The 144,179-nt window shown below is 40.6% G+C and overlaps 3 protein-coding genes, 1 long non-coding RNA gene, 2 other non-coding genes and 1 pseudogene across 13 annotated transcripts; 1 reads left to right on the top strand and 6 right to left on the bottom strand.

Annotated features, from left to right (window-relative positions):
* Positions 1–8,368: 8,368 nt before the first annotated feature.
* LOC148848592 (granule-bound starch synthase 2, chloroplastic/amyloplastic-like) lies at positions 8,369–21,315 on the bottom strand (annotated as a pseudogene).
* On the bottom strand, positions 16,990–17,074 carry TRNAM-CAU (transfer RNA methionine (anticodon CAU)). Its single transcript is given in 2 exon segments — positions 16,990–17,025; positions 17,037–17,074. It is a non-coding gene; the product is annotated as a tRNA-Met (tRNA).
* On the bottom strand, positions 17,768–17,852 carry TRNAM-CAU (transfer RNA methionine (anticodon CAU)). Its single transcript is given in 2 exon segments — positions 17,768–17,803; positions 17,815–17,852. It is a non-coding gene; the product is annotated as a tRNA-Met (tRNA).
* Positions 21,316–37,195: 15,880 nt separating the features above from the next.
* On the bottom strand, positions 37,196–56,186 carry LOC148848591 (pre-mRNA cleavage factor Im 25 kDa subunit 2). The gene is made up of 7 exons (XM_088950408.1): positions 55,892–56,186; positions 54,867–54,912; positions 49,884–49,977; positions 49,719–49,792; positions 44,792–44,878; positions 44,606–44,716; positions 37,196–37,833 (listed from the first exon to the last, which is right to left on the bottom strand). Exons 1-7 carry the CDS (start codon positions 56,008–56,010, stop codon positions 37,762–37,764), a joined length of 603 nt encoding a protein of 200 aa, XP_088806534.1. The 5' UTR covers positions 56,011–56,186; the 3' UTR covers positions 37,196–37,761.
* Positions 56,187–79,492: 23,306 nt separating this feature from the next.
* On the bottom strand, positions 79,493–80,493 carry LOC148848590 (uncharacterized). The gene is made up of 2 exons (XR_016101383.1): positions 80,362–80,493; positions 79,493–80,273 (listed from the first exon to the last, which is right to left on the bottom strand). It is a non-coding gene; the product is annotated as an uncharacterized LOC148848590 (long non-coding RNA).
* A 2,548-nt stretch (positions 80,494–83,041) lies between these two features.
* LOC148848589 (uncharacterized) lies at positions 83,042–86,363 on the bottom strand. Its single transcript, XM_088951337.1, is given in 3 exon segments — positions 83,042–84,364; positions 84,450–85,730; positions 85,842–86,363. Coding segments are annotated over 3 exon segments (3,126 nt in total).
* Positions 86,364–91,328: 4,965 nt separating this feature from the next.
* On the top strand, positions 91,329–140,173 carry LOC148848588 (propionyl-CoA carboxylase). 8 transcript variants are annotated; one of them, XM_088951809.1, is made up of 13 exons: positions 91,329–91,446; positions 92,567–92,645; positions 92,734–92,935; positions 97,540–97,614; positions 97,720–97,821; positions 98,310–98,422; positions 99,696–99,810; positions 100,016–100,206; positions 100,279–100,395; positions 101,931–102,011; positions 106,602–106,840; positions 138,879–138,918; positions 139,333–140,173. In XM_088951809.1, the coding sequence occupies exons 2-13, from the start codon at positions 92,598–92,600 to the stop codon at positions 139,915–139,917; spliced, it is 1,908 nt and encodes a 635-aa protein (XP_088807935.1). In that variant the 5' UTR covers positions 91,329–91,446; positions 92,567–92,597; the 3' UTR covers positions 139,918–140,173. The 8 variants fall into 8 exon arrangements, with proteins under 8 accessions (XP_088807935.1, XP_088807932.1, XP_088807931.1 ...); XM_088951806.1 differs by lacking the exon at positions 91,329–91,446 and adding an exon at positions 91,449–91,927; XM_088951805.1 differs by lacking the exon at positions 91,329–91,446 and adding an exon at positions 91,494–91,941.
* The last annotated feature ends 4,006 nt before the right edge of the window (positions 140,174–144,179 follow it).

Raw genomic sequence — 144,179 nt, 5'->3', positions numbered from 1 at the left:
GATCACCCTAGAACCATCCTAACCCTTCATTCTAAACCCTAGGGCGCACATATTTTTGCTAAAACCCAATTGCTACCCCTCTCTTTCTCTCTAATTACAGTTATACCAACCCTTCTCTATAAAAAAGACCCTAGGGCCCTAGATAAAGGGTTGGTCAATTCACCCAGTTCACAAGACTAAGGTTTTTTGAGGAGTTAAAGGGTTGTAGAAGGGAAGGACGCCCAGTTCTTGTCAAGAGGGGTTCCTGCAAGCTGTTCAACCAATCTGCAACTACTGCCACTGGATTTGATCAACCACCTTTTATTTTCTTTATTTAGTTTTGTTATTTTTATTCCAACACTCTTTTAGATTTAATTTCTATTCGTTTTTGTGCTTTGCAGATCTGAATTCGTCCAGTTCAAGGCTAAGGTGTCTCTAGGGGTTCGAGGGCTGAAGAAGGGAAGGACGCCTCATATCCTGGTAGGAGGGGTTCCTACAAGCTATCTGACCAATTTACAACTACCACCATTGGATCCGAATTTTGGATTACTTTTGTTTATTTCTTTTGTTGATTTCAGTACTCTTTTAATTTCAGAATTTTAATTATTGTGTAGTTTAATTCCAAACCTTTAATTTCAGCACTAATAAATTGTATTTTCTTATTTTCTGCAATTTCCAATTCCATTTTGTTTTTATTTTTCCGGAACAAAGAGAAATAATAATTTTTCTCTTACTTCTTTGTGGGTTCAACCCCTTCCACCACGTACTATGTTGTTTAATGTTACGTGAGGATTAGAAAAATTTATAAATCTCTAAATTGGTATTCCGAAGTAGTTAACAACACGCTTCCAGATACACCAAGTTTTTAGCGTCATTGTCGGGGAAGCAACGGAGAAAATTTTATATTTGCTTTATCCAAATCTATTTCATTATTTTTTTATTTTCGTTTTATTATTTGATTCATTACCTCATTTTAATTCTTACTTCTCTTTGATTTTGCAGGACAAAATAGTTAAAGGTGGGGTACCGAAGCATTGCGGGACTGCAGGAGAGAAGAGAAGAGAAGATTAATTGGACTGCGTTTCAGGTGTAGTCGAACTCTTTTTTTTTTTTTGGTAGAATAGTAATTTTTGGTTTTTTAATTAATTTTTTTTCTAGACCCGGTTTATATTTTTGTAGTATTATTTTTCTTTCGTTTTGTTTCTAGATCTATTTTCTTCTTTATTTTAATTTCTTGTTCGAATTTCCATTTTAGTAGGTTTGTTTTTCTATTTTATTTAAAAAAATGTTTATTTTATTTTATTTTTTTTATTAACGCATATTTTTTTTTTTGTATTTTCGATTTAATCTTTAGATTAGCAATTTTCTTGTTAGAATTTATTTTAGTAGTTGTTAATTTTTTAGCACAATTATTTTTTTTTCTGTTTGTAATAATTATTTGTTGCTTTATTTAATTTCCTTTTTTTAGTTATTTAATTGAATAATTAATTGTTAAACAAGAAATTATTCAAATTTTTTAATTTGAGTTTAAATTTAAAAACTGAATTTAAATTTAATTTTTAATTCGAATTTGAATTTGAATTTCAAATTTCGAAAATCAAAAAAATAAAAAGAATATAAAAAGAAAAAAAGAAAAAGAATATAATTTAATTAATATTTTAAAAGTTTTGCATTTGCATCATATAGGATTATTTAATTGCTGAAATTATCATTGTTAGTTGTGAATGTGTTAGGTTTTCTCTTTTTTATTTGCTCATTTTGCTTAATTAGTTTGTTTTATTGTTTTATGTTTAATTGCTGAATTGCATATTAGGAATAATTGTCCATGCATTGTAATTGGTGGCATTTGCTTTGTTTATTTTGTTCTTTCCGTTAATCCATTTAAGGGCAATCCAACTTAAATAAGATAAGGTGGGGATTCCATTACCCTTCCTTGACCCCTTCCTCACCACGTACTATGTTGTTTAAGGTTACGTGAGGATTGAAAAAATTTACAAATCTCTAAACTGGTATTCCGAAGTAGTTAATGACACGCTTCCGGATACACCAATAAACAGTAAGGATAGTTTAAGAGATTTACCCTAATAATATTACCTATGGCGATGTATTCATGAGCTGCATGTGCCATAACACAAGTTGTCACATGGGAGTCACCAGAAAAGGGACCACTTTTAGCCAATCCAAAATTTAATATCTTTGCATTGTAATTCTACATACAACACAGATTGGCATTTCTTTATATAAATAAATAAATAAATAAATAATATATATATATATATATATATATATATATATATATATTGAATATAATACAAAAACCTCCCCTCTAGTTTCATTTTAATAAATACCTCCATTGACAAAAACCTTCCATCCGTGACCTTCCCAAACGGAAAACGTTAAACTGATGTAGCAGTTTCTTCCAAATACCCATTCTACCCTTTTAAGCAACCCCCTTATAATACATGGATTAGATCCGTATGATGCATGGGTTTGGTTGTACAGACCAGATCGGCTGGGCCTGTCATTTTGTATTCAGACTTTTCAAAAACAAGTCTCACTAACCCGTGTAGGTGGTCTTCTTCGCCTGAACTGTCAGACGGGTCATGCGCCAACCCAATTTGTTTTCTCAGTCACCTTCTCTCTAGACTACTCTAGACAAGATGATGTGTCCCCCTGAGCATGAGCATGGAATCAGTACTAATGGGTCTAACAATAATGCCCCCACTATGAACCGCAGCTCGGACAATATCATGGGCATGCCACGCTCTGAGCTGCCTTCTTTGTCTAGTAACGTCAGCCCATCTTTGGAGGATCAGATGCCTGAGCAGCTGCAAGCAGCCATGGATGGCCAATGCTCACTACTACGTGGGTCGTTGCGCCTATCACACTCAAGGTAATCAGATGAAACTTATTCTCTTTATTCTCTCAAGTTAAATATGGATGGTTGAATTTTAATTTCGTCGTACATGCATTTGTTCTTTGCAGTTTGAAGATGTGAGTTATAGTATAAAGCTGAAGAAGTCCGGCAAATGTTGGTTTTCTGCACGAAAACCCAAGCCTGCTGAATGCACCATACTCAACGACGTTAGGGTTGTCTGACCAGGCGACCTCGTAGCAATGCTTGGCCCATCTGGCAGTGGGAAAACGACGCTCTTGACGGCCCTGGCAGGTAGGCTTCTGGGGAAGTTCTCCAGCGGCATCACCTACAATGGGCAGACCTTCTCCGACTCCATAAAGTGCAAGATCGGGTTTGTGTCACAAGATGATATATTGTATCCCCACCTCACCGTGCTGGAGATGCTAACCTACACCGGGGAAGTTCTCCGGCGGCATCACCTACAAGCGGGTCAGTATCGGGCAAGAGATCCTGATGAACCCGAGTCTGTTATTGCCGGATGGACCCACGTTAAGGCTCGACTCCACCACCGCTCAACATATCGGCTCACAAGAGGCGGAAGAACGGTGGTGAGGCGGAAGAACGGTGGTGAAGCCATCGATCCAAAATAAGGAATGCCAGATGCAGCATAAAAGAATCGCTGACTATTCTGAGCAAATATTCACCAAACCCTAAAATGATTTTAAGGTTGGGCATGCGGCATGGGGGGGGGGGGGGGGGGCTAGGCATGTGGGGTGGGGAGTGTGCGGCAATAGGGGGCTGGTCCTACGAGGTTGGAGTGTGTGTGTGGGGTTGGGGGGGTCAGGGGGTTTGGGGGGCTGTGGGCAGCATGAGGTGGGTTGCTAGGCATTCCGTCGAGTAGACGATTGCATCTATTCGAAAACCCACCGTCATTCTCCTCTCTCCTCCCCCACACTGCAGTGCCATTAGTCACCGTTGTTCTTCTATATCCTCCCCCACACCACAGTTCCAAAACCCACCACCAGTTATAAATGGATCACCAACAACAGTGCTGATGCTGCAAGTTACAACAACACCGACGCTGCATGAAAGAACGGCATTGTTGCCATTCTGTACGAGGAAGTCGGTGGCAAGCCCTACTTTAAGAAAACGTTCAGTGCAAAACGACAGTGCCAATACTAATAAACAACGGTCCAGTGTAAGTGACAAGCAAGAAGACATCAATGTGCCCTACATCGCACTTCCAGTGCTAGTGACAAGTAACGGTCGAAACAGTCCAGTGCTGACAGAGTATTTTAGAAATTATGGACAACATTATAAATCTCGATTAATGGCAGGAGAGGATATGGACAATTGTCAGAAATCTTAAGGATACCGCAAGACAATATCTAAAGAGTACGGATACAGCTTGTCAACTTCATGAACAATAGGGATAATTTAAGTGATTTACCCTTTTTTTTCTCATTTGCTCTCTCTCAAACACTCCCTACTCTCTTTTCATTTCCTATCTTTCCCCTAATTCTAGCTTTTACAGATTTGGCTTTTCTCCCTAGTCGCTGATCTCCGCCTCCAACACCTCCATTGTTCCCAACGCGTGTGCTCTGAATCAACATATATAGCTACAACATTGAAGGGATAAGAGGTCATTCTCGAGCCTGATCTATCACATGTAGTTGAAGATTTCAAGAAGCACTTCCCACACACAGTTAATGTAGATGGTGAAGAATAACCACCTAGTTTTGACCCAACCGAACAAGCATTAAATGTTGTTAATCTCACTCCTAAAGGTAGAATCTCCCCCCCTGCCAACAGGTAGACAGAAGAGACCATTACAAACCATGTTAGGAACTTATGGGAAACGGCAGACCTAGTCATGGTTATATATGTTGATGGAGGAAGATTAGAGTTCTCTTTTGCAAGCCATCAAGATCGCACAACTACGTTGAATGGAGGACCGTGGCTCTAGATAGATTTAGTTGGATCCTCCTTGAAGAGTGGCAGGACTCTAACATAGGCACTATCGATCGAAAAGACAATGGATCTGGCTTCAAATCCACATGATACCGACGATGACTCTCAAGTCTATTTTCTAGCACATAACCAAGAGAAAATACATGTTGGTCGTGTCAATCGGGGATTATTTGTCTGCAAGAAAATAATCCAAGACCTCTTCCAGTCGGAGATTTATTTTTTACCAAGGCAAGCCAATATGGCTCCACTTTGCTACAAACAACTCTCTAAATATCTGGAAGAATTAATGGAAGATCAACCACCCTAGAGACTAGTTGCTTGCATAATTCCGACCTGATTAACCTTTCATTACCCATTTACCGCTCCTCTGGCTCTCACCCTACCTTGCATCCAAATGAATGCAGCTCCAACGAAGACTCAGAAGATGGGTCTGGTGGTTGGATATGTCGGTGCACTGACACCTGCACCGATCTATTGTCCCTGGTTTCCGGCTACTCGGAAACACCCATTCATGCCGATCCCAACAAGTTGCTTCCCCCTCAAGACCCTCACGCTCACCAATCGACAGATGCCATTTCAATGCATACATCGTAGCCCATATACAAATAACCACACTAGTCCAAAATTAGAGGTTTAAGGATCATAGATCTTTGGGAGAATGATTGTTCAAAACACCCTAAGGATTCATATCCCCACAGTACTAGGTGCCAGCTCGTAATTGATGCTAATACACTAGCTTGGTGTGTTAGGATGGGGATATTTATCTTTTTGAATTGCGTAGGATTGTAATATAATTCAGAATTTGTAGTGCAGTGTACTTTTCCATAAATTACCTGGACCTCAATAAGAAGACACTTTTCACGATATGAAATGGACAAGTCATGAACTTCTCACAAGATAAATTATTCCTCTAGGTAGCCTTCTCGCCATGAAATCAAATGCCACCATTCCATCGGATAATGAAATATTAACATACCCAACAATTGTTCAACAAGAAGCTGATCCTCACATCACAATGGCGCAAGTTAACCATTCACACCTGGTTTTAAACCTAGACTTGGAGGTAGCTCATTTCCCAATGGATCACCATAAAGAGACCCACTAACCATTGTTACCAGTTGATTTTCTACTCACACCTCCGACTAATGCTAGCTCTCCAACACCACTCCCCCTCCCGCACTCACAGGTATATTTCTTATCTGGATTAATTTCTATAACCTTTACATACATTTATATCTACTACTATACACTTTTTACTATAATATCTTCTCAATCTTATTACATTCTATCTTCTACACTATGAAAATAATTTTCTTGACTGATAGGGGGCTTAATTATGATAAAAAAAATATCAGATAATTCAGGAAACTAAGTAAATCCAAGAAACCAGACATTCTTTTCCTCTGCAAACTTAAACTTAGCTGCCAAAGTTGGGTTACAACAATTATGCGGGGCATGAAGTTGAAGGCAGTTAAAGTAAAGAGAAGAATGGGTCGAATTTCACTATGTTAAATAACTGCACATGGCTGAATATATATACAAAATAAAAAGAATAAATTAGAAACAATTACAAGAATAGAAACAGAGAAAATAAGGAAAAAATGAGAGTTTTCTTTTTGCATTGATTGATCTTTCTTTGGTAAGAGTACTTTGTATAGTAGTTGGTTCTTCTTTGGCAGAAAGACTAGAGCCTTCTTTGGTAGGAGATCTAGGGCTCTCTTTGGTAAGAGTTCTAGAGCTCTTTTTAGAAGGAAGGCTAGAGTTCTTTAGTAAGAGGGGAAGTTAACCTAGGGTTGGTCAACTCCTCAATACGCTCCCTCAAGAGAAAGTGAGCGGGAAGCACTTGAAGCTTACACCGAAGCCACTCAAATCAATGAGAAGAAAGAGGCTTAGTAAAAATATCAGCAAGTTGATCCTGTGTGGGAAGGAACAGCACGATCAGAAACTTCTTAACGATTAGATCTCGAAGAAAATGAAAATCGACCTTAATATGTTTAGGATAAGCACAGAAAATTGGATGAACTGCAAGATACGTGACCCCAATATTATCACATTAGAGAACCGGTGGAGATTGAATTTTGACCCCCAAATCGGAGATAAGAGAATTTAGCCACAAGAGTTCGGTGGTGGCATTAGCTAGAGCTCGAAATTCAGCCATAATACTAGAACGAGCAATAGTTTGTTATTTCTTAGCACTCAATGAGATCAAATGAGAACCAAGGAAGATGCCATATCCGCCAGTTGAGCGTATGTCGTCAGGGCAGCCAGCCCAGTCAGCATTGAAGTAAGCAGTCAATGTTTTCGACGTGTGAGCCGAGAAAAATAAACTAGCATTAATGGAACCTTTCAAATATCGTAGAATATGTTTAACTGCACTCCAGTGCTCAATTGTAGGAGCATGCAAAAACTGACAGATTTTATTAAATGCAAAGACAATATCCAATCGAGTAAGAGTGACGTACTGAAGTGCACCCATGATGCTCCGATACTGAGTGGGATCAGAGAGTAACTCGCCATCAAACTAAGAAATTATGAGAAGAGGTAGCCAACGGGCTGGAAACCGATTTAGTTGTAACAAGATTAGTTTTCAACAAGAGATCCAATATGTACTTGCGCTGAGAGAGGAACAACCCCGAGGCATCGCGGTGAGATTCAACACCAAGAAAATAATGCAAAGACCTCAAATCTTTCAGAGCAAAAGTCTAAGACAAACTGCTAATAAGCTAAGAAACATGTAGAGAAGAAGAACCAGTAATAATAATATCATCAACGTAAACAAGAATATAGATGATGATCCGATCCTGACTGTAGATAAACAAGGAAGGATCACATTGAGAGCTATGAAAGCCAAGATCATATAGTTTATTACTTAAACAAGAAAACCAGGCCTGAGGGGCCTATTTGAGACCATAGAGGGCTTTATGAAGTTTGCAGACGTGATCAACAGAGTCACCATCCTCAAACCCTTTAGGCTAATGCATATAGATAGTTTCAGTAATAAAACCATTAAGGAAAGCATTATATATGTCTAACTGGCGAATGTTCCATCCACAGAAACTGCTAGTGACAAAACAGTGCGCACAGTTGTCGGTTTGACCATAGGGCTGAAAGTCTCAGTGAAATCAACTCCCAAAACTTGAGTGAAAGCTTGAGCGACAAGACGGGCCTTGTAACGTTCAATTGAGCCATCAAAGTGCCTTTTGATTTTGAAGACCCACTTGAATCCAACTACATTCATAGAGGAATCATAGGGAACCAATTCCCAAGTGTCATTCTGAAGTAATGCATGGAATTTTGTAGCCATAGCAAAATACCAATGAAGGATTTAGCAGCCTGTCCATAGGAAGATGGCTCATCTACATGAGTAGTAACATCATGATGTAGAGCAAGAGGAAGATGATGGAAAGTGGTTGATAAAGCGTGAGTCAATCTAGATGCCATTGACCTTGTTGTCATAGTATGAGTGCGAGCAGGGGGTCCCACAGTAGGGGTTGTGTCAAGCAATTCTTGAATAGGTTTGGTGAGCCAAACTAGTAAGAGATCATCAGTGATGGAAGCTTCTTATTCTGGTTCAGAGGAAGAAGTACCAGATTCCTCATTAGTAGAAAATAGAGAAGGCAAGGAAGCAAGAGATACCTCAGGAGTAGAAGCAGTAGGAGCTGGACACGTGTTAGCATTAATGATACCCAGAGAGGGGAGAGTAACACTAATAGGAGTAGCAGGGTTGAGAGATGGCGATGACGATACAAGTCCAGGAAAGGAATCTTCATCAAAAACAACATGGCGAGCAATGATTTCCTTGTCGGTAGTAGGATTGTAACAACGATACCATTTGTGACTATTGTTGTAGACAATGAAGATACAAGGAGCAAATCAAAAATCCATCTTGTGCAAATTATAAGGCCAAAGTAGAGGAAAACATTTGTAGCCAAATACTTTCAACATAGAATAATCATGAGGTTTGCCAAATAACTTCTCATAAGGATAGAGATTACCAAGACCTAGAGTAGGCAGTCGATTGATAAGGAAGACTACAGTTTCAGCAACATCGGCCCTGAAGGACTGAGGGAGAGAAGAGGACGCCAGTAGAGATAAGGTGGACTCAATGATGTGTCGGTGTTTGCGTTCAACACTGTCATTTTGTTCATGCATGTGGGGATAGCTGAGACAGTGAGTAATACCAGCACTGTCAAGATAACAGGAAAGAGAGAAAAATTCACCACCCCAATCACTTTGAAACATCTTGATTTTTGTAAAGAAAAGATTCTCAACATGATTCATGAATTTAAGAAACATATTAAACACATCTGATTTTCTCTCAAGAGGAAAAATCCATGAAAATTTTAAATATGCATCATAAATAAAACATAATATCGAAATCCTTTATTGGATAAAGTTGGGGTAGGTCCCCATACATCAGAAAATACTAATTCAAAAGGGGAAGAAAAAGATGTATTTGAAGAGGGTAAACTTAAACGGTGGTCTTTGCCCATCTAGCAAGCTTCACACATAAAAGGATGACTAAAGAACTAGAATAAGGTAAACCAAATTTAGAAATAATGTTTTTCACAACTCTTAAGGAGGCATGACCAAGTCATTGATGCCATTCTACCAAGGAAGTTTTCTCTCCAACACAAGCTTCCAAATTTTTTGTCCTCTGTTGAACTGTTCCAGGAAACTAATAAAGTCCATCTCTATTGGGTCCTCTGAGTAAAATTCTCCCCGTATGGTCCTTCAAGACAGAAATTCGAATGAAATTCAAAAATCAGATTATTATCCTTGGTAAATTTACTTACAAAGAGTAAATTTTTGGCAAGAGAGGGAACATGAAAAATATTCTTCAAGGTAAACTAATTATCATTGCAAACTAACGAAGCTGGCCCTATATTATTTATAGTCAAAACCTGTGTCATTACCAATCTTGACTTGATCGGAACTTGGTATTCAGATCAAACTTGTAAGTTGTCAACATCCGGTGTCATATGATGGGTGGCGTCAGTGTTCGAATACCAAATTGGATCAAATCCAAATCCAGTCATAGAGCCATTGTGAGGTACACCACTGTGAAAGGCTACAGGATTTGCTGGATGTGAATTGTTTTCTCCTTGATATGATAGATCAAACTATTTGTAACACTTCAGTGCACCATGGCCTGGTTTGTTACACAGTTGATAGACAATGTTATTTCCTTTGTCGCGGCCTTGCCCACGGCCTGAAGGCTAACCTCCACATCCCTTGCCTCTACCACAATTGTTGCCACCCCTGTTTTGATTATATGAGTTCTGAGGGGTCTGAAAATTGTTAGTAGTATTTTTATTATTCATGGTAACATTCACATTAGGATTTTCACTAGAAAAATTATGTTGCAAAAGTTAGGATTATGGCTCAAAAGTAATCCAAAGACATCACTAATATTGAGCTGATCTACATCAGCTCGATTTGTGATGGTTGTAATGAGATATTCATACTCACTTTCCAAACCAGATAAGACATATAGAACCATATCTTCTTTTGCTACTAGTTCTGAAACTGTAGAAAGATTATCTGTGATGGTTTTGGCCTTCTAGACATAGTCACTGATGGAGAGATTTCCTTTCTTCAGATTTTGAAGTTGGCACCTCAGTCGTAGCACCCTGGATTGAGAATGAGAGAAGAATGATCTTTTCAGAGCACTCCAAACTTCAGCAGCAATGGAAAGACCAACAACTTTTGCCAGGACTCCTTCAATTAGAGCAACGAGCCAGCTAAGGACCAACTGATCTAACTGCACCCAGGTTGTGAAGTCTAGATTCAGAATCTACCTGCTATTGTCATTGGGATTTGATATTTCTTCCGAAGGAGGCTTGGTTGATCCATCAATCAGTTCCATGGGTTTGTAAGCTCGAAGTACTAGAAGCAACTGAGCTTTCCAGAGAAGAAAATTATCTCCATTAAGTTTGATGGTAAGATAATGAGAGATGTTGGGAATCGAAATAATGCTCATGGGTAGAGAAGCAATTTGGGAGAGGATTGAGCTCGAGCTCATTGCTTCAAAAGCAACAGAGGTATTGTAGGCCATAGGCTCTAAAACCAAGTTAAAGTAAAGAGAAGAACGGTCTTCAAAGAATGGGTCGAATTTCACTATGTTGAATAACTATACATGGCTGAATATATATACAAAATAATAAAGAATAAATTAGAAACAATTACAATAATAGAAATAGAGAAAATAAGGAAAGGAGCTCCAGTAGGAAATTTGCTAAGATGAAAGTTTCCTTTTTGCATTGATTGATCTCTCTTTGATAAGAGTCCTTTGTATAGTAGCTGGTTCTACTTTGGCAAGAAGACCGGAGCCTTCTTTGGTAGGAGATCTAGGGCTCTCTTTGGTAAGAGTTCTAGAGCTCTTTTTAGCAAAAAGGCTAGAGCTCTCATTGATAAGAGGGTAAGTCGACCTAGGGTTGGTCAACTCCTCAATAAAGGCCAATTCGGTTGATTACTTGCCTGTTGGACAAACAACATTATAATGCAAGTAATTCACACACAAAAAGATCTACTATTCTTACAAGTTAACAGCCTCTCACCAAACCAAGCTTGGAATCTTCTTCTCTTTTACGATCATCCCAATAGACAACATCAAAGAACATCTTTGGCAATACTTAACCCAACTACAAGCCTCATCATCCCTCCCATGGTTACTCATCTAAGATTTAAACAACATTTATCTTTAGCAAGACCATGAAAATTTTTGAAATAGTCATCCCACACTTGCTAAATCTCTACAAAATTTCATAAAAAACTTTCATTTAATTGATTTCAACTTCATAGCCCCCCCCCCCCCCCATTCACATGGACAAATGGCCAGCAAGGTTCATCCAAGGTCCTAAAGACTTAACCAAGCTTTGGCAATACCCTCTTAGTGTCAATTATACCCTAACACCCTCTTACATCACCTACCCATTATCACATTGGATCATGGTTCCATACGGCTTAATACTAACTTAACCACCATAAGTAGAAAACCACACTTCCATTTTCTCCCTTTATAGGTTGAACATTCAGATTATAAAAACAGTCATAATATCTTGGGAACAAACATTAGGGGTACCCCAAATAGTGACACTTACAAATGTCTCACTTACAAAGAAAACTTTGGTTAGATTCAAGAACACATTAAAAAGCTATCAGACCAAATATCTCACTTACAAATGTCTTCAACCAATAGTGACACCATCAAGTCCCTCACCCAGCAATACTAATATTGGCTATTCAAAGAGGAACAGCTCTGGAGACTCAAATCTCGTACATGAACTGTGGCTCAAAGAAGATGACAAAAGCACCAAATTTTTCCACCACATGGAAAATCACAAAAACTCCAAAACCAGCATAGAATGGATAAAGAGCCCCGATGACTCATGGACTTCTAACAAAGAGGAAATCATTGTGCTCTTTAAAAATCAAACAATGAAAACTAGAGGCAACCATGAATCCTTTGATGGTCGCATGTTGGACAAAATTGCACTGCCATCCCTACAACCCAATCACATGAACTCCCTACTCATCAGTACCACACTTGAGGAACTTACCACTATGGTAAAACAAATGAAACCCCATAAAGCTCTTGGCCCTAATGGGTTTAAAGCCTATTTCTACCAACACTACTGGAATCTAGTGGGGCACAACATCCAAAATATGTACCGCATTTCTTCAATATAAAACATTTGCCCGAGTTAAACAACACCAACTTAGTTTTTGTTCCAAAAAACAATGCACCACTTGACACTTCCTCCTATAGACCATCAGTTTGTGTAATGTGCTCAACAAAATCATCTCTAAATAGTCGGTGTTGAGAATGCAACCAATACTTCAAGATATAATATCACCTTTTCAATCTGGGTTCCTTAAAAGACAAGCAAATTGCAGACAACATCCTTCTAGCTAGTAAAGGAAATCACTCGCACTATGAGAAAAAAGAAAGGTAAAGGGTACATAGCACTCAAGTTGGACATGTCCAAGGGTTTTGATAGAATGGGGTGGTCTTTCCTTCATAATGTTTACAAAAAATGGGCTTTCCAACCAAATGGTGCAATTTAATTCATCAATATATATCCACTGCCACCAACTCTATCAAAATTGTAGGGGAAGCTCATGAACACTTTCAACTAAAGAAGGGTCTTAGATATGGCGACCCACTGTCTTACAAGGGTCTTAGTCATTATTTATTTTAAGGGGTAGTTATCAGGTTGTGTGATGGTAGATTAACAAGGATAACCTGATTTCATATCAAGGACTAGTGTACATGGAAGTCAACTTATCATTTGTTTCTTGAGTTTGCTCAGTTTCATGATTATGTTATTAGTCTTGTAGTTAAACTGCCTTGAGCCCTTGATTCATGAATTTTATTTTATTCTTTTATGATGAGTATATCCATGAATTTTCTCTTCTCAAATACTAATAATGGGAAATGGATTTTACATTTGAGTTCATCATTTTCTAGGGGGATATGTCTTCTCATCGGTCATTGGAGGAGCTTGGGTGGACAGATACAGGAGAAAGATGGTAATGGCATGGGGTGTGGCCATGTGGTCAATGTTCATACTTCTTACACCATGGGATGTTGATCACTCCACGGGAATGCTATTAACTACTCATGCCATCATTGGGCTGCGTTGAAGATGTTGCTCTGCCTTCCATGAATACTCTCTTTCCAGGTAATATTCCCTGCTTTCAAGGGCTAATTATTCCTTGTGAAAAGTTATTGCATTTATTTTAATATAGTCTTTGTCAGGGCCTTGACTTGTTACTATGTGTAAATGGATTTGCTGAGACATAAATGTAGGCAGTTGAGTTTTAACTCCTTTTTGATGGCTTAAAAAGGTTTTGATCTTTTTTGTCTTTCTAGCATGTGGTATCATGTATTTCTGGCATTATAAATGTTTATATATATGACAGAATCGTCACATCTTATCTTAGGACATTTCAACAAAAATACGGTTCCTGGTATTCACCAAACTAAAGAATCCCTGATAACATTTGACTTAGCTAGTGCACTTGCCAAAGAGTTTGCAGACTGAGGATCCCATCTGAATTAGCTATTTGGATTGTCCCAAATCTGCACTTGTCTGATCAAAGTTCTGTATCTCCAGGGTATTTGTTCATGTCTCCAAGTAATTCAATATTTGGTGAACTAGGGCTTGCATTTCTATGTTGAGGAGTTTATGCACTAACCCAGAATCAGATTGAGAACATGGAACCTGACTTATGAGTTTGTAAAGTTGAGTTTTACTTCTTACTCAATGAATGTTACATCCTGATTTCTCTGCATTCCAATTGCAGCTACTTCTGGGATCCAATGTAACAATAGCCGTGCAGGATCCCTTATTTCCTGTAATGTGAAATCTTCCTGCTTATATTCCTCTTCTGTCTCTGTTTGTTTGTTTGAACCAATTGGAAGGTATCTGTTATTTTCCAAACAACATGCATAGATTCAGGTGTTCTAATAGGTCAAGCTGGTGAATTTCTAGAGGAAACAGGGAAGTAGTGGAATATTGAGTACATGAAGTGTGGGCCTCAAAACAACCTGTTTCCAAACCTGTTGACAACTTCAAAAACTGATGTTATTTTCTTCTACTCCAAACAACCCAACTGGTCATGCTGCATAAAGAAAGCAACTAGAGCAACTTGTGGAGTTTGCAAGAAAAAATGGATCAATTATTATTTATGACTCTGCCTGTGCTGCTTATATCTCAAACGATCGACAGCCCAAGGTCTTATCTTTGAAATTCTAGGTGCAAGAGAGGTATTGTTGTAATACAGCTTTGGATTTAATTAGCAATACTTTAATCTTAGCCAGTTACTTGAAGTCTCAACTGTGAAGAACTGGACCTATGAGAATTTTCTTTGGTTGTTGATTAGGTTGCAATTAGGTCTCTTCTTTCTCAAAGTTTGTTGGCTTCACCGGTGTTTGTCTTGGCCGGACAGTGGTCCCTGAAGAGCCGCAATTTTCTAATGGCTTTCTTGTCATAAAAGACTTCAATTGCATTATCTGTACCTGCTTTAATGTGGCATCAAGTATTGCTTAAGCAGGGGGATTAACTTGCTTATCCCTAGAAGGTCTAATGGGGCATCAACTACTAGGATTTTCCCAACAGTTCTGGAAGTTGAGAACCCAGAGTTCAAGAAGAAGCATTCTAGGATGGTGGAAATCAAAAAGCAGCTGAACATTGTTGCAAAGAGTCAAGCCATACCTTTTTGTGAAAAAAAATTTGAAGATAATTCCACTCATTGTGGCTTAAATGTTTTGAATGGAAAATGGATGTTTTATATTTTTTGTAATTAATGTTTTGATTTTTTGTATTTAATTTTAATTTGGATGAATTTTTGTATTTAATTTCAATTTGGATGAATGAAAAGAAAACATGTTATTGGAAGCAAAGTACAACTTTTTAGTAATTGAAAATAAATATAGGTTATTTGGATTTTGGACAAAATTTAGATTATTTTGGCAGCCGGAAAAAAATTAAAAGTAAAATGTTATTTAGGTGGGTCTAAAGAGCCGGTAAAAAATTTCTAGCTGCCACTACATGCTTATTTGGCACCAGATTATTGACCTTTAGCGGCAGTCAGCATCGTCCTTTAGCAGCAATGGCCACTGCCGCTAAAAGTTTATTTCTAGCGGCGGTTTCTTGTGCTTTACCGGCAGTCGCCAAAACTTCCGCTGGAACTTTTAACACACCTCTTTTGACGACAGTTTGCCGACTGCCCGTAAAACTTCTATAAACAGTTTTGAGGACTTTTAGCGACAGTTTTGACTGCCGCTAAAAAATTTTTTTTTTTTTTTCTTAGTAGCGTCTTCGATCCTTGGATCCCAATTCTATCTGGGGGTACACCTCACCTTGCAAACAACTCTCAGACCTTGGATCATCAGCAAACAGGTCAAGACTCCCTAAGAGTGGCCGACCTCTTGAACACAGGTGGAACCTGGAATCTTTAGCGACTCCAGTAAAATTTTAATGACAGTATCATCTCTCACATCTTAGCTATTGAGCCACAATCTGACATGAACAATGATAATATTGAGAAGAAATAACTCAGGCTCCTACTCAGTAAAATCAGCGTACTCTTCATTCCTTAGTATTCAATCATCTACCTCTAGCAACCACTTCAATTGGAAACTACTTTGGAAGCTCAAAATTCCATTTAAATTCTAAGCTTTTGTTTGGAAAATCCTATGGGATGGACTATTTACCAAGGACAGATGCCACAAATGGTTAAACAGTGAAGACCAACTCTGCTGCTTTCGTCAACAAAAAAAGAGAACCCCTTCCACTTATTCATTAAGTGCTCACTTGCTAAAGCCATTTGGTGTGGAGCACAGCTAGGCCTGAACCCAGAGATCGTTTCTCTAAAACCCATGCATAGTATTCTACTGGACTGGTTGTCGTCATTACAACATGTTCTGGACAAACAAAGAATACAATACAACTTCAGCAAGTTTTGTGTGCTAGCTTATTTTATTTAGGAAGCTAGAAACCAAAAAATCTTTGAGAACTCTCAGCCCAAGCCCATTGAAGTGCGACAGAAATCCTTTACATGCTTCCCTCACCACAACACATCACGCCAGTTATCCGGCGATCACCATCACATACACCTATTCCAACACTTCACATTGATGGCTCTTTTGATCCACTCACAGGTAATGCTGGACGATGGTTCATCCTCCAACTTCCCAGTATCAGCACTGTCTTCACAGAAGGGAGCCGATGCTGGGCCATCAACAAGCTATGATGCTGAAATCCGAGCAATTTTAGTGGGACTCCGAGCAGCTGCAGCAGTAAATAAAGATAGTATCCTAGTATTTTCTGATACCACTACTCTAATAGAATCACTAGGAATTTCTTACTCATTTTTCCTATTCACTCTCTACCCGTTGTGAATTGAAATCACACATCTCTAGATCTAATATATTCGCGCAGGTAACAGACCAAACCAATGGATCGAGCAACTCCATGCCACCCACGTAAGAAGATTAATATCAGACCTTCGATATTTGCATGTAAGGGCCAGGTATCCTTATAATTCTACTTCATCAGGGCTGACAGGGCCATGTATCTTCCCATACTCAATGAATTAAGTGAGCTGCTTCCCTTTTGCCTAAAAAATGGCAATTTTTTTATTAAAACATGATAGCTATTTCTCAAAAAAGATGGGGTGAGAGAGGCTCGAACTCTCGACCTCAGGATCACTCAGAAGCTATGAGACCTACGCGCTAGCCAACTGCGCCACCACCCCACTCTGATTTTCAATCATGCAAAAATAGAATAATACCCTAAAAGACCACCACGGAAGGAAGGCATGAATGAAAAAAAAAAAATAATGAAAAAAATTCAATACAAATGAAGTAAGAGAGGTTCAAACTCACGACATCAATATAAAAGCTATAAAGCCTATGCCACGCCATGAAGATATCCCTCCAAGGACGGTAGACCCAAAATAGGAGAAATGAATATGGAAGGATTCGAGACCTTATGGAAGAGTGTAGGCATGAAAAGAAGAAAAAACTGGAAAAAATCAGTACAAGTGAGGTGAGAGTAGGGGTGTTTAAATTCGGTTACTAAATCGAAAATCGAACTGAATCAAAACCAATTCAGTTTGGTTAGTTTCACTTTCGATTCAATTTGGTTTTATGTTTTTAGAATTATTGGTTTTCGATTTTTGGTTCAGTTTGAAAAAAAAAAATCAATCGAACCGAACCAAAAAATGAATTAATCAAAATAACTGCATATATTTATGTTTTAATTATAAATATTAATATTACTATTTATATTAATACTAATAAATAATATATAATCTATATTTTTAATTATAAAATATTGATATATTTTAATAATAATTATTAATATAAAAATATAACATACATTTATATTTCTACTAATCAAATTAACCGATTTATTTAAAACCTAACATGAAAAAGAATGCATAAAATGGGGTGAGAGAGGCTCGAACTCTCGACCTCAGGATAACTCAGAAGCTATGAGACCTACGCGCTAGCCAACTGCGCCACCACCCCACCATGAATACTATTCCTCTGACACAAGGAAAGGGCCGAAAGCAGAGAAATGAATGTAGACTTATAGAGGGATTCGAAACCTCAGTGGAAGAGTGAAGGCATACAAAGAAGAAAATGAATCAAGGAAAGTCAAATGGTCAAATGATAACCAGAGAAAGGAAACACACACGATGAAAACAAAAGGACAGGGCATAGTACCCCCATCACCCGTTGTACTTTGGCAAAAACCCCAATCAGTACATGTTTGATGTTTCATGTTGCGAGTTAAAATCAGCCCCCACAAGATAGTTTCCCACAACGTCGCACAGTACGTCCCGTGTCTTGAGAACATTTTCCTATAATGTCTCATCATTTATAGTATTATTGTAGGTAAATGTTCATCATACACGAGAGAGATATGCTGTGAGATGTTGTAGGAAACTATCTTGTGGGAGGCTTATTTGAACTCGTCACTATTTATTAACCCTGTTTGTCCATGTGGCAAATATGTGTGATCTCCAGTATTTTTATGGAAAATGGTTTTCCTCTCTGTCAATTTGAATTCTCCCTTGTTTGTTGGACTAACCCTGTTTTTGCCACATGAACATGCAACACACCCAATCCAGACTTTCCATACAATCTGGACATGTGACAGATGCGCATCCTGGGCCTTGTGCGCTTGAATAAATAGCAGATAGATTTCACACAAGATTTTACTTTCTAACCTTTTTCGCGATTCAAGCGTACTAGCACCTAATATAAAAAGTATAACTAAAAGAACCCTGGTCTGGTTTTATAGGGATCAGACAGGACCAGATTTTCGGACCTACAAACTTAAACATAAAATATATGTTATAAATGAAAAAATCTATGGTGCCAGAAAGACATAGTATCACCTGATTGGTTTGAGACTCCACGGCTGCATTTGGCGGTCCTTACAAGGACTTATCTCTTTTTGTTAAAAACTTGGTGTTCATAAGTCATTTTAACGGCAAAAAGGAAATAAGTCCTTAAAACAAGAAATCTTAAATGTAGCTTAACCCACACAAAGCTATTGGATCGGGCTAGGATAAACACCGAGATACCTTAATTTTTTAAAGGGTAAATTTCTTAAACTACCCTTATGGTTTAGCTAATTGACTAAGTGTATCCTTACTATTTGAAAATTGACTAACACTACTCTTACTGTTTCGGATAATTGACTAACTCTACCCCTGTTTTTGTTATGGAACCGCACATAGGATCTCGTCACGGGTCAGTCCACGGGGAGAACCTCTTGCTTTCCCTTGTGCCTTCTCTTGCATGCAGACCCTATTGTGGAAAACTGAATGGGTGATTTGTCCAAGAGACCACCCGAACTCTCCTAATGGGTGATTTGTCTAAGAGACCACCCGAACTCTCCTTACTTTTCTCTTGACTGGAAACTGAATGACTTTATTTCAACTCATAGCTCCTTAAATAGGAGATTACAGAAGGAAATTCCTTGTTGGATTCGGCTAGGCTAGGGTAATCCAACTCAAACTCAAACTCCTAATTACCTACTTCTAATGGTAACACAACTCTTACTTAAGAAGATAAGATAAGATAAGGATAAGGGATAAGGGATGAGGAATGGTGTAGCTGGCGGCGAGTTGGCGGGCAGAGCTGATGTGGTAAGATAAGTGTGGACCCACCCTGATGAGCTGTCATGTGGGCCCCGCCCTACTGCTGCTGCCAGGAGGTGCTCGCGTCTCGCAATGCTGCTATCGTGAGGTGCGTGTTGCTGTCTCATGCTACTGCCGTGCGGTGCGTGCTGCGCGCTGCCGGGCGGTGCGGGCTGCGTGTTGCGTGTTGTCGAGCGGTGCGTGCTGCGCGCTACCAGGCGGTGCGTGTTGTGAACTGCCGGGCGGTGTGTGTTGCGCGTTGTCGGGCGGTGCGTGCTGCTGTGCGGCGCTGTCGGGCAGTGCCTGCTGCTGTGCGGCCTACTGTGCGTGCTGTGCCTATGACTGCGCCGCAGTGCGTTGCCGGCCAGTGTGTCCATAACATCACACCCCTCCTGGACAACGAGCTTGTCCTCAAGCTCGAATTCCGGATACGTGGCTTGGAACTCTGCCAATGGATCAAACGACTGCACACTATCTCTCAGTCCACCAACAGCATGAACAATAGGGACTGTCCCGTAGCTTAGTGCATAAAGCTGGTTCAGTCCACACGGCTCAAATCTAGAAGGCATGAGTAAGATGTCTGCACCAGCAGTTAATCGATGAGCCATTTTCATAGAGAAGCCAACCCAACCCCTGACTTTGTCAAGGTGTTGACTCTCAAAATGTCTGAGAAGCTGTTTCAAGTCAGGTCTTCCAGTGCCCAACATGACTATTTGCACATCCTGGTCCCCCATCCAAGGAATGGACTCAGCAATGAGATCAACACCTTTCCTGTGGTCAAGCCTACCAATGAACCCAATCAGAGGAACATTCCCCCGAAGAGGAAGACCAAGCTCCCTTTGTAGAGCTACTTTGCATTGAGGCTTGCCAATCTGAAGAGTCTCCATAGAGTAATTGGTGTAGCCATCCGATGCCATGTAAACATCTAACTGTGGGTTCCCTTCATTTGCATCAATCCCATTCACGATGCTCTTCAGCTTCCAATCACACTCATTTATTATTTGATGCAGACCCCAACCACCTTCTTTAGTTTTCAGCTCCCAGGCGTAACCATGGAATACAGTGACTACACGATCTGCTACTTCCAAGCCAGCTACAAGGACATTGAAATGTTCCCCACCTCCTGGGTCATGTAGTTTGAAGCAGTTTTGTGGAAGATCCACATAACAAAAATCGCGTACTGGCCCACGACCCTGGTGTGCTATGTTGTGGATCACAGGAATGCACCGGGTATACTTACAGAAGAGAACCTCAAGAGAAATCTTACAGAAGAGAACCATGTGTTTTAAAATATCCCCTCGGCCTCCCCCATATATTTTTCTCAATATTGCAAAACATAGGGCTGTCCATGAACACAAAAACCATGCCATCAATATAAGCTTGAAAGAAAGTTACCTCCATATTCGGCCCATCCACCTTATATCTCTTGCGCACTCCTATTTCTTGGGCTTCTACAAAGTTACCATCCCCGGCCAAAGGAGGAGACTTTATAGTTTCATCCTCTGTGCGCTGATTATGAAAGGATTGCTCGCAGCGGTACAGCTATCCTAGTGGGTCGTCGTTGCCGCTGTATGAGGAAAACTCCGAACGGCTATACTTGGGAATAACTGCGGCTGTCAGGGCAGCGATCTGCTGTTCGCTGGATGCCTCTGCCCAGTCCAGACGGTGACTTTTGTGTTGGCGATTCCCTCAGAACTCCTTTCTTTGTTGGAAAGGAATGCTTCCAACTGGCGCCGCAGCTCCTAGACATCTTCCTTGACTTCACGAACCTCCATGCTGGTTTCTACTAGCCTATGTTCTAGTTCGTGGACCTTGGATGATAGCTGCTCCATATCACCCATGACGTTTGGCTCTAATACTAGAATGTTATGGGCCCGGGCGTAGGATCTCATCATGAGTCGGTCCATGGGGAGAATCTCTTACTTTTCCTTGCGTGCAGACCCTATTGTGGAAAACTGAATGGGTGATTTGTCCAAGAGACCACCCGAACTCTCCTTACTTTTCTCTTGACTGGAAACTGAATGCCTTTATTTCAACTCATAACTCCTTAAATAGGAGATTACAGAAGGTAATTCCTTGTTGGATTCAGCTAGGCTAGGGTAATCCAACTCAAACTCAAACTCCTAATTACCTACTCCTAAGGGTAACACAACTCTTACTTAAGAAGATAAGATAAGATAAGGATAAGTGATAAGGGATGAGGAATGGTGTAGTTGGCGGCGAGTTGGTGAGCAAAGCTGATGTGGTAAGATAAGTGTGGACCCACCCTGATGCGCTATCATGTGGGCCCCGCCCTACTACTACTGCCAGGCAGTGTGCGCGTCTCGAGTGTTGCTGCCATGAGGTGCGTGCTGCTACCGTGCGGTGTGTGTTGTTGTCTCGTGCTACTACTATGCGATGCGTGTTGCTGTCCTGCGGTGTGTGCTACGCGCTGCCAGGCGGTGCGTGCTACGCGCTGCCAGGCGGTGCGTGCTACGCGCTGCCGGGCAGTGCGTGCTACGTGCTTCCAGGCGATGCGTGCTACACACTGTCGGGTGGTGCCTACTGCTATGTGGCCTGCTATGTGTGCTACGCCTATGACTGCGCCGCAGTGCGCTACCGGTCAGTGTGTCCATAACAGTTCTTAACGCCCGTTAATGTTCCGTCACAATCTATGCACATGTGATCCCATGTGACCTATACAACTTTTTTAAAACCCAATATTACCCTTGTACCTTGAGCCCCCACTCTCTCTCTTCTAAGACCTCCCCCTCCGCCTATCTCTCTCTGGTCTCTCTCTCCATTCTCAACCTCCCGTCTCTCTCTCTCCCTTCTGCCCCTTTGTTTTCGTTCGAAGAGGGCTCCTCGTCGCCATCGAAGTGAGAAGGGGGTGTCACTGGTTCTCCGCTGTGCACAGCCGCATCTTCACCTCCGCCTCTGTCTCTCTCTAGTCCCTCTCTCCATTCTCAACCTCTCATCTCTCTCTCCCCTCCGCCCCTATTTTTTCGTTCGAAGAAGGCTCATCGCCGCCGCTAAAGCGAGAAGGGGGTGCCGCTGGTTCGCTGTTGTGTGTAGTTGCGTCTTCACGTCCGCCTCTGTCTCTCTGGTCTCTCTCTCCCCTCCGCCCCTTTGTTTACGTTCGAAGAGGGCTCATCGCCACCACCGAAGTGAGAAGGGGGTGCCACTGGTTCGCCACTGTGTGCAGCTGTGTCTTCACTTCCGCCTTTGTCTCTCTCAAGACGCCATTAACGAAGAACTTGAGGTGGGTTGAGTACAAGAGCTCGATGCACATGTCAATGAAAGTTCCGATTGCAACCACATAAAGCTTTGTGTACTTGAGCCTCTCATTGAATCCCAATACAAGGTTCCAAACCTTAGCCCTAAAACCCTTTTGGGTTCTTTACGTATGATGAAGGGTGATTTGGCCCGACCTCGTAATGGGGAGACACGTGGACATGACTCAGCATAAGTGACAACATGACACAATCAAATTGGCACGTGGACGTGACCCGACACGAGTGACAGATCAGCATGATCAGTTCGCTACAAAGCGACCTCGGGTACCTTGTTACCCCGAAACGAAGCTACTTCAAGTAACCAGATCGCGACCAAGATAGAGACCAAGTTCGTTGCACATCAAGCTCGGACAAACAAACCACTCCGAAAAGAGGCCACCTCGAGACAGGCCTACCTCGGTGCAAGATCACCTCGGTACTAAGGCACTTCGGCATCCAGAGTAGATCAGCTCTGTGGAACAAGAGTTCAGGTAACTCACCACCAAACAGGCCAGCACTTCATAGGCAGTTCGCTATCTAGTCAGATTGACCTTCACATGGTAACCCCAAGGATCTCAGCACTGGATCCCGTGCTTTTCGGGATCATGCCTCATAACGGCTAGCACTATCTCCCCATCCTATTCGAGTGGCAGTGACAAGCCTTATCATCTAGTGGCATTATCTTCTGTTAATATGGAAACAGGCCTCATCGTAGCAAGGATCCCGGAACCACTCCGAAAAACCCGTGAGGACTCCAGTATATAAAGACCTCAACCCTCCAAAGGCGAAGGTATGTGTAATCTTTGATCTCTAGCCCTCTTGCTTTCTTAAAGCTCTCATTAGCTCACAACCATATACTGACTTAAGCATCGGAGTGACCTCGTTGGGCAAGCCCCCCGGGTTCTTTGATTCTCTGTACAGATTAATCAAGTCCGTTGTCTAGTGGAAGCCAAGTCATCACCAGCTAGGAGCAGCCAGATTGTGCCACATCATTTGGCGCCATCTGTGGGAAACTGACACAAAAAGCCCTTTTTTTCCAAAAGAAAAGAAAAAGCATCCATGGCATCTTCTAGTAACGCTGGACAGAACATTGACATGAGCACTTCTGAGGGACAACCTCAAATCCCAATTGTGTGTATTGGACAGTTCACCATGCCCCTTTCTGTAGATGGGGTGCCAACTTTGGATGTACCTTGGGTTATAGCACCGGTGTATGCCCCTCTCCCTCTCACGATAGGGACAACCTTTGCTGAACCCTCGGTGATTCCCCCTGCAGTCAGGCAGAACCAGCTCGATGACTAAGTGCATTGTGTACGGGCTATGCAAGCCCCGATGCAGCAAGTTCAGCAATTCCAGCAATACCAGCAGCAGGTCCTGCATCACTTCTGCCAGCAGCAATACCAGCAACAATTCCCACCGCTGCAATAAGGTCCACAGCAGATTCCACCTCGGCATCCTGAGACACAGCCCAACTGGTCTCACCGTTAGAACGGTCGATTGCCCCGCCAAGGAGAAACCTCCTGGACTCAAAACCCTCATGGGAGCCAAGTCGCATCCCATGGCAAGGGAAAGAGATCGGTCACTCCTCCTGCCTCACTACGGCCAAATGGGTCGAGAGATACTCAGCCCATTAGAGCTGCTTCACCCCGACCTTCACAGCTTGAAGGTTCACTCGCGGGAAACCAGTTCGGGGCTCTAGTCGCAGATTCAAGACATGGCCCCTCCATCCGCAACAACCATCCTTAGCAGTCCGAATAGCTTCATGCTAGAACAGTACCCAGCAGTACAGAAGCTAGCAGCACGAACGCGGAGCCAATCAAGAGGCAACAACAACAACATCGTAAGGGTCACTGAGCCACAATCCAAAGCCAACCCAAACTGCCCAAAGGCAAAGAAGAGGTGAGCTCGGGAACCGTAAAGACTACTCCTCTCATCTCCGTGCCGTCTCCCTTATCTCCCGAGCTCCTGGCCGTTCCGATTCCAAAAGACTTCAAGGTACCTCCCCTGGACAAGTACAATGGGTCATTCGACCCGAATGACCACGTGGATTCTTTTCAGTCCCAGATGCACCTAGTTGGGGCTGATGAATCTTGCATGTGTGTTGCCTTCTCCACAACCTTTAAGGGAGTGGCTCATACATGGTACAAAAACCTTGCGCCCGGGACAATTAAAAGTTAGGCGCAGTTCATGCAGATATTCACCTCGCACTTCATCACCAGCAAAAGGTGTCCGAGGTTTCAAGAAAACCTCCTCGGCATAGTCCAAGGGGAGGGAGAGTCAATACGGAGTTATGTCAAATGGTTCAATGACGCATGCTTGCAGATTCCCGACCTAGATCCCATCGTGAGACTCACAGCTGTGAAAAGAGGCATCACCCACAAGGAGTTCAAGTGGCACGTGGTAGCCAACAAGCCCAAAGATGTCATGGAGTTTCTCAAGCTCACTGACCAGTTCATCGGGACAGAAGAAGAGATGAACCAGAAAAGTGAGAACCCACAAGAGAAAAGGAAAAGAGAAGGCGATGCCTCAACCAACGGGGATAATAAGCGAAAGAATGACGAACCAATTAGAGGAGGGAATAAACCAGATAAACATTTTCGAGCTCCTCCAGTGGAAAGGACGAAATACATGCCCTTGAATGCGAAGCAAGGAGAAATTCTTATGGCGATCAATGACGCCTCCTATGTAAAGTGGCCACCTCGATTGAGAGGGGATCCAAATACAAGAAACAATAATGTATATTATCACTTTCACAAAGACCACGGTCATAGCATCGAAAACTGTAGAAACCTCTGCGATGAGATCGAAGAGTTCATCCGTCGTGGATACCTAAAAAATTTTGTACTAAAAGAGAATAAGAATCAAGCAGATCGGCAGGGGAAGCAAGGGAGAGATGCTCCCGAGACCAGTAATAGGTAGAGTGAGCAACCGCAGAGACAACTACCCGAAGAGAGGCCAGTTTGAGAGATAATTCATATGATCACTGGCGGGTCAATTGTCGCGGGCTGTACATCAGCTGCAGCGAAAACGTCGACTCGTGAGTTGGAAAGAGAAGAGCAAAATCCCCTGAAGCGGCCAAGGTTCGAAGAGCCCATGATCTTCACTGAAGATGATGTGTGTGGGATCCAATACCCCCATGATGATGCGTTCTTCATAAAAATAAGAATCAACGACTTCGAAGTGAAGCGCATCCTGGTCGATTCAGGCAGCTCGGAAGATATATTGTTCAAGGACGCGTTCGATAAGCTACAGCTCCCAGAAAGTGATATCAAGCCCACAAACACACCACTGGTAGGCTTTAGTGGAGAAGAAGTCAGGCCCTTGGGATGAATTACAGTACCTGTAGAGGTCGGTGCATGGCCTAGCATTGTGATATTCGACCACACTTTCCTAGTGGTCATGACTCCCTACCCGTACAATGCCATAATAGGTCAGCCTATAACCCACGCTCTTCGTGCAGTGGTGTCCACCTATTATTTGGCTATGAAGTTCCCAACGAACTTCGGAGTTGGGGTGGTGCGAGGCAACCAACTTGAGTCTCGCAAATGCTATGTCGCCGCCCTCAAAGGGAAAGCTAAGGCCTCAGAGAACCTCGAACTGGAGCAACCTGTGGAGTACACCGAGGAGCGAGCTTCACCGATAGAAGAGACGGTCCTTGTACCCGTTTCAACAGAAGATCCAGCCCAAACTCTCCAAATCGGCACATCGATTGAGGAGCCTTTGCGTTCTCAGCTGGTAAGTTTCTTACTTGAATGTGTTTGCATGGTCTGCGGCAAAGATGTCCGGAATAGATGCTAAAATAATAACTCACAAGTTAAACACTGATCCAGTAGTTAGGCCCGTTAGACAGAAAAAATGCAACCTAGCCCCAGAGCGCTAGAGAATAGTCGACCAGGAAGTCGGGAAGCTTCTCGCAGCCGATTTCATCAGGGAAGTCCATTACCCGAGTTGGGTGGCCAACCCCGTTCTGGTAAAAAAGGCTAACGGTAAGTGGCACATGTGCGTCGACTATACCAACCTGAATCGGGTCTGCCCAAAGGACTGTTTTCCACTTCCCAAGATCGATCGTCTAGTGGACGCGACCTCAGGGCACGAGTGGTTGACTTTTCTGGATGCATACTCGGGCTATAACCAGATCAAGATGGACCCTGCCGATGAAGAAAAAAACGACCTTCATAACCGAGCTAGGCATGTACTGTTACAAGGTCATGCCCTTTGGACTAAAAAATGTCGGGGCAACATTTCAAAGACTTGTAAACTGACTATTTGAGACATTGATCGGCAATAAAGTAGAATGTTATGTAGACGACATGGTCGTCAAAACTCAATTTTCAAATGATTTAATAAAAGATCTACATTGTGTTTTTGAAATTTTGTGCAAATATAACATGAAGGTAAACCCTAACAAGTGTGTCTTCGACGTCACATCGGGTAAATTCCTAGGTTACATAGTTAACCCGCGTGGCATTGAAGCCAAGCACGAAAAGATAAAGGCCATCCTAGATATGAGACCACCCCGCAAATTGGAGGTTCAGAGGCTGAATTGTCGTATAGCCGCTCTGAGACGCTTCATGTCTAAGTCAACAAATCACTACCTGCCTTTCTTCAAGGCAATTAAAAAGAGCAAGGATTTCGAGTGGACCATAGAGTGCTAGCTCGCCTTCGATGAGCTCAAAAATTATCTAACCAGTATCCCGGTTCTGACCCGACCCAAGGAGGGAGATATTTTGAAACTGTACATCTCTGCGAGTGACGAGGTAGTCAGCTCGGTACTGATAAAAGAGGTAGATTGGGTCCAACGATCCATCTAATATGTTAATAAAGTTTTGCAGGATGCGGAAACCAGATACCCAGAGATAGAAAAGCTGGCATACGCACTGGCCGTCATAGCCCGAAAGCTTCGACCATACTTCCAAGATCATCCAGTAGTCGTCCTCACCAACAAACCTCTCAGGCAAGTCTTGCTCAAGCCCGAGGCCTCCGATAGATTGACAAAGTGGGCCATTGAACTCAGGGAGTACGACATCCAGTACAAACCCCGGACAGCCATCAAGGCCCAAGCTTTAGCCAACTTCATTGTGGAATGTACCTTCAGCACTGTAGTCCTTGAGTCGATCAAGCCCGAGCACAGAGAGGAAGTTTCAACTAACGCGGCACCTCTCCCAGTTAAAGCGAAACCAACCTGGGATGACGAGCCCTGAATCCTCCATGTGGACGGCTCGTCAAATCAGCAAGGCAGCGGAGCTGGTATCATTCTATACCGGCCAAGCGGGGTGAAACTGGAGTATGCGCTTTGGTTTGAGTTCATCACGTCCAATAGTGACGCGAAATACGAAGCGTTGATAGCCAGCATTGCTTTAGCAAACGAAGTACGAGCCAAACACCTTGTTATCTACAGTGACTCCCAGCTCGTGGTCAATCAAGTCACCAACAAATATGAAGATCATGAGCCAACCATGACCGCCTACCTAGCCAAGGTCAGAGAAGCTCTACGTGATTTCCAGTCTTACTTCATCAGGCAGATCCTGAGGTTCGAGAACGCTGAGGCCAATGCTCTGTCCCGGCTAACCAGCACAAGCAATAACTCTATGAGGACCATGTACATAGAGAACCTGTCTCAGCCCAGCATTCTCGAGGGGCAAAGGAGGTCACTCCTATTTTGCAAGCAGAGTCGAGCAGGATTGACCCACTCGCGAGCTACCTGCTCCATGGGACCCTCCCTACAGATCGTAATGCTGCCAGAAGGGTAGAGCGTTAGGCAGCCAAATACATCATGATAAACGGACGGCTGTACCGAAAATCCTACATGCTCCCTTATCTGCACTGCTTGCGACCTTTGGAAGCCAAGCTTGTTCTCCATGACACTCATGAAGGTTTGTGCCGCGGACACCTAGGGGGCAGAGCCCTAGCCCAAAAAGCACTGTGACAGGGGTACTATTGGCCCACGATGAAGGCATATACGCTTGAGCTAGTCAAAAGGTGCAACAAGTGTCAAAGGCACGCCAACGTCCACCACCAGCCCGCTGAAGACCTGAAGTACCTCACTAGCCCATGGCCCTTCACGCAGTGGGGAATCTACATCCTTGGACCGTTCCCGCCAGTGACGGGACAGAGGAGATTCTTGGTCATAGCGGTAGATTATTTTATAAAATGGGTAGAGGCGGAACCCCTTGCGACGATCACAGCGCAAAATGTCCAAAACTTCTTTTGGAGAAGCATAGTATGCCGCTTCGGATTACCTCAGGTGCTTATCTCTGACAACAACAAGCAATTCGAGGATATCAAGTTCTAGCACTGGTGCAAAGAGATGGGGATACAGCAGAATTTCACCTCGGTGGTGCACCCTCAAGCAAATGGTCAAGCGCAAATCACGAACAGGGCCATCCTCCATGGACTGAAAGCACATTTAGCCTGAGCTAAAGGACTTGGTAGATGAGCTGCCCAGTGTACTATGGGCTTTCCAAACTACTGTAAAGACCGCCACGAGTGAAACTCGCTTCAACCTCACCTACAACACAGAGGCAGTAATCCCAGTCGAGATCGAGGTACCTATCTACGCCTGGAAGCATATGACGAAGAGACAAACGATGATGAGCTACGCACCAACCTCGATCTAGTAGAAGAGGTATGAGACCTAGCATACATTCGGACCGCAGCCTACCAGTAGAAAGTGGCTCGGTACTACAATGCCTAGGTTAAGAAGCGGAACTTCCGTGTTGGAGACCTGGTTCTTCACAAAGTCATGGTGCCTGAGCCCGGTGTTGGTAAGCTCAAACCGAATTGGGAAGGACCCTACCGAGTAAAGTGGGTGCTCGTGGAAGGTACGTACGAGCTCGAGACCTTAGAAGGAAAATAGGTACCCCGAGCATGGAACATCAAAAATTTGAGACAATATTACCCATGATCGTTTAACTAGAGAGTGAACTACGAGTCATCTTCAGAAGTCTAAGGACTAAAGGTGTCAAACTAGTAAAAGACTTTGGTATCATATAAGCCCCAATCACCTCTTCGGCATGGGCAAGATCAAGGAGAGTATAAGTCGCCCCCAAGGCCTAAGGGCCAAAGTATCAAATTGGCATACTCGTCGCCGTATAATTCCCAGTGTCCTCTTCGGGATGGGTACCCAAGACCCAGTCACCTCCTTGGCATGGGCATATAAGTCCTATCCGCCTCTTCGGCATAGGCGAAGCACTACTAATGCCTAAAGAGTAGATAGCTCGGGTGTAAGCCCTACGATATTTGGCTCACTTTGGCATAAATCAACAGGTTGGATCCATTGGGAACAACCGACATTTAAGTGAAGAGCTCGTGCGCAGACAAGTCAGGTATATAACCTATGGTGTCGCTCACCTCGGCCTTCATTATCTAAGTTGCCCTTACCGAAGGTTTAAGTAGATGGTTCGGGGTAACAGACACTTAGGTGAATTTTTTTTGTTATCCTTACTGGTTATCCTACTCGGTAGCTCGACAATTCAGGTAACCTATATATTGAATTGCCCAGATCGGAGCTCACTCACACTTAGAATTATTTTGCACACAAGTCATTTAGAAACACCGTATTTCATTGATGAAAGAAAAAGTAAGTACAAAAATCTTGTCATGACCCGAGCTCTATGGCTTCGAGTGTACATTCAAATTTCAACAAAAGAAGAGAAGAAGAAGAAAGAAGCTAACACGCAGGAGGACTACCAGCTATATCCAAAGGGTCCACGACTTCGACCTCGTCATCGCTCTCCTCCTCTGACAAGTCGGACTCCTCGTTCGCTGCCTTGGCCACCTCGAGGGCTAAGCCCGACATTGTAATGGCACCGAGGTCCAGATCGGGGAACTTCTACCGGACCAGGTACCTACACAGCTTGAACCCGAAGTGATAGGAGCTCGTGCCATACTCAACTTGCAGAGAGCGAAACTCCGGGGACTCCTTGAAGCGCTCCAGAGTTTGAGTTCGCTCTTGGACCAGGGCTTCGAGGATTTCAACCTCTCGCTGAAGTTGTGCCTTCTCCTCAGTTAGCGCGGAGACATGCCCTTCCTGGACCAAGATCAGTTGCTTCTGGCCCTCAGCACCCTTCTTGACTTGAAGCACTTTGCCCCGAGCTAGACCTAGTTTGCGGTGAAGCTTCCACAATTCCGCCTTAGGATCCCAAGCTTCCTTGGAACGGATCGCAGTTTGGTAAGCCAGCGCGTGAATAGCAGAGTTGGCCTAGCAAAAGAAGACCAAGGTCTGTAAAAAAAATAAATAAATTAAGGCAGGATACTTACCACCATACAGTGGCTAGCAGGTAGTCCCAGGAGCCGAGTTGAAGGCATGACAGCCCATTTCACGACCTCGTCGTGGAAGACGGCATCCCGACTCTTGCGCGTCGCAAGCATGTGATCCAGTATTCTTTCTTGCGCGCTTGCGGGAGCGCTCTCCGATTCAACGTCTGTCTCCTCGTGTGCAGACAGGCCTCCCGGCTCCTAGGGATGAGCTTGCCCCTCGCTCCCGACCACTTTGGGAGCCGCTGCTCAAGCCTCCTCCCTAGGGGGCTCAGTGGAGATCGGCTCCACGGCTAGGGCCTCAATTGGTTCAGAAGGCCCAACCTCCCGGTGAAGTCTCTTCGTGCCCTTCTGCTTCTTCCCCTTTTGGGAGCTTCACAGGAGGCTCTCCGCGTCAACCTCTGGCATTGTAGCTGCAAAAAACCGAGACAGTCAGTCAAAAAACATAGAAGATATTTTAAGTAAGTACCCAAAAAAGAAACCTACCGGGAGGGCTCAAACCAGCTCGCACCAGCGCCTCCTCGACCAAGAAGCTTTTCATCTCCAGGCCGAGGTCCCTCCACGAATTAATCATCGCCCTGGTCTCTGCATCCAAGCTCACCATGAGGTCCTGAGTAGCCACCCTCCAGTGGGTTCGAAAAGACCACCCTTCCGAGTTATAGACGATGAGATACCGTATTTTCCAGGCTGGAACCTTGTTCGGGCAGCCAAGCAGGATTTTGAATTCAGGCCTAGGAGAGATGTTGTAGCTCTGTCTTACGTCCCCGTGCAGGCAGGCTAAGTTTCACTTGATCTCATAGATCGAGTTGAAGATGTTGAGGGTCAGAGGTCGGTTATAGGCGTGGAACAAAAAAATAGTACCAACAATGTTCCAAATAGAGTTCGGATGAAGCTGGTCAATAGTGATGCTATAAAACCTAACTATTTCTATTATGAAAGGGTGAAGTGGGAAGCGCAGCCCTGTCGTGAGCTGTTCCTCAAAAACAGCGAGCTCATGGTGATCATGAGCCCAAGGGTATTGACCTAAGGGTAGGCTAAAAACCAGGCTATCGGGGAGACGATAGCGGGACACTAAGTATAGTAGTCTGTCTGAAGAAAGTTCAGAAGAACCGAAGTCATCAGGATCCCGACCTCAGGAAGAAGATGGGGCCTCCGATCTGGAGGATGGACCCTCTTCCTGAGCTTCAGGGTTAGAGGTTCCCTCTAAAGGCAGAAGAGGGGAGCCACCCTGCTGCGAGCTGACTTCCCCGGCAGGGGTAGCAGCACCCTCCACCTTGCTAAAACTATCTAAGAGCCTATCTACACTAGAAGTCGACATGATTGAAAAGCAGGAAAAAACTAAAGAACAAGGACTCACCGAAAAGAAAGGACGGAGTGGAAAACATAAAGAAGACCGAGCTGGAAGGCTTCGATGCGACCTCGAGAGAGCTCAATCACAGAATTCACGACGAGAAGAATGAGTCACGGCCCCCCCCCCATTTATAGCCGCAATGTCTGAAAGCTAACAGTCGAGATTGAATTGATCCGATGGCTCCTAGAAAAACCGGCTACGCGATCCACGAGGCCGAAATCGGTTTAGCGCATTTTTTGATGCCCGCGGAATTTATAGACTCCGTGACGTCCAGGCGTATACAAACGTAACCTGGGTTTTTCCGGTCAAACTGCGTGGTCGAATGAACCCGACCGGTAACTCACCTGACTAGCTGCTTGAACTTCGGACCAAATCCACTTAGCTCATCATGAACTCCCCGCACCGGGTCAAGACCCCTAGCCTGGGGAGTGGGGAGCAATTGATGAAGGGTGATTTGGCCCGACCTCATAATGGGGATACACGTGGACATGACTCGGCATAAGTGACAACACAACACAATCAAATCGGCACGTGGACGTGACCCGACACAAGTGACAGAACAGCATGATCAGTTCGCTACAGAGCAACCTCGGGTACCCTATTACCCTGAACCGAAGCTACTTCAAGTTACCAGATCGCGACCAGGATAGAGACCAAGTTCGTTGCACATCGAGCTCGGACAAACGAACCACCCTGGAAAGAGGCCAACTCGGGATAGGCCTACCTCGGTGCAAGATCACCTTGGTACTAAGGCACTTTGACATACGGAGTAGATCAGCTCTGTGGAACAAGAGCTCAGGTAGCTCGCCACCAAACAGGTCGGCACTTCACAGGTAGCTCGCTATCTAGTTAAATTGACCTTCACATGGTAGCCCCGAGGATCTCACCACCGGATCCCTTGCTTTTCGGGATCACGCCTTGTAATGGCTAGCACTATCTCCCCGTCCTATTCGGGCGGCAGTGATAAGCCTTATCATCTAGCGGCGTTATCTCCTATTAATACGAAAATGGGCCTCATCATAGCAAGGATCCTGGAACCACTCCGAAAAACCCGCGAGGACTCTAGTATATAAAGACCTCAACCCTTCAGGGGTGAAGGTATGCGTAATCTCTGCTCTCTAGCCCTCTTGCTTTCTTAAAGCTCTCATCAGCTCGCAACCATATACTGACTTAAGCATCGGAGTGACCTCGCCAGGCAAGCCCCCCGAGTTCTCTGATTCTCCTTGTGCAAATTAATCAAGTTCGTTGTCTACTGGAAGCCAAGTCATCACCAACTAGGAGTAGCCAGATTGCATTGCATCAACGTACCTCACCATTGAGCTCCATATGTGCCAAATGCCAACCAGAAGAAACAACATCCCTAGCAGAATGTGACCCTTGAATGATCCCATCTCTCAAGATGTCTATTTCTCAGAGTGTTAATCCAAATTTTCTTGTTACAATGGCAAGGATTTCAAGATTCTACTCTCTATTTAAAATCATAAGTGAAATTTTAAATTTTAAATTTTGAAGAATCTAACTTCTACCTTAGATTTTAAACTGAACATTGCAACAAAGATTTGAAAAATCTTTTGCTCTATTTTCTAGTTCTTTGTTGTCATGAATACTTTGACCTCATCAATTTTTCTGTTTAAACGCTAAAGAAATCACTGAAAAAAAAAGATTTCTTTTCCCTTTTCTCTATTTTATTTTGAAATTTTGAAGAATAATAAAGTGTAAAATAGTCTTTTTTGCCCTTCTGTTAACGGACGTTAACACAGGAGTAGAGTTAGTCAATTGTCAAAGACAATAAGGATAGTGTTAATCAATTTTCAAACAGTAAGGATACACTTAGTCAATTAACTAAAGCATAAGGATAGTTTAAGAAATTTACCATTTTTTAAATAAAGCCACATCTGTTTGAGGTGTAAATGAGAACGGGGAACTTTACACCCCAATCCAATCCAGTTTTGCAGGCGTTTGGTAGAGGTGTTTAGTGTTAATATACCTCGTAAATTGTTGTAAAATTTCGTTCTTATCAATGTTTCCATAAAAAATCAGTGAAAATTTAGGTTGATAAAATTGATGTAAATTTTCCCTTCTCCGTCCAACAACCAAAAGAACAAGCTTCGCTCCTCTCTCCTGCAACGTCCCCTCCGTCCAACATCTCCTCTCTTTAAAAACAAGTTCAATTTTTATCGAATAATCTTATAGATCTCCAAGATCTGTCTGTTTAACTTTAACTAGGTGACCTGAGTTCAAGATATGACCATTTCAAAATCTGCTAGATATGAGTTTCTAGGAAAGGCACAATTAACTTTAGTTCTTCCCCTATCTAACTGCTCTGTTCCGTGACGATTGTTGGCAAGGTAGCAGTCATCTGCAAGTATGGAGATATTGGCAAGGGTTGTGCCGCCACCATTAAACAAGTCAGCGCCTGTATAATCGTTACTGAGATAGACCACATTTGCACTCTTCAGGATCTCACGGAAGGCGCCTCATTGCTAACCCTCAAGGACGTCGTAGTCGAGGCCGAAACAAACCTTCCATCGGCTTGGCCGATAATCAGCCTCAAACTATTTAGGGTACCGAACCAGGTCTCCATTCATGACCTGCATAAACCTCTTGCTGCAGATTTCCCATTTTCTAGACTGACCACCGCTGCACTCCTAGCTCCTCCAACCACTTTTCCCGATTTCATCCACCTTTCACTGCCCACGCCGTGGTGGGTTCTGGCGTCAGAGCCCATACAGATCAAGGAAAGGTTGAAGCTGATGTCAGTCTTTGCAACCGCCATCTCTCTCTGATGTCGGGTTCCAAAGACTAGCACGATATTATCTTCTGAATCCAACTGGTGTAAAAGTGAAAACCAAAACACCCCGGTTTCTTTTTCCATCAATCACTAAACGGGAGTTACATTTTTCATCGGTGTAAAACTGAATTTACACCTAAAACACACGCAACCTAAAGTGATAGGAATAAGGCGATATTTTGACAGGCAAGGGCTTCGAGATGAGGATGCCGAGAGAAATAATGCCATCATCCACTATGAGATTCTTGGGTCTTTTAAGAGTTTGGCTAGAACGAAACCCAATCAAGTTCATCCATGTAGTTTCCACGCACCTATAATGTGGAGCTTAACTATTTTAAGATGCTGTTTGATCATCCCGTGTAGCCTAGGCCACTACATGATTGTAGCCTGAACCCCATTTTCATACAGCGAAATAACTAGACCGTCCTTGATGCAGTAACATCATTAGTATACATGCAAGGCAAAATCTTAGGCCTAAGCCTAATGTTTACAAAACTGGATTGGACCGGATGGTCAGACCGGAAAAACTGGTAACCGGTCAGCCCCCGGTTCTGGCTATACTATAAACCAGCAATTCCTTAAAAACCATTGAAAATGTCAAAAAAACATTGACTCAGGTGATAGAATTGTTAAACCGTTCGACCCAGGCAGCAGTTTGCGAGTTATCATTTTTTATTTTTGCTGATTTAAATAAAATAAAAAAATAATAATAAAATGACTCCCATATCCCTGACCCCAAATCTTACGATTACGAATGCTTAGGGTTAGAGCAACCCCCATTTTCGTTCTAACCATCCCTCCTCTCAGCCCTCACACCCAACCGACCACCTGCGGCAACCACAACCTACGGTGTCCAACGGCGATACACAATGACCAATGGCAACCACAACCTAACACCTGTGATCAGCTTCATCTACAGCGGCCAGTGTTGATTTTGCAGCAGGTCCAGCCGTCCAACAGTAACAGTTACTGCAGTAACAAATCCAGCGATTTTGCAATGGCAGGCGGGGGTCTCTAGCGGTAGTAACAGTTGCAGGCTTGCAGCAACACTTGCAGCGGCAATCACTTGTGACCAAGTCTAAGCCCACTGGCGGCGAGCCCACCGTCACACCACCTTTACCGGCGGTGACCATCTTTGTTGCTAGTACCATAGCGGGGGCAGTGATAGCCAAGCTTGAGCATGTCAAGGAATTCATAGCTCAAAAACGCAGAAAATTTGCAGCCCCAATTAGCCCAAAAACGCAGAAAATTGCATAGTTTCTGGTTATCGTACGCTGTCTGGACCATGATCTTTCTGAGCCTCTTGCAAAGACCTTTGGTGTGAGACCTTATTGATGGTAGTGGCAATTTTGAAACTTGATAGATTCTGACTCCCTCCGGTGATACAAATTACAAGCTTAACTGATTTTCTGTAGCTTCCTGTCACTGCCTCCGTTGGTTGCCATCGCCGATTTAATTGAGCGCTTAGTCCTTGGCATTATAATCTTGGTCATCGTGACCATTGTTGAGCTCATCCACACACATGCTGTGATTCACCTTCTTTTGTCACTTGGCATCAGATTACCTCTAGTTCTTTTTCATGCAGTCTTTGGAATCAGAGATGATGAGGATTTCCAGAGTAAAGCTAATTGAACTCGGTCTCAGATTTATGGATATAGGATGATCTAGTTTTATTCGGTATTTTTTCTGTTTTTATTTAATTTTATGTTATTTTTTATTTTTAATTTATTTATAACATCACAGGTCAAACCATTCAACCCAAACGGTTGAACCGCTTAACCAGAAACCGGTCCCCTAACCGGTTCTGTTTCCGGTTCGCTTTTAAAAACCTTACTAAGCCTAACTGGCCAACTGCAGAGTTCTGACGAGGCAGGAAACCTAGTTCGATAGCAATTACATACTGACACCTGATACCAACTTATAGATATCAATACCAATTAACAAATCACTACACCTACACCTGTAGATTTCTATAATTCTGGAGTGAAGATCCAGCAGGAGCGGTCAACATTAGTAGGATCAAATAGCGTTCAAGCAATAGAAAGGAGTTATAGTAGTGTTGCAGGAGATAACAAAATAATGGCGAGGGACTAATAATACAGTCAAAATAAACACAATTACAAATTACAAAAATACAGTGAGAGCAAGTGCAAAACCTAAAATAAGACAACGTTAAAGGAACATTTTTCCCAGCCATACAAAAGAGCTTACTCTTACTGGTCTCAGGATTCCCAAACGAATGGCGAAAACATTGGCAAGCCTGGGTTGTGCTGGAACTGGAAGAAATCTTTTGGCCAGGCTATATCAATAACTGTAGACCATAACCTGATCGTTTAACTATCACTCTTCTTCTATCACATGATTCCACAGTTTTAACACTGGCAAGCATGCATCAGAGAGGAGTTTCCCGGTTCCCAAATGAACTCTACCCCCCAAATAACAAGACTGAAGAACAAGATCAACTAGTATATATGAATAAGTCTATAAATTGACTAATAAACACCGCCTAAACAGATCACAATTACGATGAATTAGCCCCAGTTCCATATGCAGATCCAAAACTTGAAATCCCGACCCATAATTTAATAGGTAAGTTAACGCACATCATAGCGTGAGCTCCGCAATTCTTTCCATTTCATGCATTGATCATATTAAACTGGAATCTGGACAACTGCTGTGGGATGGTAGAGATAACTGGCCCATATCTCTGCAATAAAGAATACAAGTATTTCATGCCAGATATATATATTGAAAATTAGGATAATATTTTTCCAAGAAAGAAGAATAACAACTAATCATTACAGGCAAGAAGAATAGCATAAGTATTTCAAGCGGGATATATATTGAAAACTAGGATAATATTTTCCAATAAAGAAATATAGCAACTAATCATTACAGGCAAGAAAACAGGGTTAAGTTCGAGAGCCAAATATACCACCATGGGGCATGGATTGTGATAATCATAACTAAGGCGTTTGATATCATTGCATTATGTGGCTGTTTCCCCACCATGTCAGAGACACATAGATGATTAGACCTTACCAAACCATAATCCTGTTTTGTTTGGGCTGATCAGGTATAAACGTTTGTATTGCTTCTTATCTCGGGTTGTGTGAAACTCATTTTTAGAGGAAACATCATTTAGACATTTCCTGCATAGGGGAGGCATTTCCTCCAAATGTTGAATAGTAATTTGTGCCAAGCCCATTTTTTCCCAATTTCCAATGCATAAATAAAGTATAAACACAATGGCCAATTGGCCATATTGTCACAATACCGAATGCCCACTAAAATATCCTTCAGATAAGATATCTACATAAAATGTTTAAACCAAATAATTTTAAAGCACACTCTAGTCAAAGTAGATACTTGTATTTTCCCGAAACACGAGGTTATATATCCTCCATAATACTCAATGCACCATTGTCCTTTCTATGAAAGAAACAGTTTTACAGATTCATTGTACAAATTGAACTCAAAGGTGAGGTGCATTTCAAGGTCTGCACCTTGCCTAGGCCCAGGTGCATCTCCTTTGAAAAGCTGCATGCCTAGTGCTCCTAGGCATGTGTCTGGTGCATCTTGCACCTTAGGCATGCACTTCTGTTAAAATTTGCACTTTTTTTGCACCTTTGTTAAAATGTGTGCTTTTTGCCATTTTCTGAAAATCCCCTTTTTTTAAGGTTGTTCATCCATTCTTCCTAATAAAAGATATTTTTTAAAAGATAATTAAAATTATAAAACCATTTTTGAAGGATTAAGAATTTAAGACACTAACATGGACTTGTTTGGACTTGCCTCAAGGGGCTTGGTACAAAAGCAGCTTGTAGAAATGTAGAATTAGGAATTAAAGATGTTTAACATCACATTGGTTATTTGAAATAATGCAATTGGAAGGAGATAAAGATTTGAAAGTTTGACACACTTGAATATTTTTTATATGCTATATTTGATTTTGTTTTTATTTTCACTTTAAATATGTTTTATATGCTATGTTTATGTATTTTAATTTGAGCTAATAGCCTAATAGAATTTTTAAAACATCCAGTTTAAAATTAAAGTTTGCATTTTTATTAATTAATACATTTTAATAGTTAATACTTCTTGATTTATTTGAATGTTTTACATTTTTTTGCATTTTGTGAATTAAAGAAAAAAAATACACCTTGCTTCAGAAAACAACACACCTTGACTTGCACCTTGTGCCTCAGGCACAAAGTGCCCCTGGAGCTTTTTAGCAACTTGCACTTTTAAAAGATTAACAAGTTACAGATTACAGACTGGTCCTGGACAACCCCACTCTAGATGATCCTTTGATACTAAAGCTCCAGCCAATGGGTCAGCCATCATATTGGCACTTCTAGGTATCCAGTTGAATGAGGTGTTCAAGGGATCCCGGGATCCCTTAGGGAGAGTGCCTGCCTTACTAAAGGCCTCATCCTCCAAGGTATTTCTTCTCGATTCTTTAGCCAAGAGATAACTGTTTGGCAATCTCAAAATGATTGACATTGCAAGATATCAAGCTAGAGATGGTTAGAGAAATGTTCGTGGAATCGATCGAAGGTGCTCTTGAGAGTGTGAAATGATTAGAGAAATGTCTGGTTAGTCGTTTTGTCAACTCTGAACCTAACAAAGTGGAGGTTCTAAGATGGGTCAGATCGGAGTGGAATTTGAAAGACGTTCAGGTGAGGAAGCTAAATGTAGGCTTTTTTTTCTTTTTTCTAAGATGGGTCGTCGGATCTTAGGCTGGGAAGATGGAACCCACTGGTGGGGGCAATCCGAGAAGTGGGGATTAGGAATTTTTGTACGTTTTCAGGATTCCTCTTCATGCCTGGAATCTGCAAACATTTTGTGCTATGGGAAATGCCTGCAGTTGCTTCAGAAAAATTGATGCTCGAACATACAAGATGAAGAATCTGGTAGCAGCAAAAAATTCTGATCAAAGTTGAGGATATTCATTTGGTTCCATTGAGGCATTAAACTTTGCAGGGAAGTGGTATGATCAGAAGCTGGTGATTGAGGGTTGTATCCCATTTCACTGGTTAGAGGAGGTATCAGTGTGAACTCAAGAATTTGAATGTCTTGTAGAGGAAGGAGGGGAGCTGATAGGGCAGGAGATCAGATGGCTAAAGGAGGAAGAGGATGGAAGTCAAAGAGTCAGGGAGTTGGATAGTCATGCGGAGGATAGAGATGTGGATCAGGAGAGGTTGGGAGGGGAAAAAGGAATTTCATGGGAAAGGGATGAGAGGACATTAGTTAATAATGGACACATAGCGGGAGAACTTAATGAGGGGGATATTTTTGAAGAGGCCAATGGGGCTTTTTCGAGAACGGTATGGGAGCAGTTAATAAGTGCTAAGTGGGGCCAAATTTTTAAGGAAGAAAGGGGTTTCTCCTTTGGGAGGTTTCCCAGCAACTGCAAGGAAACCTTGATGTTTTAAAGACGGGTTTAGATGTGAAACAATTAATTACCTTTACGAAACATGGGGGGCCCTCTATAAAGTTACAGGTGTGATTGGAGTTCGATGAAGAAGAAAAAAAGAGTAGGTGTTGGGCGGTTTCTAGATCTATGCAATCTTCTCTTCAAAAGGCAGGCTCGACCTTTGGTTTTTTGGAGGCCGCAGGTTATGGAGATTCCATAAATGTTGGTTGTCATGAGAATCAGGTGGCTAATTTATGATCAGCAGAACTTCTTCATGGTAACCTGGTCGAGGTGAGGCCCAATGCTCTTTCTCTTGTGTCAACCGAAGGTTCACAAGGGTCATGTTCTATTTCTTCTACCACATTGATCCTGGAGAATAGGGGCTTAGTCGTTGATTTGAAAGGAGTAACAGAGGGATGGAGATGGGAGATGGGGATGTGAGTGCACTTAGGGTGGAGGCAGTGGAAGAGGTGGTGAACCGTGAACAGTGAGCTCAAGGACAGGAAGAACGGAGGAGGCATAGGAGGTGAGGGTAAGAAGGTGAACATAATCAAAAACTTGAATCAAGATGTTTTGTTAGGGGCAACTCCGACTATTTGGTCTCTGAAATGGTCATTGAAAGGTTGGGAATTCATTTGGGTTGTAAGGGGAAGGAGAATGTTTTGGCTGAGAGTGTTGACGCTTCGGAGGTTCCAAAGAAGTCCAGAGTTTCATGCAAGTTTAATGTTGTGCATGTCACCAAGGTCTTTTCAAGGCTGAAAGATGGCCTGGTTTGAGCAGGGCCAACTAACAAATATAAAAGGATTTATAATAGAAGTTAAATACAAACCTCTTAGTATCAACTATTGTGGACCCTAAATCCTAGTGTGGAAAATTGATTGTTACAAGGAGCTGGGAAGAAGAATCTTCCAGCAGATCCTCGTGGGGTGGAGTCAAAAAAGGATGATGTGTTAGAGGAGAAGAACAGTAGGAATGGAAACGAAGTTAAAGAGGTTTCTGTTGAGGCATTGTCAAAGGGGAAGGAGGGAAGCTTGGATTTGAAGAAATTAGTCGATAAAGTGATGGAAATTGGGAAGTCTTTGGACTTATTTTTCTTGGGAGGTAAGAGCTTTTCTAGGAGAGCTTTCAAAGTGTTTGAGAGGAAGAGGAAGGATTGAATAGACGATAGAAATTGATCCTAGGATAAGCTGGGCATGGAAAGAATATTAATTGAGGTTAAGAATAAATCCTCTATCCTTCATAGTATGTTTCTAACATTTGCAGGAGAAAGATTACGGTTGATAATAGAAAGGTGCTTTTTGGGAAAAGGAAGGAGATGTCGGTGGAAAATTAGAAGAACATAGAGGAGGGAAGGAGGAAAAGGGAGGGGGTGGGTTCGGACCAGAAGCCTCAGGCGACAAAGGAAAGGAGGAGGCAGGAGAAGAGAGGAAATTAAAGAGGCAGGCTAAGGTAGAAGAGGAAGAAAAGAATGAGTTGGCTATGGAGGATTCAAGTGTTGGTCATGTGGCCAACTCAAATCCAAGTGGAAGGGTGGATGTGGTCCACGTGGAAGAGAAGACAAGGAGGCAAGGGGTGGTCGGCCAAGAGAAATTAGTGGTGGGGACCGTCATTTGAAAAAACTAGATAAGGATTTTAAGAAGAACAAGCAGCACAAAAGGTTGCAGGTAATGAAGGGTATATTTGAAAATTTTAGCTTGGGTTCAATTTTAAGAAGAAAGAAAAATTTGGTTTCCGAGAGCTCATCGCAAGATTGGGTGTGGCTGATGGCAAGATGTGAAGCGGGGAAGAAGATTATCACAATTGAAGACGGTGATGATTTGAAATGAAAGAAGAGGAAGGACTATATTGTCAAACAGCAAATGAGAGGACTATCATAGAATGTTGAGGAGGTAAAATCCAATGTTTAGGAAACTGGACCAGACCGGTTAAACCATGACCTAGGACCTTGGTCGGTTCGGTCATACCCTAATAACTGTTTTTGCTAAAAACTGGTTAACTGGTCCCGATTTCATGAAACCGCCTAGATCCTTCAACAAAATTTTAAAATGTGATTAAACAAGACTTGGACCCATGACCTCTTGTTTTTATATATTACTTAATTACCACTAATCCACCTCCTTACTCATGTTAATTAATAACTTTTTATTGTACATATTACTTTATTATGCACTTATTTTAAAGAGAATGTAAATTATGAGACTTGAACCCTAGTCATTTGCTTTAACTTGAAGTTATTGCTGTTAGCAGAACTTTTAGGTTGAAAAATAACCCAGAAATCGAAAGAGAAGAAAGGAGAAGAAAAGAGAAGAAAAGAGAAGAAGAATAGGAGAGGAATGGGGCAAAAATGTTCTATTACTGCCACCCTAAGTTGTATTATTTATATGTGTTTAACATAACATTAGGTAAAAGGACAAAAATGCCCTGCTACCCATAACAGTACAAGAAAGCAAACATAAAGCTAAAAATAAGCAACAAAATAACTGAACTTATGGGACCACAAGTAAATATATCAGGTCACTGTATTACTACACTCCCCTCTCAAGTTGGGAATAGATGTTGATCATTCCCAACTTGCACAAATCTGATTTCAATTTGACTTTGGTGACTGCTTGGGTGAAGAGATCAGCAAGCTGCATATTAGAGGCAACATAGGGCAAGCAAACATCTTGAGATGCAACTTTCTCTCGAATGAAGTGGCAATGAACCTCAATATGTTTAGTTCTGTCATGCTAGATGGGGTTGTGAGCAACATTAATGGCAGTTTGATTATCACAATTCAACCTCAATGGCTTCTCATACTCAATCCCTAATTCCTCAAGAAGATATCTCAGCCATAACACTTCAGCCACATCATGAGCCAAAGACATGTATTCTGTCTCAACACTTGAACGAGCAACAACATTTTGTTTCTTGCTAATCCATGACACTAAGTTACCTCCAACAACAACACTAACAGCATAGGAGATATCAAGACGAGTAAGACATAGACAAAAGAGCTTTCCTACTAACTGTTGGTACATGGCTTTGTCTTCAAAAGGCTCACCCCCTTCGGCACTTATCTTATGATTCAATTCAATAGGTGTGTCTACTGGTTTAACTCCTAGTTTCCCAGTGTCCTCAAGGAAATCAAGGGCATATTGCTTCTATGAAATGAAGATACCATGTTTAGAGCGGGCCACTTCAATTCTCAAGAAATATCGCAGGTCACCAAGGTCTTTCACTTCAAATTCTCAACTTCTAGGAGAAGATCGGGAGAAAGATTTTGGAGATGGTGGGGTTAAAAAACTGTGAGATAGAGATTTGAAATTGTAATTGTTTTTGTTCTGTTTGGTGAGATGGAAGATTGAATTGGGTTTGACAAGAGTTTCAAGGTGCTGCTATCGTGGTGCAACAGTGGTTTTTAGTTTTTCTTTCTCTCCCTGTAAATTGTTCTAGAGTGGGTGATAGGATCTTTTGTTGAGTTTGTGGGGTGTTACCTTAATACCAATAGGTTGTATTCAGTTTTTTCTTTCCCTTAATATACTTTTCCTTTTTACTTATCCAAAAAAAAAAAAAACATTAGGACTACTTAGATAATAGCATAAGGTTGTGGATTCCCTAAATTACAATATTCTAAAATCAAGTGAAGGATCATACTTTTTTTATCATTTTTGCTAAAAGTGAAAACCAACATTCTGTTTAATATGCAAAGTATGAACTCTTAATTCAACTAAGACTTCTCCCAATTCCCAACTATATGGGGTCAGATACATGAATCCTGTTCTGCCATTCTGCTCTGTTTAGTGCAATATCCATTGTCATGGGGTCCTTACATTATTTCTTTATAGGAACATAAACATTTATAATTCATTGGATTGCCTTAACTTTGGCAAATTGTATACCATGAATCATGAGTCAATTTATGCTAACAAATTTGTGGTTCTCTGGGGAATACAGCAAATAAGGCAATAATGGTATCATCTCCTAAAGCAACATCTATTCTCAGATATCCCTGATATGCATGCCCTCGTGTCCATGATTAGGTTGCACAGGATAAAGTAACACAGTACTATCATCATACCTGAACATTATCATAGAGCTCAAATAATGGGACTGCAAGCAGTTTTAGGTTTTTTGGCACTGCAAAGTACTCTCTCTCAGACAAGTGAACAAGGAATAGCTTCTTACATTCCTGGAACAAGAAATCATTTGGCTCAGCAAAGTCCACAAAGCTTCCGATGTCAGAAATGTTGGGCAAAGAATTTACCTTAGGTTTTGTGATATGAGGAGGGCAGTATGGGTACATAATAGTTTCAAAGTTTGGCCTCCACCAGATAGCTACACACTCTCCAATCTGCAACAAGATCCAATCAGTGACTTTCATCAAACCACATGGTGGACAACAATAGCAAGGCATCAATAAAACAAGCACTGAAAAAATGAGTATGTTCAGACAAATGAATGGCACAACTAGAAACAACAGTACAATAAATGAATGAATCCATGGGCAACTATGGGTAACCCCAGGTGATAACATGAGGCAACATACAACGAGACAATTTTCCATTTCCATTTTTTTATCAATAACAGCAACAATTTTAGTAATGCAGATGAAGAACAAGTACAATATGGAGGGAGAAGGGGTAAGCTCTCTTAACTCTCTCCATAAATAAAAATAAAATCAGATTACAACACAGCCCATAATAAATTGTCCCTTCCCACCCCTTGTTTTGCAAGCACATCAGCAAAAGAATTAGCACTCCTATTTTTTTATAATTGAATTGAATTGTGATTTTATTAATCAGGAAATGATAGATAGTACAAGCATCCCAAGGAGAGGCACAAGGTGCAACCTCTCCTTAAAAGAAAATTACAGAAAAAACAGTAGTGAAAAGATTACAAAACAGCCCAGTATAAGATTTCCCTGTTGCCCCTTGTATGGCAAGACAATCAGCCAACACATTTGCCGACCTTCCCACCCAGTGTAGGCTGATGATATTCAAGTTTCTAGTTAGCCGCTTAGTTTTCTTTAGCAGGTATCTGTAGCACCAAACCACCGAGTCTGAATCTGCCAGCCACCCCACAACAACTTTAGAATCTCCTTCAAGTATTAGGTTTTCCACCCCAAGTTGATGTGCAATTAGAATACCTTGTAAGGCTGCTAACAGTTCCACCCTATTAAAGTCTCCCAAACCCACTAGGCCAGACAATAGGGCTAAGATGTTACAGTCCTTATCTCTCAAGACCCCTCCTATTCCAGAAGGTCCAGGGCTACCCTGAAAACTTCCATTAAAATTCATCTTTACACATCCTTCAGGAGGAGGAACCCAATCTGCAAATATCCTACCTTTCCTGGAAGAGAAAGCTGCTACAGCTGACTAGTTCCTCCAAAGGTCATCAAAGGAAAAGGGTTGGAAGGAGTCCATAGTTCTCAACCAAAGTATTGTTCTTGTCAAAATGCAGTCCTTGACATTTAGGAAGCTTCTTTCATTTTCTTGAAAAATTCTTGCATTTCTCTCTCTTCCAGCTTTTTTTATCAGCACCACAAAATTCAATTCATTATACTAAAAGGCAATTACAGCAAGAAGTTGTGCACAAAAGCAAGAAGCTCAAAAGAAACTATCCCACTATTTACAAAACAGCCCAGAACATAGATTGTCTCTAAATTCCTTCTTTAGCTAAACCATCAGCCTAGCTGTTTGTAGATCTCCTAATCCACCTTATTTGGATAAACATGTCTTTAGATATCCGCTTGAATCGCCTGAACTCATTCCTTAGCTTCCATATTACCCCTTTCCCCTTTTTCAGCCAACTCACAACAATTTTTGAATCCCCTTCAATAATCAGCCTGTCAATCCCCAATTCTTTAGCTTTTTCTACTCCATACACTGCTGCCATCAATTCTGATCTCACCGCATTATCATGCTAAACAGGACCTAAGTACATGGCTAAAATATTTCCATCCTCTTCCCTTGTTACCCCACCAATACCCGAGGGGCCAAGATTGCCCAAACAACTGCAATCAAAGTTCAATTTCTTCCACTCAGCATCTAGAGTAGACCAAACCTCAAAGTTCAATTTCTACCTTAAAGTCAGCAAACAACTTTAAGGTTTTCATCCAATGTGCCACCCTTAAAGTTATTATGTCAATCATAGCTTCTTTGCTTCTTTCCTTGTCATCAAAAATTCTTAGGTTTCTTTCTTCCCAAATTGTCCACACCACTGCTGCTCTAGTGCATCTTCCCATAATCCTACCTCTTCTTTTAGAGCACCTGAAAGTGTGAGAACTAAAAAGACCTTCCAAACCATCAGGGAAGTCCATCTACAGCCAAACAAAGAGGAAAACCACACCCAAATAGAGTTAGAAAACGTACGCGAGATTAAAGTAGAGCTATGCAAGCTGCATGGTGAGACCCAAAATTCTAGATTAGAGATAGAGGGAGGACAGGAGAGGGGAGGAACTGAGACACAACCTTCTTTTAAACAAGGAGATGGAGTAAAGAGAGGGTAAAAGGTCCTTAAGAGCTGAATTACCCACCCAGATGTCTTCCCAAAATAAAACAGAATTACCAGAACAAGCATCATACCTGACAAAGTTAAGAAACAAAGGACGGACACAATGAATTTCTTTCTAAGGTGTGGATAATGTAGCCCAACATGATAGACCCACATTCCAACCGTTTTCCAGAGTGGCATGAATACTTGCTATCACCTCATGCCATAGTCTATCTCTCTCTAAAGGCCATCTCCAAAGACTAGTTCTTTGGATCCAGGTTTCCCAACAGAGCTGCATTCTTTAGATCCAGGTTGCCCACATAGTTGTCAAGGCGATGCCTAGGCGACTGGGCGCTTTTCAAAGAGCACCTCCCCCAAACGCCAAGAAAAAATGTATTAAGCACATGCTTAGGGGACTGAAACACATATATAGTATGCAATATTTATTAAATAAAAATAAATATATAATATATAATATTTTATTGGTTGGTTTTAGTTTTTATGATAGGGCATGTTGCATGTTATCATGTTTTTGTTGCAAGTAAAAACAAAATAATCTCAAGGGTTTCACTTTGACAAAAGAATCGAACAGAGGAAGCGGAGAGAACAGCCCTCCATCGTTCCAACACAGTCCTAAGTCAAGGTGAGTTAATCAGTTTCCTCCTTTGTTTTGTTCTCTTTTTTCCACGGTTTTAAAACAATGGTTACGCCTCATTTTTCTCCTCTTCCTTTCTGTTGGACTAAAACCATTCTCCTTTCCTGGTTTGAATCATATTATTGGACTAAAACAGGGGCTCCGCCCCCTTCTTTTGTTCTTAAATTTCTTGCATGTTTTCAGCTTTTTTCCCTCATTATTGGTGTTTCTTTTATTCACCATATTCTTCTTTTATTTTAGTTTCTTTTTCACCAGCTTTTCTGGGTCTAGAACAGGGGCTCCGCCCCCTTCTTTTGTTCTTAACTTCTTGCATTTTTCAGCTTTTTTTTGTTTTCATCATTGGTGTCTGAAACAGTGGTGCAGCCCCTTCTTTTCTTATTCACATTTTTTCTTTTATTCTAATGTTTTTTCACCAGATTTTCTGGGTCTAGAACAGGGGCTCCGCCCCTTACTTTTCTTCTTTATTTTCTTCTTTTATTTTAGTAATTGTTCTCATCAAGAAACACTGGTTACCCAATCCCAACCTACCTTCTTCTTTGCTCCTACACACTAGTTCCCACCTTATTAGCAATCCTCTTCACTCATTGAAGCTTTAACTCCATGTCTTGGGATAGCCACTTGAACTTCTTCCCATCGGCAAATTCCAAAAACCATTCTCCTCTTTTTGCAGCCAACCAATAACCAGCTTTGAGTCGCCTTCAACAATCAACTTTCTGATATTCAATTCTTTTGCTCTTTTTACCCCTTCCATAACTACCATAACTTCAGCTCTATGCGAGTCTCCCATTCCAAATAGGACCTAAAAATAATGCAATTATGTTCCCTCCCTCATCCCTAAAAACTCTTTCAACACCAGATGGGTCCAAGTTACCTTCACTATCCCATCAAAATTCAGTTTTATGAACTCAGCTTCTGATCGGTACCATAGTGGACATCTCAAAGTTGAGAGGAGCAGAATGGGCCACTTCCTTCCAGTTTCTAGCCAAAACATAAGCAGAAATGCTCTCAAATATTCTCAAGATTTCACCTAGTGGATCACCTTGCCAGTAATAGTTTCAAAAATGGCTTATTTGATTCTTTCCTTGTCAAAAAAGATTCTCTTATTCCTTTCTTCCCAAATTGTCCAGCAAACCACATCCCTTACACATCTCCACAACAACCCCTCTTCAATGACCCCCCAACAGAGCAAGAAGCAAACAAGCTTTGTACAGTTGAAGGGGGAGTCCATCTGCAACCAAACAAAGAAGAGCACCAAACCCAAATAGCTGAAACAAAGGGTCAGGAGATTAATAAGTGATAGCAGCTTTCACCATTGGCCCTACAAAGAATGCACCAGTTGAAGTGCCACTAAAATATCCAATGACTATAGTTAACAGAGGAATTACTGCTCAGAAATTAATAGATAATAGAGACCTCAATAGTAGTATTGAGAAGACAGATTTTTTGGTAACATTAAGTGTTTCATGAAGAGATAATCGAAACTTCATTGGTATGGAAACCACAAGCAGTGTAGAAAGTTTTCAACATGTAATTTTTTTTCAATATCGTTTGGTTCAAGGTTCAAAATATCGATACGCCCAATACGCCAGTATGGGCGTATCGGGCGAATCAATAATATATTTTTTAGTTTTTTTATTTTTTTCTGAAACCGGTTCAGGGGGGACGGTTTAGGTCTCCTCCATCCCCTGAACCAGTCAGACCCCCGATACACCCACTATAGGGGCGTATCAGAGGGGTCCCAAAACGATACGTATCAGCCAATACGTGCCAATACGTGTCGATACTTTGAACCTTGGTTTGGTTTATAAACAGATAAATACAGGCATAGCCACATGACATAGAAGAGCAATTTGTTTTTGGTAATTAATAAAAAAGGAAGATTTTATTAAGAAAGAAGAGAATACAACAAAGGTGACAAGAAACCACCTACAATAAAGAAAAAACAGCCCACAAACCCAAGAGAAATAGCATTGATTATAACAGAAATGAGAGATAATGGCCACTTTTGACACCTAGAATTACAATAAGAAATTAAGAAACAAACCTGCCAATCTGGTTGAAGGGCAGTTGAATTAGCAGCTAGTTTACTAGACAATTTTCTCTTCAATCCCTCAATTTCTACCAAGGTCAGACAAAAGAATAATTAATCAGACAAAATAAGGAAACTCAAGAACATGAAGTACTGTCACTTGGGGAAGGGGATATTTACCATTTTCTCCAGGCTTCAAACGACCACCAGGAAGTTTGCAGAAGGTGTTTCCAATTTGCAGAAGCAGTATGTGGGGATGGTTATGCTCCTGTACCTGTAAATTCAAAGGCAAATTTTCTCAGGTACATTAAGGCGATTAACTTGGTTCATCTGAAAGGAATCTTGGAAGCTCAGAGTTAATGGCATGCAAGAATGTAAGAGGAACTTAGGAAGAAATGAATCCAAGACTTGCACACTAAAGGACCATTTGGTAACATCTGAAGTGGCTGAACCAAAAAGCATCTTGCTTTGTCTTTTGGTGAATAAATTTTTAATAAGGTTAATGATTGAAGCTCAAGTTAGGTAGATTACTCTACCCTTGAATATTTCATCATTTAATTATTTTATGCACCAAAAGACAAACAAATAAATTGTTCAATTAAACAGCTTCAGCCATTATTAAATGGCACTAAGCTGAGTAAAAGATAAGTTTATCCAAACAGAATACCATAACCCAGTAGGTTTTGTCTTAAAGGATTTTTTTTCTTTTGCATTTGATGATAAATGCACAATAGAGGCCATCTTGTTTGGGATTTCTGAAATGTATTGGCATTGTACAACTGGCATTGCTTAGATTTAGGGCTGCAACTTGGGCAAGCCCAAACTCAGCCCAACCCATCCCAAAATGAACTTTTGCACAGGCTGGAACTGGATTTTTAATATCTGTGCTGGTCCTAGGCCCAAAGACTTGGGTTTGGCCTCAATTCAGATTGGGCATAGGTTGAGGCCTCAGGTAGCTAGATCCTAGTTGGGTTGTCAAGGCCTCAGGTAGCCCAACCCTGGACCACCACTGTTATACACACTCTAAAGCATATTCACAATATGTATATGATCAAACCCAGGCCAACACTCTTGCACATGGGGCTGCAACTTCAGTTGGGTTAGCCCGAACCCAAACCGAAAAGTCGGGCTGGGTTGAAGTTCGAGTTAGGCTCAGGGTTGAAAAGTATGAACCCAACTTAACTTCAGATTGGGCTAGGGTTGAGGCTTTAGCCAACCTGACCCAACCTGAACCTGACTTAGCTTCATATTTATATGTATAATTATTATATAAACATGTATTTATTTAACTACTATATATGCATGTATGCTTGTATGTATATATGCAATTATGCATGATGCATTTATAAAGGTATCATGTATCATGTATCTATATTATGCTTATATGTATCTATGTATTTATCTATATGCATGATTGTCTATAAGTAGGTCAACAAATATAAATTAGGCAAAATTTTTCTAGAGCGTGACAATGGTGTTATTTTGTATATAATAATGCTAAAATTAAATTGACTTCAACCCTTGATTGTAGAAAAAATAAAGAATTTTGACAGAGGGAAATAGAGAATTTGAGTCAACCCTAACCCAGCCAAATCCCAACCCAACCCAAAAACTTTGGGTTGGGGGTTCAACAACTCGACTTACACTAAGGTGATTGTGGGCTGGTTGTTGAACCCAGATTTAATCATTTGGAGTTATAGGGATCTCATAAAAAAGCTAAATGGTTAACAAGACGTATGACAATTAGAGTCCAATGGGTGGGTAGGGCGTCAAATGCTTTGGCTGACTCTCTTGTTAAACAAGGGTCCTCTAGGGAAGTGTTATATTGGGCAGCTTTGTAATCGTTCTTTTTGAATTCCTTTACTGTTTAGGAGAGGTTGCAGCTTGCGCCTCTCCAACAGATGCTTGCAAAAGTTTATTCTCTTTGATTAATGAAATTATCATTCAATTATTGAAAAAACATTAAATAGCTAATGTACAGGATGAATAATACTTTTTTTGTATTAAATGATATTTCTAGACCCATTTTTGTAAGTCTGCTACTGTTAGAATGTAAGAAAAATATATATATTTTAATAGCATATACTTTCCTATAAACGCATCCACAAATCCATGTTTTCTCATCTTATGAGGTCAGACTTTTGGGCACATGTCAGATTCCAACTCCCATGTCAGCGTGTCCATGTCCATACAAGACTGAAGGGAACTAGTTGATCTTCCTAAAGAAAATGAACTGGTAGGATTAATATTTTATAGGGAAGGGAATACATGCTTGGATCCTATACCACCAGCACCCCCCCTGAAGCTGGTTTCATGGTGGAAAAATGGTTCTTTCATTCAGTCTTAGGGGCACTATAACAGAGAAGCCCTTACTGCTCTTGGTTCAAAGGAATTCTCCAATGTAATTAGATGGAGTGAAGACTCTGGAACATGCCCATAATGATTATTTCACATGCTGAATGAAATCAGCTACCTCTATGCATTTCTGTTTTGTTGTTTTTAGTTGGGTTCCTAAATATTTGAATGCAATTGTTAATGGGTTATCTAGATCAGGGGTCAATAGAGATTGAATGTATAGCAGTGATGTGGGCACCGGCAGCAACAACAGTAATTTAGTGCAGCAGCAGCAGTAATTTAGTGTTCTCAGCAGCAGCAATTTAGTGTTCTCATCCTATCTTATCTATTCAGTATTCTTACCTTATCTGCTTTCAGTAGCAGGGATTAGTAGGATTCTTATCTATTCAGTGTTCTTATCTTATCAATTCAGTAGTATGGATTAGTAGGGAGTCTTATCTTATCTTATCAGTTCAGTAGGATAGATTAAGGGAGTCTTATCTTATCTTATCTTATCAGTTCAATAGGATAGATTAGTAGGGAGTCTTCCTAATTAGCAAGGAGTCTTCCTAAAAGTAGGACTCTTATCTCTTGTAATCTCCTATTTAAGGAGCTGAGAATATTGAATAAAACCATCAAAAATTTCAGTTAAGAAAAAGAGCAAGGAGAGTTAGGTGATCTCTTGGACAAATCACCATTAGGGTGCCAATAAAGGTTCATCAAGAGCAGGGAGGAACAAGGGAAAACAGGAGGTTTTCCCCGTGGACCGACCCGTGATGAGATCCTATTCTCAGGCCCATAACAATTTGGTATCAGAGCAAGGCGTCATGGGTGACCTTGAGCAGTTGAAGACTAGGGTTCAGGATCTGGAGCTCAAGATCGTGGAAAACAACACGGAGGTGTGCGAGATCAAGGACGACGTCCGAGAATTAAGGCACTTGATGGAGTTGTACTTTTCCAGCAAGGAAAGGAACCCGGAAGGGGCTGCAACCACAACTAGCCGCCGACCAAACGTGGCAAAATCATCGAGCGAGCAGCAGGTCATTGCCCTAGCGCAAGCAACACCTAGAATGTCCCAATTAAGCAGGAATCCGGTGTCGTCGAGGTGTTGCAAAATCTTGGGATTGCATATCTTCAAGTTGTTGCAGGTGTTGGGGCAAGTGCTAGTGAAGGAGCTTGTATGCCTCATGTTGCGGCTGCAAATGTTGCAAAAGTGTTTGTTAGCTGCAGTCAGATCAGATCCTAGGGCTACACATATCTGGGTGAATCTTGCTAATGCATACTATTTGGCTGGTGATCATAGAAGTGTTGGAAAGTGCCTGGAGAAGGCAGCAAAACTGGAGCCTAATTGCATGTCAAATCAATATGTTGTTGCGCTTCATCGTATCAAGGATGCAGAAAGGTCTACGAATGAAATGGCTTCAATACTCAAAGAAGGGGACTCTGCAACAATTGAGCTTCGGATAGCATGGGCAGGACTTGCCATGGTTCACAAGGCTCGCATGAAATTGTAGCAACGTTTGGAACTGGACATAATGATTTGACGGAAGTGGAAGAGCGGACTCTGTACACACTAAAGCAGGCAATAGAAGAGGATCCAGATGATGCGGTTCAGTGGCACCAACTGGGCCTTCACAATCTTTGTACTCTATAGTTCAAGACATCTCAGAAGCACCTTAAGGCTGCAGTTGGCCACGGAAAAGAATGCAGCTACACATGGTCAAATCTTAGTATCTCACTACAGCTGTCTGAGGATGAACCCTCTTCATTGGAACACGATCCAGGAGGGCAAAATCATTCCACCTATCTAGGATTCCTTTAACTGTGTTTTAAGACACCCATCCTGAATTCGAGCTTGAGGACAAGCTCGTAGTCCAGGAGGGGAGTAATGATGTGGGTGCTGGTAGCAGCAACAGTAATTTAGTGTTCTCGGCAGCAGCAATTTAGTGTTCTCATCCTATCTTATCTATTCAATATTCTTACTTTATCTGCTTTCAGTAACAGGGATTAGTAGGATTCTTATCTATTTAGTGTTCTTATCTTATCAGTTCAGTAGTATGGATTAATAGGGAGTCTTATCATATCTTATCAGTTCAGTAGGATAGATTAAGGGAGTCTTATCTTATCTTATATTATCAGTTTAGTATGATAGATTAGTAGGGAGTCTTTCTAAAAATAGGACTCTTATCTCTTGTAATCTCCTATTTAAGGAGCTGAGAATATTGAATAAAACCATCGAAAATTTCAGTCAAGAAAGAGAGCAAGGAGAGTTAGGTGATCTCTTGGACAAATCACCATTAGGGCACCAAGATAGGTTCATCAAGAGCAGGGAGGAACAAGGGAAAACAGGAGGTTTTCCCCATGGACCGACCCGTGACGAGATCCTATTCTCGGGCCCATAACAAGCAGGTCCTTTTTGCAGCAGAAAGGCTTGAAACATAGCTTGTAGAGTTGCATTCAGTACAACACTGCAACAAACCGTAAGAGATCACTAATCTGTCATTCTTTAAACTATTAATACAGTGTTTTGATCATCAACATCTGTACTATGTATTTATGTTCAATGTTGGCAGAATTTTTTTTTTTTTGAACTTTGAATGATGTTGTTGACCATAAATCAAAATTCAAAATTCAATTTAGGCAAAAGTGTATGTCCACTATCTAGGTAGTAAGTGCAAGAGGAATCCCATAGGTGGAAGACTGGGTTTTGAAGTTGGACTGAGAAAGAATAAATCCAATAGATAAGTAATTAAAATTAAGGAATAAATAGGGTATCCAACAATATCAATAGGCCAAAAAGAAATGCAGAATCTGGGTACTGATACTAACCAGTAGAATTGCTTCAACACTTGTCCTCATGCCTTCTTTCATATAGCTGCAAATTATAACATATAAAACTGCTCAATGGACTGCTCAAGATATGACATCACAAAGGAGGACAGACATTTATCATCCAATCCAAACTAAGTCGTATGCAAACACAAATTCAATGAATCTTCTTTTAACTCTTAACATTCATTAATCAAGTCCTCCATAAGCATCACCTGTGTTCTATTACATAGGTAATTGACTATATTTTATCCCAAATACAAATCTTTAGGTCCCTACCAATACCAACAATACAACAAAGTCAAATCGGTCCTCTGTTTCATTAGCAGGTAATATAAATAAGTAGATGGCCCATAGTACATCCACCATTAATAATAAACTTATGATAACTTGATAAGAACTAGAGGCCCCTTGGCTTCGAATGAACCCATTTTTCCTTAATTGATCTATAAATGTATTCATTAACAATAACAACAACAATAATAATAATAAAACAAGAATGCTGATCTTTATATGCATATGCTACACTATTATGTGGAACTAATCAGGGCCCTCAACTGAAATCAATTCAACAAACCATCTTGCTATACTCCTATATGCTCATTTCTAACCCTATATGAAATTCCTGTCACTATAAATAATGAAATGCTTAACAGAAAGAGCCAACATCCATAAAAATAAATAGAAATTTGAACTGAACCAAGTACTCGCAAAATGGAAATTTAAGCAATACCAGAAACAAAAACGCTGGTCAAAACTCATATTAAAACCACCAAGTCCCCAGAAGAGAAACACTAGAAGAAGTAAAACCAGATAGAACATTGAAAATGAAAGATTTAAATTTTGAGAAATGCAGTAGAGAAACACCAGGGGCATAAAAACTAACGCAGGCACCGGCATCTAGGGTTTCGATATTAGAGAAGTGAGATCGAAGAAAATGCAAAGCATAGTTGATCATAGTATTCGAACCCTAGAGCTTTCAATATTCCACTGTTCGTTCTATTCTGCGTTGGAGAGATACTTACTTGACTTTCATTCGAGCGAGACGATCTGCGACTGAAGTGTCTTTCTCCATCTTCGGCTCCTTCGTTCCGAAGGTGTAGCTTGACAGAGGGTACGTGTTCACCACCGGCGAATTAACCATGTCTGTAGCTCGTCCGCTTGCTCGCTCGTGTACGTTGCTCCCTGTTCGATCGCTCTTTTCGTCCTCGAAACAAAGGTGAAATTTTCAAATTAGGACCCTGTACTTTGATAATCTCATTCGAACTTCGAAACGCATAAATCCAGTACTTTCTTTCAAAAACTGTCAATCTATTCCTCGCCGTTAAGAGTCCGTGAATTATTTTTTAAGGTAAAATACAAAAAATCTCCCCTGAAATTTTTGACAATCATAAAAACCTCCCTATAGTTTCACTTTAGCAAAAACCTTCCCTCTATTTTTGAAGAAATCAGCAAATACCTCCCTTCTATCAATAACCAAACGGAAAACGTTAAAAAGATGGTCATTTTTTTAAAATACCTATTTTACCCTTTTACAATTAAAATAGCCTTGTCTGAGCAATACTATAATCCCTTGAACATTGCTTGTCTTCTTCCTCACGATGCACAATAGTAGAGGAACCATAAGTCTATCCTTGGCTGACCCCATCCCTAGATTAAACAGATTCACATTGTGAGGCTTGCACTCCTGTACTTCAATATTTAGATCATTCTCAACCCCTTCAACATCATATTCATTGTTGTTGCTAATGGCAAAAGATCCACTCCCCGCTGTTGATGACATAGGAGGGTAGCTCTCACGGTGTAGCTTCTTGGAAAATGCCTTCCTGGTTAATGACGGCAAGCCAAGTCGCAATCTCCTTCGCTGTCATCTTGTCCTGCAAGCCAAGGTGTGAAGATTGTCGGAGGCTCAACTCACAGGCTTCCCCTTCTCTGGAATGATGCCATAAACAAAGCCTTGAGCTTTATAGAATTTATGATCTCTCACATATCACAAGAAATCCAAAGCGGATCATCAAATTGACCCATGAGCCTATCTCCCACCATGGTCTCCACTGACAGTCGACCCACATCCATCTCCCCCATCGTTGAATTCCAAGGTGGGGTTCCATCCTCATACCCATTCCACGTTAGCCTCTTCAACCCACTTCCGTCCAATCTCACCACGTATAGATCACCATATGGCTGAAATTGATCCAGCATGGACACCGACTCTGCCAATACACCGCCCAAACTGGTGAGAACTTGCAAGGCAATCTTTGTTGATACCAACGACTTTGAAGAAGGAGAGAGAGAAAGAGAGAGCTCACAAGATTAAGCATTCACATTGCCGAGTACAAAGAAAGAATTAATTTGTACTAGACCTAATTGTCTTGTTCTGAGACAATGAGAAGGGATCGGAAAAAGGAAATGGAATATCAGATGGTCGACTCTGTAATTTCATGCGTTGTAACTAAGCTGGGCGATTTACTCATTCAAGAAGCAGTTTTGTTGTTCAAAGTGAAAGACCAAGTTGAAGGGCTTCAAACTAAAATGAGGAGGATGCAATGCTTCTTAAAAGATGTAGATACAAATCAAGAAGAAGACCAATGGGTCCATAACTAGATTTCAGAAATTCGAAAGGCTGCTCTCAAGGTGGAGACAACTGTCCTCGACTATATCCAAGTAGTAAAAGTAGCACAGCAGAAGAGCTTTGTGAAAAGGTGTCTTTGCATCGTCAAGGAAGGTGTAGATCTCCACAACTTTGGAAAGAAAGTTGAAAAAATCCAATGGGAGATGGTTAAATCTCTAGTAGTCGAGAAAATTATGGAATTAGAAATATTGGTGAAAGAATATTAGAACGGGTAGGAGGCTCTTCAGCTAAGATGCAACAACAGTTGGGATGGAGCTATTCACATGTCGTTGATGAAAATGTTATTAGTTTCCCGTCCGTCGACCAATTGGACAGATCTACCAGACCTAAATACTATGAACTTGTTGTCATGTGAACACGATGAAAATGCATTGTCATAGGTTTGAGATGCAGAACAATTGAGTCATGGTTGAACGCGATCAAGTCACCATCGAGAGAACACGAAGAGAATGATCCATTAAGCTGGAGAATTCTCAACTTCGTCACCGAAGAAGTTATAGGTTTGAAATGTAGAACGATTGAGTCCCCTGAAGCCGGATCACCTCAGAATCGGTGGTATCCAAGAAAACCTAATTTTAGAGAGAAAAAAGGACTGTAGTGGTGAAATTTTGGGTTTATAGTCTCCGTTACCCTGCAGAATGACTCTAGCTCTAAATCAAAGATCTAAATGTGCCTAAAGTTATTCTCTTGCCGCTGAGTCGCAACAGCGATTCGTTTGCCGTCATGCGACGCCGCTGGAGTAAATGCATGGAGTCCTAGTGGGGTAACCCGACAAGGAGCTTCACATACATCGGAAAGTTGGAAAATTTCTGGAAGATGCTCCACCATCCTAAATTTGTAAAAGGGTATATGAAAAAAAATGAAATCTATAAAAGGGCAAAATAGGTATTTTGAAAAAAATATCTTTAATGTTTCCCGTCTTGATTATTAACGGAAGGGAGGTATTTGCTAAAATGAAACTATAGGAGAGAGATTCTTATGATTGTCAGAAACTTCTCAGGAGAGGTTTTTGTATTTGAAAAAATGTGAAAAATACCATTTGAAAGAAGACTTGGGGCCTATTTGTTTCTTCTTCTCTTATCTAAGGGGCGTTCTTTTTTTGGATTTTGAGAGGGGGAAAGTTGGTCAATAGAATTTTGATTCCCATTGACCAAGAAGCCCATGTTCAATTTTCATATTTATGTGGGGATCAGTGAAAGTTTATTTTCCTGGGTATCCTAGGTGGGTAAATTAACTTTCCCATCTAGGGGAAAGTTGTCAATACTTAGAGTACACAAAACAGGGGTATTTTGGTCATTTGGGTTTTTCTATTTGAGAGTGAAAGGCCTGTTTTATTTAAGTTTAAGTTATGTGTCCCATCACTTATGAGGGACAATATGGTCTTTCTTGTAACTATGTTATTGGAGATAAATACAAGTGGGTCGACTAGAGAGAGGGCTGATTTTCCTCTACTGGTCGAACCCTTCTTCTTCTTCTTCTTCTTCTTCTTCTCTACTGTAACCTAGGACTAAATAAGGTTTTCACATGGTATTAGAGCACATGTAACAAGTTCAGATCTGCTCATCTTGCTCTTTTATTCTGGTTTACCCAGTTTTTTTATCGCCCTCCTCTCTAGGGTTTTGCAAATTTCTCAAGAACCACTGGGAGGTTAAGGGAAAAGTTGAAAAGGAGTGGTTGTTTTTCTCTGTAGGAGGCCTTCAAGCCTCCGGTTTGTGGTGCAGTGGTTATTTGTGGTGATTGGTAGGAAGCTCTCTATTCGATGGTATGAAGAGAGCAGGTTCAGGTGAACAGTGTTCAGCTAAGTACAAGTTGGTTCTGCAAAGTGTAGTGTAAGTGTTTGGTTTAATGGCTGAGTGACTTCAGCCCTTGTATTTGGTGTGTGAATAGTTATGCAGTGTGCAGTATAGGTGTTTGATTTAATGTCTAAGTGATTTCAGCTCTTGTATTTGGTGTGTGAGTGGTTCTGCAGTGTGCAATACAGACTAAGTGATTTCAGCTTTTGTATTTGATGTGTAATGTGTATTTGAAGAAGTTGGCGGTGCTGAAAGTGAGATAAGTTTTGTGGAAGTGCGTGAGGTTGTACTGAATATTAGAAGGTGAATACTCTACATATAGAAGTGATTTTTTTTGTGAGGTAAGGTGAATTAGTGAAGATGTTATCGATTGGAGATGGGAATGACAATAAAACAGGCGTTATGATTTCTCCATATTACCTAAATGTTCAAATGACATCTATTCAGTTGAATGGTGAGAATTATGTGCCGTGGGCAAAATGTAAAACATGTGAGAGAGGAGAAACCCTCCTCTGATTCTCTAGGGTTTAGTGACTGGCAATAGGAAGATGCACAAATAATGACATGGCTGTGGAATAACATGGAACCAAAAATTAGCGTGACCTTATGTTCCTAGATACAACTAAAGAAATCCGAGATCATGCTAAGAAGCAGTATTCCAGGCAAGACAATACAAATAGGGTGTATCAGTTGTACCAATAGTACTTTAATCTGAAGCAAGGTAGTCAAATCTTGGAGGAATACTATGCAAGTTTGAGGAATATCCGAAATGAGCTCAACGTGTATCATCCTCTAACACAGGATGTTCAGATTTAGCAACAACAACGTGAGCAACTTGATGTGACAAGGTTTTTGGTGGGTTTGAAGGCTGAATATGAGCTTGTCCGAACACAAATATTGGGGGGGGGGGGTCTGCTCTTCCCTCACTTGAAGAAATTTTTGCCCGTCTTAGGAGGACATCTATTGAATCTATAAAGCATTCTTCTCCCTCAGACAGATCTGGTTTTGTGGTGACTAGAGGGGGAGGGCATGGAAATAGAGGTGGTGGTGGTGGTGGTGGTGGTCGTAGACTTCCAATTAATCGTGGTGGTCCCATGTTTAACCGTGTTGGTGGCCGGAGTGGAGGTCGGGACTTAGGGGGAGGTTGTGGTAAATAAAGAAGTAATGCCCCTAGTAAGTGTACATACTATGGATTAGAGGGGTACATGGTTAATTTCTGCTATGATTTACATGGTCCACCCAACACTTGGGATAACCATGCTGTGACTAAGGGTAGTGGTACAACTACTAAAAGTCAACAAACTAACCCGATCCCTTCTACATCTATTGGTGTTTCTGGGAAGGAGATGCTGAGTGTACCCCGTGCAGTATATGAGCAGTTCCCTCAGACATCTTCTCAGCAGAACACAGTTACCCTTGCCCATTCAGGTATGGTTTGCTTGGCTTCCAAGCCTTCACACTGGATTATTGAGTTCGGAGCATCAAACCATATGTCTGGGACTCCTAATATATTTTCTTCTCTTTCTCGGTCCTCCACATCTCAAACAATTACTCTTGCTAATGGTTCTACATCCCCCATCTATGGTGTTGGTGATGTTGATATCTCCCCCTTGTCTTTATCATTTGTTTTATATATCCCCAAGTTCCCATTTAACCTTATGTCTGTTAATTGATTAACCAAGTCACTTAATTGTTCCATAACCTTTTATCCCTCTTCTTGTGTGTTTTAGGATCTCAAGACGACCATGAGACAGGTGGATTGTATTACCTTGATGGTGGTGGCCCTCTAGTAGCTTTTCAGTCATCTCTTACTCCTCTTTAATGGCACTACAGACTTGGTCATCCTTCTCTCAAGGCTTTGAAGTTGTTGGTTTCTTCCTTGAGTCATCTTTCATCTTTGGATTGTGAGTCATGTCAGCTTGGGAAACATCGTAGAGTCTCTTTTAGTCCAAGAGTTGATAGTCGTGTCTTGAGTCATTTTTCTTTAGTTCATTCTGATGTTTGGGGTCCGATCAAAGTGTTGCCATACAATGGCTATAAGTATTTTGTAATTTTTGTTGATGACTTTTCAAAAATGACATGGATTTATCTTATGAAAGATCATAGTGATTTGTTCTCAATTTTTCAAAAATTTTATGCTGAAATACGTACCCAATTTGGTGTTCATATTAAAATTCTTCGCTCCGATAATGCCAAAGAATACACCACAATACCATTTCAGCAATACTTAGAGCACCATGGGATAATTCATCAAACTTCTTGTGCTTACACCCCACAACAGAACGATGTAGCTAAATGGAAAAATCGACATCTTCTTGAAATTGCTCGGTATTTTATGCTTAATATGAATGTCCCAAAGCATTTTTGGAGTGATGTTGTCCTTACATCCTGTTTTCTCATCAATTAGATGCCCATGTCCATCCTTGGAAGTCAATCCTCCTTCTCGGTGTTGTTTCCCACCTTGTCTCTGTTTTCTCTCACCCCAAGAGTTTTTGGATGTGTTTGTTTTGTTCAAAACTTAGGGTTGGGTTTAGACAAGTTAGATGCACGAGCTACTAAATGTATCTTCCTTGGCTACTCAAGGACTCAAAAAGGGTATAAGTGCTATAACCCTAACTTTCATAAGTCATTTGTGTGTTCTGATGTCACCTTCTTTGAATCGGTTCCTTTTTCTCGGATATTGTGGTTTCTTCTTCTTCCCCCGTAGTTCCTCTTCCCATCCCTATTGTGGATCCCCTTCACGTGGTTCCCATTTCAATTGCAGATTCACCTCCTGTGCCAATTACTACTGAGAGGCCACCAATCAGACAAGTGTATACTCATAGAAGAGCACCGGCCCCTCCTCCAATTCAACCTTCGCCAATAGATTTTTGCTTCTTCTCCCTTGGACATTGATCTTCCTATTGCCCTGCGGAAAGGTAAACGCACTTATACTTCTCATCCTATTTCACACTATGTTTCAGCTGCTCACCTTTCTGCTTTTCATCACAACTTTGTATCATTACTATCATCTATTTTCATTCCCAAGACTATCCAAGAATCCCTTACCTCCCTAGGGTGGCGACAAGCCATGGAAGAGGAACTCTCTTCTCCACAACACAATCACACATGGGAACTCACTACTCTTCCTCTTATTAAGCATGTTGTTGGGTGTAAGTGGGCCTACACAGTGAAGTATCTTCCAAATGGCAGTGTAGAGTAATTGAAGGCCAGGTTAATGGCCAAGGGCTATTCTTAGATGTATGGTTTGGACTATATAGAGACATTTTCTCTTGTGGCTAAAATTGGTTTAGTTCGGGTGTTGATTTTATTAGCTGCTATGTATGATTGGCCTCTTGTGCAACTTGACATAAAAAATGCTTTCCTACATGGTGATCTCATTGAGGAAGTGTATATGGAGCAACCGCTAGGGTTTGTTGCTCAGGGGAGGATAGTAAGATTTGTAGACTCAAAAAGGAAATTTGTGGGCTGAAATAATCTCCACGCGCATGGTTTGGTAGGTTCAGTGAAGTAGTGAAAGACTTTGGGATGAAACAATGTTAGGTAGACCATTCTGTGTTCAACCATGACTGAAAAGATGGGAAAATCTTGCTAGTGGTGTATGTGGATGATATTGTCATAACTGGGAGTGATAGTAATGGGATTGACAGGTTGAAAAATTCCTACAGGACCACTTAAATACGAAAGATTTGGATAAGCTGAAGTACTTCATAGGAATAAAAGTTGCAAGGTCAAGGCATGGAATTAACTTATGTCAAAGAAAATATGTTCTTGACTTACTTGAAGAAACAAGACTGTTAGGTGCTAAACCAGTAGAGACTCCTACAGAACTTAATGTCAAGTTGAGTGTTAATACAGGTGAAGAGTTTGATGATCTTGGAAGAAACAGGAGGTTGGTGGGAAAGTTGAATTATCTGACTATTACCCGACTAGATATATCATTTGTTGTGAGTATGGTGAGTCGGTTTATGCAACATCGTCGGATTCCTCATTGGAAGCAGTTCTAAGGATTGTTAGGTACCTGAAGGGTGCTCCAAGTCATGGTTTGCTATACCAAAGTGGAGGGACTCTTGAAATAGTAGGGTATACAGATGCCGATTGGGTTGGTTCTATATCAGACAGGAGATCAACTACAGGGTATTGTACCTTCCTTGGTGACAATCTTATAACTTGGAAGAGCAAGAAACAAACAGTGGTGGCAAGGAGTAGTGCAGAAGTTGAGTAAAGAGCTATGGCTCATACCACATGTGAACTAGTATGGTTGAACTTGCTACAAGAGATGAGGTTCTCGGTTGACAAACCCATGAGACTATACTGTCGAACAATTGATTTTAGGTGATTTCAGCTGATTCAATAGGAGAGTAAGAAGAAGGAGAGAAGAAGAAGATAGGACTGATGAAGAGAGAGAAAATGGTTGGAAGTGGGAGATTGGCTCTAGGTTCGCCATTGTTGTTTGTCTATCAAAGAGAAGAAGAGAATGAACAATTTTTCCTTTGAATTCTTCGGATTAGGGCGAAATGAATGAATCAGACCCTTTTAAAGAGTGCCAGGGGTATTTTGGTAATTTTTGTGCATTTGGGTAAAACCAGGGATTCTGGTTCAATTATGGGGATTTTTGGGCCAAAAAATGGAGGGTTGATATGAGTCTGAGTGCAGAGAAGGGTTTTGTGTGACCGGGCTAGCGAGATTGTCCAAAACGGAATATTTTTAGATGGAAGGGTAAATAAGGTTATTTTTGTCTAAAATTTCATAGGGTAGGGTTTTCAAAATCCAAGTTGATTGGTGGGGTCAGTGGGCCCGTATTGGGCAGATCTGGACAGGTCTCAATTCGGTTAATCTAGGGCCTCGAAATGGAATCTTTATGTGATCAAGGGGCAAACAAGGTCTATTTTGGATGAAATTTCACAGGGTAGGATTTTTTGGTAGTCATAGGTGATTGGTGAGGTTAGATTGAGCCAAATGTGCCCGAATCAGACAGATTTGTAATATGGTTGATCGAGAACCTTGAAATGGAATCTTAGTGCGATTGAAGGGTAAACAGAGGTATTTTTGGGCTAAGATTTCACAGGTGGGCATTTGGGGGTGTCCAAGATCTGATGATGAGGTCTGATCTAATGAGTGAGGTGTAAGTGGGGGTCGATTGGGGCCTTCAGATAAGTATCATGTAGGTTTAATGGTGGATTTGGGGTTCTTGGGGTGAAAGGTGGGCCTTTTGGGTGTTTCAGATAGGTTGGATGGCTCTAATCGGATGTTCGGTGTGAAATAGGGGTTTAGGCAGCTAACTAAACAAAAATTGGGTGCTGACATAGAAGAAGCCCTAATTAGATTTAGGGGTGTTAATGGTATCGAAAATCCGATTTTGAATTTATATACTTTATATATAATAATTAAATTATATGAATAATTTATATATTTATATACTTTATATAGATAAAATATTTATTTTATATATTTATTTATTCCTAAAATACTTGATTGGTTGAATTCGAATCGAATCGAATATTCAAATATTGAATTGAATTCGAAGTTGAACATTGATTTTCAATATCCATTGGATATCAAATCAAATTCAGATATCAAATTGTTTAATCGGATTCAAATTTGAATATTGCCTTATTCGATTTCAATTTGATCGATTTACACCCCTAATCAAATCGATGGTATGGATGAACCCTAATCTGAAAGAAAGAAAGTAGAGAAGAGAGGAGAAGAGAGAGAGAGAAAGAGAAGTGTCGATCTATTTTAGAGAATGATTGGACTTCATAATCATTTCTTAGCAGTCGACCCACCTGTATATTAAGAATAAGAATAAAGAGATGTTGAATTACATATATGCCCTTATTTATGATAAACAGTGGACATCCAAAACATAAAATAAAAAGACACCTCTATCCTACCACCCAACACACCCAGAAAGACTATTCTTTAAATATTAGACAAACTGCTAAATGCATTTGGAGTCATGGAGAAGATTCGCAACATATGGAAGAAGGTAAAGACGTATGATGTGAAGAGGTTAAGTGGCGACGTTCTTTTCATCATATTTACTAGGGAGAAATATAGGAAAAGGGTTATCAAATATTTGTTCCGATTAGTCAAAGAGTTCTTTTCATCATATTTACTAGGGAGAAATATAGGGCAATGTGGAACATGGACAAACACTCAATAGTGAGTGTTATCATTTAGTTTTGTCCCATATCCCACATTGCTCAAGAATGTAAATGAAGGCCTTGCCTTCATCTACAAAAAGTTTTGCCTAGGAAAACAACTTTCATACTCACAAGCCACCAATACTCTAATGCATCTTCATGCATATCGTGTGCATTGTTACTTTAAAACTTTGTTCATACTTGAGTTGACTGATTCGCTCATATGTTGGCACATCTGTTGACACATGTCAACTCATGAATATTTATTTGTTAAAAAGTTTTATATTTTATATAAAATAGTAAAAAATTAATATAAAATAAAGCATATGTGCATATATATAATATTAAGTATATATATTTTACTTTTATAAAATAAAAGAATTTATTATATATTTATAATTTTATTCTTTCAGTTTACAAATTATACACTATATATGTTATTGCGATTTATGGTTTGGTTTGGTTTATAAAATCTAATAAAGCAAATTGAAATTGTAAACTGCAATTCCAAAAAATGTGAAAATTAACCAAACCATTTTTAAATATAGACCAAACCAAACCGCAAATTCAGTTTGGTTTTTTAGTTTGAACCATACAATGAAAATTTCAGCTCATTGTATGGCGCAGAAAGTTTGGGGACATTTAAGCTTATTGTTAGGGATAAATTTTCTCCCCAAGAACCCATTTGGGTAGTGTTATACACAGGTGGTTAACCGGTTCCAATATGCCAATGTGTTACGGTTTGACACAGGCTTAGCCTTGTTTACGCTTGACAGACTTAGGTTAGCGACATCACTGTCATTTTAGAACTACCCCCATGACAAATGGGTACATTGTGTCCAAGCATTGGCCTATTTTATCCCATAGGAATTATGGAAGGAGCGGTGTAGAAGGAAAGTGGAAGGCGTTTTTAAATGCACTCAACATGTTATTTACAAGACAGAAATGGCTGCAAGAAACTATTCTGCTTCTTAAGGTTTCTTCTCATTTAGAACTATGGAAACTTCAAACTCTCTCTTATATGGGAATTTAGATAATTCCTCCAGCAAAGAACATGTCTCTAATACAAATTTAGATAATCCAGCTCCAAGTGGAGTAGGAGGAATAATAAGGGATGGTAGTTAGAAATAGCTTTGTTTCGGCCTTTCATAAAGACCATGTCTCTAATACAAATTTGATGGCAGAAGCAATTGCTATTTTGGATGGTCTAGAGTTAGCTCGGTCCATGGGAATTATGAAGCTTGTGGTCGATAAGGATTCCCAAATATTAGTTGGAATCATTCATGGAAACTATACCCTACCCATGGAAATTATGGTATTGGGAGAATCGTTTGGAAAATTACTTAATGACCATTGACATTGTGGTTATACACATTTTTAGAGGAGGCTAATCAAATGGTTAATTGGCTATCCAAATTGGCCATTGATTCATTTTCGCACATTATATACAACTCTTATGAAGAGCTACCTGTTTTCTTTTCTTATTTTAGATATGTATTTATCATATAGTAGAGGTGGATCTTGGTGTAATTAAATTTTCTCAAGGGGTAAGGCTTTTATGTCCCCCCTCTTAGGTTTTTATTTCTTTTACAATTAATAAAATTTAACGATCGCCATCCCTCCACCGGGAATAAAGTTTGGGGTTAAAAAAACTGTACAATGAGCACCCCTAGATGGTTCGACTCAGTCTGGTCCACTTTAAACCCAAGCAACTCAGCCATACTTGAAACACGAATCCTATCAAATGACTCAAAGTGATTAATTGCTCTTTATGTGAAAAAAAAAACAATTTTACCTCTACGCCAATGCTTAACTTAGTTGTTAAAAGTACGGGTGGGCTATTTCTTGAAACCAATCTAATCCTACATGGTTGGCTGGTTTCAATTTTTGATCAATTTGGTTCTTTGGTTTATATTTGTATAACAGTAAAATGACTTTAGTGGCGGTCAAAACTTATGCTAAAAGTTTTGTCGTCAGTTGCCAAATTGCTGCTAAAACTTTTAGTGACAATTTTGGAGACTACCCGTAAAATGCAGAAAACTGTCGCTAGAAATTGGGATTTTAGCTGTAATTTTTAAATGCCACTAAAGCCCAAAGTCTTAGCGGGAGTTTTATCTTAGTGATCCATTGATTACTGCTATTGGTTTATAGTTGCAATGTCATTTTTATCATTGGAAGTCACGATTGTCGCTAAATCTCTATTTTTTTTTTTACCTAATAATCTGGAATTTGTCACACATAACCTATAGTTTGTTACCATTTTTAATTATTAAATAAATTTATAATTTGCTTCATCCATTTACCCAAAATTAAAATTAAATACAAAAAATTCTCCCCATACATCCAGATTAAAATTAAATTCAAAATAACTTGTTTTCTTTTCTTGATAGCCTACTCATTCAACAACCACAAAAAGGTTGATTCAGAGAGCAATTAATTGTTGGGAGTAAATGATTCTGAATACCTTTCTTGGGAATATAGCAACATTCTCGTTGATAATGACTCAGATGAAGAGCTCTTTAACATCGATAGAAGTCATAGAACTTGCTAATTTGCTCGGACTTAGATAACTTATATAACAGAAACTTGCTATTCATTTTACTCTGCTATTTGGGGAATTTTGGGGAGGGGAGGGAAAACGGAACGGAAATATAATGGTTGAATGTAGTGTAATACGACTTTTATTTAGGAATCAAGGCTCAGTTTGGAACGAGTGCAAATACAAATACATACAAAATAATACAAAATGTAAGGTTTTATATTATTTGCATTTGTACTCCTTCCAAACTGAACCTAAAGGTATATGTGCCTATGCACCAGACATGCTCTCATTTTTGCTCTCATTATGTGTATACTAAAATTATGTGAGGAATATTTGATGAATTTGCTGCTTTAGCAGGGTATTTTTTCTTTCTCTAATATTCATAATCTCCCAATTTTTTAATCCCATTCGTATTTGTGAAAGAAAATAGTGTATTTATGAGGGCAGAATCATTAACCAAGGGAGGAGTGCTTGTAAAAATGATCAGAGCAAAGAAAGTTAAGCTACTAAACATGGTTGTATGTAATTAGAGCAATCAAAGGAAATCGAAGGTTAGTGCTTATAGTTAACTCGACTCATAATCAGTCCGAGAAATAATAATGGAAACCGGGGCCCAAGAACTTGTGAATTGTGTATGCAGAGAGAATTAGCAAGAAGTAGGTAACTATAGGGTTTTTTATCAATTGCTTATGCTAATTGAAGCTCAAGCAAGCTCCATGTAGTAGAAACACTAATTTAGAAATGATATAGTTTTGGTGGATAGTGATATTGTTGGAGGGAGATTTAAAATTTCAAGAATCTTTTTCCTCCCTCTTGTTTTTTGTCTTTTCCTCTTCCCACCCTTGAGTGCATGGGAAGACTCTTTGTCCCATATTACTTGGAAAATGAGTGGAAGTTGAGTATATTTGTAGTTTTGCTCTCTCTATGGGTAGGGACTCATAAGAGGAGAGCACTATAGATATTCCATGCATGTGAGAGGGGGTTGGGAGTGCTTTTCACATGTAGGCATGAGCATGGGTGTGGGTGCGGGTGTGCGAAGCACTAAATCTTTTTTGTTTAACCGAATTAAAGTTTTTCAATTTAAATCGTGTCTCTTCATTTTGAACTTAATTTTTTAAATAAAAAATGTTTTCTTTTTCCATGTCTCTTCTTCCTCCTTGTGCCTCTTTGAACATGTGTATTGTTCTAAAGAGGCTCATATCTGAACGGACACATCTGTGTCCATTGAACACCCTATAAGAAGAATGTTGGCTGACCCAATAAAACACAACATTTTCTTTCGACAATCTTCTTCTCTGTAATTTGAGCATCATCCTTTCTATAGTTCGCGGAGGACTGGTAAGCGAGTGCATGCTTACCAGAAGCCTGTGGGCTATTTTATCTTGGCGACCGGTTTGCGATCACGCATTTGCACTGTAGGTGGAAAATATGGTTTTAAGGAGAGTGACCAAGTGGCACGACTCAACCCTCATTCTCCCTGCAATTCTCAGTTTTGAGTTTCTGCGACAACATCATAGCAGTGCAACTTCAATTTGGAAAGCAATTACCGATAAGTTCCATTCGGCCTTTTTACTATTTTTACAACAATCTTAAAACCATATTTATGGAACCTATCTTTGCTAACCCCTTCATAAGGAACCAGATGCTGTCAACAGTTCCCCATTTCTCTAAGATTGAACTCTTCAATGGAACCAACTACAAGCGTTGGAGCCAATGCTTGTTGTTTTCCTTAGAACAATTAGGGGTAGCTTTTGCCTTGACCGAACCGAACCCATTAAACATGGAGGAACTAGCCCATTCTGTTGTTATAGAACACTGGATTACAAACGACCACCTCTACACCAACCATACCCTAAACTGTTTGTCCAATGAACTGCACAATGTTTATTCTTCCTACAATTATGCCTATGAAGTCTAGAATGTATTGGACACTAAGTATGCTCTAGAAAATGCTAAAAACAAAAAATATGTCATTGCCAATTTCCTGCACTTCACCATGAAAGAAGACATGGACGTGTTTGCTCAAATAGATGAGTTCTAGGTTCTTATGGGGGAACTAGCAAAGGAAGGCATAATACTGTCAGATGAATTCCTTGTCAGTTCTCTCATAGAGAAATTGTCACATACATGAAATAATTTCAAGACCAGTATGAAGCATAAGAGGAAAGACACTACTTTGGACCAAGTAGTGGTCCGAATTAAGATAGAAGAAAAGAACAGAAAGAAAGATGAGGACCAGTTTTCCAAAACCAATCTAGTAGAATAAAGGACTGCAAAATTCAAAAAGAACTTGAATGTGAAAAATGGTTAGAAATTCAAGAAGCAACAAAAGAAATGAAACTGCTATGTATGTGGCAAACCCGAAAATTACAAGAAGGATTGTTGGTACCGAAAGAAGGACTCTAGGAAAATGAAAGTCAATTTGACTGAGGATATTATCACAGTAGTGGTAACTAAGGTAAACTTAATTGATAAGCCGAATGAGTGGATACTGGACACTGGTGCTACTAAGCACATATGGGGGGACCGCAATTCCTTCAATGAGTATACAATTTAGTCTAAAGGAGAGCAAGTCTTCATGGGAAACTCACAAACTTCGAATGTCATCAGCAAAGGAAAAGGTGCTCCTGAAATTGACTTCAAGAAAAATCCTAATGCTGAATGATGTGTTGGAGATCCGACGGAACTTAGTATTGAAAGCACTCATCAACAAAGTAGGACTGGAACTCACATTTGAAGCAAACAAGGCCGTGTTGACAAAAAATAATGTATTTATTAGAAAAGGATACAATGCAGGAGGATTGTTTGTACTGAATATTTCTAATATTATTATGAACAAAACTACTTCTTCTTCTGCTTATATTGTTGAATCTTTTGATATTTGGCATATTAGACTAGGACTAAAGGGATGGGAGACCCAGCATATGGATGGCTGAACCATGCAGGGTGGTCAGGCAAAATTTCAATTCTCCCATCTGAGCATCGTATTCCCTAATTTAGAAAACTGCATTTTCAAGGTTCGTTCTAAAAACAAACTAGACCAGATCTGAAACCAAAAGAGGGAAAGGGATATACTTGATACGAAATAATAGCAACTCCCAACTTAGGTGTTCACGGCCAAAGAGATCACCAAAACCCACCTCCATTGAAGATGACACAACTTATGGTGAGGCAGCATCAGTAAGATGGTTCTTCAGCAAGAATCACACAAGGGGATGGTGAGCACGACTTTAGATGATTTGTTCTATCAAGAAACAATATCAAGAACTATTTTTGATCAGATCCAAAAGTGGAAATTGAACTGGGTAGGGGCGGCAAGAACTTGAGGAGAATTCTACAAATTGCTGAGTGTATAAAACTGATGAATTTGCCCCCTATTCATATCCTTCTTTGGATTAGCTTCCTAATCCAATTAGGAAGGAGTTTCTTGATCTAAATCTGATATTTGGATACTGACTCTTAAGTGGATAAGACATATCTTATCCTCTTGTTGATCCTAATCAGCTTATAAACCAAATTTGCCCCATTTAATTAAACCACTTAAGCCCAGTTCGAAATGGGCTTTAGGCCCATTAAGTCATATGACTCACTTTCCCTTTTATATGCTGGCTTAGTTTGGCTCTCTTTGTATGGCATGGGATCCTAGCATTGATCTCCACAAAAGCCATATGGGTTCAACCCAACATCTGTTACAAGGCAAGGCCGAATTCACTACTAAAGACAATGAACCTGTAGTCCATCAGTATGGGCTCTTAGTAGGCCGAACATTTACACTAAATGGTCCCTGGGTCCAGCCACCTTATGAAGGCCCAAGAACTATGGACTTGTGTGAGATTATCCTATCAGGTATAACCGTAAATGGTCTTATACTTAACCTCTTAGCCCATAATGATCAAACACTGCTTAACAAGAGAGGACCTCTCCCTCGGCTGCAAGGTACAGTGTTGCACTCTCTACTCACATGGATCACGGGAATTAAAATATTTTTGTAAACATTTTGTGAAACCATAAAATATATGTATATCTCAATATAAATATATTTTGCAAAACAAATCTCAACAAGTTTGAAATCAATTGTTGGTAGTTTAGGTTTCCATTCGAGAGAATGCATTCCTTGATCATTCACTTTGTCCGACAAAGGAGCTGATTCTGTCACTATGATCACCCACTCAGGTGAATTCTTAGACTATCCCAACATACCTAGGTTTTGACCCCTACTAAGGTCCCATTGATTGGCATATCAAAGACAACCCAATCCAACACCTAGTGTAATATCATAATCGAGTCTAGGGGTTAAGTGTAACTTTCTAGTTTTGCCCATCTGGCTCCAAGGTCCAGAGCATAACTGGAAATGGTCTGATTTAGCATTTCAATCAAACCCACACTACATGTGCCTAAGGTCTTACCCTGGCAGCTGAGACAAGCCACCCAAACTTTCTTGGTAGCACATTAGTATCAGCCTTGGCAGGATAAACCTCCCCAGGTCTATCCAACGTCAGTGAAGATTCTAAGCTAACACAAGTTTCATAGGTGTCCAGTTTAAGGGTATTACAGAGAAACACACCATAAGAACATGAATCAATTATGCACTTTATTCATTTACAATAAATGCCAATAAGTACAACAATTTGATTAGAACTAAGGGCATAACTGTCTAATAGCTCCCACTTGCACTTAAGTCCAATTGGATAGAAGCCGGAGTCCTATACTTTTCACATGTTTCTCAAACACTTTCTGTTTGTGTGGCTTAGTTAATGGATCTACCACATTCTCCGTTGATGCTACATTCTGAATATGGATGTCCCCTCTACCAACAATCTCCTATAATACGTGGTACTTTCTCTCGATGTGCTTTGACTTCGAGTGGGCTTGTGGCTCCTTAGCTTGTTTAATGGCTCCAGTATTGTCACACAACAGTGGAATGGGTGATGTACTAGATGGAACTACTCCTAATTCTTGAATGGTCTTCTTCATCCAAACGGATTCCTTGGCAGCTTCACTTGCGATAATGTACTCGGCTTCGGTTATGAAATCTGCGGTGGACCCCTGTTTGCTACTTTTCCAGCTAATTGTACAGGACCCCATCGTGAAGATGTAACCAGATGAAGACTTTCTATCATCTGGGTCTGATTGGAAGTCACCATCAGTATACCCTAGGATCTGTAGTGAATTACCATTGAATACCAAACAAAACTCTTTTGTCCTTTTAAAGGTATTTTAGTATATTTTTCACAACTGTCCAGTGCTCCTATCCTGGGTTAGATTGATATCTATTTGCCACACTCACTACCCGAGCAATGTCAAGTCGAGTGCACAGCATGACATATATGATGCTTCCTATGGCTGAGGCATAGGGAACCTCTCTCGTGCTTGAAAGGAACATTTCATTTATTTGGAGTTCTTCATATTGTATCTTTTATCATGTGCCGGACATCCCCAAATCTTCAAGTGTCTTACACTTGGTTTTTATCGGTCCATAGGTCATATGGAGTCTTAGGAATGGATTTGGTTAGAACCCGGTTAAGCACGTAAATCACAGCCTCTAATGCGAAACTCCAAAAGGATATGGGTAACTCTGAGTGGACAAGAAGTGAACGAACCATATCTAATATAATCTGATTTCTCCTCTCTGATATACCATTTAATTGTGGTGTAGCAGGAGGAGTAAGTTGTGGTACAATCCCATTTTCCCATAAGTATTTCCTGAATTCGTCAGAGAGATATTCGCCTCCTCGATCCGATCAAAATGCCTTAATTTGTCTCCCCAACTGTTTCTCGACCTCTCATTTGAACTCCTTGAATTTTTTAAAGGATTAAGACTTGTGTTTCATTAGGTACACGTAACCATACCGAGAAAAGCCATCGATGAATGTTATAAAATAAACGTGCTGGTTACGTGTCCTAACATTCATGGGACTACATACATCAGTATATATAAGGTCAAGCGTGCCTGTAGATCTTTCAGGTGCACCTCTGAATTTGTGGGGGGAAACAATCTTAACGGATTGTTACCTTTATAATAGAATACCCCCCAAGAAAAAATGGCAAATACCCTTTGAACTTTGGCATAACAGAAAACTTAGTTTGAACTATCTAAATATTTGGGGCTACCTAGCAAAGGTTGGAATACCCAAACCTAAAAGAAAGAAATTATGACCAAAAACCTATGACTATATGCTCATTGGATATGCACAAAATAGTGTGACTTATCAGTTTCTTGTAATTAAAATAATTGATAATTTTGTCGAAAACAACACAATAATAGAGTCCCAAGATGTAGAGTTCTTTGAGCACATCTTTCCTTTGAGAAAAGAAACAATAAATAGGGAACCTTCCCAACACCAAATTAACCAAGAAAAAGTGGATGCTCAAGAAGTTAGTACTTCACCTAGGCAAGAACCAGATTTAAGGAGAAGTAAAAGACAGAGAAGAGAAACAAAATTGGGTGACAGAATGTTCACATTTTTGGTGGACAAGGACCTAGTAACCTATCAGGAAGCCGTAACTTCACCTGATGCAGTATTTTGGAAAAAAACCATAAAAAGTGAAATAGACTCCTTAGTCACTAATCGCACTTGGGAACTTGTAGATCTCCCACCTGAAAATAAGGTACTAGATTGTAAATGGATTTTTAAGAAAAAACTAAAACCAGATGGAACAATAGATAAATTTAAGGCCAAATTAGTTGCTAAGGGGTTTAGACAAAAGAAAGATGTAGATTTCTTTGACACCTATTTCCCAGTTGCAAGATTAACAACAATTAGGGTTTTGTTTGTTATAGCATTCATTTACAAACTGGTAGTTCATCAAATGGATGTGAAAACAATTTTCTTAAATGGGGAATTAGATGAAGAAATTTACATTAGGCAACCTGAAGGCTTCATAATGCCAAGACAAGAAAATAAAGTATGTAAATTAATTAAGTCTCTGTATGGCTTAAAACAAGCTCCCAAACAATGGCATGAAAATTTTGATAATGTGTTAATAATTAATGGATATAGCAACAATGATTCTAATAGATGTGTCTATAGCAAATTTGAAAATAATAAAGGAATCATGATCTGTCTATATGTTGATGATATGCTAATAATGGGAACTAGTCTAAAGGTAGTAAAAAAAAAACAAAACAATTTCTAATGTTCGAATTTGATACCAAGGACTTGGGTGAGGCTGATGTAATCTTGGGGATTAAAATCCATAAACAATAATGAAATTTTATTCTCTCCCAATAAGATTATGTAGAGAGTATCTTTAGGAAATTTGGACACTATGATTGTAAACTAATTAAAACACTTTTTGACTGTAGCATTCACTTAAGGAAGCATGTAGAAGAACCTGTTTCACAAAAGGAGTATGCAAGTATAATTGGATCTGTATCTTACTTAATGAACTGTACAAGACTGGACATAGCTATAGCTGTGGGAAAATTAAGTCAGCATAATCATAATCCCGGAAATGAACATTGGAAAGCTCTAGTAAGATTATTAAAATATTTAAAAGGAACCATTAATTTTGGTTTACACTACTCAGGTTTTCCTCCTGCTTTAGAGGGCTTTAATGATGCGAATTGGATTTCAGATTCAAAGGATAGTACTTCCACCAGTGGATATGTGTTTACTCTAGGTGGAGGAGCAGTGTCGTGGAAATCGGTAAGGCAGTCGTGCAATACAAGTTCAACAATGGAGGCCGAGTTCATTGCACTAGAATTGGTGGGGTTCGAGGTAGAGTGGCTAAAGAACTTGTTGGCAGATATACCACTTTGGTCGCGGCTGGTTCCGTCCATATCTCTCCATTGTGATATCCAAGCGGCAATAGCCAGAACCAAGAACCAGACATACAATGGTAAAAAAGGCACATCCACTTAAGGCATAATCTGGTAAGACAATACCTCAGTGAAGGTATAATCGCTCTGGATTTTGTAAGGTCTGAAAAGAACCTTGCAGATTCGTTAACCAAACCACAAACTTCTAAGGTGGTTTATGAGGCATCGGTAGAAATGGGGCTAAAGCCCGTTACAAAGTCATTAGTGATGGGCACCCAACCTATGTGAAAGGAGATCCCTAGAATTAGGTTGAATGGGTAAAAATGAGTTGCTAGATGACTTGGGAAAGCACTACCATTTATGTCCCATTTCAGATGTCGAGGTAAGATAGTACTCAATGCAGTTTGAGGAGGTTGAGCATGAGGCTCTTAATCAATTAGGAATAGATGCACACACTAATAACTGACCTAAGTGAGTGTGAAGTGTGGCCACTTCTAAGAAAGATCTAGGGCTGACTCTTTAAAACACTCATGATTCCAAGAGGGGAACAAGGCTGAAATGTTCCAAAACAAAAGAATCACTAAAGAACTGGTGAGTTGAGTTGGTTGGCCGATTAGCTAGTTACAACAAAGAGAAAAGGTTGAAGGAATCTGACTCTACCCGTACTCTGTAACATAACCTGTCATACCTAAATGTTGATTGAAGTCTAAAAGACATCATCATGAATACTTTTCTCATTGCGATGTTTAGATTTTCAATCTTCTTGTAATTTTGAATCTTGTGGGGGATTATTGGAGGGAGATTCAAATTTTCAAGAATCTCTTTCCTCCCTCTTGTTTTTTGTCTTTTCCTCTTCCCACCCCTGAGTGCATGGGAAGACTCTTGTCCCACATTGCTTGGGAATGGAGTGGAAGTTGAGTATATTTGTAGTTTTGCTCTCTCTATGGGTAGGGACCCACAGGAGAGCACTATATATATTCCACACATGTGAGGGGGGTTAGGGATCCTTTTCACATGCATGCACCGAGCCGAGTCGGGGCGTGGGTGCGGGTGCGTGAAGCATTGAATCTTTTTTGTTTAACTGAATTAAAACTTTTCAATTTAAATTGTCTCTTCATTTCAATTTTAATTTTTTAAATCAGAAACATTTTCTTTTTCCGTGTCTCTTATTCCTCCTTATGCCTCTTCAAACAGGTGCACTGCTCTAAAGAGGCTCCTTTCTGAACGGACACCTCTATGTCCATTCAGATTTGAGAGCACTCTATAAGAAGAGAGCTGGTCGACCAAATAAAACACAACATTTTCTTTATAGTCTTCTTCTCTGTCTTCTCTGTAATCTGAGCATCATCCTTTATGTGGTTCGTGGAAGACAGGTAAGCAAGTGCACACCTACCAGAAGTCTATGGGTTGTTTTATCTTGGCGACCGGTTTGTGATCACCCCGCTGCACCATAGGGGGCAAATACGGTTTTAAGGAGAGTGACTAAGTTGCACGACTTAACCCTCCTTCTCCCTACAATTCTCAGTTCCGAGTTTCTGCAACAACATCACAATAGTGCAACTTCGGTTTGGAAATCGATTACTGATAAGTTCCATTCTACCTCTTTACTATTTCTACAACAATCCTTTTGAGATGGATGCTAAGAATAGCATGATTTGAACTAGCTCAAATGCTATTGATGCCAAGGTTTAATTGTTATTTGCATTGGCTAAGACTATACCTATCTCATGGTCCTAACCAGCATTGCACTAGAGGTGGAGAATGCTTAGATGGAATTTATAAGCAAGTGGTTGACCTGCTTAGTCTAATTATATTTTATTTTTTCATATAAAAAAGAATTTATTAAGAAAGGATTTTCGATTCAATTTTCTTGCTTCAGTTCAACTTTTTGGTTTTTTATTAGCACCCCTAGTTAAAAAGAAACTAGGGATGCTCATGGTTCGGTTAACCGAACCATGGGCCTTTTTTTGTAACCAAACCGATACTACCGGTTTTTGAAAAACCAGTAATCAAAACCAAACCAAAGCCAACCGGTTAACCGGTTGACTGTCAGTTTGGTTCATCAGTTTTTTTGTTTTTTAATTTTTACAATATATATTATAAATATATATAATAAAAAATTTAAATATATATATAATATTATATTTTAAATAATAAATAATATATCATATATTATAAATATATATTTATATATATAATGCATATTTATTAATTTATAATATATAAAAATATAAAAATATATAATATACATAAATATATATAATATATATAGAAATATATGTATACCAGTTGGTTTGGTTAACCACCAATTTTCTATATTGGTTAATCAAAACTGAACCGAACCTTTCGGTTTTTATAAAACATCAAATCAAAACCGAATTGACCGGTTCGGTTAACCAATTTTCCGGTTTGGTTTCGGTCGATTTTTTCATTCAGTTTGGTTTTTTGTTTTTTTTGCTCACCCCTAGTTATTAGTTGTAATTAACTCTCATAAAATTACATGGTTGATGGGTTGGATTGGGCCAAGGCGGGTTTGGGTTGTAATCAATTCATATAGTTTTATTCTAATGAATCATTAACAGGTTGGTGGGTTAGATGGATTGGGTTGAAGTTCTATCCAAACCCAATCCCGTCAATTGATGGTAATGTAACATGTGGACCTAGATTGGTGGTACCCAAGATTCAAAATTTTGCAACGTAGCGGGCTGATACGCATTATTTTGATAAAGACTCAATACATGGAACATATACAAATCAATCCCTTCATTTCTTTTTGCTAGTATCAGGCCAATATAGGCCCGTATCGGACCAGGTGATACATTACCAATTAATAACTTCCTTTTCTTTTTTTTTCTATTTTTTCTAATTAATTACTCTCCCTCTCATTAATTATTTTATTTACTCCCTTTTTCTCATTAATCTTTCTTTTGTTTCTAATATTTCTAATTAATTATTCTTCGTCTATCTAATTAAACTGCTAATCCTCCTAATTAATTACTCTTCCTCTCCTAAATCCTAATTCACATAATTTTGGGTGTAAAAACTAAAATGGGCTATTAGAAGGTGTAAACCTTGATCACTAGCTTGTAATGACCATGAGTCCATCACCAAGTCCAAATCTATTTTGTTGTTTAAATTTTATGCATTTTGATCCTTAAATAAACAATTTTCTTTTTTAGTAGATGTTTGTAAGGGTGATTATGGGTTAGGTCAATCCTAAGTCCTTTATATATAAAATATTATATATAAATAATATTTTTATATTAAATGTCATATAAACGCATATAAAATTTTTTGATACATTGTAGAATATAAAATATTATATATAATACATATTATAAGTGTCACAATATAATATTTATATATAAACTATATAATTATATCACATAAATAACAAATACAAATACAAATACATAGATATTATATATAAAATACATATGGGTTGGGTCGAGTCTAAACACAAAACTGTGTGTGTATTAACAAACATTAAGGCAAATTAGATTGATTTGTTGAAAATCAAAGTATATATGTATACATTTTAATTTTTTGTTATTTTTTAATGATTACAGATTGTATTTCATATATCATATTTTATATAAACCATTAAAGTAAGTAGGGTAATTTTTTTAAACTACCCTTATAGTTTAATTAATTGACTAAGTGTACCCCTACTGTTTAAAAATTGACTGATGCTACCCCTACTGTTTAAAAATTGACTGATGCTACCCTTACTGATTCTGACAAGTGATTAAATCTACCTTATGGTTTGCATCCATTAATATTCCATTAAATTCATATACAAGTGACATATTTTTTTAAAAACCCAATTTTACCCTTACCGTTTTCTTCCTTTCACAGCAAATAAGGAACCAGATCTGAGTAAGGTCCCTAACATACGGTTCTGGCTGTCTACTGTTGCATATGGAATTATCTGCGCTGCTTGCTGCTGATATTCCAATTCCCCGAATTAGAATATTCGAACCTCCACCTGATCCAAGCAGGCAAGCTGCAAGCAGCACCTAAGAACTTCATTCATGCTGAGATAAGAATTCCTAAAATTCTTCTCGGACGTTGCACACTCTCAGTCGACACCAGAGAAATCGGAAACTAGAGAAAGAAGCTGAACTTTTCTTGTGTTGGCGTTCCCGCCAAAGCAAGTTCTCCCTCCCCCGAGCTACCTCCATCCTCTGCGTCCTCGAACGTCACCAACACAGCTGCCCCTCCTTACACATCATTTCTTCTCGATTTTTCCTCATCCCCTTTTCATCAAACACGTTTCCCACCTCCTAAGAGGTAGCTTATGCTTGTGTTCTGGTTCGGAATTCTTGACTGCTTCTTCTTCTTCTTCCGTGGCGGAAGATGAATCCGACATCGAATTGGGACGCCTATTGGCTCTATTGCCGGAGGAGATGCGATGGAGGGTAAGCGAACACCCGGAACTCCACCGCATGATTGAGGTTGTAATGGATTTGGATTGGGAACCTTTGGCTCGGTTCCCCTCCAGCGACTTCGTCCTCTCTGATCAGACCCTGCAACAAAACCTTTAGCTTGGTTTAAAGAAGGCCGTCGGCGACTGAAAGAGGGAGACAAAGAGAAGGAGGATCTTTGCAACAAAACCTGCATCAGACCCTGCAACCCATGGCAAGGTGGCATTGATGGACTTCTGCCAGAGGTAAGCTGGGATTTCGGAAACTCCTCGATCTGCACTGGAGGCCAATGCGAGATTGGAGCAACGGATTTGGTAGCAGTAGCCATGAAAGTTCCAGCGAATGTCCCTGCGGCAACGACAACTGTTACTGGGTTTATCACTCGGAACATCTTCTTCCCCTTCCAACCTTGTCAAAGCTTCCATGGGCTCATTTTCCCTCTTCTAGGAAAAGTAGCGACACCTCTCTTAGCACCAGCGACTGTGCTCACCTTGAATTTTGAAATCTTCCCCGCAACCCTTAGTATTCTTGACTGCACACCCCCTGTGTTCCGACCAGGTGACCCCCGTCTTTGAGGTCCGCCCCTATTCCTTACTCTCCATCCTCCACCACCATCCATCGAAGCTTTCTAGCCGGTCTAGCAAACAATGAATCCGACCCTTATGACTTTTCCAGTGAGGGCCTTGGGGATCTCGTGTGCTGTTCAGGGTCCCCCCATTTTAGGTTTTCTTCTACAACTCCAGTAAAATCCCACTGTTTCCGTAGTTCCGGTGACTTTTGCAGTTCTGCCTGGTGGTGCTCCCTGGTGGCGAACTCCCTGGGGGCGAACTGCCTGGTGGTAAATTCCCTGGTGGCGAACTGCCTGGGGGTGAACTCCCTGGTGGCGAACTGCCTGGTGGCGCTCCCTGGTGGCGAACTGCTTGGGGGCGAACTGCCTGGTGGCGAACTCCCTGGTGGCGAACTGCCTGGGGGCGAACTGCCTGGTGGCAAACTCCCTGGTGGCGAACTGCCTGGGGGCGAACTACCTGGTGGCGAATTGCCTGGTGGCGAACTGCTTGGTGGCGAACTGCCTGGGGGCGAACTGCCTGGTGGCGAACTGCCTGGTTGTCACGGGGCTAGTTGACGGGGCCCCGTGCGGCACTCAATTGGGGTCGAGAAAGCCTACAAAAGCAAGCAACAACACACAAAAGGAAATAGGAGTGCACACAAATTAGACAAAAGCCACTTGTATTGCATTAATCAGTGGTAAGCACAAGCACACAGTACAGTGTCGAGGGGATCTCGTGCTTAACCTTTACACGCTTATGAGCTCACTTGACTACCTACCTCCCCTCAAAGAGTACGTTAAGCTTTTGGGGGAGTGACAGAATAATACATCAAAATACTGTACATGCATACTACTATTTACATAATTGCCATTGGCATACCCCCTTACAAAAAGAGTACAAGGATCCAACCCAAAACACTTGGATGGCGTGCTGATGGCGCTGATGGTGGCTGAACCGTCATAGTCTCCCCCACTCAATTCAATCTTCGTCCTCGAAGATTCTTCCTCAGGTACTCGTCCAGCTTCTCCGCGAACGGGAGGAGGTCTTCTGCTAGCTCCCAGGTGTCTTCTTCTGCAGGTCCCTTCCACTTCACCAGGTACTCCCATTCTGATGTTTGGGAGGATTGGGACAATCTATGGTCGAGGATGGAGTCGAGGGATCGGTTCTTAGGTGGTTGGTAGGATGGGTGTGGGCATTGACTTTGGTTTCGGGAGGTGTCTTGGCTGTCGGCATGGTAGGGTTTGGGTTGGTTTACATGAAAGACAGGGTGTACTTTTAGCCAGGGGGGTAATTTGAGCCTATAGGCTGAAGTTCGTACTTTAGCTATTATTTTGCAAGGTCCCTCATACTTTCTCACCAGCTCGGGGTGTACTCTTCGAAAGAACCTAAGGCAATGGATATGGAGTTTTACTAAGGCCAGGTCACCTATTTGGAAGTTCTCGGGTCGTCTACCCAAATCGGCCCATTTCTTCATTCTTCTGGAGGCTTTCTCTAGGGAGGCTCGAGTGATGTCAAGGCATTCTTTCCATTCCCTGGTGAAAGTGAAGGCTCGAGGGCTTCTTCCTTGATGGTCGTTGGCGATGCTGTGCGGACATCTTGGTAGTTGGCCGGTGATGACTTCAAAAAGACTTTGATTGGTGGAAGAGCTCTTTTGTGAGTTGACGGAGAATTGTGCGATGTTCAGCAATCGAACCCAATTCTTCTGTGTAGCTGATACAAAATGGCGGAGGTACTCTTCAAGGAGGGAGTTCATTCTCTCTGTCTGCCCATCTGACTCTGGGTGGCTGCTGTTGGAGAAGTTCAAGTTCGAACCAAGAAGCTTGAATAGTTCTGTCCAGAAAGCACTAGTGAATCGGGGATCTCGATCACTAACAGTGTTCTGTGGGACTCCCCAATATTTCACCACGTGCTTGAAGAAAAGGTAGGCCGTGTCTTCAGCTGAAAGGTGCCTTGGTGCTGGGGTGAAAGTGGCATACTTGGAAAATCTATCAACGACAACAATGATGGATGTATAGTCTCCCACTTTAGGAAGACCGCTGATGAAGTCCATGGAAACACTCTCCCAAGGTTGTGAGGGAGTTGGAAAAGGTTGCAGGAGTCCAAGAGGCTTGGCACGTTTAGGCTTGTCTTGCTGGCAAATCAGGCATGTTCTTATGTATTCTCGAACGTCTTGCTCCATATGAGGCCAATAGTAGGCATGTTGTAGAAGTGCCAAGGTACGCTGCCACCCAGGGTGTCCTGCCCATAAGCTGTCATGACATTCACGTAGAAGAGTCTTCCTCAAGTCTTCAACTCTCGGTACAAATATTCGCCTTCCCTTTGTCAAAAGAAGGCCTTTTCTTCAACCCAAAACCGCCTAGTCTTCCCTTCACGGGCCGCTATCAATAGGCTCTGAGCGATGTGGTCCTTCTGGAGTCCTTCCTTGATGTTCTTAATGATGTCCAGTCTGATCTGACTTTGTGAGGGACCTTCACCGGTGGATAGTGCTGCAAGCTCGGCCTTCCTGCTAAGTGCATCAGCAACCCTGTTCATCGGCCCTGGCTTGTACTCTAGAGTCATATCAAACTCCGCTAAGAAATCTTGCCATCGAGCTTGCTTAGGGCTCAGCTTCTTCTGTGACTGAAAATAACTAGTAGCTATGTTGTCAGTCTTGACCACGAACTTGGAGCCAAGAAGGTAGTGTCGCCATGTGCGGAGGCAGTGGATGATGGCTGTCATCTCCTTCTCTTGCACTGTGTACCTCCTCTCTGTATCATTCAATTTGTGGCTTTCAAAGGCGTTGGGATGCCCTTCTTGCATCAAGACCCCACCAATGGAAAAATCAGAAGCATTTGTGTGTAGATCATACGGCTTGCTTGGATCAGGCAAGTCGATGACAGGTTCTGCTGAGACAACTCTCTTCAAGTCATCAAAAGCTGTTTGACAACGTTCACTCCAGGTCCACGTACTAGTCTTCTTCAGTAAGTTGGTGAGGGCAGTGGCTCGTGTTGAGAATCCAGAGATGAATCTTCGATAGTAGTTCACGAGGCCAAGGAAGGAGCGAAGTTTGGTAGCCCTGGTGGGCGGTGCCCAATCTTGAATGGCCTTGACTTTGGCTGGATCCATGCTGATTGTGCATGTTCGGATTATATGTCCGAGGAAGGCCACCTCTTCTGTGGCAAAAGAACATTTCTCCTTCTTAACAAATAGATTGTTGTCCCGCAAGACCTGGAAAACAGTACGGAGGTGGTCAACATGTTCCTCCAAGTTTCTACTGTAAATTACAATGTCATCAATATACACAACCACAAATTCGTCTAGGTAGGGATGAAATATTCTGTTCATCAATGTACAAAAGGTGGCTAGAGCATTGGTGAGCCCAAAGGGCATGACCCGAAATTCGAAGGACCCATATCGTGTAACACAAGTTGTTTTGTGTTCATCTCATTCAGCTATGCGCACTTGATAGTACCCCGACCTCAGGTCTAGCTTAGTGAAGTACTTGGCCCTGCTGAGCTGGTCAAAGAGGTCGGCCACGAAAGGTATGGGATATTTGTTCTTGATGGTGAGCTTGTTGAGAGCTCGGTAGTCAATACAGAGCCGAAGAGATCCATCATGCTTCTTTTGAAAACAGGACTGGTGCTCCAAAAGGCGCCTTAGAAGGCCGAATCAATCCAGCATCCAACAACTCATTCAACTGCTTTCGTAGCTCGGCCAGCTCTGGAGGAGACATTCTGTATGGTGGGCGTGCCGGTGGTTTGGTTCTAGACTCCAACTCAATCTTGTGATCAACTTCTCTCCTTGGGGGAAGCTTCTTCGGCAATGTGGGAGGCATGACATCCTGAAATTCTTCTAGTGCCATAGCAATCGCTGGTGGGATATGCCCGGTTGGTGGGTTAGGTAGGTCGGAGTCCACCAATGTGGCTAGGTAAGTGGCATGTCCTTTCCGCACTCCATCCTTGAGTTGCAATGCTGAGAGCATCTTGGGGGTGGACGTGGTCTCTGGCACAACTGGAATCATGCAAGGAGCCTGATCTTCGAATATGCACACTTTGTTGAGGAAAGGCATGGGCACCGCCTTTACTTGAGTTAAGAAGTCCATGCCGAGAACAACCTGAAATTCATCCATGGGCACGACTGAGAGGTCTATCGTCCCTTCCCAGTCACCAAGTTGCAATACCACCCCATGAGCTACACCTTGTATGGGTTTGGCGTTAGTGTTCACAGCCTTCAGCCATCCGACTTCCTTGGTAGGTGCAAGTTCTACTCGGGATGCCTCCTCCATAGAGATAAAATTGTGGGTAGCACCTGTATCCACCATGGCTCTTGTGGGCTTGCCATTCAAGCAAATGTCTATATACATCAGTCCCTTCGGCTTGAACTCTGATGCTCCTTGAGAGCTCATCTTCTTCTTTATTGCATTGAGTCTTCGTAGAGCCCCCATTCTTGTCTCCCCTGGTTCCTTCTCCTCCTCGCTATGCTCATCATCACTAAGCTTTGCAAGCAAGGCATTGAGCTTCCCCCGACTAGGACAATCCTTAGTCCAATGTTTTCTCTCACAGATGAAGCATGGTGCCGGAGGTGTTCTCTTCACAAATTGGCCACCCCTGTATCCAGGGTCTCCTTCGGGTCTCCTGTAGAACTTCATAGTGTTGGGTTTACTTGGCCCAGAGTCTCCCTTGGGCGCGTAGTAAGGTTTCCTATCACCTCCAACCTCCCCTACGCCTTGATATGAGTTGGATTTGGTGCCGTCTTTGCTTGGTCGTCTGTTGTCTACCAGTTGTTCAGCAACGGCTATGGCTATGGCGAGGTCCTTCACACCTCGTCTCTGGAGTTCAAGTTCGGTCCATTGTTGTAGGCCGTCCATGAAGTTGAAGAGCAGGTCTTTATCTGACATGTCCGTGATCTCGAGCGATAGTGCGGAGAACTCCTTCACGTACTCATGCAATGAGCCCGTGTGTTTTAGGTTTTTGAGCTTCCGACGAGCTTGGTACTCCACGTTCTCTGGATAGAACTGGCGCTTTATCTCGCTCTTGAACATGGATCAGGTATTAATGGAGCATAATCCTCGCTCCGTATCGGCACATCTCCTGCGCCACCATAACATAGCAACATCAGTAAGATACATAACAACAGTACGCACCTTGGCCGCCTCCTCAACAAGTTCGGTGGCGGTGAAATATTGTTCCATTTGCCACAGGAAGTTGTCAAGCTCCCGGGCATCGCGGGTCCCTGCATATGAGGTAGGCTCGCAGACTTTGATCTTTGGAGGGGCTGGAGCAGCAGGTGTGTTGGCTGTATTGGCCATCAGCCTCTTCAGAAGGGTCATTTCGCCCTTCAAGTCTTCGAGTTGGATCTGTAGGCACTTCACCAGGTAATCTATGGGGTTGTCAGGCTTGTTGGAGCTATCACCGAACTGGTCCTCCAATGTTTCCACAACCGAGGCCACGGTCTCAAGGTTGAGTTGAAGCTCATCCACGCAGTCACGAGTTTCTCCAACCACTTCTTCACAGCGCATGATGCGCTTGTCCATGGTCGCAAGCTTGTCAACTGACTTGTCACGCTTGCTATGCTTTGAGCTGACGCCTTTGTCTTTGAGAGAGCTATCTCTAGGCTCGTCCTCATAATAAACCCGTGAGATCCCTTCTTGGATCTCCTCTTGCATGTCACGATTCTTCATCGGGCTGGTGTTGTTGCGGGGCACGATTGGGGTCGAGAAAGCCTACAAAAGCAAGCAACAACACACAAAAGGAAACAGGAGTGCACAAATTAGACAAAAGCCACTTGTATTGCATTAATCAGTGGTAAGCACAAGCACACAGTACAGTGTCGAGGGGATCTCGTGCTTAACCTTTACACGCTTATGAGCTCACTCGACTACCTACCTCCCCTCAAAGAGTACGTTAAGCTTTTGGGGGAGTGACAGAATAATACATCAAAATACTGTACATGCATACTACTATTTACATAATTGCCATTGGCATACCCCCTTACAAAAAGAGTACAAGGACCCAACCCAAAACACTTGGATGGCGTGCTGATGGCGCTGATGGTGGCTGAACCGTTACATGGTGGCGTACTGCCTAGTGGCACTGCCTGGTGGCGAGCTGCCTGGTGGACTCGTCACTTGACTTGCTCCTTGGCGGCCTGCAACTCAGAGGATGGTGGAGCTCCCTGGTGCAGCGCAACCCGACTACCCTTAGCATGAGGTGATTCTCTCCTTTGTAGGATGCGGGAGCTGAGGGACCTGCAAGAACTTCATCTTTTCCTCCTCTTCGTAGGTGGCGGGAGCTGAGAGACCTGCGAGAACTCCATCTTTTCCTTCTCTTTGTAGGTGGCGGGAGCTGAAGGACCTGCGAGAACTGAATCAGAGGTCCTAGGGGTATTTTCCCAGTGGGGGCTCTCCGATGCTTAAGTTAGCATTCTGATTACAGAGGGCTTGGAGAGAAATGAGAGAGCTAGAGAGCGGGGGTTACCATCCTTTTTTCTCCTCTTCCCCTTTGGGGGGTGAGGTCTTTATATACCGGAGTCCTCGCAGGTTAGGTGGGTGAAAAGCCTCCAAACGGTAAGACTCGTCGCATCCTACCAGAACCGGGGTACGGTGGTGAACTCCTCGAGGTCGTCAGGCTGGCGCTTATGTCAGGCGGCCAGGTCGGCGCCTGGGCCGGGTTGTTAGAGTGGTGCCTGCGTCAGTCGGCGGGTCAGTGTCTAGGCTAGGTCGTCAGGTCGGTGCCTGTGTTAGTCGGTAGGTCAGTGTCTAGACCAGGTCATCAGGTCGGCACCTGTGTCAGTCGGCGGGTCAGTGTCTAGACCAGGTCATCAAGTTGGCGCTTGTGTCAGTCGGCGGGTCAGTGTCTAGACCAGGTCGTCAAGTCGGCGCCTGTGTCAGTCGGTGGGCCAGTGTCTAGACCAGGTCGTCAAGCTGGCGCCTTGGCCGGGTCATGCGCTAGGCTGGTCCAGGTCGGCCAGGTCGCGCAGGCCGCACGCCACGCGCAGCTCGCGCAGGCCGTGCGCTAGGCCGCGCGTGCCGTGCGCAGTTCGGGCAAGCCGCGCGCGCGTGCCGCTTAGGTCGCGTGCGACGTGCGCGGGTCACGCCAGGCCGGCCAGATTGGTGCCCGGGTGGGTCACCAACTTCGTAAGTTTGTTGGCTAGGTGTTTTCCTAGTTGTCACGAGGTGCCACGTGTCACAATTTCACTGGAGGGTCAAATATGCCCTCATCAATAGCCCCCCACTCCTGAGCTTATAGTAACTCAGCGAAGGGAGTAGATTTCTTTTGGCCCGTAAGTCGATGAGCTAGTAAGTGCTGATCCAATTACTAATGTGGCCCGTAGGCTTTGGGAGCGACTCGTAGTCTACTCTTCTTTGATTTTTGCCCGTGTCGGAGAGGCGACCGGGTCTTAAGAAGTAACGTGGCCCGTAGGCTTTTGGGAGTGACTCGTAGTCTACTCTTTTTTGACTTTGCCCGTGCTGGAGAGGCGACCAGGTCTTAAGCAGTAATGTGGCCCGTAGGCTTTTGGGAGTGACTCGTACTCTACTCTTTTTTGACTTTGCCTGTGCCAGAGAGGCGACCGGGTCTTAAGTAGTAATGTGGCCCGTAGGCTTTTGGGAGTGACTCGTAGTCTACTCTTTTTTGACTTTGCTCGTGCCAGAGAGGTGACCGGGTCTTAAGCAGTAATGTGGCTCATAGGCTTTTGAGAGTGACTCGTAGTCTACTCTTTTTTGACTTTGCCCGTGCCGGAGAGGCGACCGGGTCTTAAGCAGTAATGTGGCCCGTAGGCTTTTGGGAGTGACTCGTAGTCTACTCTTTTTTGACTTTGCCCGTGCCGGAGAGGCGATCGGGTCTTAAGTAGTAATGTGGCCCGTAGGCTTTTGGGAGTGACTCGTAGTCTACTCTTTTTTGACTTTGCCCGTGCCGGAGAGGCGACCAGGTCTTAAGCAGTAATGTGGCCCGTAGGCTTTTGGGAGTGACTCGTAGTCTACTCTTTTTTTACTTTGCCCGTGCCGGAGAGGCGACCGGGTCTTAAGCAGTAATGTGGCCCGTAGGCTTTTGGGAGTGACTCGTAGTCTACTCTTTTTTGACTTTGCCCATGCCGGAGAGGCGACTGGGTCTTAAGCAGTAATGTGGCCCGTAGGCTTTTGGGAGTGACTCGTAGTCTACTCTTTTTTGACTTTGCCCGTGCCGGAGACGCGACCGGGTATTAAGCAGTAATGTGGCCCGTATGCTTTGCCTATGAGGTGTCGAGCTATAATTGTGCTGCATCAGCTTCGTAATGCCGGTCACCCACTCCTACAAGAAGCTACTAGGAGGTCGACCTTCGGGGGCAGCACTACTAACTTTAGGTCGCCATCTCACACAGGAGCCTTGGAAGGCTCGACCGGTAAGGGCGCCTATGTAGTCTGTTGGCCGTCAACTCCTGCAAAAGCCACGAAGAGCTCATCTTTGTAGGGGGGACCTTGCGGAGAGGACTGATGAGGCATTATCTGAATTGAAAATAAGGTTGGTAGAGCTATTTAGTCTGTTAGCTCCCTGCATAGTTTTTGAGTTCATAAAAAATGTAAACTATAAAGTGATAGCTTCAAAAAAGTGAGGACTTAGCTTTGGTAAGATGAGAACTTAGCTTTTGTAGGATGAGAACTTAGCTTTTCGTAGCGTATTCCTACATACGACGCCAATTGATGTAACCATTTTTGGCCACGTACCAATGTTTTGTGATGTATAAATTTTTTGGCTAAGTACCTCGTTGTTTGACCCGGTGGTGACATGCCTTGGTGATGAGCTACTTGATGGTGAACTCCTTGGGGGAGAACTGCTTGGCGATGAACTGCTTGGTGGCAAACTGCCTGGTGGCGAACTCCCTGGTGGCAAACTGCCTGGGGGTGAACTCCCTGGTGGCGAACTGCCTGGTGGTGCTCCCTGGTGGCGAACTGCCTCGGGGCGAACTGCCTGGTGGCGAACTCCCTAGTGGCGAACTGCCTGGGGGCGAATTGCTTGGTGGCAAATTCCCTGGTGGCAAACTGCCTGGGGGCGAACTACCTGGTGGCGAACTGCCTGGTGATGAACTGCCTGGGGGCGAACTGCCTGGTGGCGAACTGTCTGGTGGCGAACTGCCTAGTGGCAAACTGCCTGGTGGCTAGCTGCCTGGTGGACTCGTCACTTGACTTGCTCCTTGGTGGCCTGCAACTCAGAGGATGGTGGAGCTCCCTGGTGCAGCGCAACCCGACTACCCTCAGCATGAGGTGATTCTCTCCTTTGTAGGCTGCAGGAGCTGAGGGACCTGCGAGAACTTCATCTTTTCCTCCTCTTCGTAGGTAGCGGGAGCTGAGAGACCTGCGAGAACTCCATCTTTTCCTTCTCTTTGTAGGCGGCGGGAGCTGAAGGACCTGCGAGAACTGAATCAGAGGTCCCGGGGGTATTTTCCCGGTGGGGGCTCTCCGACACTTAAGTTAGCATTCTGATTACAGAGGGCTTGGAGAGAAATGAGAGAGCTAGAGAGCGGGGGTTACCATCCTTTTTTCTCCTCTTCCCCTTTGGGGGGTGAGGTCTTTATATACCGAAGTCCTCGCGGGTTAGGTGGGTGAAAAGCCTCTAAACGGTAAGACTCATCGCATCCTGCCAGAACCGGGGTACGGTGGTGAACTCCTCGAGGTCGTCAGGCTGGCGCTTGTGTCAGGCGGCCAGGTCGGCACCTGGGCCGGGTTGTTAGAGGGGTGCCTGTGTCAGTCGGCGGGTCAGTGTCTAGGCCAGGTTGTGAGGTCGGCGCCTGTGTCAGTCGGCGGGTCAGTGTCTAGACCAGGTCGTCAGGTCGGCACCTGTGTCAGTCGGCGGGTCAGAGTCTAGACCAGGTTGTCAAGCTGGCGCCTTGGCTGGATCATGCGCTAGGCTGGTCCAGGTTGGCCAGGTCGCGTAGGCCGCACGCCGCGCGCAGCTCGCGCAGGCCGTGCCAGTTCGCGCAGGCCGCGTGCGCGCCGCGCAGGTCGCGCCAGGCTGGCCAGACTGGTGCCCGAGTGGGTCACCAACTTTGTAAGTTTGTTGGCTGGGTGTTTTCCTAGTTGTCACGAGGTGCCACATGTCACAATTTCACTGGAGGGCCAAATCTGCCCTCATCATCTACCAATGGTATGTTGAGTCACCTTGTAAGACGTACGCGAGCCCCACATACATGTCCATCAATAGTATATGGGGTCCACCATGAAAAATGTATTTGGGTCCCACATACTTGTCCACTCATGGTCCTCACGTATATGTCCACCAATAGTATATTAGGCCCATATTATAAAATGTACATAGTACCCACATAGATGTCCACGCATGGACCCTTGCATACATGTCTATACATAGACCTCACATGCTTGTCCACCAATGATATGTTGGATCCACCAATGATATGTTGGATCCACCTTGTAAAATGTATGTAGGCCCCACATACATGTCCACCAGTGGTATATGAAGCCGCCTTAGAAAATGCATGTGTGTCTCACATGTTGTTAGCCCACACATAAGATATTAATATATAAATAACACATATTTTTATCATATTACCAAATGGTTTTCTAACTTTTATGGTCTTTATTGAGATCTATGAAAAATATTTTAACCAAACAATGTTAGGGCTTTCAAGATCTATTTACAAAAGCTTATCCTCGAATATTGTAACAGATCTCTCGGACTTGCCAAGCAGCCAATTGGTTTTTCGTCCATATCTATGCCTATCTATATAAATTGATTAGTTGTCCGTATCTATGCAAAGTATAGTATGATCGTTATCTTAAAATTGATTTTTCGATACACTTTATGTTCTATATATAATTTGAACCTTGATCGGTAGCACAGGAACGTCCAAAAAACACCTCGTGAAACGATGCCAAAGAGCATTAAATTCCCTTAAATTCCTTAAATTTTGATTTTAGTAGAATTGCCCTTTTCTTGGTTAGGATACGGAACTACGGATTCTGTCCACTGCGTGACCCCGAATCATCATTGTCTTCTATTTCTGCCTGCTAGCACTAAACGTGGACGATATAGCAGTCATCAAAATCCGCACTTCGCAAGCTAAAAGGGGCTAATCGGTCATTCCATTATTATTTTCTTAACTACTGAAGTTTTGGATTGAAGAGTTCAGGAGTGAATAGTTCGCAAGCTAAAGGATCCTCATGCTTCATTTTGAATTTCTGGTTTTCGTCTGCCTTTATTTTCAATCTTAAATTCGTGACTGTAGTCTGCAAGCTCGGTAAACTCCACTTTGTAAGACAATTTAATGTAGCTTAAGGGAGCCTTTAGTTTTGGTATACAGTAGGCATGTTTCTGTCGCTCTTTTTACCGTTGAATATTTTTTGGTAATATCTTTACTGTTAAGTTAAGTGGATCATAATTTATTTCAAAGTTTACACAGGAAGTAATCGAATTTACACAACCGTTTGATTGACAACATATTTAACCTATCTGGAATGAAATAATTTCATTTTAAGTCTTTGCTAAAGTGTGGTTCCTACTTTAATTGACAAGACTAATTACTTGTTTGTTTTTGAAAGAATTTAAACGTGTGGTTCCTATTTTTAATTAATACTAGTAATATGTTGAGATATGAAAAGAAATTGAGATGGGTTTTCAGGCAATAACTGAATTATGGTGTGGCAGAAAACTCACATCAATATTTCTCGCAAATACTGTTGACATATGTTTGCTGATTGAAGTTAACCGGCACTTAAACTCATTAAAATTTCTTATTCTCTGAAAAGATATGGATGCCTATTTTCATTCTTCAATTGTATAACTACATTATTGTTGACATAACCGCATTAAAATTATGCTCTTCGGATTCTATATATCTGGAAGAGGGTTTTTTTATGATGCATTCTTCTTGTATCAGGGATTTCCAATTCAAGGTGATCTGAATTGCCATGGAAAGCAAGGAGGACAGTGAAGTACACAACTGTGTTATGAAGCTGGTTAGTTAGGCTGTTTATTTTTTATTTGACACTAGGTAGTTTAATATTTTCCCAGGAGGAAAATTCATTGCATTTCCAAACCTTGCAGAGGGAAAATCCTCAGAGACTAAAGGAAAAAGTTTATATTGGCTGTGGGGCTGGGTTTGCAGGTGACAGGCCATTGGCAGCTCTCAAACTTCTTCAGAAAGTTGAAGAGCTAGACTATCTTGTACTTGAATGTCTGGCAGAGCGCACCCTGTCTGATTGTTACCAACTTATGATATCCGGTGGCGTTGGTTATGATTCTCGGAGTACGTTGCTTATCTTTGTTTTTGTTATGTTTTGTCCAAACAAAATATTTCATCCTCACCAATCATTCCTTTTCTTATTTGTTTTTCTCTTTGCCCTCCTATATCTCTAATTTTCCTAAATCCTTCAAACTTTACTACAAAGATACATAAAACACTCAGGGCCTGTTCATTTGCTCTAAAGTCTGACATCTGAAAGTGCAATAATTACATTAAGAGGTATATTGGTATTGGTGAACTTTTCTTTCCTCTGAACTCTGAATGCAGAGAATATTGTTCTGAATTTTGAAAATTATCAAATATCTGTTTTAACCCCATATATGAGACTTTTGTTTGTCTTTTTGGGGGTATCATTGGAAAACAAAAAAGTTGTATGATTGCACTTTAAGAGATAAGAGGAAATGAACAATCATTTTTCTCTTAAAGTTAAAAGATTCCTCTTAAGAGATAAGAGTTAAGAGGAAATGAATAGGCCCTCACAGATTCAGTGAATCACACACATGAGGAACACTCAAGTTTTGCCTATAATTATAAGTGACTATCTTCCCTTCCCCAATTCATACTCAAATGACATTTGTAAAGAAAGGTCACTGCATCTGCTCCCACTTAGAATATATCATAGATCAAAGATAATATTGTTTGAATGATTCTAACCCTCTGATGTGTAGATTTTTGTCTGGAATTCTTGCCAAATTTATGTGAGACCACAAGATTGTGATGAATCAGGTTGTTAGGAAATCCAACCAGAACTATTCTTACTGTTATTATTCTTATTATTTTCTTTTTCTGTAGGATATTTCTAGGAGCAGGTGCACTGGCTGATGGTTTAGATCCTTTTTAATGTGCTTTATGCTTGGTGCACATATTGTGGCAGTTGTGCCTGGGTGTGATAGTCGGGGCATATGTTTGTGTTGTTCACTTCAGGGCTTAAAGGACCTAGTGTGGCGTATCAGTTCTACTGGCATTGTAATAAGTGCTTGTCAGCATGAAGGCATTTTATAAAGCTTATCAGCATGTGTAGAAATTAGAAAAAGGTTCTCTAATCAGGTCAATGAGGGAGACTCACTAGATAATTCCACCTGTTGGCACTTTGGTACCACTCAAAGAACTTTGTGGCCAATCTGACCATCCACCAAATAGAGGACTCTTTGTATTCAATTCCCTAGTCCACATCAGTTCAATACTGCACCTTGAATAGGATTTTTGCCCAATTAAGAATTGCAGTACAAACTTTCAATTTTTTCTTTAGTTTAAAATATTAATACAAAGAAAGCTTTAAATTAAACATGAGGCAAGGCATTTTTTGAAATTTCTTTTCCATGAATACTGGGGAGTCAGGGAGAGGAGCAAAGGTCCTTTGTCCGTCTTTAAGATACCTTCTAGGGAAGCTAAGAGAATAGAAAAACTGATGAGAGATTTCTTGTGGGAGCTAGGGGAAGAGAAAAGAATCATTTGATTAGGTGGGAGGTGGTGAGTTGAAGTAAGGACAAAGGGGGTTTAGGGTTAAGGAACCTAGTTAATAAGAATGAATCTCTTTTAGGCAAATGACTTTGGAAGTGGCCTTTGGAAAGAGAGATGAAGTGGTGACTAGTATCCGTGGCTGTTCTGAAACTGGTTGGGATGTTGGAGTATCTTTGACGGGTTTTACTGACAACACCTTGGAAGGCAATTTCAGGCATCCTCCCTAAATTCCTCAGGTAGGTAAGGTATGATGTTTGCTCAGGTAATTCTGTTTTCTTTTAAGAAGATGTTTGGGTGGGCACTCAACCTGTAAAGACCTTTTCCCTTCCCTTTATTCTGTTTCCCTCTATAAGAAGGAGCTTGTTTCTAGGTTCCTTTCTCCTCTAGTTCTCTCGTTGTCTTTAAATTGGGATTTGGATTTTGTAGAGGTTTGAGGGATGAGGAATTTGTTTATGTTTTTGATCTTTTACTTCTATTGGATTTTGTTTGTCTAGACCCCCTTAAACTTGATAGTAGAATTTAGACTTTGGTTCCGAGTGGCTCTTTTACTTGTGCCTCCTTCAATTCTCTTTGCTCTACTCTATCCCCTTGGGTATTCCTAGTTAAAGAAATTTGGTCAAGGCCTTTCCCCCCTAAAATAGTTGTTTTTGTTGGAAAGTTTATTATGGTAAAATAAATAGTTTGGATAACCTGCAAAAGAAGAGACCTTATATGTGTTTGTTCCCAAATTGGTGTACAATGTGTAAAGTGCGTAATGAGGACCGTTACCACTTATTGATATCCTGCTCCTTTGCTCCATGTTTTTGGAATTAGTTTTATGTTGTTTGGGTGCATGTGGAACTTGCCTTCTGAAGTAAATTTGCTTTTTCATCCATCTACTTTTGGGTGGGCAACGAAGAGAGGGAAGCTAATGTGGAAATGTATTAGAGCAACTGTTTTATGGACTATCTGAGAGGAAAGGAACGCCTGTATATTCCAAGAAAAGAAAAGAATCCTTGTTGAAGTAAAGGAGTGTATCTTGAAAAGGGCAATTCTTTGGCTGAAAGCTTCAGATCTCTTTGTGGATTATTCTTGTGATGATCTTTGAAGGAGTTGGGTAGTGGTGCCTTCCAACCTCCAAGAACAAAATACGAGCTAGGTGGTTACCCCCTCTGGAGGGTGTTGTAAAGCTGAACTTTGATGGGAGTAGTCAAGGCAACCTAGGACCTTTGGATATGGGAGGGATCTTGAGGGAGAAGGATAGCAACATTCTTTCCTTATTTTTAGTTCCAGTGGGAGTTGAAGACTCAACAAGGGCTGAGACATTAGCTGGTGTACAAGGATTACAAATTGCCAACCAACTTGGAGTGGAGAATTTGTTAGTTGAAGGAGACTCTAAGGTGGTAGTGGGTTGGTTGTTGAACCTGGATACTATTATTTGGGGCTATAGGGATCTTCTTAAAAGTTAAAAAAGTTAAATGGCTTACAAGGAATATGTTAGTTAGTTTTCAGTGGGTTAGCAGATTGGAAAATGCCTTGGAAGATTATTTGGCTAAACAAGGGGATTCTCGGGTTTCTTTGTACTGGGCTAACTTACAAATTGCATTTTGATAAGGGTTTGGGTTCGTACTCATCTCCAAGGGGAGGTAACATCTCATGCCTCCTCCTAGGGTGATTGTACTCTTTTTTCCTCTCTTTAACAAAATTACTATTCATTCATAAAAAAAGGAAAAGTCATCCATGATGCCTCAGGTCTAAGGATCATCTACACAATTGTGATGATAAAACTGCTATTGGCACAAGATTCCATGTAACTGTTCTATTAATGGGTCAAGTTTAGTGAACTTGTTCTCTAACAAGAACCCACATATTGGGTTTTCGTATGACGTTTGTTTTAGAAACTCTATTTGGTTTTGGGAGGATATTTGGGTCAGAGATACCCCTTTAAAGGACCTTTTCCCTTTGTTATTCTATGTCTCTTTGTATAAAAAAGAGGTTATTTCAAAATTTCCATCACCTTTTGGAGCTCCCTTGCCTCCGGACTGGGCTCTCTGGAATTGGGGGGGGGGTCTAAGAAATGAGTTTGGAGAGGTTGTATTTCTTTACTTGGGTCCTTTGGGATTTGGGGATTCTGTTAGGGCAGAAATGCTAGCTACTTTACAAGGAGTGCAATTTGCAAATCAATTGGGTGTAGAGCACCTACTTATTGGAGGGGATTCCAAGGTGTTGGTGCAGTCGTTGAAGAACCCCCAAGATGCTATGTGGTGCCATAAGAATGAAATCAAGAAATTTAAGTGGATGACAAGGAATATGTCTATAACTATACAATAGATGGGGAGATCAACAAATGCATTGGCTGATGGCTTAGCCAAGCAAGGGGCAAAAAGGGAAGTTTTGTTTTGGGCTCGGCTGTAATGTTTGTTTCTTTTTTTCTAGTTTCCTTGTAATATGTTGGGAGAGGCTGCAGCTCGTGCCTCTCCAAGGGCTGCTGTATGATCTTAAAGTTCTAAATTATTAAAGTTTATTTTTATTCATAAAAGAAGAACACCCACATATTTGCTTCAGTGTCTCCGCACAAGTGACTTGATATTCATTACCGCTGAATGCAAGCATAATATGTGGCAGTCTATCCAGATTATCGAAGTCCTCTTGACAATCCTCTGACCAGGAACTGTTTAAGGATCTTGTACCAAGAAAAGTGTAGCTCAAATTCTTATCATCTTAAGAATATACCATCTTGACATGGATACCAAGGACTATTCATGTAATTATAAAAGAAAATACATGAATGATAAAAATTCCCATTTATCACAAAATTGTGTTTAGGACATATGACTAATAATTACTACCAAACTGTAATTGAAATACATGTATTTATGTTGTTTACAGTAGGCATATTCAATTTGTTGTCCACGTGGTTGTATGCACTTTTTTTGAACCGAGAGGTCAAATGCAACAGATAAATTACCCAAGTATAGGGGTGCAACTTTTCCAGGTTAGGGTTGGGATTTTGTCAAAATTTCAATTGGCCCAACCCGAAACCCAAGCCCGAAACAGTGTAAACAGTTAACTTGGGCCAACCCGACTTGCACCCCTAAGTATAGCATCATTTTTCCCTATTTGTGCTTCATTTTATTTGTTCATATTGATTTTGAACGACTTTGCAGTATCAGAATGGATGTCTTTGCTTCTACCTTTGGCAGTGGAGAGAAAAACTTGTATAATTACCAACATGGGTGCAAGTAAGAAACCAAGAATATCTAATCATTTACCATTCTGCAAAACTATATGCTTTGTTTTACACTGACATGCTCCATTTCTGCATGTAAATATCTACTTGTGGAAAGTGGATCCCCTTGGTGCACAGGAAAAAGTCTTAGACATAGCTAGTAGACTGGGGCTCAATGTATGTGTTGCTGTGGCTCATGAAGTTGCTTTATCAAAATCAGGTATTCTCTTAATATTTCTTGAAGATATTTTTTTTTTCTTATTTCTCTTAGATAATGTTATCTGATGATATAACCAAAAACCAACAAGTGCTTATAATAGAAGGGTTACTTCAAATTTGCTAATATGTTTCATGATTGAGGTCCTTACTCAACAATTCTTTAATCATGGAAGGTATAAGAATTTGATACTCTTGGGTGCACTTTTTGATGACTTCTATTATTTCTTTAATGTGATTTATGGGTTTTTGGTTACACAAATGCATAGAAATGCCCTCCAAAAGCACCTTTGCAGGAGAGGGTTCATGGCACCATGCATATGTTATTGTTTTACTGTTGGACATTTTCTGGAGTAATCACATATTTTATTTTATGTTGTTACTTGTTACTATTATCTATTTTTGTTTATACGTACAAATGCGTCTTTATTTTTCAGAAGAGCGCATTATCAAAAAAATTCCAGTCTAATATCTCCTTCTAATACTTGAAAGGTGTAAGCACATACCTGGGTTCAGCTCCTATTGTTCAGTGTTTGGAGAGGTACAAACCACATGTTATAATCACTTCCCGAGTTGCTGATGCAGCCTTATTCTTAGGCCCAATGGTATGAGGAGATCCTTCTTATCTTCACCATTAGTTCTCATTCCTTATTCTGTGGGCATCTATAGACCTTGTTGGTGATGCCTTATCATGGGGAGTCTGTATTGTTTTTCCATATTAATGAGAGTTTTCTTCTTTACTATAAGATAGAGTTCTCATTCGTTTGTGACACTTAGATGGGATTTTTTTCTAATGTTCGGTTTTGGAGGATATGCTTATGCATAAAAAAAGAAAGATACTTTTCTTTTTTTATATCAGGTGTAGTATTGTTTGCCTTTAGGTGCTTTTGGCATTGGTCCATCTTAATAACTAGACTCTGTTCATTTATAGTGTTCAACAGCTAAGAGGTATTGATTGTTCTTTCATATTTAGTTGTCTTGGATCAACTCACAAGCATCATTAATTGAAAAATCCTGGAAACTTTATTCATTTGTTCAAAATCACACTTTCTTTTTATTTGCCTGATGGTTATCATGGCAAGGTTCTAGCTAATTCCTGAATTTGTCTTTAAAATGCAAATTATCTACTGACTTGGCTCTAAAAGTTGAATAGACAATGTATCTGGATTGTTTGGTGGAGATTTTATGTATGCAAACAAGACAATGGTGCAGAAAAGTTTGTTATAGTTTCAAGATGTCAGGATAGGTACATTAAATGAAAGTGGCTACAAATAGATGTGTACCAAGGTTGATACTCCAAGTCATCTAGGATGCCATTTTGAAAGTTAAAGGGGGAATTTAAACCGATATTTGGAATCAACTAACATTGTTGCTGATTAAAAAGGAAAATAACTCCAGAATTGAACTATTTTCTTAAATAAAAAGTAGGTACTATTTATGTGTATATATGAAGCCTATATGCATTTGTGTTTACTGCAGTGTTGCATGGACTCTCCTAAGTGGATGAAGTGTCTGTGCTGGACATGCATCAGACTCCAGCACTATGAATTCTTGAAAAACATTTCTGTGACATTTCCCTTTTTCTCCTTGCTTTTTCAATATAAATGAACAGTTAATGTACACAATGAATGCCATTTTTCCTATTGTAACAAAATCTTTTAGACCCATTTCTATAGGTTTATAATGTTAAGATTAAAAAGGGACTACTTGTACTTTTCTATAGAGAAGTCCTTGTTTCTTCACCTTGCCAAGTCAGACTCCTGGCCATGATCGGATTTTGATTCCAGTGTCCTTATCCACACACCTGGTTTACTGTGATGCAATTGTACAACTTATTGTAGGTGAACAATCCAGATAATGTAGTTTATTTATGATTAGGTTTATGAATTGGGTTGGAATTGGGATGACTTGTATATGCTAGCACAAGGGTCTCTGGCTGGTCATCTTCTGGAGTGTGGGTGCCAACTCACAGGAGGATACTTTATGCATCCAGGTGAGCTGTTTAGAATAATCTTGTACTGGCATTTCCAATTGGTCTCTGATGTAGACTTAAAACTGCTTGAGTTCATATATTTTTACTTTTTTTGATGATAATTCATATGTTATTATTCAATGCATCCACACCGATCTTGGTTTTTTGTCATTGCAGAAATACCGTTTTGCCATTGTCACCACTGACTCTGTAAACTGCATTTCAGGAGATAAACACCGAGATATGTCTTTTCAGAATCTTTTGGATTTGTCACTTCCTTTTGCTGAAGTTGGTTTTGATGGAAGAATCTGTGTGGCAAAGGCAGATGGCAGTGGAGGGTTTATAAATTTTAGTACTTGTGCAGAACAACTTCTTTATGAGGTTGGAGATCCTGCTGCTTATGTTACTCCTGATGTGGTAGGCATGCATATTGATTTATTTTTTATTGATATAAGCTGAAAGAAATATTAACCATCATACTGAAAGCAGGTTATAGATTTTCGAGATGTTTCCTTCCAGTCATTGACAAGGAATAGGGTTCTCTGCACTGGAGTAAGGCCATCTGATCAACATGTTCCTGATAAACTTTTACAGTTGGTTCCAAAGGTAGCGCCTTTTTTAATTATTTTTAATCTCTACTAAAACAAAATTGAGTTTAGAATGAGATATTACTTCCATTTTTATTAATCTTTTGGTTATAAGGTTTTAATTATACCCACAGTTTAAAAAATTGTTGTGTTTGAATTGACCAAATTTGTGAAAATGCCTTCTCCAACAGAAATAATTCACGTAATAGAAAAGTCATATACTCTCAGTCTAAGTGTCTGTGTTATTTCTGTCAGTTGACTATGGCTTTCTTTTCTAGTACTAAAATTATAGATTTTATGAATTTAAAGGTTTAAATAGGATTATTATTTATTGATATAGATATAGACCTTTAATCCATATAAAATATTCTGATCTTACGGTCTTTCAAATGGTTTAGAGACATGGCTATATGTTTTGGTCTATTTTGTCATGTCATTTATTTGGGGATTGGGTCCATCATTCTCTTTATCTTGGGGATAGCATGATCAAGGATCCACAATCAATTCTCATATATATGCATGCCATGTTTGTACTGAAATGTTCTATAATTCTATTATTAATTAATTTATTCCACTAAATATTTCAATGAATGTTTTTGGCATGGTGTCTATGGCTAGTGCCCTCATCTTTCTTTTCTCTGAGATTGGTAAATCAGATTGAGGTCTGTAGGAAGGATGAAGAATTCCTTGTAGATGGCTTGACTAGAATCTTTTATTGTTTATGCAGATAAAATGTGCTATTACATTAATACTCAACCAAGACTATTTTTTAATTTGTTTTTTTTTTGTGCATTTATAGAGGCTGTTATGAGCTAATTTATTTTTAGTTAGAAATAATATCTCGATCTAAAATAAAAACAAATTAACATAAACTATAAACAAATCAAGGCGTCTTTACGTATTTTGACAGAGAAAATTGAAGTGATGGAATTATGGTCCATGGAGCATAGGATCTTGATTTCTGTTGAAAAACCTACTAGACACCACATGTTTTCTTGTTGCATTTTTCTATTCCTTGATGGCCTTCATCTTCATAAGTAGAAAGCATGTTACCATGTCACTAGAATATATTGCGCATCTTCATAAGTAGAAATTACCATGTCACTGGAATATATTGCATATTCAAATGTATTGAAGGCCTGCAGCTGTATTAATGGTTATACAAATTATTTGTGAATCAAACAATCTCATTATATTATTCTAGTCTTGTATTTCATGCATGGAGTAGTTGTTCTTCTCTAATTTGTTGTTGGGTACTCAAGTACTGTTACTGGTGGAATTATAGTACAGGCTGCATTTATGTGATTAAGGGATATTAAGGGATTCTTTTGAATTGATTCACCCTTGTCACTAAAAGTAAAACCGGATGACTTTTCTTCATCTATGTATTTTATCCCTTTATTGTTGAGTATAAATATGGTATATTTGAATAGTTACTTAAAAACAAAAACACTGAACTCCATGTACCAGGTTTTAGCTTTCTAAGGTAATCATTTGTTTCATCCATTAGATTTGTTTGATAATTGTGTCCAATATCTTCCCCCCCTCCCCCAGGACTGTGGATGGAAAGGCTGGGGGGAGATATCCTATGGAGGATATGGATGCGTACACCGTGGGAAAGCAGCTGAGTTTCTGGTAAGTAAACCATACTACTTTCATCTTTATTATTATTATTATTTTTTTTTTCAGTATTCAATTCTGTAATTGATGTCATGGTGTAATTGGGTCTCAATGTTGTGCAGCAATCCTAGATTAGTTTTCTCTAGGGTGTGATAATTCTAAACCATAATTCTCTTTTGCTAAGTATCTGGTTTAAGGCCCGAGTTGGCAAAGTTCTGATTAGTATTTAATTCTAGTTCACCAGAACCACCTATTTTATGTTTTATTTTTGAGTGTACATATAGTTTCTCTTTTTGTTTGTCCTTTCTATGACTTTATCTTAAAGTCTAATGAGCTATCTGTTTAAACATTTTACATGTGTTTGGTTTTAGATTCCCTAGGAGTCCTGGAAATATTTTGATTTTTAAGTGAAACAACAAAGTCAAAGTCAGCTCTCTTTCTTGGTGATAATATAATGAATGGAGAAAAAAGAGAGAGATAAGAGGTTTTATCTCTCTTTGTTTGATTGTACTCATTTACAATTTTATTTAATTAATAAATTCATGGTTATTGATAAAAAAGACACAGAGAGCACAAGGTGACCAGTGGATCTTGATTGTAACAGGATTTCAGACACTTTGGGGATAGAAAAAAGAGGTTTAAGTCACCATTTTGGGTTGATTGGGGTACTTGGCACTTTACAATTATTGTAATCATATCCAATTCATTCTTACAATCAACAAAGTTACTAGTTACCAAAAAATAAAAGGTCCAAACAGCTTGTGGACCTCACTATACACAATACCGACTTAAATTAAACCTTCTGGACTCCCTAAAACACATTTTTAGACTGATTTAGACCTACTAAAAATCCAAACTCAAAAATATTTACAAATATGGAAATTACAAAATTTCTCTAGACCTCAAAAGCTAGGAAATTAAATAAATTTTAAACTATAACTATCATTCTGTTTTGAGCAGAAGGCATCAATCTCTTAGGCCTCCACTTGTGTCAATAGTTCCCCTAAAAGTATCATGGGCCCCATGAATTTTTCTTGAGAACTTAACAGATTGCAAATCTGTTTCCATTTTTCTTAATTTCTTCTTCTTCTTCTTCTCCATGGTCTGCGTTGGATAGTCTCCAGTGCTCTTGGTCCTTCAATGTGATTCATCTAAATCTTATTTGAAACCATTTTTTTAAGATAGTCTGGTAGCACTTTTCCTTTTTTTTTTTTTAAATTTTCTTGAATTAGTTTAAATAAAATTCTAGCCAAAACTTCCCAAAACTCATGGACCAGCCAGCCAGAATTCCATTACTATGATTTCTTCTCATATGGCTAATTGAGAACCCAGATTTTCTTAAGTTCATTTGCTGCTTGGAGATTCTAAGAAGAGGAGGTTGCTTGGAGACAAAAACCTAGATGTCAATGGCTTAGGGAAGGTGATGGCTATACCAGTTTTTTCCATATGTTGGCAAATGGGAGAAAGAGGAAATCTCATTTCTGAAATTGGAATGGAATGGGCAAGTATTGACAAGAGATGAGGACATGGTTCAAGCCTTTGTGAACCATTTCAAGACACTCTATGAGTGCCTAAGGAGCTCAAGAGAAGATTTAGAGGTCTAGAATGGAGGGCTAGAAATAGAGATTTGATGGAATCCTTGGAAAATAAGTTTAAGGTTTAGGAAGTGAAAAATGCAGTCTTCTCAATGGAGAGATTTAAAGGCCCTTGTCCTGATGGTTTTATGATGACATTCTATCAATATTGTTGGGAGATAATTGGGGGTGATTGGATGGAGGTTTTTGATGAATTCTATGAGAGGGGCAAATTTTACTCGGGTGCAAATGAAACTTTCACTGCTTTGATTCCAAAGAAAGTGGATGCAATCCAGCTGAAGGACTTTAGGCCTATAAGTCTGATAAAAAGTATGTAGAAAATCATTTCTAAGATGTTGGCCCTAAGAATAAAAAATGTCCTTCCTTCGATGATTTCTCCAAATTAAGGGGCCTTTGTTTTTGGTAGACAAATAATGGATCAAATTCTCATTGCCAATGAATGTGTAGAGTTTAGAAGAAAGGGAGAAGCAAAAGGGGTAAGTTGGATTTAGAAAAGGCTTATGACATGGTAGACTGGGATTTTCTGATGGACATTCTTAAGTGTAGGGGTTACTGAGCAAGATGGTGTAGATGGGTAAAGGGCTACTTTTCTTCATGTCATTTCTTAATTTTGGTAAATGGAGTAGCAAGGGATTTCTTTCCTACTAAAAGGGGCCTTAGACAAGGAGATCCTTTGTCCCCCTCCTTTTGACCTTGGTAGCTAATATTCCTAGTGAATTGATCATAAGGGCAGATGCTAATAATATGATTAAAGGTTGGAGAGTTGGAATGGAGGAAGTGGTGGTTACACAATTACAATTTACAGATGATATTATTTTGTTTCGTGAGGGGAAAGCAGAAGAACTTATGAACCTAAAAATGAGAGTACATAAATTTGAGAGGATATCCAACCCTAAAGTAAATTGGGGCAAGATCTGCGGGGCAGGAGTAAATTTAGGGAGTGAAGAGGTGGATCTGCTAGTTAGATTGTTGGGATGTGAAGTAGGGGATTGGCCATTACAATATTTGGAACTACCACCGGGAGGAATCCAAATACAAATAGCTTCTGGTATCTAGTGATTGAGAGATTTACAAAGCAACTTGCAAATTGGAAGAGAAACTATATTTCCCTAGGAGGTAGGATAACCATAATTAAGTCAACATTGGCTAACTTACCCATGTATTTCCTATCTACCTTTAGGATATTAGTGAAAGTGGCAAACCAGCTAGAGAAGATGGAGACACCAGAAAAAGGCAACATAGTGAAGTGGGAGGTGGTTTCTAAAGTAGAGATGGAGGCCTAGGAATAAGAAACATTAGACTAAGAAACATAACATTGTTGGGGAAATGGTTATGGAGATTGCTGTTGGGACATGATAGACTTTGGCATAGAGTAACTGTTAGCATTCATGGATTGGCAAACAATGTTTGGAATGCGGGAGTTGACCCTAGGGCTTCTCGATGTTCTCCTTGGAAAGCTATTCATGGTATACTGCCTTCCATCCTTCCTTACTTCAAATTTGATGCTTGTGCAAGAAGCGAAGTATTGTTTTGGGAAGATGTTTAGGTTGGAGAGATTCCCCTCAGTGGTTCTCTACTATTTATTCACCATTAGAAAATAAAAGAAGAGTGATCTCTTCGGTTTTTTACTGATAATTCATGGAACTTGGGATTGAGGAGAGGTCTAAAGGAGTTGGAAATGGTGATGTTGGATGAACTAGTTACTCTTTTAGGGTCGACCTATCTGGATCAATCTTGGACAGTAGAGTTTGGAAACCTTCCCCATATGATGTGTTCACTTGTTCCTCTTTCTTTGATGTCCTCCTTCAATCAGCTAACCTTACAAGGAACTTTCCTCCAAAAATTTAGGATTTTTGCTAGGAGGTGGTTCTCCAAAAATTCAATACTTTGGATGTGTTGCAAAGAAAAAGGCCAAAATTTTGCCTTTCACCCCATGTTTGTAGCCTCTACTTGAGTTCTGGTGAGACAATCACACACTTATTAATCTGTTGTCCATTTGTGTGCTTTATTTGATCTTGGTTCTCTTCTATCTTTGGTTGTAGGTGAACACCTCCCCTGGCTGTGGTAAGCCTATTTGTTCCAAGCTTTTTTAGGCAACTGAAGAGGCGTGGAAGATTAGTGTGGAGAGCCACAAGAGCAGCTATCTCTTGGTCAGTCTGGGAAGAAAGAAACAATAGGATCTTTAAAGGAGTGGAGAAATCCAAGGAATAACCATTGTGACTATTCAATGGTTGAAAACATTGGATTTGTTTAAAGACTTCTCAGCCAAGGACATATATTGGGAATTGGGGAGTGGTGGCAACTACAACTTTCATAAAACCTATTGTGCTGGAATTCTGGTCCCCACCAACACAACAAAGAGTGAAACTGAACTTTGACGGGAGCTCTAGAGGTAACCCGGGCCCTTTAGGTATAGGAGTATTTAGAGATGGATTGCAGAATTGTGGCTTTGTTTTCGGGTCCAATAGGAGTGGGGGACTCATTGAGAGTGGAGGTGATGGCTTTGCTTCAAGGTGTAAGATATGCCAAACAATTGGGGTTACACCAAGTTGAGATAGAGGGAGACTCCAAATTGTTAATTGATTGGTTGCAATCAGGCAAGTTGGGAGCCTGAATTTATAGACAACCCATAAGGGAAATCCTCAATATAACAAGGGAGATTGGTGCTTGCTTCAAATGGACAAGAAGATTAGCTAATGGTTTAGCTAATACGCTAGCTAAACAAGGGACTGTGAGGGAGAGTATGTTATAGGCAGTTTTGTAATAAAGATTACTTGGGGCTCAACGCCCTATTTTTTAGGGGTTGACAGTTGTATTTTAATTTTGTATTAATGAAGTTACAGTTTTCAATAAAAAATCAGTAATTGCTAATATCATTATCAACCTTGTCTCTACACAGTCATATTGTTATTGGATAAATACTTAAGTTGTTTAGTTCATCCATGTTTGATTTGATTTGATTTTTTTACTTTTTATTTACATGTAGTAATATGTTATTGGCATTTATTAGGTCAGGTCATGGATGGAAGAAATGCTTCCTGGTGTTAACAGCCACATATTTTCCTACATTATTGGACTTGATAGCCTGAAGGCAACCAATATCAGTGATGACACTTCACTGAGGAGAGATAGTGCAGATGTAAGGCTACGGATGGATGGATTGTTTGATCTGAAGGAACATGCACTTCATTTTATGAAAGAGTTCACAGCCTTGTACACAAATGGACCAGCTGGTGGGGGTGGAATCAGGTTGGTTATTTTATCAATTCATGCAAATATATCTTCACATTGGGTCCATGAGCCATGTCATATGAGAAAACTGTGATGACGGGAAGGGTGTCCTACAACTAGTAGACAATGGTATGCTGAATGGTGGGGAGCTAGGGCTCATTTATGAGAAAGTTCTTCAGATCTAGATGGGTAAGGAAGAAGAGATCAATTGATTATAGGGGAAATTTTCGTGTTTGAAATATAAAAAATGGTTACAACAATTTTTTGTAGCATAACAAAATGGAAAAACAGGACTCGTGTAACTGACTCCATATAATTGGGACAAGGCTTAGATGATATGAAGATGAAATGTAACAAAAAAGTTTCTGTAAATTAATTAAATAGTTACAAAAAAATTTGGACAGCAACTACAGAAGAAGAAGAGAGATGATTTAGAAAAAAAATCAGAGATTGCAGCAGAGATGAGTTGCAGAAAAAAACATAGTTGTCAAAGTGCTAAGGATAGGCTGGGAAAGGGGAGGGCGTTTGTCACTTAGAAATGGTCCTGTCAATGATGTTTTATATAAGGAGCCCTGGTTGAGTAACAAACAAACATAACATTAAGAATAAAATAAAAGGAACATCATATAGCCTACGGCAAAAAACCTGGTGGAGCCTTATTCTATTAATGTGAGGAGATATAGAGTGTTAGAGTTAGCCGAATAAGGGTAGATTAGTCAACTCACCTTGGTTAAGTTATGAGCTTATGTGGCAGTCTTATTAGAGGTTCTCTGTCCCATACTTAAGTAGGGGCAGTTTAGTCCTTGTACATTTAATTAGAGCCTAATCACTATTAAGAGGTCGACTGATAGGGTTTAGCTATCAGGTTCGACAGTTCTTTCATCTTCTCCTTCTTCTCCTCCTCTTCTTCTTCTTCTTCTTCTCTTTCTTCTTCTCCTTTCTGGTTCGGACTACTGTAGCAACAGTAGAAACATGGTATCAGAGCAAGGTTCGTGACCTGTTTCAGTTCGTGACAACTTCAGTTCGTGCTTCAGTTCTCTCATTTTCTTCTCTGGGCTGTCAATGGAGAAAAGTGGTTCGTCCCAGGCCTGAAACATCTCAGCTCTTCTTTTTTTCTGGTGCGCAGAACCTCCTTTCCTAAGAAAACAACTTCAGCAGTGAATGGTTGGCTGAAGCTCTCAAACGAAGGTTGGTTATCTCTTCTCTTTGTGCTGTTGGTATTTCTGGGTTGAAAATCTTCAAGAACTTGAGAGGACTGATCAGAACCTAGAGAACTAGGTTGGTTGTTGCCTTGGTTCTTGAAAAAATTCCAAGAACAGGCTGTGTTTACAGTGACCAAATGGTGTAAGGGCTGCTGCTGGTGGCCGAATGGTGTAGGGGCTACTGTAGGTGGCTGAATGGTGCAAGGTGTAATGCAATGGTACTAGTTGAGTTCTTGTTGGTCTTGTGGTGCCCTCTTAAAAGCGTTAAAGCAGGTCTGTATTGTGTGTGACAGCTATGGTTGTGTGGTGGTGCTTGTGATGCACAAACTTTGTTGAGTAGTTGTAAGAGAGCTTGCATGTGGTTAGTAAGTGCTGAATTAATGTCGGTGTAGTCTGTGTTTTTTGTGAAATCAGTAGTGGTGTGGATAAGAACAAAGGCGTGTGTATCTATCATTGTGTTTAGGGACTGCTGTAGGTTCTGGAACATCAAACTCTTGACAGCAGCACTTAGTTGGTGATTGGGAATTCAGATTAGAGGCAGCATTGACAGAGTATCATGGCAGCAATGGGAGATGGCTGTAGTGATCAGAAACCTAGTGTGGTGGTTTCCTCTGATTATCTAGGTGTACAGATGACCTCAATTAAACTGAATGGTGAGAACTATGTTCCATGGGCCAAGTCGGTGGAAGTTTTTCTCAAGGCAAAGAGAAAAGTGAAGCATGTGAAAGAAGATAAACCACCGGCTGACTCTCCAAGGTTTGATGATTGGGAACTGGAGGATGCTCAAATCATGACATGGCTATGGAACAGTATGGAACCCAAAATAAGTGCCAACTTCATGTTCTTAGATACAGCTAAGGACATATGGGAACATGCCAAGAAGCTGTATTCTGAGCAAGATAATACTACAAGGGTATATCAGCTCTATCAGGAGTACTTTGGTCTGCAACAAGGAAATAAAACCCTAGAAGAGTACTATGCCAGCATGAAGAACCTCATAAATGAACTCAATGTCTATCATCTTCTCACTCTAGATGTTAAGGTTCAGCAACAACAGAAGGAACAACTAGATGTCACAAGGTTCTTAGTGGGGTTGAAATCAGAGTATGAACCAGTTAGGGCCCAAATACTGGGGGGCTCTGCCCTTCCTACACTTGAGGAAGTGTTTGCTCGGCTTCACAGGATTTCATTGGGACAAACAGAGAATCCCAAGGGGAGGCCGTGGCAAAGAAAAAGGCAACTCTACAAGGAAGTGTACCCACTGTGGCAGGGAAGGACATTCGGTAAATTTCTGTTATGATCTCCATGGCCGCCCTCCCTCTAAATGGGCCAATCATGCTGTTGCTGGTGGGGTTGATGTCAGTGATAATCAACAGGCAGACCTAACTCCTTCCACATCTACATTTGTTTCCGAAGGGAGATGGTGAGTGTACCGCGTGATGAGTATGAGCGGTTCCTTCAGTTCACTTCACAGCACACTACTGCTACTCTTGCTCACTCAGGTATAGCTTGCCTGTCATCTAAAAACCTCTCATTGGATTATCGACTCTGGAGCCTCTGATCACATGACCGGGACTCCAGGTGTGTTCTCTTCTCTCTCTAAAACTTCCACATCTCAAACTGTTACCCTTGCCAATGGTTCCTCCTCTCCCATCTGTGGTGTTGGCAATGTTGACATGGCTTCTCTTTCTTTATCATCTGTTCTATATGTCCCTAAGTTTCCATTCAATCTTATGTCTGTTAGTAAATTAACTAAGACTCTTAACTGTTCTGTTACTTTTTTCCCTTCCTCTTGTTTTTTTCAGGATCTCAGGACGGGGAAGAAGATTGGTGGGGGGCATGAAGCTGGTGGATTGTATTATCTTGATGGTGGTGGATTGTCAGTTGCACTTCAGACTTCACTCACTCCTCTACAGTGGCATTGTCGACTAGGACATCCTTCCCTCAAGGCACTCAAGATACTAGTTCCGCCTTTGAGTCATTTGTCAGTGTTACAGTGTGAGTCGTGTCAATTTGGGAAACATTGTCGTGTTTCTTCAGTCCTAGAGTTGAAAGTCGTATGTTGAGTCCTTTTGCTTTGGTTCATTCAGATGATTGGGGCCCGATCAAAATAGAGTCTTATAATGGTTACAAGTATTTTGTCACTTTTATTGATGATTGTTCAAGAATGACATGGATTTATTTAATGAAAGAAAGGAGTGAATTATTTTCCATTTTTCAAAAATTCCATGCTGAAATACGTACACAATTTGGTGTTCCAATCAAAGTTCTTCGTTCAGATAATGGTCGTGAATATTTTCTTACTTCCTTTCAACAGTATTTAGAATAGCATGGCATCATTCATCAAACTTCATGTGCATCCACTCCTCAACAAAATGGGGTGGCTGAACGGAAGAACCGTCATCTCCTTGAAACGGCTCGGTCTATTCTTCATCATATGAGTGTTCCTAAACGGTTTTGGAGTGATGCTGTACTTATTGCACGTTTCCTCATTAATCGGATGCCCTCCTTTATTCTTCATGGTCGGTCTCCCTTCTCTATCTTGTTCCCCACCTTGTCTCCCTTTCCATTAACACCTCGTATCTTTGGCTGTGTGTGCTTTGTTCACAATCTGAGTCTTGGAATAGACAAATTGGATTCACACTCCATTAAGTGTGTCTTTCTTGGTTACTCTCAGACTAAAAAAGGGTACAAGTGTTACAATCCCATTACTCGGAAGTGCTATGTTTGTCCTGATGTCACATTTTTTGAGTCTGTTCCCTTCTTCTCAGGAACTGAAGCATCTTCGTCTCCACCTTTACTTCCTCTTCCTCTTCCGGTCAGTGATCCCGTTCCGGGTGTTCCTGTTGGAGTTGACTCATCACCTCATCCAGTGCAAATCCTTACTGAACAACCACCAATTCGGCAAGTGTATACACGTCGAACGAAACCGGCCCCTCCTCCAGCTTCTACCTTGTCCGCGGATCCTGTCGTTGCTCCTGTTGCTGAACCCTCAGGACTTGATCTACCCATTGCCTTACGGAAAGGTAAACGTAGTTCTACTCTCCATCCCATTTCCAATTTTGTTTTAGTATCTCGCCTTTCCGCCTCACATCGCCAGTTTGTTTCACTATTGTCATCTATTTCCATACCTAACAATGTCCAAGAGGCTCTTAGTTCACCTGGGTGGAGGCAGGCAATGGAGGAGGAACTCTCTGCTCTTCTGCATACTCACACGTGGGAGCTCACTACTTTTCCTCCTGGTAAGCATGTTGTGGGTTGTAAATGGGTGTATACTGTTAAATACTTGCTAGATGGTAGTGTGGAGCGTTTGAAAGCCAGATTTGTTGCTAAAGGTTATTCACAGTTGTATGGAGTGGACTATATGGAGACCTTCTCTTCAGTGGCTAAGATTAGCTTTGTCCGTGTGTTAATTTCCCTGGCAGTTATGTATGATTGGCCCCTATTTCAACTTGACATAAAAAATGCCTTCCTTCATGGTGACGTTATAGAGGAGGTATATATGGAGCAACCACTTGAGTTTGTTGCTCAGGGGGAGGCTGGTAAGGTGTGCAGACTGAAAAAGGCAATTTATGGGCTCAAACAATTGCCTCGTGCTTGGTTCGGGAAGTTTAGTGAAGTGGTGAAGAATTTTGGAATGAAACAATGCCAGGTTGATCACTCAGTGTTCAGCTATGACTCAGAAGCTGGAAAGATTTTATTAGTGGTCTATGTGGATGATATTGTCATAACTGGCAGTGACAAATTGGGGATCGACAAACTAAAGGTCTTTCTGCAAAATCATTTTCAAACAAAAGACCTTGGGACATTGAAGTATTTCTTGGGTATAGAAGTTGCTAGATCAAGACAAGGTGTAAACCTGTGCCAAAGAAAATATGTTCTCGATCTATTGGACGAAACAGGATTGTTAGGTGCAAAACCGGTTGAGACTCCTACGGAACCAAATGTTAAGTTGAGCAGTGATACAAGGGAAATATTTGATGATCCTGGAAGGTATAGACGACTAGTGGGGAAGCTGAACTATTTGACTATCATGAGACTAGACATCTCCTTTGCAGTCAGTGTGGTGAGCCAATTTATGCAGAACCCTCGTATATCTCACTGGGATGCAGTTCTTAGAATTGTAAGATATCTGAAGGGAGCTACGGGCCGTGGGCTATTGTATAAACCAGGAGGAAAACTTGAACTAGTTGGGTACACGGATGCAGATTGGGCGGGCTTTGTGTTTGATAGAAGATCTACTACAGGTTACTGCACATTTCTTGGAGGAAATCTTGTGACGTGGAAGAGTAAAAAGCAGGCGGTTGTGGCTAGAAGCAGTGCTGAAGCCGAGTACAGAGCCATGGAACACACTACATGTGAATTAGTGTGGTTGAGAAATCTCCTACAAGAAATCGGGTTCCACATGGATAAGCCTATGAAGTTGTACTGTGACAATCAAGCTGCGCTCCATATCTCATCCAACCTGTTTTTCATGAGAGAACAAAGCACATAGAGATTGATTGCCACTTTGTGAGGGAGAAGGTTCTTACTAGAGAGATAAGCACAGAACATGTAGGCTCAGATGATCAGTGGGCAGATTTGTTTACAAAAGCCTTAAGCTCAGGGAGAGTGAACTATATATGTAACAAGCTGGGATTATATGACATATATTCTCCAGCTTGAGGGGGAGTGTTAGAGTTAGCCGAATAAGGGTAGATTAGTCAACTCACCTTGGTTAAGTTATGAGCTTATGTGGCAGTCTTATTAGAGGTTCTCTGTCCCATACTTAAGTAGGGGCAATTTAGTCCTTGTACATTTAATTAGAGCCTAATCACTATTAAGAGGTCGACTGGTAGGGTTTAGCTATCAGGTTTGACAGTTCTTTCATCTTCTCCTTCTCCTCTTCTTCTTTTTCTTCTTCTCTTTCTTCTTCTCCTTACTGGTTCGAACTACTGTAGCAATAGTAGAAACAGAGAGGATATCTGTGTTTGTTTGTGTCATAAAGCACAGAGTAGGAAAAGGAAAACCAAATTAAGAGTGAAAGTGTTCAGCCGAACAGAGAAGAGAAGAGAGAGAAAGAAGAAAGAAGAAGAAGAAGAAGAAGAGGGAGAGAAAGTGTCGAACTAGTTAGACTCTTCATCTAACCAGTCGACCATATACTTGCATTTGGAATTATAAGATACTAAAGACTGAAATGCCCCTGCATGTGAGGAGACATACAACCAACATTATACATAAAGTTTAAAGACGAAAATACCCTTTTCTAATTGATTCTAACACTCCCCCTCAAGCTGGAGAATATATATCATATAATCCCAACCTGTTACATATGTAGCTCACTCTCCCTGAACTCAACAATTTTGTGAATAGATCTGCCCATTGATCACCTATTCTCACATGCTCTATCTTGATCACACCATTGATGACCTTTTCCCTCACAAAGTGATAATTTACCTCTATGTGTTTAGTTCTCTCATGGAAAACTGGGTTGGATGAGATGCGAATTACAGCCTGATTGTCACAATATAGCTTCATGGGTTTGCTTACTGAGAACCCGATTTCTTGCAATAGATTCTTCAACCACACTAGTTCACATGCAGTATGTGCCATGGCCCTGTATTCTGCTTCTGCACTGCTTCTTGCTACCACTGTCTGCTTCTTGCTCTTCCAAGTCACAAGATTTTCTCCAAGAAAGGTGCAATAACTTGTGGTGGATCTTCTGTCTGATACAGATCCAGCCTAGTCTGCATCAGTGTATCTAACTATTTCAAGATTACCCCCTGGCTTATACAGTAACCCACGACCTGGAGCCCCCTTCAAATACCGCACAATCCTAAGAACTGCATCCCAGTGAGGTACCCGAGGACTCTACATAAGCTGACTTACCATACTGACAACAAATGAGATATCAGGCCTAGTGATAGTTAGGTAATTCAGTTTTCCCACTAGCCTTCTATACCTTCCAGGATTATCAAACAATTCACCTGTGTCACTTCCCAACTTCACATTCAGCTCCATGGGGGTTTCAGCTGGTTTAGCACCAAGTAACCCTGTATCTTCCAACAGATCAAGTACATATTTCCGCTGACAGAGGTTTATGCCCTGCTTTGATCTTGTAACTTCTTTACCCAGGAAATACTTCGACTTTCCAAGATCTTTTGTGTGAAAGTGATCTTGTAGGAAGGTCTTCAATCTGTCAATCCCAACTCTATCACTGCCAATTATGACTATGTCATCCACATAAACTATCAGCAAGATCTTCCCAGCCATAGAGTCATAGCTAAATACTAAATAATCAACTTAACATTGTCTCATTCCAAACTCCTTCACCACCTTACTAAATTTTCCAAACCAAGCATGGGGAGATTGTTTAAGCCCATAAATTGCTTTCTTGAGCTTACACACCTTATCATCCTCCCCCTAAGCAATAAACCCCGGTGGTTGCTGAAATAGAGGCCAATCATGCATGACAGCTAAGGAAATTAACACACTGACAGAGCCAATCTTTGCAACTGGAGAGAAGATTTCAACATAGTCTACACCATAAAGTTGAGAATACCCTTTTGCAACTAAGCGGGCTTTCAGGCGTTCCACTCTTTCATCCGGTAGATACTTAATAGCATACACCCATTTACAACCAACAACATGCTTATCTGGAGTGAGAGTGGTGAGTTCCCATGTCTGCTTGTGATGAAGAGCAGAGAGTTCTTCTTCCATGGCCTTCTGCCACCCCAGTGATATAAGAGCCTCCTGAACATCCTTAGGAATGAATACAAAGGACAACAAAGTAATAAATTGGCGATGGGAAGTAGAAAGTTGAGATATAGAAACATAATTGGATATGGGGTAAAGAGTTCAACTACATTTACCTTTCCGCAATGCAATAGGAAGGTCAAGATCAGAAGCCAAGTCAGGTGTGGAAGAGGCTGGATCTGCCGCCGGAGTAAAAGGTGGTGGAGGTGTTGGTCTCTATTGATGAGTATACACTTGACGAGTTGGTGGTTGTTTAGGACTCTCTTGTAACGGGACCAGGGGAGACTCAGGCACAAGATGAATTATCGAAATGGAATCGTCAACTGGAAGAGGAAGACCTCCGTAGGAAAAGGATATGTACCGGGACTAGAGAAGTAAGGCACAATTTCAAAAAATGTAACATTAGGATAAACAAAGGATTTTCGGGTAATAGAATTGTAGCATTTATACCCTTTTTGGGTCCTAGAGTAGCCAAGGAAGATACATTTAATGGAGCGAGCATCCAACTTGTCTAAACCAGGACCAAGATTCTAAACAAAGCACACACACCCAAAGATTTTGGGTGTCAAGGGAAATGGAGACAAAGTAGGAAACAAGATAGAGCTTGGAGAACGACTATCAAGAACGAACGTGGGCATGCGATCAATGAGAAAACAAGCAGTAAGGACTGCATCACTCCAGAATTGTTTAGTAACATTCATATGATGAAGAAGAGACCGAGTTGTTTCAAGTAGATGTCTATTCTTCCTCTCAGCTACCCCATTTTACTGAGGAGTGTGGACACAAGATGTTTGATGAATTATACCATGTTGTTCTAGGTATGGATGAAAGGAAGAAAGAAAATACTCTGTACCATTGTCAGAACGAAGAATGTTAAGTAAAATGCCAAATTGTGTACGCACTTCAGCATGAAATTTTTGGAAAATGGAAAATAATTCACTTCTTTCTTTCATTAAATAAAGCCATGTCATTCTGGAACAATCATCAACAAAAATTACAAAATATCTGTAACCATTGTACGATTCAATTCTAATTGGACCCCAAACATCTGAATGAACTAACTCAAAAGGACTCAACATACGACTATCAACTCTAGGACTGAAGGAAACCCGGTGGTGTTTCCCATACTGGCACGACTCACATTGCACAGATGACAGACTAGTCAATGATGGAATAAGAAGCTTGAGAGCTTTAAGAGATGGATGGCTGAGTCTACAATGCCACTAAAGGGGAGTAGGAGGTTTGAAGCGCAACTGTAGAGCCTCCATCGTCAAGATAATACAATCCGCCAACTTTATGCCCTCCACCAATCTTCTTCCCCGTTGTTAGATCCTAAAAAACACAAGATGAAGGGTAAAATGTGATAGAACAATTGAGAGATTTGGTTGATTTGCTAACAAATATAAGATTAAAAGGAAACTTTGGTACATATAAGACAGAAGACAAAGGTAGAGATGCAGTGGTAACATTACCAATACCGTAGATGGGGGAAGTAGATCCATTAACAAGGGTAACATTATTTGATGTAGAGGTTGGAGAAAGGGAGGAAAACACACCTGGAGTCCCGGTCATGTGATTAGAGGCTCCAGAGTCAATTATCCAGGGTGAGGGTTTGGATGCTAGGCAAGCTATACCTGAATGAGCAAGGGTGGTAGTGTTCTGATGTGTAGTGGCCTGAAGAAATCTCTTATACTCCTCTCTGGGGATACTCATCATTTCCCTCCCAAAAGTAGTTGTGACTGTAGAAGATACTAGATCAATTGGTGGAGTATCACTGACTTCACTACCACCAACAGCTGCATGATTAGCCCATGTGGATGGTGGGCCATGTAAATCATAACCAAAATTAATTGTGTGTCCTTCTCTTCCACAGTGTGTGCACTTCCTTGTTGTGCTCCCCCTTCCTCTGTCACGACCTCCTCCACTGGTACGACCACCCATAGGATTACTCCGGCCCCCCTTAACTGTACGGCCACCTCCTCTCTGCCCATAAGAACCACCTCGAGTACTAACCGGTGCTAATCTTTCTGAAGTTGTGTTACTCTCTGAGGGGCTAAGAGAAATCCTATGGAGACGAGCAAACACTTCTTCGAGAGTCGGGAGAGTAGATCCTCCCAATATCTGTGCCCTGACCGGTTCATACTTTGCTTTTAGTCCCACCAAGAACCGCATAACATCTGTGGTTAAGGGATGATGGACGTTAAGTTCATTCCAATGATTTCTCATGCTGGCATAATATTCTTCAAGAGTCTGATTTCCCTGCTACAAACTGAAGTATTCTTGATAAAGCTGATAAACCCTTCTAGTATTGTCTTGTCCCGAATAGAGTTTCTTTGCATGTTCCCAAATATCTTTCGTTGTATCTAAAAATATGAAGTTAACACAGATTTTTTGTCTCCATACTGTTCCATAACCATGTCATGATCTGAGCATCATCTTGCTCCCAATCACTAAACCTCGGGGGTTCAGCACTCAGTTTCTCCTCCCGTACATGTTTCACTTTCTTCTTGGCCTTCAGAAACACTTCCACCGACTTGGCCCACGGAACATAGTTTTCATCGTTGAGTTTGATGGATGTTATTTGTACACTTAAAAAATCAGGAGATATCATCACACTCGATTTCTGGTCACCACTTGAATCACCAACCGATGCCATAGCACTCTACGAAGCTGGTCACGAAAACAAGTTTCAGATACTGCACTACTGCCCTTCTACTTCCACACCAACACACTTAAAAGTCACCACTAGCCTGCCCTAGCATGCATTCGGCCACTGTGAACACTAATCTGCACACCGGCAGATTTAAAAACGCCCAGAATCACTCTTAAAACTGTTCATTAGAGGGCAGACCACAACCACTACACCCACTCAACCACCGCAGCTGTCACATATAGTGACAGCAGTTCTCACACAGACAAAACCTTGGATTTCTTGTTCACTCAAACTGCTATAGTTGCCTACTGTCACCAGAACCAGAAATCTGGGTTAGTTCACAGTCCTCTAACCCAGATTTCTCACACCATAAAAAAAGGTTGCTGCAGAACCCTTACTGTCATGAAACCTTCTTCTTCTCTAACCCAGATTTCTCACGCCCAGAAAAAAAAAAAACGAAAATGAAGGAGAAGGAGAAGACAGAAGGTTGCAGTCGGCTTCTAATACTGGCGCTCTGATACCATGAAAGTGTTCAGTCAAACAGAGAAGAGAAGAGAGAGAAAGAAGAAAGAAGAAGAAGAGGAAGAAGAGGAAGAAGAGGGAGAGAAAGTGTCGAAATAGTTAGACACTTCATCTAGCCCAGTGGACCATATACTTGCATTTGAAATTATAAGATACAAAAGACTGAAATGCCCCTGCATGTGAGGAGACATACAGCCAACATAATACATAAAGTGAAAAGACGAAAATGCCCTCTTCTAACTGACTCTAACATATAGATATAGAAATAGATATGTATGTATGTACGAGAGAGAGATAATTGTGGTGAAAAACAATACTTGTGTGGACCATCTATATCATTACAGTTAAAAAGATGGTAGTTATAAAGAAAAGTTGCAAATCACACCTGCACACTAAATAGACAATAAAAGGAAGAAAGCTGGCCCATAAATTCAGGCACACTAAATGAAAACATAACATACTAATGACCCAAAAAATAAGAAAGGATTTAGGCGCATTCAGCCCATTATCTCTATACTCCCCCTCAAGCTAAGTATATATATATTAATCATGCCCAACTTGCTCACATAGCGTTGTAACCTTACCTTAGGGACTCCCTCGGTCAAAACATCTTTTAATTGTTGCTCTGAGGCAATGAAAGGAAGGCAGACCTCTCTTGATGCCATTCTTTCTCTTATGAAGTGTCTGTCTACTTCAATGTGTTTTGTTCTATTATGCTGTACCAGGTTGTGAGCTATGTTAATAGTATCTTGATTATCACAATACAACATTAAGAGCTTATCATAAGTGATGCCCATTCTTTTAAAAGGGATCTAAGCCACAAAAACTTTGAAACTCCATGTCCATGGCCCTATATTCTGCCTCAACTGAGGATTTGGCTACCATAGATTCCTTTTTACTTCTCCAAGATACAATATTTCCTGCTACCATAGCATAGTAACCAGGCGTGTATCTCCTATCATCTTTATGGTCAACCCAATCAGCATCTGTATAAGCCTTCAACTTATGTCCATATTTAGTAAAGAGTACACGCTTTCCTAGAGTTCCTTTTAAGTAGCACAAAACCCTTTGCAGTAGCTATATGTGTGTCTTTGGAAGCATGCATAAGCTGATTGATTACACTCATAGCATGTAAGATGTCGGATCGAGTAGTAGCTTCCCTAAAAGTCTTTGAAACACTCCCCTGTTGGCCAAGGGCTCACCGTCATTAGCGGAGAGTCTATGATTGGCATTGATAGGAGTAGAAGCTAGCTTGGAACCAAGTTTCCCTATCTCTGGAAGAAGATCCAACACATACTTCCTCTAGGAGATGAAGATTCCCTCTTTGGAATGAGCAACTTCAATCCCCAAGAACGCCTCAATTCTCCCAAATCCCTAATATTAAATTCTGAGTTAAGGAATCTCTTAAGAGCATGAGCTTCTTGTGTGTCACTTCCAGTCACAAAAATATCATTAACATACATAATGAGGAAAATAACCTAGACTCCATCCTCTTCACAAAGAGGGTGCGATCTAACTGTGTCTGAGTACAATCAAACTGTAGAAGGGCAGCCAGGAATCTATCAAACCATGCCCATGGAGATAGTTTAAGGCCATAAAGTTATTTCTTCAATTTGCATACCTTGCCTTTCATCTCTTCCCCATACATGCCTAGAGGAAGGGACATATACACCTCTTTTGTCAAATCACCATTTAAGAATGCATTCTTCACATAAAATTGATATAAGGCCCAATCATAATTCATTGCCAAAGATAAAAGAATGCCACTGATGAGAAAGTCTCCATATAAGCTATCCCATATACCTACGTATAGCCCTCGGCAACTAGGTGAGCCTTGTACGGTTGTAGCTCTCAATTGTTCCATCAACATGATACTTATGGTATACCCCCACTTACATCTCGTAGAGGTAATGGGCCGAATGGGCCTTAGTTTCTTTGTTTTTCTTTAAGTTATGTTTATGACTTGTATTAGTAGGTAGTGGGCCTTAGTTATGGGCCTGTTTTCTTGTTTCTTATTGCTATCTTTAGTGATGGATGCCCTACTAAGGGCACTAATGTAATTGTCCTTATTTTTTACAACAAAAGAATAAAAGAGATCATTGGGGCTGAAGAGAGGTTTTAGAACAACTCTTTCTTCTTCCTTTTCTTCCATCTTCTTCCTTCATCACTTCCCTCTCTTCAATCTCCTTTTCTCATATTCAAACAATGCCAATCAGACCATACTCTGTTTGTGAAGAAAGGTGAAGGGAAAATTACAACTTTAATTGTGTATGTTGATGACATAGTAGCCATTGGAGATTGGAAAAATGAAATATAGAAGCTGAAGAAATTCCTAGCCACTTAATTTGAGGTGAAAGATCTAGGCCCCTTACGTTATTTCCTTGGGATTGAAGTTGTTCGTTCTAAAAAGGGCATCTTTATTTCCCAAAGGAAATATGTACTAGATCTATTAGAGGATACAAGCAAGTTAGGAGTGAAACCGGTTGATTCACCCATTGGACCCAACCATCAACTAGGAGACAGTCAGTGAGAATTTTTGAAAGATGTGAAGAAGTTCCAGAGACTTGTAGGGAGACTCTTATATTTGTCTATGACCAGACCTGATATTGCCTATGCAATGGGTGTCCTTAGTCAGTTAATGCATAACCCTAAGACATCTCACTTTGAAGCTACAAAAAGAATCCTTAGATACCTTAAGTTCCTAGGAGCTGGTTTTCTATTCTAGAAACATGGGCATTTGAAGGTGCAGGTGTATGCAGATGCTGATTGGGCAGGGGCAATCGATGACAGAAAATCTACCAGTGGGTATTGTACCTTTGTGGGGGGGGGGGGGAACTTAGTCACCTGGAGAAGTAAGAAGCAAAGTGTAGTGGCTAGATCCAGTGCTGAAGCAAAATACAAAGCTATGTCTCATGGAGTTGCTGAAATCATGTGGATAAAAAATTTGTTAGGAGAGCTGGGTTTTGCAGTTAACAAACCTATGTCACTCTACTGTGACAACAAAGCTGCTATCAATATTGTTGCTAACCCAGTCCTCCATGATAGAACAAAACATATTGAAGTGGACAAGCATTTTATTAGAGAAAAACTTGTAAGTGGAGAAGTGTGCACATTCCATATGTCAGTTTAGAAGAACAACTTGCAGACATCTTCACGAAGGGCCTTCATCATGTGCGGCATAATAACATGTGACAAGTTGGGCATGATTGACATCCATGTCCCAACTTGAGGGGGAGTGCTGGAAGTTTCACTTTAATTTTTATGTTTGTATTTTGCTGAGTTAGGGTCTGTTTGGTCTAGTTAAAGTAGTTTTTTATCTTTGTTTATGTACTATAACTTTAAGTAGGGGCATAAGGGTCATTTCCCTTTTAATTATGGTCGCCCTATATATATTAATATAAGCTGGCGCCGCCAGCTAGTTTTAGTTGACTTCAAAACATTCTCTTCTCTTCTCCCTTCTCTCCTCTCTTTCCCTTCTCTTCTTCGTTATTTCTCCTCTATTTTGTTGTTAATATAGAACAACTCTCTCTTCCTTTTCTTCCCATTCTTCTTCCTCCATCACTTCTCTCTCTTCAATCTCCTTTTCTCCTATTTCTTTTCTTTTAATTCAGATTATTGCAGGTGTTCTCATCCTACAGGCTCCTCCCTAGTAGATAAGTCTATACAATACCCAAGTGTTGTTCTTATGTAGTGCCTCTATCTCAGTCCTCATAGCATCCTTCCATTCTGGTTTAGATAAAGTTTGTTACAGACTTGGTATTGGTTGAGATAAAAAAGGCTAGGAAGGAATAATAGGAATGGGAGAGCATGCTAGGAAAGATGTTTACAAATGCAGTGAGTTGTACTAGTCCTTTTACCCTTTCTTATAGCAATAGGTAAGTCAAAGTCTGGGAAGGGAGGTATTGGAGTAGGTGGTGAAGGATCTATTCTCTCTTCAAGAGTTGGAAATGTCTGGGACTTAATTGGGAATGGGGGAACAACCTATTCACGCCTTAACCTTTGCCTTTGGTACCACCTCTAGACAATAGGATGAGTAATAAAAACTAGGGGATGAGCAAGTGGAGAAGGAGCAATAGGAATTGATGAGCTAGGAGGACTAGATCGAATTGGATCAAATGGAGCCACACACAGTTCAACAAACTTAACAGGGACCGGAAAAAGGAATAGAGAAGCAAACAACTCAATGGAATTCTCCCCCTTAAGAATTACTATAAAAAGAAATTGACTTAGCAAATATGACATCTATGGAAACAAATTGGGTGGCACTAATAGGACCAAAACAAAAATAACCCTTCTTTGTGGAGGCATAACCAAGGAAAATACATTTCCAAGCTTTGGGTTCAAATTTGTGTCTCTAAGAGCTAGGGATGTGAACATAACAGGTACAACTAAAGACACATAATGGAATGGAAAAAACATCTATATTAGGACAGAGGACACCAAAAGGAGATTTGAACCCCAAAACTCGAGAAGGCATGAGGTTAATGAGATAGGTAGCTGTTATAATGACCTTGCCCCAAAATTTAATAGGAGCATGGGAGGCAAAAAGAATACTCCTAGCTACTTCCACAACATGGTGATTTTTCCTTTTGCTACTTCATTTTGTTCTGGACTATGGGCAAAAGAACTTTGATGGAAAACCCTAAATTTTTGAAAATAAGTTGTAGGATCTTTCTCAAAATATTCCTTAGATTTATCTAAGTGGAATATTTTGATGCGATGCCAAACTTTGTCAATACAAATTCGTTTAACTGCTATACAAGTTTTGGTACTTTAGCACGGGAAACATAAGATAAAGCCATGTATAATGAGAGTAATCGTCAATAAACAAAATAAAGTATTTATATCCACCCATGGAATTGCTGTACAAGTTTTGGGGTCCGTTTGGTTAGTAGTTGGAATCAGAATCAAAATCCTTCGAAGTCGGAATTGGAAAGGTTTATTCCCATAGTCTGTTTGGTTTAAACAGGAATCATAATGGGAATTGGAATCAATTGGAATGAGATTTCATTCCCAAGGGAGGGAGAGGGAACGCCCATTCCCTCAAATGGGCGAATGTCATTCTACCAGGAATGGGAATGGGATTCTAATTCTGCCCAACCAAATAGTTGGAATCAGAAACAATTCCATACCTCTATTCTTGTGAACCAAATGGGCCCTTGGTACTTTAACAAGAGGACATATAAGATAAATCCATAAGTATAACGAGAGTAATCATCAATAAGCAAAATAAAGTATTTGTATCCACCCATGCAAAGGATGGTAAGGCTCCCCCACACATTAGAGTAAACAATATGAAATGGAGAAACAAATCTTTTATTACTCATTGGGTAGGAGTTTCTGTAATGTTTTTGTTGTAGTCTATTTAATTGTTACTTTATAGTTGCTGTTAGTAGGTTGTCCTCTTAAGATATTGTTAGTTAGTTATTTTTCCTTCTTTTTTTATTAGTTTGTCTCTAGGGTGTGCCGCCAGGGGCATACTTGTAATTTAATTCTTTTTATTAAGTTAATATAAATAGTGAACTGGCGGCCGCCAGAGAGGTCAGTTCTTTTTCTCTCAATTGTATCTTCCTGTCCTTCTCTTTCTCTCTCTCTCTCTCTCGTCTCCCACTTTCCATGAATGATTACATGGTATCAGAGCAAGTTTTTGGGCTGTAAAAGAATTTCGGTCTCTCCTATTTTGAACTTGCTCCACATCTCTTTTCCTCCTTTAAATTCTTGGACGTGGAAGACAGAGAAACCCCAACAGACTACTAGCAGCACCTCCTTTGGGTTCTTCCTTGGCCATAATATCAAGGAATCCCTAGTAGAAGAAGGGTGATGCAGATAGACTCCCTTTCTTCTCTGTTCGATGCTGTGAAGTCAATTTCTAGTTGGCACCTTCGTACAGGTGCTGGACAGGGTATGTGTTCTTGTTTTTTGTGTTTTGGCCAATGCTGTGAGGGCCTTATTCCTTGGTTCTATACATTCGTTTGGATGTTGGTTTGTTAGACTGTATGGGCTGTAGTCGAACTGATAGTAATGTCTACCTTGGCTGTGTTGGACTGATTACCGGGCTGGTTTAATGACTGAACCATCACAGAGTTGATTTCAGCAGTTTCTTGTTTTCTTTTCCACATCCTAGAAGTAATGAGGGGTGGTATTCTGTTTTGTGGCTGTTGTGTAGTTGTGTGGGATTTGGATTGTTTTCAGCAGTACTCTATGGCAAATTATGAATCAACTTCATCGGGGGTTACACCGACCCGCAGCACAGCTGGTATGGGAGGTGAAAACATGATGTTTCCCATGCCCATTACCCCCTTAAATGGTCTAAACTACCTGGAGTGGGCTAAAAGTGTAAAACTTTATGTAATGGCAAGGGGAAAAGCTGGTTACATAAATGGAAGGGTGAAAGAACCCAAGAGTGAGACAGCTGAACATGATAGGTGGGACCAAGAAAACAGTATGGTGATGTCTTGGCTCCTTGCAGCCATGGAACCTGATGTGAAGAACTTTATGTGGGCAGACACCGTTAGTGAGATCTGGGAACAGGCCAAAACTACCTATTCTGAGCAAAGGCATTATGTCAAAGTTTACCAGTTACAAGCTGAATCCTCAACCTGTAAACAGGGAAATCGTAGTTTGTCTTCCTATTATTCTGCCCTTACTTCCATATGGAAAGAATTGGATCATTATCAGGCTATAGAGTGGAAATATGATGACAATTTTAAGGCCTACAGGAAGTTGGTTTCTCAGCAGTGTGTGTTTGCCTTCTTGTTGGGACTGAACCTTGCCTATGAATCTTTGAGAGTTCAGATCCTAGGAAGCAAAGAGTTGCCGTCGGTTCACGCGGTATACTCCCTTGTTCATTCGGAAGAAAGTAGGCGGAGTGTGATGGTTACAATTGAGGGGGAGCAACAAGTTGCTTTGGCTGCGATGAATAATAACAACATGGGAAAGAAAAGTGACACCAAGAAGACTGATGATAAAGACAAGTTGTTTTGTACCCACTGTCGGCGTTCACGGTGTACACGTGACACATGTTGGGACATTCATGGGAAACCCAAGTGGGCAGTAAAAAACCAAAAACAAGGTAAAGGTCAAGGTCAGAAGAAGATGAACACAACATAGAATGCAGCACATGTGGCAACCCAAGATACTCAGGTTGCTGGTACTACCTGGGACCACCTTAATAATTCTGACCCCAAGGAAGATATAATGAACTCCTTTAGAGAACACATGGAGTCTTATGGTAGGGCTTTGCGACAAATGGATAGCTCAGTCACTGGTACTCCTACTTCATTTGCATCTACATCAGGTAATACGACTTCTGCATTCCGTGTCACTCCCACGGGTTCCCCTTGGATCATTGACTCAGGGGCCTCCAACCACATGACTAGTAAGCCGAACTTGTTTCAGACTTATAGCCTTTTGTCAGGAAGGGATAAAGTGAGACTTGCGGATGGCTCATTTTCCTCCATTGCAGGCCAAGGACCAATATCTCTTTCCCATGGCCTTAACCTGAATTGTGTATTGCATGTCCCTCAATTTCCTATAAATTTGTTTTCAATTAGTAGTATCACGAGCTCTTTAAACTGTAGTGTAACCTTTTTTCCTGGCTCATGTGTTTTTCAGGACCTAACTTTTGGGTGGACGATTGGTAGAGGGAGCCTAGTGGATGGTCTCTACATTCTCGACAATAAAGCTGGTCTCTCGGTGTCATCCTCAGAGTCACATAGTCAGTCAAATAAGAGTCAAATTTTTTTTGTGGCATAATTGATTAGGTCATGTTTCCTTTGAAATAGTAAAGTCTTTGTTTCTGGTTTTATTTAAGTCATGTTCAGTGTCAGAGTTCCAGTGTCAAACGTGTCAGTTGAGCAAACAATGTAGTACAACTTTTCACTCAAATAATAAAAGATAAAGTGTTCATTTTCATGTTGTGTATTCTAATGTATGGGGGCCTACTAATGTAATCTCTAAGGGCGGATATAAGTACTTTATCACATTGATCGATGACTACTCTCTCTATACATGGGTATTCCCTATGCGTAGTAGAGACGAAGTTCCAAAGATTGTGAAAGACTTCCAGAGGATGGTATTTACGCAGTTCCATGTTGAAATACAAATCTTCCAATCCAACAATGCAAAAGAATACTTCCATGGTGTGCTCACAGATCTATTCATAGGAACTCATGCACCAGAACACCACAACAAAATGGTGTTGCAGAAAGAAAAAATAGACATCTCCTTGAGGTAGCTCGCGGGATGATGTTACACATGAATGTTCCAAAAAGGTTTTGGATGAATGCTATACTTGCAACTGCTTATGTCATTGTAGAGAAGATGGGCCAAATGGCCCATAGGCTGTTTATCCTTTCTTATTTTTTTATGTTCTTTATTGTAATGGCCTTATTTTGGGCCTATTCTTTCTATGTTATGTTCTTTTAATTTCTTGCCCAACTAAGGGCCTCTTTGTAAATTATTCAAGTTTAACTTAATAAAACAGTGTTAAGGGGTAAGAGGAGAGATTAAGGTTCGAAAATCTCTTTCTTTTAATTCTTCATCTTCTCTTCCTTAGAAGAAGGATTTCTGCTGTTTTCTTTTGATTTCTGCATCTATTCTAAACAGTCCTCTATTCTCAAGGACTGTTTTTCTTCTTGGTATCAGAGCAGGCCTAAACTTGGCTTGGGCTCTCATATAGGTGTTATCCAGCCGACTACATGAGAGTTGTTCTTGGGCCGGAAGCTTCAGCTTGAGTCGCCTGGTTCTTGGAGGTCATTGGAGATTGAAGTAGGTGCCCAAGATTCAAATCTCTTGGAGAGTGGTCCGGTGATCAGGAAGAATCGGAGAAAAACAGGTCGGTTTCTGATTTAGAGTTTTAATTAGAGATTGAAAGTTGTGCTCAGTAGTTTTTGGGTTGCTTTTACTGTTCTGGACTATTGAAGTGTTCGAAGTTTCTTTGGAAACAGTACAACTATTCGGCTGTTCTTTTAGTCTGGTTTAGCCCAAAAATTTTTGGGTTGGTTTCATATTTTTCTGGACTGTCAAGTGGATGAAATACCTCTGAAATCAGTACTGCTGGTTATTGTTTCTCTTGAACTAGTTTTGGGCTCTTGTACGGACTGTTCTTTGCGCTGTTTTTTATTTTTGACAGTGTGGTCTTCTCTACTGCCCACTCTGTGTTTGTAAAAAGGTCTCTTCACCAGTATGGATTGTTCTCTGCCTTTTTTTTTCGGGGGGGGGGTATTGTTTGGTCAGTACCTGGAATTTTTGTTTAGAAAAGGAGGTTGGGATGGATGCTCAGTGTTTGGAGGTTTTCTGATTTTATTTCTTGAAGGCCGGACCAAGTTGGTTGGTATTCCGTGTGACTCAGATTTGTGGTACTGCTGCTTTGAGGCAGGCTTAACACAGTCCCTATTTCATCTTCATTCGGTGTTTTTTGTTTTGAAGTTGGTTGAAATCTTTTTGAAGTATTTAAATAAATGAACTCCTCAAAGATTGAAAACAAGAATGTTGCTGAATCCGGGCAGGTTCCGGGAACCTTTGTTGACTCTTTACTGACTGTGACCATAGTCAAGCTGGATGGAACTAATTATCTGGCATGGTCACAATCGGTAAAGATTCATATCTATAGTAGAGGAAAGTGGAGTTTTATCTCTGGGAGCAAGAAGGCTCCCTCAGAAGATGATCCATCTTATGAGAAGTGGATGCAAGAAAACTATACTGTTATTGGGTGGCTTGTGAACTCAATGCAGCCACAGATTAGCCAACACTATTTGTGAATGAATTCATCAAAGGAAATCTGGGATAGTGTTGCTGAAACCTATTCCCAAAAATTAAATGTGGATAGAGCTTACAAGTTGAGAAGTGATGTGAAGAATTTAAGATAGGGGGAGAAACCTTTAGCTGTATACTTCTCAACACTGAAGTCTTTGTGGCAAGAAATAGACTTGATAGAAGCTGTAACCTGGGACACCACTAATTATGCAGAGACCTACAGAAAACTGGTTGAAAGAAACAGGGTGTTTAAGTTCTTAATCGGACTAAACCCAGAGTATGATATTACAAAACAAAATATTTTATCCAAGGAGAGTGTCTCACTGTCACAAGCATATGCATTGGTAAGTAGTAAAGAGAGCAGAAGGGTTGTCCAGGTTCAAGGGGCTGGTCTAAGTGATCACTTTGCTAATATGGGAGTGAAACCCAAAGGGGTTGCAGGGACTCCTAGTGGCTCAGGGAAGAAAGAGGTTGTATGTGAGTACTGTAAAAGGCCAAAACACACTAAAGACAAGTGCTGGAAATTACATCCTGATCTTGTTCCTCTTTGGTTTCAGAAGAAGCATGATAATAAAAGGGCATGGAGTGCTAATGCAGCTGCTGGTCCAGATAGTGACAAGTACCATACTGAAGAGATGACCGCTTGTGCACAGTTAGCAGCCATGAAGCAGAATATGAGAAGTTTGGGAAGATGATCAGTCACCTAGAGGGTGTGACTTCTTCTTCCAACCCTTCAGGAATTTCAACCTCTTTTGCATTTGCTCATTCAGGTATACGGGCTTCTGCCAATCATGCAACCATTTCAGGTACTGTTAAGATCCCTTGGGTTATTGATTTAGGTGCTTCTGATCATATGACCAACCTTTCTACCGTGTTTGTTTCATACAATTTACTTCCTGGACGTGACAAAATCACCCTAGCCGATGGTTCTCTTGCCTCTATCTCCGACAAGGGAATCATCAAGGCTACAGATTCCTTGTTCCTACCTTATGCTCTTCATGTACCTAGACTAAATACAAATTTGTTATCTGTAAGTAGTCTAACTAAGTCATTAAACTGTTGTGTAACTTTCTTTCCTTCCTACAGTGTTTTTTAGGATCTGGAGTCTCGGAAGGTGATTGGGAGTGGCCATGAGGCGAATGGAATACACCTGCTTGATACTCCAGGACAATGCCCTGAACAACCTTGAAAAGCTGCTTTTGAGTCTATATCTACAGAGTCTATCAGTCGAGTTATGCTATGTCATTTTCGTTTGGGTCATCTTTCCTTTTTTGCATTGAGTCATTTATTCCCTGAATTTTTTAAGGGAATTAGTTTGTCCAGTCTTCATTGTGAGTCTTGTGAGCTATCAAGCATTGTAGAAACAATTATCCTTTGAGTAATAAAAGATCTTCTTCTCCTTTTAATATTGTGCACTTTGATGTGTGGGGGCCTTACCACTTACCCTCTATGGGTGGCTACAAATATTTTATCTTGTTTATTGATGACTTTTCTCGGTTTACTTGGATATTCCTGATGAAATCCCGTGATGAAGTTCCCAGACTTGTGAGACAATTCCATGAATTTGTCCTAACCCAGTTTGATACCAGGATAAAAAATTTCAGATCTGATAATGCAAAAGAATATTTTGAGAAGAACTTATCCTGCTATCTCTCTGACTTGGGGGTTATTCATCAAAGTTCCTGTGTTAGGACCCCATAACAGAATGATGTTGCTGAAAGAAAAAAATAGGCATATTGTTGAAGTTGCAAGAAGTATCTTGTTTGCCTCACATGTTCCTACAAAGTTTTGGGGTGATGCTGTTCTCACTGCTACCTACCTTATAAACCGTATGCCATCCAGGGTCTTGGGGTTTAAGTCTCCTTTTAGTCTCCTTCATCTGGACAAGGAGCCTTTTTCTATTCCTCTTCGTGTCTTTGGCTGCACTTGTTATGTACATATTCCTAGTGTCCAAAGACATAAATTTGAACCAAAAGCCCACAAGTGTATCTTCCTTGGTTATTCCTCCACACATAAGGGTTATTGTTGCTTTGATCCAAAGACCGGTACTCGATATGTCACAATGGATGTCACCTTTGATGAGCTTTCCTCCTTTTATGGTTCCTCTATGGATGGACATTGTCCAAAGGGGGAGGATTTGTCACAGGTCTTTGCTCTTCCTCTTCTTGTCCCAGTTGAATATTTTATTGAGTCTCTTCTTCAAATGAATCAAGGGAGGATCAATCATTCCACTCTCCCTGTTCCAGTGTTCCTCCCCCTTTACCTCATCGTCCTCTCTTTAATCCCAGGATGTATCAAAGGCAAAGATCTAGAAATGAGCAGGTTGTTTCCCCTACAACACATGAGCCTCATGCACTTCCTGTTATAGATGAGACAACAGGTACTGTTTCAGCCCCTTTGGAGCCATCCTTCCCTAACTTTGATATTCCCATTGCTGTTAGGAAAGGAAAAAGGAAGTGTACTACACATTGCATTTCCAAACACCTTTCTTATAGTTTGCTTTCTCCTTCATACTTTGCCTACCTTTCTTCTGTTGCCTCTAACCCTATTCCCAAGTCTGTGTCAGAAGCTCTTAATATTCTAGAATGGAGGGATGCTATGAGATCCGAAATTGGTGCCCTGCACAAGAATGACACTTGGGAAGTGGTTGATTTGCTTAAAGGGAAGGATCCAGTTGGCTGTAAGTGGGTCTTTACTATCAAATATCATGCTGATGGCACCATTGAGAGGTACAAGGCTAGGCTTGTTGCAAAAGGCTATACACAGACATGGGATTGATTATCTGAAGACCTTTGCACTTGTTGCCAAGATGACATCTGTGAGAGTTCTTCTATTTTTGGCTGCTCACTCTGATTGGCCACTTTATCAACTGGATGTAAAAAATGCATTTCTGAATAGAGAATTACATGAGGAGGTTTATATGTTTCTTCCTCCAGGGATGTATGAAACAGATATGAAAGGAAAGGTATGCAAACTGAAGAGATCTCTTTATGGACTAAAACAATCCCTTAGAGCATGGTTTGAGAGGTTTAGGGCTGCCCTTGTTAACTTTGGCTTTGTACAGAAACAGTCTGATCATACTCTCTTTGTGAAGAGGAGAGGGCTCCTAGCAGTATACCCGATTGTGTATGTTGATGATATTGTTGTGACTGGTAATGATGTTTCAAGAATTAATGATCTCAAATCTTTCCTCCATACAGAGTTTGAGATTAAAGATCTGGGGGAATTAAGATACTTCCTTGGCATAGAAGTTGCTAGATCCAAGGATGGGATTCTTATCTCCCAGAGGAAGTATGTTCTTGATTTGCTCTCTGAAACAGGGAAGATGGGTGCTAGACCAGTTGCTACTCCTATTGATATGAGTCAAAAACTCTCTGCTTCAGATGGAACATTGTTAGAAGACAAAGGAGTCTTCCAGAGACTTCTTGGAAAACTTCTGTATCTATGCATGACTCGGCCTGACATTGCATATGCTGTCAGTTGCATCAGCCAATTCGTGCATGCTCCCCGAGACACTCATATGGCAGCAGTAGAGTGAATTCTGTGTTATTTGAAGGGCTCCCCAGGAAAGGGAATTCTATTTGCCAAGCATGGCCATATGAAACTTGAAGCCTATCCTGATGCTGACTGGGCTGGAAACATTGATGACAGAAGATTTACTTTTGGGTACTGTAGCTTGGTGGCTGGTAATATTGTTTCTTGGAAAAGCAAGAAACAATCTGTTGTTGCTCGATCTTTAGCAGAAGCCGAATATAGAGCCATGGCACAAGGAGTTTCTGAACTATTGTGGTTAAAATCATTGATGGAGGAACTAGGAATTGAGCATGACAAGCCAATGATGTTATACTGTGATAATCAGGCCGCCATCAACATTGCTCATAACCCAGTACAACATGACAGAACTAAGCATATTGAAGTTGATAGACACTTCATTCGAGAAAGAGTGGCTTTGGGTGAAGTATGTCTTCCTTTCATCACCCCTGAAGGACAGTTAGCAGATTTTCTCACCAAGGGCATTCTCAAGGCAAAACTTCAGCATGATATTGGCAAGTTTGGCATGATTGACATCTATGCTCAGCTTGATGGGGAGTGTAGAGAAGATGGGCCGAATGGCCCATAGGCTGTTTATCCTTTATTATTTTTTATGTTCTTTACTGTAATGGGCCTTATTCTGGGCCAATTCTTTCTATGTTATGTTCTTTTAATTTCGTGCCCAACTAAGGGCCTCTTTGTAAATTATTCAAGTTTAACTTAATAAAACAGTGTTAGGGGGTAGGAGGAGAGATTAAGGTTCAAAACTCTCTTTCTCAGAACCCTTATTGCAGCCATCTTCTTCTTCAACTTCTCTTCCTTAGAAGAAGGATTTCTGCTGTTTTCTTTTGATTTCTGCATCTATTCTAAAAAATCCTCTATTCTCAAGGACTGTTTTTCTTCTGTCATCAATCGCATGCCCTCCAAAGTGCTGAACTACATGGCCCCTCATCAGTTGTTGTTCCCTCAGTCCCCTTTATTCTCCATTCCCATGAGAGTTTTTGGTTGTTGTGCCTTTGTCCATGATTTGTCTCCGTCTCGAGGTAAGTTAGACCCTCGGTCCATTCCTTGTATCTTTCTGGGGTATCCCTCTCAAAAAGGATATCGGTGCTTTGATCCCATTAGTCATAAGTTTTTTGTGTCTATGGATGTGTCCTTCTTTGAGTATGAGTCATTCTTCCCTACTTCTCCTCAGGGGGAGAGTAGTAGTGTGGAAGAGGAGAAGCAGGTCCAGGTCCACAAAGTCTCTCTTCCTTCTACTCCGGACCTTGCTCCCTTTCGTGTCTTCCAACGTACACGTCGTAGAGATCAGCAATGTGATAGAGATGTGGAGTAGCCAAGCATTGAGCAATCGACACCGTTAGACTCTCAGGAGGTAAGTCCAATCCCTATTGCACCTGTTGATACCCCCCTACTCCTATTGTGGATGACCTTGACATTCCTATTGCTCAACGAAAGGGAGTCAGGTCATGCACTACCAGACACCCCATTACCCATTTTGTCTCCTATGATCACCTTTCCCCCTTATACCGAGCCTTTCTATCTGCAGTTGATTGCATCCCTGTTCCCAGAAACGTTGCAAAAGCCTTAAAATGCCCCGAATGACAGATGCTATGAAGGAGGAGATTAATGCTCTTCACAAAAATCAAACTTGGGAATTGGTGGATCTTCCAAAGGGGAAAGATCCCATGGGGTGTAAGTGGGTGTTTATTGTTAAACACAAGGCAGATGGAACAGTTGAAAGGTACAAAGCAAGATTAGTAGCCAAAGGGTACACTCAAGTGTACGGGGTTGACTATGATGAGACTTTTGCTCCAATAGCTAAGATGAACTCAATTACGATTCTCCTATCATTAGCTGCTAATCTTGACTGGGAATTGCATCAACTGCACATAAAGAATGCTTTTCTGAATGGTGACTTAGAGGAGGAAGTATACATGGTTCAATCCCCTAGATTCTGTGCCAAGGGAAGTGAAAATAAGGTGTGCAAACTGCGAAAGTCCCTTTATGGTTTAAAACAATCTCCCAGAGCTTGGTTCAGTAAGTTTCACATGGCAGTTCAGCAGATGGGCTTCAAACAATGTCAGTCTGATCATACACTCTTTGTGAAGAGATCAGGAACAGGTTGCTGTATTGATAGTGTATGTGGATGATATCATCATTACTGGAAGTTGGAGTTTAGAAATACAAAAATTGAAACAATTCATTGCCTCTAAATTTGAAGTGAAAGATCTAGGTCCCCTGAAGTATTTCCTTGGAATTGAAGTCGCCCGCTCATAAAAGGGTATCTATATCTCTCAAAGGAAATACACCCTTGATCTATTACAGGACACATGCAAATTAGGTGCAAGGCCAACAGATACTCCCATGGATGTTGACTACAAGTTGGGTGATTGTCATGGTGAACCTCTGAAAGATGTGAAACAGTTCCAAAGGTTGGTGGGAAAGATGATTTATTTGTCCATGACCCGTCCAAACATTGCCTATTCAGTTGGGGTTCTAATCCAATTCATGCATTCTCCTGAGAAACCACACATGGAGGCAGCAGAGAGAGTTCTTAGATACTTGAAAAAATATCCTGGAGCAGGTCTACTATTCAGTAAACATAATCACCTAAAGGTGGAAGTCTTTATAGATGCTGATTGGGCAGGTGCTGTGAATGACAAAAGTCCACGAGTGGGTATTGCACATTTGTGGGAGGAAACCTAGTGACTTGGAAAAGTAAGAAACAAAGTGTGGTAGCAAGGTCAAGTGCTGAAGTTGAATATAGAGCTTTGGCACATAGGGTGGTTGAAGTCCTTTGGCTAAAGAATCTTCTAGGGGAGCTTGGAATTGTTGTTCATAATCCTATGTCTCTTTACTGTGACAACAAGGCAGCCATAAACATCGCCAGGAACCCTGTCCTACATGAGAGGACCATGCACATTGAGGTGGACAAACGCTTCATAAGGGAAAAATTGGAAAAAAGAGAAATTTGCATCCCTTATGTCAACTCCAAGGAACAAATCGCTGATGTCCTCACAAAAGGGCTTCCATACTCGCGGCACAATGAGTTACGTGACAAGCTGGGCATGATAGACATATTCAGCCCAACTTGAGGGGGAGTGTTGTAAGGCCTATTTAATTGTTACTTTATAGTTGTTGTTAGTAAGTTGTCCTCTTAAGATACTACCAGTTAGTTATTTTTCCTTCCTTTTTTATTAGTTTGTCTCTAATGTGTGCTGCCAGGGGCATACTTGTAATTTCTATTCTTTTTATTAAGTTAATATAAATAGTGAACTGGCGGCCACCAGAGAGGTCAGTTCTTTTTCTCTCAATCATATCTTCCTCTCCTTCTCTTTCTCTCTCTCTCTCTCTCGTCTCCCACTCTCCATGAATGATTACAGTTTTGATAGCTTAGAAGACTCACAATTAATCTGGACAAATTTATTCCTTTAAATAATGCTGGAAACAAAAGACTTAATGAAGAAAATGAAAGATGACCTAAACGATAATGACACAACATGACTTGACTGACTGACTCTCACACATGTGACCCAAAAGCAACTTTTTGAGGTGGTACTTGACTTTGCTCAAGCATGTCTGGTCCCATTCACCTCATGGCCACTCCCAACCATGGTTCAAAGTATCGATATGCCTTTGTGTATTGGCAAAGGCGTATCAGTACTTTGAACCACGCGGAAATATGTTTTTTTTTTTAATTTTTTTTTTGAATTTGGTTTTTTGGTAGTTTAATACCCATATTTTTCATTAGAAAATAGTGGGGTCTTGAAACACCTGCTAACAGGCGTATTGGGACCCAAAAGATACAATACGATACGCCTGATACGGGGTGTATCACATCTATTTTTTGAACCTTGCTCCCAACCGCTTTTTTAGATTTCATGTACTGAAAAACATAATATGAAGGAAAGAAGGTTACATTGCAATTCAAGGATTTTGTCAAGTTACTAACTGAAAGAAGGTTAGTATTAAGCTTAGATACATGAAGAACTAAATATAAAGTGAGGGAATTTGAGGTTCTAATGTCTCCTTTGCCTGATATAGGAGCAATAGAGCCATCAAGAAGGGAAGTTTTATCTCTACTAGATAAAAGTTGATATGAAGTAAATAAATGGGACATACCTGTCATGTGGTTAGAAGCACCAAAATCTATTATCCAAAGGATCCTATGATTACTTGAGACAAAAACATGATTCATAGTGTCATGAATACCTAAGTGGCAATATGCTGATGAAGGGTTGTTTCCTGAAGCAGGAGTTGTAGCAGCAAATTCTAGGCAGATGATGATGCGACCATACTTTTCATACTCTGGTAGTTGCAAGCTGTTCCCCCATAGATTTCTTATCATTGGACCCTTTCTCCACCTTAGACGAGGCTACATTAATATTGCCACCTCTCCTACTCCCATTCTTCTTATCATTGTTATTGGTCTTGAATCTTGGAGGTAAAAGCTTTGGGTGTAGCTTCCAACAAGTGTCCTTTGTGTGCTTAGGTTTCTTGTAGTACTCACACACCACATCTTTCTTCTTAGTGGTAACCCTTGGTTTTATAATTCATTTTAGCATTAGCAAGGTGATCAACTAGGGCTTTTGCAATTTGTACTTGTCTCCTACTCTTCTCACTACTAACCATAACATAAGCTTGAGAATTGAGATATGGATACCTAATCCTTTGCTAGAATGTTTTGTTTAACAGTATCATGTTTGGGTCGAGTCTAGTAAGGAACTCAAAGACCAAATTCCTCTCCACTAACTTCCTATGGGTCTTAACATATTTAGTGCACCCCTACACAACAGTCTCCATCAGATCAATCTCCTGCCAATGAGATTTCAGCATTGAGAAGTATATGGCTAAAGGCTTCTCACCCTATCTTAGATTATTCATACCCTTCTTTAATTTGTAGGCCATAGCAACATTCGATTTCTTGGAATAGGTCTTTGTAACACTATCCCACACCTCTTTTGTGGTATCCATCAACAAATAGTGTTGACTAATGTGAGGTTGCATGAATTTACCAGCCAATCTACAATTGTATAGTTTTCCTGCATCCGCCTTTCATAGGCAAGTTCTCCTTAGACTGATTCTTACTCCCAGTGATTTACTCCCATTTTCCTCTATTGCAAACATGGGTCTTAATTGATCAAGATCATGCTAGATAATTAGTTCCATCTAACTTCACTGATGTTACTACTCTAACAAAGTCTCCACAAACCCTCCTGGGCTAAACCTAGACTTCATAGGTTCTTTCGTCTCACCTCTAGTTTGCTGCATTAACTAAAAAGAAACAAATGAAAATAAAATTAGGGTGCTACTGATAAAAGAACACTACCCTATGGCCAAAACTACTCTTTAACCAACCAAAATTAGGGTTTTACTGGACCTGGCACCCCGAGAGAAAGAGAGAAAGTCTAGTCGCTCCTTCCTGGGACCCCAAAAACCTTTCCAACATAGATCAATCTCAATATTGATAAAAAAACTTCTATTCTTGCTCCAAGCGCCAGGTCCAATTTGTCTCTATATCCCTTAATCCCATTATCCAATTAGCTAGGGTTTTCGGGAAACTCTCCAAGAACCTGTCTTGGGCTTCAAACAAAGACTGTAATCTTCTCCAAAAACCTCCCCCAACTGGGCTGTATTAATTGTTAATCAATTAGCCAATCAATTCTCCATACACACTATGTACGGGTCTAAAAGAGAAAACTGAAGAAGGTAGGAACTTGTTTTGATACCAAGTTGCAAATCACACCTGCACAAGTTTGAAAAATAAAGCAAAAAGGAAGAAGATGGAAGAAAGAGAGTTTAGTAGAGGAAGAAGAGAAGGGAATAAAGGGAAGAAAGAAGAGAGTTGATCGAACCTCTCCTTAGTCTTGTAAATTAATTTTATTTATCTGATTTGTAAAGTTGTACAATGACAAGAGTGCCCTCAATATGGCAGCTATTAAATAGACAATAAACGGAAGAAATCTGGCCCATAAACTGAGGCCCACTAACTGAAAACATAACATACTAATGACCCACAAAATGAAGGACTAAGGCCCATTCTGCCCATCATCTCTGCAGAAAAGAAAAACAAAATTGAAGGGGTAGAACCCTTGATGGGACATAGAGAGAGCTGATGCTCTATTTTTCTTATAGAACTTGAGAGAGATAGAACAAAAGGAGAATACCATGATGAAGAGTATGAGTTAAAGCTCTACCACAAAAGGCCTGTTTTAGGTGATTGTAGTTTTATTCACATGTTAGAGAGATTTTGGGTCTAACTCCATTGTTGATTATGGTTTGGCAACCTAGAGGGCATCTGGGTCAGCGGACTTCAAAGTACCATGGGCCCCATGGAAGAAAACCCCAAATTTCGTGGAAACTTGTGAGTCTAGGATATGGTTCTTTTTTTACTTCCTCTCTATCTGCATCATACTTCTCAGGGAAAGTGACAGAATCTTAAAGCAAACAGTGTAAATTCAAGCAACTGTGTCCATCGTTTATGGCCCTTTGGCTAAATAATAAGTTATTGGTAGTTTAGTGCCCGTTTGGGAGGCCTTTCACATGGAAACTTTTGGTATTGCAAGGTGGGCCCACTTGGACAGCCTATAAGCAATGTTTAGTGTAAAATGCAGAAAGCCAAATTAGCTGTATTTCAACAAAAAATGGCTTTCCCATGAAGCTTCTTTTAGTGACTTCTCCAAAGAAGCTCAACGAAAGTGACTGAACCAACTTCAGCCACCCAATAATGGTAATTAAAAACCATGCTTGGTTGTGCACATGAACTGGTTGATCATGGAAATGGAGAAAGAAATCTAGTTTTGTTGCTCATATGCTGTTCCACGGGGACAGTTGTGTAGTCTTCATCTATGTCAATGTTCTAAAAAGTTTATGATGCTTATGCTTTGGGGTTTTCCTCCAGGCAAGGCTCAAGGAAAATACCTCAAGGCTCAACTTTGAGGCTCTATCCTGAATGTATGAGGCATATTCTTCTCATACTGAGATGCCTTATGTGTGCATTTGTATTGTAAATGTAAATGCATCTCTCTATGTGTACTGTGGTTATATTTATGCTTTTGACATAATTTAAAATCATTTGAGGTATTCTTTATCTTTAAGGGCTTTATTAGATGATTTTTAAGGATCTGTCTGCTTTGTCTAAAGTTCCTAATATTCTCAAGTTGCTTTTTATGTGATCATTTATCCATTTTATGCCTTTTCTACATAAAAAATTACTTGTGCATATTTCTGTACTTCCCCTCATTTTAGATTCATGTTTTTTTCCTTAAAAAATGTGGTAACTCATGAGGACTGATCCTCATCCCTTGAATCATGTGCCTCATGTATCTTAAGGTCCTAGTACATCCTCATGAGGCCTAAGCCTCATTCCTTGAAGTATATGTCATGCATCAGAATTTTTAGACACTGATCCATTTTAAACGTTATCTTCTTTCTGGTAGTTTCAGCTTCAAACTAGTAAGAGAGGGCCTCTTACAAAACATCTCTCTTTTTTTGAATATGGAGTTCATTCTAAAGTTGTCTTTTATTTTATTACTTCTGCCACTTGCTGACTCTAGTATCTTATTTTTTTATTCTTTTGTTGGAGATTGTAGCTTATTTTTAAACTTCTCATCTTTTATTCTTTCTTGATCCCTTCTTTGCTAATTAAATGCAGCACGGGACATAAGAGAGAGATTGTTCTTCAAAAGGAACTGGTATGGATTATGCATTTAAGAATGATAATTCTTCTAAAAGATTTGGTATGGCTTTTGCATTTCTACTTACTAAGATTTCTGGAGATGATATGTACTTCATATTGCTATGGAAGACAATAGTGTTCTGGGATTAAAATCAATTCAGTCCAGTTTCAAGTCAAACTACAAAATAGAACAAGTTCATTCCAATATAAATCAAAACTTGAATTCTGAAAGTCATTCCATCTTTGAATTTATTGATAACTTCTTATAGCACCCTCTAATGTAAAAGATTAAGATCACCCTCTTCACTGATGGAATCTTGGTAAGCCAAGTCAGTTTGGAATGTTCTTGAGCTTCCAAAAACCAATAATTTTTAGATCATCACTTGGCCCTAAGAATGCCCCATAAGAGAGGTTTGTATGGTCATTTCAGGTCAAACGTGAATGCATCTTCTGGAAAACAGGAGCCAAAAATGCCAAAATCATGGATTTGGTGAACCAAGATAGTGGTTTGAAGGAGGATACGGAAAGACTTGTTATACATGAATCACTCTTGCAGCTAGTCAGACAGAATCAGGCATGTGGTGCTCATTCAGAGTTGCCATCACCAAACATTGCTCTTGCACCTGCTCCATGTGGTCAGAAGATTCCTCTCTATGATATAGCCCATAGCAGGGCTGGGGATAAAGGAAATGACTTGAATTTCTCAATTATACCCCATTTCCCTCCAGATATTGAGAGGCTGAAGTTGATCATAACACCCAAATGGGTGAAGGAGGTGGTATCAACTCTTCTAGATACCACTTCATTTCCTGATCCAGATGCTATCAAGAAAAGAAACAGTTGGGCTGATGAACATGTAACGGTGGAGATTTATGAAGTTGAAGGAATACATTCTTTGAATGTTGTGATTCGTAATATCCTTGATGGTGGTGTCAATTGTTCCAGGCGGATTGATCGGCATGGAAAGACCATCTCAGATCTTATATTGTGCCAGCAAGTCATATTGCCTCCTTGACACTCGGTGCAACCTTTGATTGTTGCTTATTTGCTTTTTTTGATCAGTGGGCAGCATTTTCATTGTTTTGTATCTTGGAATGCTGTGTCCCACAAGATGAATAATGGCTGGAAAATAAGCTACCTGGGCATGAAAATATTATAAAACAGAAATATGTACTCATGGAAATAGTCTGCAGAATACTTGTATATGAGACCACATGTTTTTCTTTTTTTTTTTTTTAAATTTAATTTTCTGGCAAAATGTTTATGTCCAATTTTCATGCCTAATTCCACTTCAGGACAATGTGCAAGAAGATGCTTTGTTTTGAAGTCTATTTCCAAGTAGAACGGTACGTACTCCTGAAATTTTGAAGTTATAACATATATACTTGTTTAGAATCACAGTAAGAAAACGCATTTTTCTTTCTATAAATCTTTTGAAGAATACATTTCGTTCTGCTTTAAATTGAAAAGTTGGAATTAGATTTCTAGAGATGGCACTTGCTTGCAACTTTGCAAGTTGATTGTTCTATAGTGGAATAAAAAGTTGGCTTGGACTTTAAGCTCAGTTTATTTGCAGTGTGAATTTCATTTGCACTGGTGTAAATGCATGGGAGTGCAAATAGGCTGAGAATAAATCCTGGTTCACTTTTGTTTCATATTTGATTTGTTTGAGTAGTAAAATGAAGTCCCCATTTTATATGAAAGAGAATGGAGATAGAAGAACGGTCATTTGTTTTGGAGTGTGATAGGAAGAAAAATAATGTGGTTCCCACTTTACATGAGAAGAATCGAGGTAGAAGGAAAGTGGTGCAAATTTTGCATCAATTTTTGGGACGCAAAATTTGCACTGCCAGTGATTGCAAATAAAACAAGAAGTGAAAGTTTTATATCAGATAGGAGTACAAATCATAATTACAAATAAACATATGCAAAACTGATCTGGATGCAAAATTTGCACCCCCTCAGAGAACTGGATACAAAATCTGTATCCAGTTCAGATATTTGTAACTACAAAAAGAGCCTTGGTATGCTCGATTGCTGTCTTCATCTATCGGGAATTTGAATTGTAATACTAGTTGATTTAAGATCTTTACTGATGATATGGATTTTGCACATGTCAATGTTAATTTAACTTTTCAACCATGCCATGTTACAGGATTCGCAAGGCAACTCAATTAACACCTAATTTCAAATTAATGGTATTGTTTTAAAGCTGCAAATTCTGCTTGGAACTACATATATGTTGCTTGACATAGAGCAATTCAACTAATTGGCAGTAGTGAATGTATAATGACACCAAATAAATAAATTTGACTTTCAAGAAAAAGGAAATCGGTGGTCTTAGGTGCCAAGTTTGGGGAGCCTAGTTACTTTGATAGAGTTGGGATCTCCTTCCAATAAAATTGGTCCCACGACTCTTCCAACATGACCTGTGTCTGCACATCTCATCATAAGACTGGAACCCATCATGTATGAGATATGCAGATTCTAGATCTCCTGCCCATGTTTACCCACAATACACTACCCCCGTGAATTGAGAACATCACTCCCTGCATAATACTATATAGGAGGATGAGATGTTCTCTACGTGTGGTTGCGATGTTATGTGGGTAGACGTGGGCAGAGTTTGTGGGCAGGAGATTCGGACTCAGATGTAAAGGCACATTACATTGGAATGTTTTTTATTGGCAGGAAATTGGGACTCATTTTTGTAGGTGGTCCTACCAACGGATCAGTGCCGATTGCAATGTTAGCTTAATTAGGATTAAGGGTGCAAGATGGTGGTTCAGGCTCTGAGCCTGTATCGACCCAATTAGAGCTTTTTAATGGGTTGGGCTTAATTTATGAAAGTTAATCTGGGCCTTGCCACGAAAATCAAGCTTACCTTGAATGGGCTTGGGTGGGACTCTGAGAGGCCTTGGGTGTATGGACTCAGCTCAACCCAATCTGGCCCATACAAACGTCTATAACAAGCAAGCAAAAAGGACAGAGCATTGGGGGTTGTATTATATTATGATAGCGCAAATCTACAAATATCTATGATGTAGGAAAGGTAAGATAACAGAGGAACTATGGCCAATCACACCCTTCCCCATGAGTTCTGCCTAACTGATTGGTTACCACTTTATGTTATCAAATTTTCAGGTATGATACCCAAAAACCTGATAACCTACTGGACATGGACTTCTCCTAGGGTGATCATAGGCCAGGCTGGGTCAGGCCAGGTTTTGCACACTTACCTAGGCCTGGGCTAGACTGAGCCTGATTTCAGGCTTGTCCTTTAAATATACAATATTAAATAATATTTTATATTTAAATGGCATATAATAGGTATATAAATATCTTTTATACATTATAGAATATAAAATATTATATATAATATACTAGTCCGGCTCTTGTGATGCATGGGTTTTGTTAAGTAAAACTAAAATAGAAGGAACCCTCCAATGTTCCTTAGTTTTTAATGCTAAGGAGAATATTAACCTATCTTTAAGAAGATTCCCTGAATGATAATTTATGACTTTCTTGATAAAAATTAAAATTAATTACATCTAAATATTAGGCATGAATAGCCATATGATAGTAACTGAATCTCCTATAAATATTTACATAATTAATACTTAAATAATCTAATTTACAGTAATTATTAATAGTTACTTCTATTATAACTAAACTTAAGGTGAAGTTAGTGTAAATACCAAAGCTTAAGCTTACTTAACTTTAATGTAATAATTTTTCTATTTTAGTTATTTTAACTTGATCTATTTAGATTAAGTAATTGTAATATTAATTTCCTAAGTTGTAAGTTGATTAAGTACAACATTTTTTTTAATAACACACCTTATCATATATTAATTGTATACTTGTCTGGGGCTGGGGTTGGGTCAGGTTTTATCACTTATCAAGAGAAAATATCTAGGCTTGAGCTTGAGCTTGGCCCTTATATAAAACCCAAAGTTCGGGGTCCAAGCTCGAAGCCCAGTCTGAATAGAAAGTAAAAATAAATTTGTGACCCATGCACAATTTATTATATATTATTAATATACTTCTATAATATATTATTGCCCATGAGCTGAACCCAAGGGGAGGGGGGGGGGGGTCGAATCAGGTTCTTTAAAAATTTTGCCTAGAGTATCTCTTTCTAATGAGTGTGCGAATGTAATTGCAAGAGTGTTATGTTGCCAATTATCAACCAAAAAAAGAAACTATCTAACATATGCAAGTATAAGCAATAAGAAGAACAAAGAACATAGGAGATTTACAGAGGTTCCATTTTACAACTTCAGCGGGACTTGTGGGTGTCAACAAGACCTTTTTCCAAATAATAGCTTATAGATTCTATCAAAACCTTCTCCCATGTTCAATCCCTGAACACTACAATACAACAAAACCAGAATTCTTCTAGTCACCTGAAAGTTACCACTCTCTTGCAAATATAGTACTAATACAAGATAAAACAATCAAGCTTTTGCCTCTACAAGGCTGATATATCAATAATAAGTAAACTATTCGGTATGCAACAAAGCTTAGTGTAAAATAGGGCTTAAGAGATCATTGGAACTCAAGGTATATGCAATTTCTCTCTTTAAAGGCTTTCATACACTAGGATTTTTCTTCTCTCTCTCTTTCTCTTCAGCTCATGGGAACATTTATTGATTTTTCTTTTGTTTCCTTGCTTTTTCCCTTGTTTTTTTTTTCTTGTGATCTCTCCATCTTTTTATGAATTTGCTATTATCAAAACATATAAATTCAAACCACATTAGTACTTTATGAGTTTGTTATCATCAAAACACATAGAGTCAACAATCTCCCTCTTTTTGACAATGGAAAACCAATGATGGACAAATATATAAACAAATTTAAAGATTAATGCTCCTGAATTTATCTTCCTCTCATAATAAATTTGATTTTAACATTCTAAGTAGATGTTCAAATATTGTTTAGAAACCCACTTTAAGTACTTCATTTTGCATGGCATGTGTTTCATGAGAAAATCACTTTTCAAATTAAACACAAGTATTCTGAAGTATTCTCCACTGATACAAAATGCTAATAAATATAGATCAAAGCAAACAAAATGAAATATTACAAATATTAAGCTCAAAAGCTCCCATTGAATAGGAGGCTTATATTCATCATATGCTCTGAACAAGTTCTCCTTTGAATGGAAGACTTTTCACATTTCAGCTCATATCATATTGTTTTTCCCTTAATGTTATACCACTTCGCTTATTAATAAAATATTAGCATTTTATAACCTTATCTTTCTCCCCCTTT

The sequence above is a fragment of the Nelumbo lutea genome, chromosome 6 (assembly GCF_056320005.1).
Source record: "Nelumbo lutea isolate HS-2025 chromosome 6, American lotus-T2T, whole genome shotgun sequence".
NCBI classification, from domain to species: Eukaryota; Viridiplantae; Streptophyta; class Magnoliopsida; order Proteales; family Nelumbonaceae; genus Nelumbo; species Nelumbo lutea.
The sequence above is the reverse complement of the archived record's forward strand: the minus strand, read 5'-3'. Positions and strand labels throughout refer to the sequence as shown.

Excerpts from the sequence above, each read along its gene's own strand:
- LOC148848591 (XM_088950408.1), bottom strand. The coding sequence starts at position 56,010 with ATGGTTAATTCGCCGGTGGTGAACACGTACCCTCTGTCAAGCTACACC. Across the intron at positions 49,978-54,866 it reads GTGTTGAAGCAATTCTACTG|GTACAGGAGCATAACCATCC; the intron begins GTTAGTATCAGT and ends TTGAATTTACAG. Across the intron at positions 37,834-44,605 it reads AGCTCTATGATAATGTTCAG|AGATATGGGCCAGTTATCTC; the intron begins GTATGATGATAG and ends TCTTTATTGCAG.
- LOC148848588 (XM_088951809.1), top strand. The coding sequence starts at position 92,598 with ATGGAAAGCAAGGAGGACAGTGAAGTACACAACTGTGTTATGAAGCTG. Across the intron at positions 92,646-92,733 it reads ACAACTGTGTTATGAAGCTG|AGGGAAAATCCTCAGAGACT; the intron begins GTTAGTTAGGCT and ends CAAACCTTGCAG. Across the intron at positions 99,811-100,015 it reads AGGATACTTTATGCATCCAG|GAGATAAACACCGAGATATG; the intron begins GTGAGCTGTTTA and ends ACTGCATTTCAG.